Source organism: Haemaphysalis longicornis, unplaced genomic scaffold (assembly GCF_048455015.1).
Source record: "Haemaphysalis longicornis isolate Haplotype H1 unplaced genomic scaffold, Haemaphysalis longicornis Haplotype H1 scaffold_6, whole genome shotgun sequence".
NCBI classification, from domain to species: domain Eukaryota; kingdom Metazoa; phylum Arthropoda; class Arachnida; order Ixodida; family Ixodidae; genus Haemaphysalis; species Haemaphysalis longicornis.
Window position 1 is genome coordinate 111,593,700 of NW_027526407.1, and position 115,228 is coordinate 111,708,927.

A 115,228-nucleotide genomic window follows, 5' to 3' on the forward strand; every position below is an offset into this window, starting at 1 on the left:
GACCCACTAGCTCACTTCCCGCAACAGAACCTATGATAGCATATGCCCAGCAGTGCGATTGGCTGAGGCCTGCAAAAGAAAACACAAATTAGGTACGGCTTATGAGTGCGCAGTGCGCAGTCGACCTGTTCGGACGTGCTTTTCTGGTGCTCCGACAACAGCGTGTTTCTGCAGTGAAGGACAGCGAAACGGCAGAGACAGCGGAGGACAGCCGAAGCTGAGTATTTACCTGAACGGTTTCTTTCTCGTTGTGTCGGGGTTTCAGCCGAGATGGCGCGTAGAAAGCTGGTACAGTGTAGTAGCTGTCCGCGGCACGTAGACGCAGAGGAGTTTCAGCGGGATGGCGGCGAGTCAGACGAAGGGGCAGGTACGTGTCGGTTATGCGTAGTGGTGTCGCGGCTAGAACGCGTAGAAGCGGATAACTCGGGGTTAGCTAAGCGGGTTGCAGAACTGGAGGCAGCGCTAAGTAACGAACGCGATGAACGGAGGGCCGTTGAGGGAAAGTTAGAAGCAGCTGAGAGGAAGCTAGAAAGGAGCGTCATTTCGCCAACAAATGACGACCACCTCGGCCCACGCAGCGAAGCGGAGGCATGCGCCGAGGTGACACCGGGGGTGGAAGCAACAATAGGCAACAGCTACTCCCACGTGCTGCGAAATAGGACAGCAAAACCAGCCGATAACCCGGGTACCAGTAAAGAGCGGCACGTGGCAGATGATAGCGTGGTAATCATTGCGGGTGACTCTAACATGAAGAGGAGCGGCGCTGCCATAGTGGAAAGGGTAAAGGGGGATAAGCGTGTGAAGGTGGGGTGTTTCCCAGGTCAAACGATGCAGACGGTGATGACTGAAGCGAAGGGGCAGCTGGCCTTGTCTAGTAAAGCTAGAAACCTTGTGGTGATTGCCGCGGGGCTTAACGATGTTCTAAAGGGAGAGGAGGGTAAACTTGGCCAGGAGATAGCGAAGGGGGTAAAGGACCTGCGGGCGACGGCCCCAAATGTGAGCATTGCTGTCTGCACCGTGCCGGAGGTGATGAAGCAGGGCGTGCACACCGAACGGGTAGTACTCGCTGCTAACAGCGAGATCGTGAGGTGCGGCAGGGAACTTGGGCTTGAAGTGATAGACGTGAACAGGGTAGTGGGCAGCATCGGACATAGGCAAGCTTTTCAGTGGGACGGGATTCACTTCAGCCCCAGGCTAGGAAACGAGGTGGGGTGGCGCTTAGGTGGGAGAGCGGTAGCTTTTTTAGGGGGCCCCGCGCAGCTAAGGAAGGCAAACTAGGAGACAAAGGGGAAGCAAGAGACACATGCACACTCAACGCGGGGAGGCAGCCAGGCCTACAGCTAAACGGAGAACCTACGGACGTAACTGAGAGCGTTGACAGAAGCCATTTAAGTGGAAACAATGGAGCAAACAACTCTGTAAACGACAAAAACAGACCCCGTAAGCGGAGAGGGAAAAACAAATGCAATAAATATTTAATCAGCTACATAAATATGCAGGGAGGCAGAAAGCCAGATAAGTGGGTGGAAATTCAAAAGCAACTTGAACGAGAAGGAATAGACGTGTACGCTTTAGCCGAGACGCACCTCCGGGACCTAGAAGCCCCACCTATCATAGACAATTATGTCTGGGAAGGTTGCAACAGGACCACAGGAATGAAGAAAGGGGGAGGTGTTGGCATGCTCATTAAACAAGGGACCGACTGGCAGAGAGTGCATGAAAGTTGTAAAGAGCATCTATGGGTTAGAGGCACCATAGAGGGGAAAAATACATGGTTAGGAGTGGTGTATCTGTGGACCGGAAGTAGTGCTAAGGAAGAAAATGAGGAAATGGTAAACTGTTTGAGAAGAGATATAAACGAGTTCAAAGATTCGGGCGAAATAATCATAGTTGGAGATATGAATGCCCATATAGAAGGTTTGGATGGATACACAGACCACAACGGTTCTCTAGTCATAGATCTATGCCAGGAAAACCGGCTTGTAATAGTAAACACGGAAAGCAAGTGTGACGGACAAATAACGTGGGAAAGCGGTAACAGGCAGTCCAGCATAGACTACGGTTTAGTATCCGAGACAGTATACGGAAGGCTGCGGGAAATGAGGATAGATGAAAATGGAACAGACAGCTTAGGAAGCGACCACAAGCGGTTTAGCTTGCACTTTGGAGGCGCAACCCGGACAAATGCAGAAATAGGTACAATAGGAGGAAATAATTTGAATAATGAGCAGTTAAAGATCACCGCTGATAGATTGGAAGATGAAATCAATAAATACCCAGGCAAAAATTGGGATTACGATGAAATAATTGCGTTCATAAAGGGTAAGATTAATGAAGAAAAGGAACGAAACCGATGGAAAGGGAAGAGAAAGCCGAGAAGCTGGTGGAATAAGGAAATAAAAGAGGCTATCGACCAGCGAAGAAAGGCGTCCAGAGAACATAGAGAAGCAAAAAGAACTAGTATGGAACCGGAGGTAGTGAAGGAAAAGTGGGATGTCTATCGTGGGAAAAAACTAGAAGTGCAGAAAATGGTGCAAGCGAAGATCAAGCAGAAAAGCGAACAATGGATGGCAGAAATACGGAAGAAGGACAAAAGCGCATCCAAGAAGTTTTGGAACCATGTAAAATCACTAAGCTCAAAAAACGATAACCATCAAAAATTCCTGATTGATGAGGAGGGGGAACATTTAGAAGGAGAGCACGCGTTGGCGCATATTCATCGAGTGATTAGTGAGAAGTTTAGGATAATAGTGGTAGGGAAACCTGCACCGATAACATCAGCGCCACAAAAGGCTGCGGAAAGGGAAATAAGTTTGAGCAACCTTGATTGGAAAAAAGCAGAGCAAAAGGTTTCCCCTCAGACAGCAGTGGGCCCGGACGGAATACCAATGCAACTGATAAACCTACTTGGACCTAAAAGTAAGGAATCGTTTATGAGGGCAATAGATAAGGTAATAGAAACCAAACAAGTACCAGAGGACTGGTTAGAAAGTAGGATGAATTTAATATATAAAGGCAGAGGAGACAAAGCCAGTATTGAGTCATACAGACCACTCACAGTAACGTCAGTGGTGTATAGATTCGTAATGCAGGCGATAAAATCAGAAATTCAAGCATGGATGGAAGAAAATGAAATACTTGGGGAACTGCAGAATGGATTTAGACAAGACAGGCGACTGGATGACAATCTGTTCGTGATAACGCAATGCATTGAAATTGCGAAAGCACAGAATAGACCACTATGGATTACGTTCTTAGACATTAAAGGGGCATATGACAACGTAAACAGAGAACGGCTGTGGAGAATGTTGAAACTCCAGGGATTAGATGACGAGTTAGTACAGTTCCTTATGGCAATCTATAAAGACAATAGAGTGCACCTTACTTGGGAAGGACAGAAATGCGCCCGGCAGGTCAACATCCATCGGGGACTGAAACAGGGATGCCCTTTGAGCCCAATACTGTTCATGCTTTACATGGCAGGGTTAGAAAAGAAACTGGAAGAAAGTCAAGTAGGGTTTAGCCTAACCCATATGCTGCAAGGCGAAGTGGTACAACAGCATATTCCGGGAATGTTATACGCAGACGACATTGTTCTTTTAGCTGATAACCAAACCGATATGCAGCGGCTAATAAATATTTGCGGCCAGGAAGCCACTGACCTCGGGTTAAATTTCGGTGCAGAAAAATCAGGAATAATGGTTTTCAATGACGCTACCACCGACGTAGTGTCTATCCAGCAAGGCGAATTACCTAGAGTCAAGGAATATAAATATTTGGGAGTGTGGATAAACGAAGGGGATAGCTACTTAAGTACTCACGAGGAGCAACTTCAGGTTAAGGGAAAGCGAAACGCAGCTATAATGAAGCATAGAGCTCTGTGGGGGTATAACAAATATGAAGTAGTAAGAGGAATGTGGAAAGGAGTAATGGTTCCGGGTCTCACGTTTGCGAATGCTGTACTCTGCTTAAAATCAGACGTTCTATCACGCCTTGAAGTAAACCAGAGAACGGTAGGACGTCTGGCCTTAGGCGCGCATGGAAAAACAACTAACGAAGCAGTTCAGGGAGATATGGGCTGGGCGTCGTTTGAAGTTAGAGAAGCTCAGAGTAAAATATGCTTTGAGATGAGGTTGAGGGCAATGGATCAACGAAGGTGGGCAGCTAAGGTTTTTAGGTACCTATACTTGAAAAGCGTGGACACGCAGTGGTTAAGAAAGACTAGAAGGCTAACGATGAAATACGGAAAGAACAGTGGGGAATCCAAAACAGCCAAGGTAACCAAAAAAGAGGCAAGGCAGATTGAAACGAATAAATGGAGGGAAAAAATGGAAGCCAAAACGTCGTTAGAGATGTACAGGGCTGAGAAGATGAACATCAGAAAGGAAAATTTCTACGATAATTCCCAGGGCAGTGCTTTGCTTTTTGAGGCTAGAGCAGGTTGCCTGCGAACTAAGAGTTTTGTGGGGAAGTATTCACAAAATGATGGAGTATGCGTGGTCTGCGGAAAAGAAACAGAAACTATGCGGCACATCGTGCTAGAATGTGAGGGTATCCATCCAAATCTACATGAAGGGAATATTGGGCTGTCAGAAGCCCTAGGATTTAAAGGTATCACAGAGGAAGTTAACTTCAAGGCTGTCGAGGGGACGAAAAGAAGATTAGAATGCTGGTGGACGAAAAGCAGAGAGGGGAATATTGCCTAGGACAGTTACCACTTGTAACAGAAAAAAAAAGTAGTTTGTGCCTAATAAGCTTTTTGTGCCTGCCCTAAGCAGCGCTAGTATTGAACCAAAAGTGCAAAACATAGGTATATTAGTCTTTTTTGGTAAGATGACATGTCATCACCCCGATACAAAGGGGAAACCAATAGAAATCATCATCAGCTTGGCGAACGAGCTATTTGCGCTTAAATGTAATGCATATTCCTTTTACAGCAATAAGAATGGAGGAGTAAACAATGAGAGTTACGAAAATACACGTAAACAAAGAAGTGCCGATGCGCACGGGTGTTGGTACTGGGCGCACTATGCTTGTTTTAGCTGCACAGCAGTCCGCCGCTTTGGAGTTGTCTTACACGACACTGGCCGATTGGCGTGTCGTGTAAGACCACGGCTAAGTGCTCGAGTAGCACGCTTTTCGTGGCTTAGATAGGGAATCGATTACAGCTATCTTTAAAAGCGAAACTTCAGTGTCCTCACTGATGTCGTTGTACGCCAATACACCCTTCAGGAAAGCCAACTTTCTCCGAGGAAGGTGATCAATGATCGTGGGTGTAGTGAAAGAAAAAAACGCTTCCCGAGGGCGGAATAGAACCTGGGTGCGGCGCGTTATGAAGCCGGCGTCTCTCCGATTGCTCCATTTAGATATGTTCGAAACGGTTTGGAAAACTCGGACGACAACCAAAGAATACGTCACGAGAAGAATGGCGTTGCTCTGCGTGCCGTAAGGCTGTTAGCCACAAGAAGTGGGGCCTAACTTCCCAGTCTGAGGTTAAGGACGTTAGGTCTAACGTCACATATCGGGGGTTTAACAGCTCACACCGACACCCACTCAAAACAATTGCTCACGGAACGCCAAGCAGCAGAACCGATTCGCTCCACGCACCCCGAAGCCAAGCCAAGCAGCAGTACCGATTTGCTCCGCGCACCCCAAAGCCAGACGTTAGACCCACGGAGTGCACACCGGACAGTTGCTGTGGGTATTCTAGGAAAGTGATGCGTACATCAGGGTAGCACATACTCGCAGTGCGGAATTGACCGACCAAATAATTCATCACGAGAAAGCTTCGCGTTCAACCAACGTCGTCGTTAGACGGAGGTGCATGATTTTTGTAGCGTAAGCTACATTGGCCGAGGGTGAGCAGTTTCGCGTGGACCCTGAAGGGCCGAGCTGCGCAAGCGCGAGGAGCATAGGATTGGATTGGATTGGATTAAATTGGATTGTATTGGATTGGATTGGAAATCCAGTCCAATCGGAGTACGGCCCCGAGCGCGAACACAGTCGGCCCCTGGCGGCGGCGGGACGAACCGCTCCTAGTGTGGATGGCGCTCCCGCGTCGTCTGCTTTTTGACGTTGCGTGCAGCGCAAGACGCGTGCTGCACACGACAAAACAACCAATATGTGTGCTCGTTTGGCAGTAAGCAATGACATAGTTACCTCTGCTTGCGCATTTCCTCTAGAAACGCAATAATCAGCGGCCATTGCGGGTTAATGCTCTGGTTTAATTCCACGAAACATCTTCGCCCTGGTCACCGCTTGGGTGTGAAACTTGTTATAAACATTGCTTCCACACATTGCACTTTTCTTATTGTTGAGTGCAGTCGTCTGCCGTTTCGGGAACGTCGAAGGGTGCTTTTTGAAGGTGGCGTGGTGATTATTCAAAGGATAAAAGTTTAGTACGCGAAACGGGTAAGAAGCGACAAGACCTGTGCATACGCGTGCAAATTCCACACCCTTGTAAAATTGCGCTGTGTCCTTATAGAAAGAAGAAAAAACAAAAACATTTACACTGCACACGACCCGTGCGCTATCGCCCATACATTACCGGACACGTATTTTACACCCGCAAGCGCCTGCGTGATCGTGTCCTTCCCGTACCTTTTCTAAAATAAATACCATTTTTGGACAGTCGTTGAGTCTTTGTTTATATTGAGGAGGAGGAATAAACATTTATTCAACTGTATCTAATTGCTAATTTTACGTATTATTTAAAATACGTTTCTATGGATGCCCAAGAGTATTTAGGGGGGATTTTTCGGTAAAATTAGGCAGTTGTGAATTTTCGTCTGTCATGTGGCATTTCGTGCGTCATTTTCATATATATCATTTTCAATTCCGACATGAATCACCTTGTCCAGAAACGTGTCTCACTCAGCACAACCAAATGCCTAATATGGTCACGTCTTAACCTCTTAAGGTGGACCTAAGTTTAAAGAAAGAGGAGAAAACGCGTAATATAATGCACGTTGTTGCCCACATGTGTGAGGGGTGTGTGCCATGGCTCGCTGTTTTTTTTTTTAATTTTTTCCCACAATGCTTGCTTTCAACACAATTTTGAAAAAGGCTAGCCACAACTCCTGGACAATCCTGGACCAAAGGGGGGTTAATCAGTTTTGAAAATACGTACTGCTTTTTCACCGGAAAGAACACGACGCCTAGTCTAGTTTCGATTGTAAGTAATACTGATAACCATAGTTTGGCTTTTCGTGTTACATGCGTTCTCTTCTCGCTGCTCTTGCAACGTTGGCAGGACCCCCCCCCCCCCCTTCCCGAAAGAAAAAACTAAATGCACAGAATTTCATTTTTTAACCAATCCTCAAGAATTAAATGCCAAGACAAAGGCGATATCCAGTTTACAAAACATGGTAGTTACCGGGAACCTGTTGCGCTGATTCGCAACGAGAAATAAAAATGAAATGCTTTACTACATCTGCAACAGCGCAACTTCATTTATTGCCATCTTTAGGGTTCGTAAGCGACCTTATACGCAAGAATGCAAACACATCTCGCTGTTGCAGGCACCTGTTAGATTTTAAAAGTAACGCAAATGGTCAACAGAGCAGCCGTAACAGAAAATTTGTGCTTACTGTGAGGTCCCAGAAGCTTGGTTTGCACACTGTAAACCTGCTTGTCACTTTGCGAAAACCAAGCTAAACATGAGATGTTGATTGTACTGCGTGCGTTGACAATTCAATTCGCAAGTTCACTTGCGACGAAAGCCGTAAATAAGTGATCCGAAACCAATATTCATCAAACCTTCCTTCAGAGTCATTAAATTTTTTTAAAAGACCCATTAGAGCGGTTACATTTATATCTCTGCGCTGATCAAAATTCAGTAATTTTATGTTGCCTTTTGAACACACAAAAAAACATCGTAAACTCTTAGAAAGAATTTGGGGGCAGTTAAGTAGTGTTACCATCTAAGAGCATCCCAGAAATGCAAGAATGCGTCATGCTACCAGTGAAAGCGATTGAGATTACCGCTGTAAACTGAATTTCAGAGATCGAGGCTCCCTGATTTGTTTCTATTTATGCTTTTATTGAAGGCTCAAAGCCATAGTCTGGAAAGATCGAGCTTGCTACGAGCCACAACCCGCCGCGGTGGCTCAGTGGCTAAGGCGTTGCGCTGCTGAGCACGAGGTCGCGGGTTCGATTCCCGGCCGCGGCGGCCGCTTTTCTGATGGAGGCGAAAAGCAAAAACGCCCGTGTGTACGAGATTTCGGCGCACGATAAAGATCCCCAGGTGGTCAAAATTAATCCGGAGCCCTCCACTACGGCGCGCCTCATCGCCTGCGTTGCGTCGGCGCGTTAAACCCTACAAAATCAATCAATGCTACGAGCCACAGCGTACAAGTTCATGGTCACAATCACGGCCATTCTGAGATTCCCGATGAGTCGTCGCTTTTTTTGGCGTAGTAATGAAAACTGACTGCCGTTTCCATGCATTGAACGTTGAGGAACCGAACTACAGCATACCACTCTTGTTTGCACCTTTCGTTAGCACATACGGCGGGAAAAAAAATTCACAGCATATCCACGGGGTGAATGATGATGAGTGGGCGAAGCTCCTGAGGGGAAATCATCGGTAAAACCGTGACTCTTCAGTGAAAGTTCGCCCACTACATCTGTGTCCGAACGTAACGTCTAGAAAGTCTCGCTTAAACCGCGCGTCGGCACCTTGGGGCTGAGCTCGCCTGATGCGTTTTGCAGACGCCTCACGAGCTCTCACTGCATCGGGGTCTGCCTGCCGATACGCGCGCTTTCTCGCCGCTTCCCGTTCTCTGACGTTTTGGAGATCCTCTTCGCGCCGCAGCCGTGCCGCTTCGCGTACGGCAGGGTCCTCGCGCCGTTGCCGTGACGCTTGGGCCTCTCGTTCTCGAACGCTGGGATCTTGGCGGCGTCGTCGCGCAGCCAGACGATACGCTTCGGCCTCCCGCTCTCGTACGGCAGGATCTTGGCGGCTGCGTCGCGCAGCTTCACGGAGCGCTTCTGCCTCGCGGGCTCGCACATCTGCAGCCTTATCCATCGGGCGACTCCGAGCGCGCGCCAACAGCGAACGGATTTTATTACAACGCTCCCCGCCATCTAGTAAACAATCCAAGAACTAAACTAGAGGTAGCCACGCCATCTAGTAAACAATCCAAGCGCATGTTTTCGATGATGATGATGATGATGATGATTCCTATTGGTTTCCCCTTTGAATCGGGGTGATGACATGTCATCTGACCAAAAAGGACTAATATAACCATGTTTTACAAGTACCGCCATCTAGTAAACAATCCAAGAACTAAACTAGAGGTAGCCACGCCATCTAGTAAACAATCCAAGAACTAAACTAGACGTGGCTACATACATACGTCGAGGATGGATAGACCCACGCCTTAAGGAGCTTCGCCCCTAAAAGGCACGAAGCGCGCCCACAGTGTGCATTCTTACGGGCCGCTCAGCGGAGCATCCACACTAGCAGCGCGACGCTGTCGCCACCTACATGTCGAGCTCGCGGCGAATATGATTGGGTCACGGCCTCCGCGATCGGCTTCCGGCGGCGCGCCGTTGCTCGGCGCGCCGCCAACAGCCGATCGCGGAGGCCGTGATTGGGTCTGCACATTCGCCGGTCTGCGCATTCCAGAGGAGTGACGTCATAGCCGCGGCAGACGCACTGGCGCTGGCGCGTGCCCAGCTGTGCGCCTCCGTTGCGCAGTGGCGAAATCTGACGCTGCGCCGGAGCCGCTTGATAGCCGTTTTGCGTGGCTCCTGGAGAGTCGTGCTGCGCATGCGCGAGGAGCAGTGATTGGACTGGACTGGAGTGGACTGGACCAGACTGTATTGGATTGGACTGGACTGGACTAGGCAGCACTGGATAGGATTGAACTGGATTGCTGAACCTTAGCTCACGCTACGTATATCCTGGCATAGCCGAGCTAAGCCACTGCTAATTCTTTTTTTATTTTCCGTCACATCTTTCAGTAGGTTGGCCAAACATGCAGACACATTGAGGAGAAACAGCGCCGCATCACAAGTTTGTTTCGGGCGCACGGCAATCTTGCCAGACAAGTGAGCGGTCGCAGCCGGCGGAGATATGAACTTACGGTTAAACGAAATAAACTGCTCCATGCTAGTGCCGTCGATCATGCAGCGGCTAGAGTTTAGTACGAACTCTGTCCAACCCGCGCTCCACTCGATCAGCGCGCACATCGCGACGGCGACGAAGCGGGAGCAGCGCGAGCTGGCAGCGCGTGCACGGCGTTCGGGCCAGGGTCGTCGGCGGGGACACCAGCGGTCGCAGCCCGGGGACGTCTGCCTGGTCGTGGGCCCTCGCCGCTTACCACCGCAGCCGCCATGGACCACCCGACCGACTCGTCCAGTGGCAGTTCCGAGGTCGCACCGGCCTCGTCGGAGGCCACGCCGTGAGTTGTTCCGTCGCCCTCGCAATCGCGCCACGCTGTTACGTGTTCCGAGTGGCCGACGCTGGGGCTGTGGAGATTGCACTCGAGGCGAGGTTTTGGGTTCATTATCAGTCGCGACGACCGCACTTTGTAGGGGCAGCTTGTACTGGGCACTTGTCGGTTGGGCCTTGACCGGGTTGCGAAATATGGATCGACGGCCCTCTCCCCAATTACCCGCACCATCCTGACCTACATCATTCCACGGTTAGATTGTAGCAGTGTTCATTCTACTCCCTGTGACGTCATGTGGGGTGGCCAGAAACGATTGTATATGTTATTGATTGGCGACCGCCACTGGTTAAAAGAAGTGTATTTCGCTTCGCTGATACTTTGGGTACGGACATTAAAGCTCGTGGCAAGGAATGCGCTCTGCTTGACGCTACAGTCCAGTCTAAATACGGTGTCGTAGTGTGTTACGTAATTACGTGTGGAAGGGGGGGGGGGGAGCGTTGCGTGCGGTTATGTCTCTCCAAACAGCTTCGCAGGGAAGTGCAAGGCGTTTATGGAAACGTGCGTCGTTACTTGTACTTACACAAAGCACCTATGAAGACTTAGCAGCCGCTAGCCGTTCTTATCTTAGCCTATTTATGTACAGTCATGGACAAATGAAACAAGATCACGAACATATAAACAAGAACACACAAATGGAGCATATCTATACATGCAAATCCAATTCGTGCAAGTTCGGAAATAAAGCTTTCCCAATATACCAATAGCGTACCATTATTAAACATTAACGAACGGTATTTTTCGATTTTTATTGTTCTGGTTCACATTTCTGCATTCGCATTTCATTTGTTCATGATTGTACGCTGTGGTACGAAGGATCACATCTCCAATTGTTGGCATATTTCGTCTGATTCCTACACCCCAGGGTACCCAATCTTATTCTGGAGGCGGGATGCTGTTTGGGCTTAAGGGAGACATCCTAATACGGTTGCACCTGTCAAGTAAGGCTTTTGGTAACTGATGGTGTTATGCCTACCATGCCAAGAAGGGCTTAAAACTTAAGGCTTCATAATAGCTTATAGCGGAGACGAAGCATGAAATATTGTTTATTTCATTCGGCAAGAACCAACTCAGCTGCGTGAACTTGGTGTTATAAAATTGTAACACAATCATCCACGTTCGGAGAGTGAACTCTCTGCCTCTTATGTGCGTTTCGTTGAGGTTGCCTCTATTTTAAAGAAATCGTTGTTTCGAGCAGGGCTTGACTGATGTTTCCGCTCAAATTTAATTTCACGAGACCGGATTGACTTGAATAGATTAAACACCTCGATTCACCGACTAAAAGAAATGCCATATTGCCCAGAACCCCCAGTAAAGCGCTGTTTTGTATTGTTTCCAGAAATAAATGTACATGCCTTGTGCTAACAATAAAAAAGCGTGGGATACGTTCAGCGTACAATGAAACTCCAGAAAGTCCGAAGTGGAATTGTTGAATAAATGTTTAAGTGGCTGTGCTTTAGAACAGCCCCTTAAAGTCGGCTTCATTACTGGACACACGTGCATTTCTGGGAACGCATTTCCCCTGGCGCAATATAGGAAATCGGGTACTAAAGTACGAAGTTTCTAAGGCCTTTTAAGAAATAGCTGAATAAGACTCCGTGTACCCCCATCAGGCGCTGTATAACGATCCCTTTTAAAGTCTGCTTCACTGCCGCATACAAACGGTATTGTGAGAAAATATTTTTGCTGGGGCAATACAGTACGTTAGAGAGTTGGGGGAGTTGGTAAGGGTACATGGTGAAACGAAGCGCGAAAAGAAAATGACAACTGGGAGGAACACACAACTGGACGGAGTAGGTCTTCTTTGAAAATGTGAAGGTTCTAAGGCCTTCAGAAATACCTTCAGCAAACACTACTTGCCCCTGTGAGGCGCTATACAGCAGGCCAGTGTAGTGTCGGCGATAGTTTTATACTAATATATACCAGAGGAAAATCTGGCGCCCCTGTAAGGCGAGCCGCGCTCAGCGAGCGTTCCTTCATGCACCGAGAGGCACGTCCCACTTGTCCTTGGCATGGCTTATGAGCATGCTGGAAAGTTGGCTCTGGATGCGAAAAGGCAACAATATTACTGCAGGAGAATAAACAAATTTGTTTTTGCAATAAAATTGCAGCTCCAAACAAAATTTTTTTCAGTGATTAATTAGAAGCCTCCTGCAAGATGAACAAGAAAAAAGTGTTACCATTTTCTTGCTGATTTCGGCTTCGACACAAAAAAGAATCCATTTGGCTAACCAAACCAAGTAGGCGAGGAACGCCGCTAGGTGCAATGGCGGTGCCCACGACAGCCCGCGACTGCAGCGTCAGATTTCCCTCTAGTGTACTATTATGAGCAATATGAAAGGGAACACAGGAACGCGTGGCAAACAGCCTCGAAACAGACTCGGAGCGATACGCGGATGGCGCTGTGAAAATGAAAGGGAGAAGGAGGGCGCTCTTCCACTAACTGTTGGCACTCCCACCACGATGAGATTTCTACAAAGCAGCAGCTTACGTCATTTCGCCGATAATATGGTATCGTCCGACAGCCGATAAGACGCACAGCGGGAATGGGAACAGTTGTTAGAACAGCGTCCCCCTTTCCACTTTGTTTCCGACGGCGGCCGCTGCGTATCACGCATATCTGGGTCTGAGGGTGTTTTCTATGCGTTCCCGTGTTCCCTTTCATATTGCTCATAATAGTACATTAGCAAGAAACTATGGGGTCGGCTTTGCGGCTGTGCAAAAGTGTATACCTAGGAAAAGTGGCCGCGTATCGGCTCCTCTCGTCGCAAATGTCGACGAAAGACGATGAACGACTGGCTCCCCTGCTGAGTACCTCCCTTCCCTTTCCAGTTCACCTCTCATGGTGTTCCCCACCGGTGTCGTTTCTCACAACATAACACGCTTGAGGTTTGCTCAAGTCAAGTTAAATTTACCGCGTTCCACGGATTCAAGTCGGTTGCCTCGATGCCAGTGCTGCCGTACGGCGGACACGCGCCTGAATCGAGCACCCTACTAGAACGTTTATAGAACCACGTTCCTCTCCTCCACGACCATTCCAAGCGGAACGTGGAACCTATCTAGTGGAACCTTTCGTTGCGTTTGCCATTTAATTTTTTAATTCTTGCCTGGAGCTATGGTAGCGCTGGTAACAGCAGGCGAATATTTTCTGCCGTTGATGTAGTATTTCATTTGATATCGCAAAAAACAAGCATCCATAATTTTTTAATAAAGGAACACTGCAAATAACACTTAAGTACTGATTTTTTGCCTCACATTTGCGTAATGTTTTGTTCGTGTTCAACAATGTGGACAAGTATGAAGATTGCCACTGGACTTAGACGTTTAGATTTGGCTGTGGGTGTATAAGACTATTGCGCAGATTCAGTTTCATTTTGGCAGGGTGGCTGAATCGAGTTGCGTACAGACAGGCCGACATACAGACAAAAATTTCTGCTTTTAAGTAGTCCAAGAGAGACTACCATCTTTAAGTTGCTGGCAAATTCAGCAAGTCTGATGTCAAAGTGTGACGGCCTAAAGGCATGTTATCAAATACCTTCATTACGCCCCACATACCCCCCTGAAGAACTATAGCCGACTTCACTACTGTACGCATGTGCATTGCAGAGAAGTAAGTTTTAGGTCGGATTTAAGGAGTCTGATATAAATGCACAAACGACCCGGGGCCTTTTATTTGTCGTTATTGTTATTCGCCGTTCTATATGCGGCGAAAGCAAAACAAACCAAGCTTTGCATTTGAAGAAACACACTTCCTTCTTGAGCTAACATAAAACTTGTGCGCGGAACACACATTCCTAAAAGCCGAGTGAAAAAAAATGGCAGTGGCTTAGCTCGGCTATGCCAGGATATACGTAGCGTGAGCTAAGGTTCAGCTGGTTATCCTTAGGTTTCCTGTTTGTCTGGGATCAGCTTATTATCAAGCTCACTGCTGCTAAAACGATTTCCAATCCAAGCCAATCCAATCCAGTCCAGTCCAGTCCAGTCGCGGCGGCGGCTGCTCCGGTGCGCCAGCTGTGCGCCGTGAGACGCCACTGCTCCTCGCGCATGCGCAGCATGGCTCTCCAGGAGGCACGCGAAAGTGCTCAACCTCGGCCAGTGTAGCTTGCGCTACAAAAAAGTAAACAGTTAGACCTAAAGGGGCCAAACTAGCCAGTTGTCTTTGCATACATTAGCCGCTGAATCTGCAGATGCAATAAGCAACTTCTCTGTGCAGCTCTAGTACAGTGGACGGCCGACTAATGATTTCAGCCCCTTCACCTGGGATATTAAGACTTAAAACTATTGCGTACTGCGTTTACATAACCATCACTATTACCCTGGTGAGAGTAACGCAGCGCGTAACTGGCGATGTTCGCTTGCTTGATTTTCGTTATTGTTTATAAGCGCGAGAATCGCAGATTCCTGTGGGGGGTGCTCGAACGTTTCATTCAAACCGGTGTTATCCACACCAGCTGGTCGTTGCAAATGATCACAAAGTAAAGGCTAGGAGAAACGAAACAAAAAAGAAAAAGAAAAAGAAAAACCAACGCATTGGACAAGACTATCGGAATTTCTTCCCGTAGAATAAACTCTAAACGCGAAGTGGTTGGCGAGTGTCGTCTGCTCCGCCGTTGTGTGTGATGGCTCTCTGTAGATGACATGGCGCTAATTTAGGCCTCGTCACGTGGTTTCTTGCAGCGAGCCGACGCCCTTGATGTCGCGGGTGAAAAACCTGTGGGGTCCGCCTGGCTCAGCCGCTGTGGTGGAGGCACCCACGACGTCGCCCAGCTACCTCGCCCGGAATGCACCCGGCGGCACCGACGAAGAGTCCATGTAAGTTGACGCTTGATGTGGTAGGATAGATAAGCAGAAAGGGAGGAGGTGACGGGGTTTACGCGGGAAGCTCAGTCTTTTAGCTGCGCTCCCACACTTCTCAGCTATTTCGACCCGACTATTAACTCTCTTAGTATAGGCCACGTTCCTGCGGCTGTTATGAATAATCGTATAGAGAGGAAAATAAAGAGCTGCATAGAGATTAATAGACGTACGGAAGGACGGACGGATGGACGGACGCACATACATACATACATACATACATACATACATACACACACATACATACATACATACATACACACACACATACATACATACATACATACATACATACATACATACATACATACATACATACATACATACATACATACATACACATACATACATACATACATACACACACACACACATACACACACACATACATACATACATACATACATACATACACACATACACACATACATACATACATACATACATACATACATACATACATACATAAATACATGTATGCATACATACATGCAGACAGACAGACAGACAGACAGACTGATAGGTAGTTAGCACGGTCGATTTTGGAATCGAAACAGTATGGAGCGTAACACTACACGAAGGCGAAGGACGAACATGAAGCAAGCAGAAGTACTTTTTACAGCGGTAATGTATATGGTTAGGTTCCCGTAAAACCTTCGCGTTCGTGGGCGAAAATTCTACGCACTATGCTTGAAAAAGCAGGCATTGTTCTCGGGTTGTGTACATCTTGACAGTTTTTGACACTCGTCAGCGTTCCGTGCGCTCCACGATTATAGAAAAAAAGAAGGCTGTTCGGTTCCCGGCCGCAGCGGCAGCTTTTCTGATGGAGGCGAAAAGCAAAAATGCCCGTGTGTACGAGATTTCGGCGCACGTTAAAGATCCCCAGGAGGTCAAAATTAATCTGGAGCCGTCCACCACGGCGCGCCTCATCGCCTGCGTTGCGTCGGTGCGTTAAAGCCTACAATCAACCAATCAAGGAAAAAATGTCTTGTATTCAGCGAGCCTTTGCAGCAGTGCTGCGAAAGCATAGTTGACTAGTGTGGCGTACGCGTTGTGATGGGAAGGGCACGCGCTGTTTGAAATTTTAATGTGCAGCGTGCGTAAGCAATGCTGGGAACAGAGGTGGGAATAAAAGAAGTGCCGGAGTGCAATGACAAAGAAAAACGCCGGAGAGCGTGATAGAGAGGATGGGCGTAAGTAGGAAGCCAGGCTGGATGAAGTATATCGCGAAGCAGACATGGCGGAGACAGGGAAGTAGCGTGTTGCCAAAACTGAAAAAAATTAAGGAGCGTACGCGAAAGTTAAGAGATTCTTTCAAGGTGGACAATAGGGATTTTATTTTGGAGTGTGTTATTGATTCTCCCATTCGTATTGCGCACACGGGTACGGGCAGACACGTCTGAATGTACGCGACGTCACGGCTCCCAGCCGACATGTCCTGTTTCAGTAGAAACCCGTGTCGCCAACTTGAAAAGATTGAATAACCGTATACAACTCCGGAACAATGCATAACTTCTCCTGATTTTTTTAGGAGTAGCTGGAGATTGCGTCGGTGATGAACAGCTGGAATACAGAGAATACCGCAAAAAGAGGTACACCCGCTTAAAATTTCCTTAAAAAATGATCTGGCGTTTCAGGAAGGCTCCTCGTGCACAGGTTTTTCACTTGAAAGAATCTACAAATGGGTGCAGAGAACAGCAGAAGAGCTAAGGAGAATCGCATTGGCTGAAAAATCGGGAACTCGGGAAATGCCGGGAAGAGCTTGAACGCCGAGAAAATACTGAACTTTTAGAGATGGGAGCTTCTTCAGGGAAATTATTTTGAGAGGAATAATTATCCAACACTTTTTCACTTGCTTCTATTTCGCACTGTGGTTTTATTGTTCCAAATATTTACGATTTAGAATATTTATTATACTGAATGATACTGAGAGATTGGTTTGCCTCAAGACAAACCAACTTTGGTGGCTTCACTGCAGGGTTGATATTTGTTGGCTTTTTGCATGGCACAGAGGCTACGGAAGAAAGCTTCGAGGGCTTAGTGAATGAATGAATGAATGAATGAATGAATGAATGAATGAATTCTGGAAGGAGAGGGCTCTTTGAAAAGTTTTGTTTCAGAGAGAGAGAGAGAAACAAACTTCAATAACTTAAGGACTTGACTACGGGTCCTAGTGGTCGTTTTCAATCGTTTGCTCTCGAACAGATTGCGCTAGACTCCGACGTAATAACAGGAGGGAGGGGACACCTCTTCCACGCAGCCCTTCCAAATTGGGAGGGTGTTATACCTACGAGATTTAACGGTACGGAGCTTATATTTTGCATGCACGCGAATTTCGCTTGTGAGCCTCGTCACATTGATGTGGGCAGGAGTGGAAGACGATAGCGAAAACGTAGAAATAATCAGAACACGAACAAATAAAAAATATAGCGAGCGCCTATGCGGTGAGACAAAGAGCAAGCAATGAGACCACTACTCGGAGAGCAGAGGTTGGACAGGGCTAGTTTGCGCAGAAATCGAGAGAACAGAATGGACCTAAATTTTAAAGGAGAAACAAGACAATGGAGCTGGAGTATTATGAATTGTCTTTTGCTGCATGATGATTGTGAACGCCTGAATTCAGTTTTTTCCTCAAGGTTTTTCGAACGGACAAGGAGGGGCAGCGTCGAGGTTCTGAGGAGGAGTTGCTTGTTGCTGCTTGCAACCTTAGGAGCTCTCGTCACTCTTTCATCTTTTTTGTTGTGTTCTTTCACACCTTTCCGAGACTGCGCTTCGCAATTATCCTCAATGCCCTACTTTTCCTAGGATTGTTGTGCGTAGTGGGTTAAGATGAGGACGATGATGATGCATTGCTACGAGCGTATGTTCAAAATTTTGCTTTGAACAATTCATCCACATTTCTATAACAAAAAAAAAGAATTAAAACAAGTTCGGTGAGGGCGAGAGGAAGCAAGGGCTGAGAGATTCGCCGGTTGCTCGTCGCCATAATCGAGTTGGTAGGCCTTTATTTGAGGACTCTCGGGTAACGAACAGAGAGGGTCTGCGTTCTTTGTACTTTGCTTTCGATACAAACTGGAAAGACTTGACTCTCAAGTATTGTTGGCCAAGGATGTCATGGCTCATTTGCTTGATTTGGTGTACACCCCTTGAAAAGCTAAAGTATGTGAAGTGCGCCCTTCGTTGTACGTATAGTCATGGACAAATCAAATGCAGACACGAAAATATGAACCGGAACACACAAACAGCGAAACTTCTCTCCACGCAAGTCAAATTTTCGCATAGCTCTGTAACAGCAACAAAATTTTGGAAAATGACTTTTAAATATCACCACGCCCTTAAAGATGCTCTCATATTTTGTGAGTTATGGTTAATATTTTCATGTTCACATTTTATTTGTCCATGATTGTACAGGTACCGTCAATAATAATTCGAACGTGGTCTTGAAACGTGGTCTCGTAAATTTACAGGGATTTCTTCTTACGGAAACTGCCTAGCTGCATTTTTATGCATTTAAAGAAGTCCTCCGTAATAGAAGAAGCTTCGTGTAAACTGGTAATGGCTGTAATTAGGCCAACAAGAGAAATATTTTGTTATATTCACAAGCCCTTGTTTCAATTACTCATGACGGCACCTGTACGTGCTCTCCCCATAGCTTGCTGCTCGTTACAGCAATTGGCAACCTGAAATAAGACAACCTCATGAAATCGCTTCACGTTACCGTGTTACTTTAAGGCTCATACCAACTCTCTACCTTTGTTTGAAGTAAGCTAGTTACACCTAATACCTATCAGCCTGTCAACGGCAGCATCACACAGTTGTGCGACAGCCCAGGTGCTCACACGTGGCTCAGTTATCACCATGAATTTCTTCTTCACCTACGCCTTCTTGAAACTTTGCCCGCCTCCACCACACCATCATTATCCTCATCATCTTTGCCTTTGCCCACTGCAGTGAAAAGACCTCTTCCATAGATCTCGATTTATGCTGGGCCTGTGTTAACTGAGACCAATTTATCCCCGCAAACTTCTTGATCTCCTCTGCCCACGTAAATTTCTGCCACCCCCTGCCAGGCTTGCCTTCTCTGGAGATTCCCTCTGTTACCCTTAATGACCAATGGTCATCTTGCCTTTGCATTACATGCCATGTACACACCCATTTCGTCTGCTTAATTTCTACTAATATATGCTTAACGACGTTTGTTCGCTGACCCACACGGTTTTCTTCCATTGGTCGCCGAGTCGTCTTCAATTTAAGTTGGACCCGCCGCGGTGGCTCAGTGGCTAAGGCGTAGCGCTGCTGAGCACGAGGTCGCGGGTTCGATTCCCAGCCGCGGCGGCCCCTTTTCTGACGGAGGCGAAAAGCAAAAACGCCCGTGTGTTCGAGATTTCGGCGCACATTAAAGATCTCCAGGTGGTCAAAATTACCTGGAGCTTTCCACTACGGCGCACCTCATCGCCCGCGTTGCGTCGGCGCGTTAATCCCTACAATAAATTTAAGTTGAACGCTTTTAGTGAGCCTCCAAGTTTCTGCCCCGTAGGTGAGTACCGCCTCCATTATCCAGGCGCAATTATGGGGTGTTTGACCTCCCCCTACACTTCTAACTTCAAAGTGAAAAAATCACGCTTAAAGGAGCCATGAAGACAAAATACAAGTTGGGTTTATTAGAAAGACTGCTTAGTCCCGATAACAATGATACCAATATCATCGCAATCTTCGAACAAATAACGGAGATATTAAAGAAAACGTCTGAAGCAGGCGCGACCCCCTAGACAATTTCACGCAACTTTTCTATGACGTCACGGAACCTTGTTTGTCTGATTGGCGGCCGCCTAACTGGCCTGTGGCGACGAAACATGACTGGACGCCTGTAATGGGGCCTGTAGTTCCATTTGACCGCATCAAGTGAATGCTAACGTGCAGTTAACGCACTGAAAATTACGTTTTATTGTTGGCCCGTATGACGTCATTCTTGCTCATAACACATCACTGTGGCGCAAAATTTGAAAGTTTTCAAATACCTCTTGCTTTTTTTTTCGTTAAAAAACATCTTTTGGGGCTGTAATGGAGCTGAGTGAGACACTGAATTCTAGTTCTTTCAAATTACACGAAGTTGTATTTTCTCTTCATGGCTGCTTTAAGTGTTGCCTTGTTCTCGCAGGCCAGAGGCGGCCTTCGAAGAGGCGGCGCGCCGCCGCTTCGGGAAGCGCTTCACCCAGGCCGTGTGCGCGGTCTTCGTGGCGCTCGCCGTGGCCGCTGTGGTGCTGGGCCTCTACCTGGGCAACAACTTCCGGCAGGGCAAGGGCGCTCGGAGGCTGCAGGATGCGCGCAGGGCCGAGAACGAAGCGGGTGGCGGCCCCGAGCGTCATCGCACGCGCTGGCCCTGGCTGAACCTGCCACCGCGTGAGTCGGAGTATGCGCATTGCCGACTGCGACGCTTTCCAGTGGGCGCGAGCTAGGACAAGATCTGCTCCCGAAGAGTTGAGCGATTTGGTCAAGGCGAAGTGCTTATATGCACCAAGCTACGCTGGAGTAGGCTTAGCAACAGGTGTAGCGCAACCTTAGGCTACACTCGAGGGGAGGGGAACCATAGCCTACACTAAATTTGGATTAGGAACAAGAAGAGCGACACCCGTTGTTACACCGGAGTAGGCTCAGGAACAGCAATAGCGCAATAGTAGGTTGCACAGGAGCAGGGGCGGATCCAGGCTTTTACTGAGAGGGCGGTGAGCTCCTATTAGGGATGATGATGATGAGAAGGAGGAGGAGGAGCTTTTTTTATTCATCGAAATTTCAGAAAAGCAAAGATTACAAGAAATAGAACAAATCATCAGACTTTTTCTACGACCAGAGGGGTCATCATCTTGGGGGCACAAATTCAAAAGCTACACCGGTGTGGGCTTATAGGAGTGCGCTTAGAAATACGAGTAGCGCAACCGTAAGCTACACCGAGCAAACTTAGCAACAGTAGTGACGCAACCATAGGTTACACATAAATTTCTTGCCGGAAAAAACAAATTCGAATACCCCTTGACCTGCACGAGACCATGCGAATTTCGGAAGTTTGGCAGATTAACTTTTTTGCAGTAATTCGGCAAACCGGGAAAGATCTAGGAACCATTAAAATAAAGTGAACACGGCTGGGGGGGGGGGGGGGGCATTTAGCTGGTTATAAAGTTTGCAGACCGTTGAACACGAAATGGCGTTAATGCAAAATAAACATGATGGAAACTCCCCTTTCATCCGTGGCATCCAAATTATAGAACATATAAGTACACAAATATAACTGCCGTGAACACGCTGTCAGTGGTGAGCCCAACCACGAGAAAGTTCATAACAGGTTCCAGTTCATAACAGGTATGGGCTGGGGTGCGTTCGGCAAGCACTCCCAAATAATAGAACGTGAGCTACCTCTGTCTTTGAAAAGAATATAGAACCAATGTCTATTGCTGATGTCATGGGAGGCAGCCTACCGTACTCCCTGAAGAAGAAAGTGTATGACAGCTGCATCCTACCGGTACTCACTTACGGGACAGAAACTTGGAGGCTCACTAAAAGGGTTCAACTTAAATTGAGGAGGACTCGGCGAGAAATGGAATGGAAAATGATAGACGTAACGTTAAGGGACAAGAAGAGAGCGGAATGGGTCAGGGAAGAAACGAGTGTTAAGGACGTGTTAGTAGAAATTTAGAAGAAGAAATGGACGTCGGCAGGGCATGTAATGCGAAGGCAAGATAACCGTTGGTCATTAAGGGTAACAGAGGGGATGCCTAAGGAAGGCAAGCGTGGCAGGTGGCGGGAAAGGGTTAGATGGGCAGATGAGATCAAAAAGTTGGCGGGGATAAATTGGTCGCGGTTTGCACAGGACCGGGATATTTGGAGATCAATGGGAGAGGCCTTTGCCCTGCAGGGGGCGTAGATAAGGTGGGGGTGATGATGATGATTGATGGTGGTAGTGGTGGAGTATGGCTAGTCAAGATGCAAGGTGCGAAAACGTGGCGCCTTACTAAACAACTGGACAGAAAACCTAACCCAAATCGGCGCCACAGGGCATGGAACGAAGGATGATAGAGCTAACGCTCAGACAGAAAACGAGCGTGCTGGATCAGAGAACAAACTAGGGTGTAATGGAGACAAAATTACAACTCGAGGACCACCAGTTTAGCAGTGTGGCTGCCTAGGACGGGACTAAATGTAGAAGAGGACCGTTGAATTCGTTGAATTAATGGAGAGATGAATCACGGAAATTCAGGGGCAAAGATTTGGATTCGGGGAGCGCATAACAGGAGCTGTTGGAGCTAGTTCGGAGGGGCCTTCTGCCTGCGATGAACCTAAATAGGATAAGGGGAGGGTAACGAAGCTTGCCTTCGCACAAGAGATGCTTTCATAACATGAGAAAATACCGCTGCACAAGCTGATGATGATAGCACAAAACTGAGAAGCTGAGCATTGCCTTTGCTTTCCGCTGTCACTTTGGTACGCAGATGTTGTTTCATTGCAATTACCGTTGCGAAATCGGGCGATAGCACCCGGTAGCGTATATGCGTTTCCTAGCCAGTACAGCCAGGCGTCACCTGAGCTTGCTTATGGGGGTTATATCGCAGCATAAACGCACCTAAAGCGTACAAAACCACCCGAACTGAAATAACAGCCAAAATGGACCTGCAATGGTTTAAAACCACGGTGTAGAAAAACATTTGACATACATAGCCGAAAGCGACCTAAAAGGGGAAAACCCGCAGTGGCTGAAACTGACCAAAAGGCAACGAAAATACCCGAAATCCCATTTATAATGCTTAAATATGTCATAAATAGATTGTATGCGTGATAAAAATGTTGATATTCAAATATGACAAACCCTAGAAAAGAAAAAAAAAAAACAACAGGTAATTGGATTTCAACCCGGGTTGGGATGATCGCTTCGCAGTAGCGGAACTACTACACTACGAGACCAAGCAGATCCGAGCGAATAAATTGAGGGCCACAAGCACGTGGGCATAGCTTCAAATATGCCCCTAGATGGCGCCATGCGTCGCTTGGCTGTTAGGACTAGGAAACGCCTATACGCCACGCGATAATACTAGTTTTCAGTGCATAAAATACAGCTCTAACATAGGTTCTATCGGGGATTTGTAGGCGTCATTTCTCTCTATTTCGGTAGCATTGTTCACACTGAAAGCATTGTTGATTCAATGACAAAAATTCAGCTCAAGCACAGATACAATAAAGAGGGTCTAACTGTGTGCATGGATTTGTTTTTTTCAGCCGTGAATTTCAACACCACGGGTGACGTACAATGCAATTTCTTTCTCTTAATAGTCCATGTAGGCCCCGCTGCATCCTTCGGATAAGTATGGCGTGGAACCGTAGGTGCACTTTATTTTCGTGTATCCTTGGGAGGTACTAGGAAGGACTCGGCATCATACACGTGTGGTCTCTTGTGGAGCTGCGTTCTGTTATTATGACACTTCTATGAAGGCGACTTGAAAAAAATGTTGTGTCAGTTTTTGCTATGGTGTTGCACACTCAGCAATACTGAGTAAACCTAACTCCAAAAGTCGGCGTTAAGAATTACGCCATGGTACACTGGTATTACACAATATTTGTACCATGGTATTATACAATATACCATGGTACACTGTGCTGGTTTATAGGCGCTGGTACAATGGCGGATGGTTTAGATATACGCTAAGTAGGTACATTATAAAATCATTGAAATGCTGGCGATATTTCGCAGTGACGATGCGAAACATTTTACTCGTAATGCATGTTGGTGTGCACGGGTTGCTGGTGGTTGCAGTGTTCTTGTGCTGGTTACAGTGCTGGTGCGTTACTACGGTGCTGGTGTAATTTAATAGTAAAGTATATTTTAAATGCTGGTATGCAGTACGGTTTATATTTTTGGAACGGTTTAGAAATACTAGTTGCGTATCAATGCGAAATTAGTCGCTTTGAGTGCTGGTACGCTAAAATCAATGCACTACGATTCTTCCAAGCGCATGTGAGCTGCGCAATCTCGACATGTAAAAATTTGTATATGGTGGCTTGGTACACCGAAGTGTACTTTCGTCCCTGATTTCGCACTAGGCGCTTTATTTCAAGAGACTCCTTCGGTAGAACTTATCGTTATCGTGCCTTCACAATGCATTATACTTATAGAGGCTTGCTGGTGAAATTATTCTTTTATCTTTGTTTCCCGAAGTTACTGTGGCAGTTACTTCAATGAACGGTGGTTTTTGAGAAAAATGTGGTGCTTCGGTTCTTTGTGAAAGGTCTTGCTTGCTCGCTCAATACTGAGAAGTGCAGTAAAAGCTTTCTTTTTTCAGACAAAGCAGTAAGTATTGGAGTAATTCGAGCGTTTTCTTTACAGGAGGGTAAGTACATGAGAAAGTAAGACCCCATCGTTTACATTAAGCAGAAACCCCTCGTTTAGCTATAATTTATCTTCTCATTGCTTCCACAACGCTGACACCGTATTTCTTTTTTTTTCGGCAGACAACGAGCTCTGCGTTCTCTGGCAGTTAAACACCAGCAGCTACAGCCAGGTAACCTTTTTGCGAAACGTCGCAATTTTCGAGAAAAAAAACACGCACTTTTTGGGCAATAACGTGCGGGCTCCACACCAAAAGATCCTTGAGATGAAGACTTGCCTCTGCAGAGCATTTGCCTCTTTGCATAACTCTGCAGCTTACAGATTATCAGAACAGTTCAATTGTGAGCAGTACTAGCACCTAGAGAACTTAAAGTACGCCGTCTATTTTATCAATATTATCTTTACGGATTGCAAGGCCCAAATTTGAAATAATTAGGTTTGCTGGCCATGCTACTGAAAAATGACACTCAAAAGTTTCCTATTTAACTATGGAAGAAATGTCTGAGTTGCTGGACTGACGTGTTTGATTACTTCTGCACTCCAGAAATATACAGCGAAATAAGTAGAATATTTTTAGTTTTGGTTCAGTGAGACAAAACATAGTTTTTGAAACACATGCACTAATTTTCGCCACGGTGTTTTGTTTTACTGTTATAATCAAGTGATTAGTGATTAAATTTTCACTGTGAAAAATCCACAAATTCTATCCGCATGGTGTGTTTAATAGCTGGACGATAATGTACTCGGTTCTCCAAGCGCGAACTGAATAAGCAAAAATATAAAATAACTCAACCAATCAGTGAATAAGGCAGTAAGAAAATCTATTGACAATCAATCAATTACGAGGTTTAACGCTTTCGGGCCTGGTGTCCTTTATTTAGGCAATTACTCGAAATTCTTGTAACGATTTGAGGAGAAAACCAAAACGGCTAGTTTTCTGGGAAATAATTCGAGGACACCTCTTCTGATAGGCATCAGAATTTCTCGTTTCTTGCCACAGCTAAACGCCAGAAGAGGAAGACGTTAGTGACGACCAGGCTGTCGTCAGGGGTGACACCAAGGACCGTTCCTTATTTGGATGAAATGGCTCTAAGTAAAAAAATACTTGCACTACCAGCTTTATTTCTCGTATGGGACGTCAGTGCTTTCCGTAATTCAGGAAAACTTTTTCTGCACAAATTTAAAATTGTACTTCCCGTGTGACCGGATGAATTGTCAAACTTGTAAACCGCTAACTACTCGCATCACAACATGAATTCTTGGTTTATAAGATAATAGGGTCCAATTAATGAAAAAAACAACAAAAAATCGTTTTGATTGAAAGAAAAAAATTCGGCTGAATGGCTTAACTCGCCGACGCTACACAGGCAATGAGGCGCGCCGTAGTGGAAGGATCCGGATTAATCTTGGCCATCTTGGGATCTAACATACGCTGAAATCTGAAGCGGGCGTTCTAGGTTTTTTCCTCCATCAGAAAAACGGCAGCCGTAGCCGGGAATCGAACCCGCGTCCATGGGCTCAGCAGCTCAACGCCTTAGCCACTGAGCATCCGGGGCGAGTTATAGACAATGCTGTTAACCCAAAATTAAATCATAGTTTTTAGTTGCCCCCACACCTGTATGTTAAATACGACGGAGGCCCAATTAGCCTGCATTTTTTTATTTGCGGTACACTGCCCGCAATCAATAACCTCGGGACAGCACAGCGGTTTGAGATAGGTGGATGGCAGTAGAAGTGGTAGGCGAATATATCTACTTGCGCCAAGTTGTGACCTCAGATCCCAACCATGAGGCAGAAATAATTAGGATAAGAAAGGGATGGAGTGCATTCGGCAGGTATTCTCAGGTAATGAATGGAAGCCTACCATTGTCCCTGAAGAAGAAAGTGTATGACAGCTGCATCCTACCGGTACTTACCTACGGGGCAGAAACTTGGAGGCTCACTAAGAGGATTCAACTGAAACTGAGGACGACTCAGTGAGCAATGGAACGGAAGATGATAGGTGTAACATTGAGGGACAAGAAGAGTGCGGAGTGGGTCCGGGAACATACGTGTGGTAAGGACATATTAGTTGAAATTAAGAAGACATGGAGGTGGGCAGAGCGTGTAATGTGAAGAGAAAATAACCGTTGGTCATTAAGGGTAACAGAGTTGATCCCTAGAGAAGGCAAGCGTGGCAAGGGGTGGAAGAAAGTTAGATAGGCAGATGAGATCAAGAAGTTTGCGGGGATAAATTTGTCGCACTTAGCACAGGACTGGGATAATTGGAGATTAATGTTGCCCTGCACTGGGCGTACATAGCCTGGTGATGATGATGATTATGATGCCCGCGCGCATTAAAGGGGCACTGACACAAAAATTTTGCATCTTGTTTTTTTTGTTGCGATAAGTAGCTAGTGACCTACTTATAACCTGTAGAAACCTCATTTGCTTCAGCGTGCGACGGTTGTTTAATTAGAGGCATTTTCAATGCGGCCAGTTGCAGTTTCGGTTTCAGCGAGTGCCGCGAAACGATGGATTTTGTGGATTTTGTGTGAACAAAGCTGATCACGTGACCGTCGGAGGGATATCACAGTTACAGAGCACAGCCGCCGTAGCACGCACTGTCGAATCCGCATCGACGGCAGTTTCTGCAAATGCCCCCCCGTACTGATCTCGTGAGGCGCCTAATTAAAAAGCGACCGTGGATGTGACGCAGGCGCTGCGAGTGCAAATGCTACCGCGGCTAACGAACGGCGCGCGACGCTCGAGACTGTGGGTGGCAAGACGCGCGCTGGGAGCAGCCGGCCGGTCTGCCTACAGGTCCGCCTACAGATGTGTTCGGCTTAGCACTGCGGCGGATATTCGAGTGCCGCTCTCGTAAGCGGTGCAGATGACAATTTTAAATGCAGAGCATTTAAGTAACTCACGATGTCACCCGCGTTGGCGTCCGTAGTCCGCATAGCTCCCCGTCGGTCTAGCATTGGATTGGATTCGATTGGATTGGATTGGCTTGGATTGGCTTGGCTTGGCTTGGCTTGGATTGGATTGGATTGGTTTGGATTTGGATTGGATTGGATTAAAGTGGATTGTGTTGGATTGTGTTGCGTCATAGCCGCGCAACGTTGCGTCATAGCCGCTCCACGTTGCGTCATAGCCGCGGCAGGGGGTTCACGGCACGTTTCACGTTTCACCATCGACTTCATCGACAATGTCTACGTGGGAAGAGAAGGCGGCGCGGCGGCGTGCTGCGGATGCTGAGCGCAAGCGCCGCAAGCGAGCCGCCGACGCCGAACTTCGCCAGCGAGAAGCCGCAGCCATTCGTGAACGTCGGGCGGCGATGCGGGAGGGAAAACAAGCACAAAAAGAACAGAACTCCTGCTGGCGCAGTTTCCGGCAGGGGACGCGCGAGCACTGCGAAGGCGGGAAATTTGAAATGCGTCGGGTGGTAGCAGTGAGCGGATAACGGCACTACAGCCCATTATGGCGAATCAGTGCTCTGCATTTCCAACAGTTTTCACGTAGAGTGGAACGGCTGTAACTTTTTAATGCAACCCGCCATGGCATCATTAACTTCTTTCTCATGTAAGCCACCATGGTCGGGACTTGGGGACAATTTCGTGCAGCGGTAACAAGCTATCACTCGAGCTACCTGCGCCGGCGTGGGCCACTTCGCGGCCGTGGCCGCCGCCTGCACAGCGACCGTGCGGCTTGCTCAGTGGGCTTTTCGTGCCTCCGGCGCGTTTCCGCGTCCAATGGTAATAAACAGTAATAGAAACAGAGTGCCTGGAATCGCTGTAGAACTTTGGTCGCGGCCAGCAGCCCGATGAGCTGACGAAATCACGGCGCCTCCGCCGCCAACGATCGGGTCGTTCGTTCTCGAGAGCAGAAGCTCCGCCCTCCGGCCCTCCGGCCCTCCGATTGGAGCGGCGAGCCGGCAGTGCGGAAGCGGCAAACACAAAATCGTGACGTGTTTGGATGTTGTTTATTTACACTTGCGCGGGTGGATCTGCTGGCCGCTCGGTTGCGTTTCGCACACTTCAAAATTGATTTTAAATATGTTCTAGGCTGTATTCACCGCTGATATTTTGCAGATGATGTATATGTGTTCCCACCAATCTATCTCCGAAGTTATCTCGCCTTCAAAATTTTGTGTCAGTGCCCCTTTAAAATAACCAGAGATGGACACCCGTATCTCGGAGGAAGGCCAGAAGGCAGCGGTTTCGGGTCCCCAGAGGCAGCGCTGGAGTTCGGGAGGTCTTCCAGAAGAGAGGCGTGTGCCTCTCAGCGAATCTTAATCAGTGCTTTGTCTTTTTCAGGAAGTGTCCTGGTACCCAGGGGGATCTGGACTATGACTGGCCTTGGAAACGCGCTGTTCGCCACAACTCTTATCTTGAAATATATCTGTTCGATGCAAATCCTGTATGGTTACACCATATGGCAGTAGATAGGCTGTTAACAATGATTTGCGCTGCTATTCCTTTATCAACTTATTTTAACTCTTATCATTGTCATTTGAAATCAACATATACGTATAAATATATGAAGTCAATACATATAAATTTGCCCCCCACACCAATCTGTGTTATGCCTGTAATCTTGCAATAAAACATATGCACCACATCTTGACTCTGCCAAAGTGAATGTCCTACGACGTTATTGCAAAACCAATGCATGTTCTGATGAGGGTATGCAATGCTTTATTGGTTTAAGAATAAGGCTACGGAAAATCGCCGAGTGGCCAAGATTAATACGAACAAGATGTGTACCGTGTGGTTGTGTGATTGGGGCCGTAGTAAAATGTGAGACCAAAGTTTTCTTAAGACGAAAGTCGAATATTAGCCACTGACGGCATCCGCATTAGCGGATGCCTGCAGATGTAAATATATAGCAGAGTTGAGACTTGCACATTAAAAACGTGGGGGCAGCGCTGACTAATACACATCTAGGGGTATGTGCTAAATGTGGACATGTAACACTATGAACGTACTGCGAATCGCACGAAATGCAGATATACTTCCGGGGAAATGAAGGCTGAAGTGCCACAGACAAAAAGACTGCGGCGTTATCAGGCTTCAACCAGTATAACCGTACTGTTGGTGACCTTGTGGGAGTTAAAAATTGCACGAAACAAAAAGTATTGGAAAAAGCGCTGGCCAATAGGTGCGGGCACGTGCTTCCCAGTGGTAAAGTAATGCCGAGGATTTAAACGGCATGCAATGTACCCATCTCCGCAGCCTTCCAGAACTAGCACAGTGCACACTCTTAGAACAAATAAACAAAGCCGTGGGAAACTGGGCAGGTGCCTCTACATGTCAAGCTATCCCTCATCTGATAGCGTAACCTAATAACAAACAGACCTCTCCGAAAGATTTTAAATGCAGAGCATTTCAGTAACTCACGATGTCACCCGCGTTGACGTCCGTAGTCCGCACCGTCGTTGTCCCTACTATATAAAAAAAATACTATCCGGCGCCAGGCTTCGATCCCTCGACCCTGCGGGCGGAACGCAATGTACGTGGTGCTCTACCCACTGCGCCACAAAGCCGTCACAGAATGGCACTCTACTAACGCGCCTTATATCCTTGAGTCATTCAAATTACTGCTGACGAGCGCTCTCTCGTCAGCAGTTGCCACAAGTGCAACAACATTAACGTAACGCAAACTACTTAACGTCGCGCGCCCCCGGAAATGCTCTGCATTTGATCGTGCCCCTCGCGAGGGGGATGTTTCACTGCGTCTTCCTACTGGCCCGTACACTCGTCGCCATCTGTCGGATGTTGTGCGAAACCTTTGCGGCTGATGGCGTGCGATTTGAAACGACATTTTTACAAGTCTTCACCAGCGTTCCCACAGTTAGTGACAGCTTCTGCCCTTTTCTCAACGCTGGGCAATCTCCCTCTCACCCGTCCTATGTAAACCCGTCGAGCGACTTCACCCAGCGCAAACTGGGTTCCGCCAGAATCTCGGCACTACCGACAAACAGTCTATGGCTGCTGCGACGCGTCATTAATCGCTCAAGCTGTTCAAGACTCCCGAACTATGTAGTCGCACTTGACCTCCGAAAGGATTTTCCTAGCCAACGAGCAGAAACATGGGTTCGAAACTTTCTAGAAGTCCACCGCCTCAAGATTCAAGGAACATTTCCAGGTTGGACCCCTCGTACCTTCCACCTCTACGAGTGGTTCCTTAAGGCTTGAACCTCAGTCCCACACTCTTTAATCTAGCTATGACAAGGATCGCCTGAAACCTTCAACGAGAGACTAGTGCGAGGTTTACTATTTATGCGGACGACATCACAAGATGGACCGAGTCAATGGACTACCCGTATGAACAATATATGGTTACGGTCCTGCAAAATGCAGTTGCAAGCATTGAATCTACCCTACCGAATTTCGGGCTTTCCTTAGCCCCTGACAAAACGATTTGTCAGTTTTCGGCCGCAATCCAGCTCCTGAATTTAATCCTCCTTGCATCATGGTTGACACCACAAAGATAACCGCCACAGTCGACCACATTCGCCTACTGGGCATCTCCGTCGGTTACAAAAGTAGCCCGACTATATGGCTCAAACATCTAGAACAGAAATTGAACTAAACTCAACAGGCCATTTGAAGACTATCTAATATAAGCACGGTTGAGCAAGGTAAAAAATAGTCGGTATTCTTGCATATGGAGCCCAATCTCACACATAGCATTGTACCCAACGACGCGCACTCAATGTTCTTGATAATGGGACTCTTCGTACAATCACTGGCTTATCGCGCCATACAATAATCCCTAACTCCCGATCTGCTGCTGCCCTTATACCAACTGAAAGAAATCAAGAGCAAACGGACAAATACAACTTCAAGCGAAAACTTACTCAATAAGGTGCCACACTCAGGGCCTGGGACCTGATTGATTTTCTGATACCCGGTCCTCCGTGGCAACGACCTCTCGGGACAGAACAAGCGACAACCCACCCCATAGCCCGCACAACGGCCACCTCAAGACAGAAACGTTGTCACAGGCTACTCACAAAAAAAAAAACCGAACACGACGAAATCGATATTTATACTGATGCCAGCCTGACATCATAAAACGTTGGAAGTGCCTTGGTTTCCCCAAATAACCGAACAATTATGTGCACCCAGCACACCAAAATTACTGTCACACCCACGGATGCAGAACTACTCGCAATTACGTATGCTCTTAACTACCTGATGTACGACCACCATAACCCATACCAAAAGAATCAGAATACTAACCGATTCCCATGAATTATTTCAGGAACTTCGACGACCATGTTCAACGCACCCTTCAGTAAACCAAATTATCAGCCAAACAATGACCACACAACTCTACGGCATTCAAGTCCGCATACACTGCACTCCCAGCAATGATTCGGCGGCACCCAGGAATCAGGCAGCCCACGAAGCTGCGCAGAAGGCTTGCTCTTTTCTCTGCTCCGCTGACCCCGAAATCCCCCAGGCTTCAGACATTCTTGACTGTTTCGATTCGACCGAAAGTACCAGTGCACCCTTGCCATCCGCATACACAGGTATGAACACGAAATAAAAACTCCGACCTACAAGAACCCAAGGAATATTTATTAATAAATTCTATACAGATTCATAATTTTCAATGGAAAATTTGAAAACGGTACTTCTCCCCATCAACCCGAAATGTCCATACTGTGTGGGGATCCTGGCGGTAGAGAGACCACAACTGTAAGCAAGCCGTCAAGGCTTATTTGCACCACATATTGATCCCCCCACATTACTTGAACACAGTCTTAAAAACCTTATCATACAGTTCGCCATTAAGAACGGTGTAGGTTGAGTTAAATAGCGAGGCCTACACCACCTAGTAGACCATTAAATGCTAAACGATCCTCCTGTGAAAAAACATTACACCATCTTCCCGTGGGGAACCCTGATTAGGATGCGAAGCATCATGGCGGTTCCGTGTGGTTCCATTGTGTTGCCGTTATGTTGAGGGATCTGGTTTTTACTAGCACCAGAGGGAATTCCGCGTCCGGGTCCACACCGGTTGCAAAGGCACGCAAGTGCTGTTGTGTTACGGTGAGTAGGCGGTGGTTGTCGAGGCGCCGAAACTCGTCCATCATGTTCTTGTCGATGTTGTCTCTGTGGTAGAATCGGTAGTCTCCGTCAGCTTTGGTGAGGTAAAGGTTGTTGACATTGGTGCACCGGCTGAGAGCAATGTACACGCCATCCTCTACGCAGATTCGTCTTCTCGTTCTTCTTCTTCTTGGGCGGTTCCCCTACGGGAAGATGACGACGGTGGTTGAACGCGAATCTATCTCGTGATGGATTCTTTGGTTGGCCAATCCCTAGGGGCATCCTGCCACAATCAGCATCAGAGGCGCTGCGGACGGGGCTGGTTGAGCTGCAAGGCGCGTGGCGCTTCCCGCCACAGCTTTCCCACGGGAAATTCAGCATCCCCCTCTAAAGTTTTCAGTTCGTCGTTTCCGTTGACGTTCAGCTTCGCGTGCCTTCGCTGTATCAGTAGCTTCTTGACGTAGTTTGAATGAGTCAAGGACATAAGGCGCGTTCGTAGCACTTGCTCCTGTCCCGGATTTGTAGCGTAGTGGGAAGAGCACGTACCTCCCGTTGCGACCAGAGAGTCGTGGGATCGAAACCGGGCGCCACTAAGTATTTCTTTTTTTATAGTGTAGTATCGCGGAGCTGTGGGCGTAAGGAGGAGAGTTGCGCATGCGCAGTGAGCATGTGGATGGCGCCGCCATCAACGACGGAGGACCAGGTGAGCCTAAGAAATGATCCGCATTTAAAAACTCATGCCGTCTCCCGACGACCGCAAAGTGACGAAGAAACTTTCATCCATGAATCCTCCCCTCCCAATTCTCTTACGAGGCCTCGGGCCTTCCATTTTAGAATAAAAGATTTAACAATTTAAACTCGCACGAAACAAGATATACCTGGGAGAGGATTGGCCAATACAATTCTGCAACTGAGTTATGTGGTCCTTGTTAGGCATGAGCCAAGGTAAGGCCATTGGACGTCAAAGCACATGGTTAGGACTAGCGTCAGTGGGTTGGCCAATAACTATACTGCGTGTATGTGATTATTGACCTCGTTACACTCCCGTACTGCTCACTCTCACACGGATTACATGACAAAAATTTTAATCTGCGTGAGAGCGGATTACAACCCAATGAGTAACCCAATGAGCGGAGTAACCCAATGAGAATTGGTTTACTTGCGTCTTAGGAAAGCGCTTCAGCGGTTCGGCCACCTGTCGCTACTCCTCAATACTGGCTTGCAGAAATATTTGCGTCATAGTGAGGGAAAGTTAGGCGACTTCTGGGAAATCGGCACTCGCACGTTAGGCCATGGGTGCTTCGAAGAGTCTCGAGGAGAACTGGATATATCCGCTTCGCACCGCTCCTCCACAAGTTGTAAGAATCGTTTACATTGGACTTTACGAGATATAGAGTAAATGAGAAGTGGGGTACTTGCGGAAGGACAAGTCCGTTTCGTGAATGCCCTAGGAATAGGCAACCCCACTGACGTGTGCGTACGGCCCAGAACCCCGATAAAGCTGTGCGTCTTAGGGTCCCCGAATCGCGCCTATGGTTCGACACGGTTATACGTCACGATGCTTTTCCCCTCCAAATTTGTGCATTGCTTCACGTTAGTCAGCAGCACGGTGCCTGATTCTGCGCGTCTGGTACGCCGCACGCCTTGTCAGGTCCGTTAGGCCGCACGCCTGAGAGGACCGGTACGCCACACGCCTCGAGAGGACTGGTACGCCGCACGCCTGGAGCGGTACGCTGCACGCCTCGTCAGGTCCGGTACGCCGCACACCTGAGAGGACTGGTAAGCCGCACGCCTCGTCAGGTCCGGTACGTCGCATGCCTGACAGGACTGGTACGCCGCACGCCTCGTCAGGTCTTAAGTTTTCCCCACTTTTTTTTCTTGTTTTATTTTGGAAAGGGGAACACGGAAATAAATTGGAAATTGGTAAGCTGGAGGCTAAGAGCTTAGCTGTAGAAGTACTCATTGTACGTAGAGCGTCTGGTGCCGGATTTACTTCGTAGGGCCGCAGAGCTAAACCGAAGGGTTTAACGAAGGGTTGTGTTTATTCCAGCAACGTGCTACATACTAACCAAGTACCAAATGTGGCTGCGGTGCATTGGACAACACTTTTAAGAATGAACGTGTGCTATTTTCAGCGCGCGTCGCCCAGATGCTGCAACCAACGGTGTCAGAGCAAGAACTACGAGGCCGCCCACAAGAGGTCTCTCGTATACGCTGAATCCTGTGGGCGTACTTCGAAGCCTAACGAAGAGTTTCATAACTTGAGTGGGGTGTCGGACAATGCATTATAAGCAGGGATGTATGCTTCTTTTGCACGATATTATGCGGTTAGTGGGGACAATCCATCGGTCTTTTAGGGCGAAGTGCGTATTGGCTGGCTAGCGGAAAAGCCAGTTTCCCGTTTTTACGACGGCTGTGATGATGGTACCAAACATTTGCATTCTAGTAAAGCTCAGCGAAATGAAAAAGGTTTCGGTTTTGGCGGTAGATGGTTTTGCGTTTTGATTTCGGTCATTGCATTCTGATTTTGGCAGAAGTGTTTTCGCTTTTGGTTTGAGGTCATCGCGTTTCGATTCTGTTTGTTTTTGTTTGCACCGAGGTCAAGCGTCACATGCACACATGTTTCCGGAAGGATCGGGTTCGTAACTTTTATTATATGAATGGGAGCGGTGCAAATAAATGAACAGATTTCTTTATGTTTGGAGTGGCTCGCGTAGGAGAAAAGGGCGCTAAAAGATAAATGTAAATGATTTGCTATTTGTTTGCAACGTTCCTGGGTGTTCACATGCTGTGGACAAGTATACTTGATCAGAGTTGTAAGATATGGCTTGATCAACCGGCATCATTCTCATCACATCACCAATCTTTATCACCTCGTTGACGCGTGCTCAGCCCAATCTGATTTTCATGGCGCCTAGATTTTCACTGCAGGTGCGAACCTCGTAAATATTTTGGTTCCAGTTAACTACCACCTTTGTGGGAGGTGCTGCGTAACGCTTTACACACGACGCGGCTTCGCAGTGGGCGCTTCGTCAGTTCAAATCGTGGTACCCGTTGGAGAACAAGGACTGTGCTCATCGTTGTCGCCTCTTTGACATTGACCCTTTATGCGGCACCAATGACGTCGAAGATCAGGAAGTACTTTTATTGAGAATTCTAAACGGCCCAGCAGGGGGCCAAGGCAGTGGTTCCTGCATCACTGAAGTCCATGTGCAGCCCGTACCGTCTGTGCTCTTGCCACCAGCTGAAGCTGGGTAAGCAGAGAGGGGCTGGACAGCAAGAAAGAAATGAATGACTAGATGCGCATTAGCGCTGAAAACCGGTGGATAACACTTTTACAGCAGCCAGCGTCATCTTGTACGTTCCGGATGCAGCCAAGGTATGGTTTGAGACCAACGAAGACAAAGTTCCTAACTGGGATATCTGAAAAAAGAAAACTGAAGGACTATTTATAGAAAAATTGGTCGTCATCTGCCCTGTGAAAGTGGATGTCCAGCAAAACACTAGAAATGGTGATGGCGGACGGTATGAAATGTTTCGCGCCGTCTCGGCGGGTTTGTCACTTGCGCTCAGCACTAGATAAGGGTACAGAGTGTAGGCACTTTTGTCTCTTCGTGTTGCGCGCCGCCGCCATGATCATTGGTCAGTTCGCATTACGTGACATTTATTTACGCTGCGACGGTTTATAGGCGCCGCCAGTTTATTGTTTATGCGGTTTAGTCGGTCAAATCTGGTAGGCGTAGCTTGTTCTTTCTGCTATGCGCTGCGCGCGAATAACGTCGTTCCGTGACGCGCATCAAAGATAACGCGAGTAACAGCATTCCAGCAGCAGAAGTTGGTCCAAAGATGCCGTTTTGCTGCATCTTCGCTAGCGTTGTTAACAAACGACCCGGCCGAAGTTAGCGGCGAGGTCAGTCAGTCAGTCAGTAAACTTTATTGATGGGAAAGGGGGGAGGGAAGGAGAAGGTAGGAGTAGAGAAGTGAGTGGAGCCCTGTTTCCAGGGCCCCAGATTTAGCTGCCCCGATCTTCGCACTCCGGATAAGCTCTCGCTGAGTCTCGAGGGTGGAGTTGGCAAGTGCTGCCTCTCATGCCTCTGGTGTGTTGGGTTCATGGGCGTTCTAAGGGGGACATTTAATGGGGCATCCCCAGGATGCGGGGAAGAGGTTTGCCACCTGTCCACATTTTTTGCAGCGTTCGTTTGTGGTGTTCAGGAACATCAGAGCAAGCCTAGACTTGTTTATGAAGGCGTTTGTTTGAATTTTTTAAATGCGAATGCATTTCTTAGTCGGGGGTTGTCGTGCTCCGTCGGTGTGCGCCTGCATTCCTCCAGCGCGAGCGCACGTGAGCGCGCGCCTCGTAGTTCTGCCTTCGTCGTCGTCGTCGTCGTCTCGGCGCGGCGGACCCGCGCCGCTACAGTCGGGGGTTGTCGTGCTCCGTCGGCGTGCGCCCGCAGGTGTTATCTCTCCGCGCTCCTCCTCGCCCCTAGCAACAGCTGTGGCGCGCCTAGCATCCGGAGCAGGTGGTAGCTCGGGCGGGAGTAGCGGAGGGCAAGGGGAGAGGAGGAGCGCGCTCGGTCGTGTGAGGGCGCTCGCATCGCGGAGCTCGGGCGGAGTAGCGGAGAGTGAGTGGAGAGGAGGAGCGCGCTCGGGCGTGTGAGGACGCTCGCATCGCGGAGCTCGGCGGGAGAGAGAGCTCGCGCGCGGGGCGGGCGTGTTGCGCGGGTCTCTCTCTCCTCTCCGCGTACGCTCTCTCCGCTCGCTGCGCTCGGAAAATGTATATAAATGCAGCGGAGCGCACGCCTCTCTCCGTTACTGCTGGCCGCAGCGCAGTCATCGGTGCACCCAATGCATTCGCATTTCCGCACGATCCCCTTCGGGGAGGTGGGGGGAGTCTTTTTTCAGTGTTTGGCTTTCGTGGGTGGTAAGGCCTTTGTGTGGTGGGGGAAACTTCTGTCCGCTGAGGCGAAGCCTGTCGCGGCCGTAGGTGCGGCAATCTGGCAACACTGATGAACGACAAAAATGGCCGCCGTTGCTGACTTGCGTGCCTCAGCGGCGGCACTCTACTGTCTTATCTATGGTCATAAGGCTCGGCTTCTCTGGCGGCAAATGTTGTGTCCTGCCTAGCCAGGCGCATGCTCTCGGCGTCTTGGGCAAGAACTGCATTATTTAGTGGCACTAGTCCTGCCTAGATAATCTGCACACATAATCTTTACCAGGGACACATGGTAGGGGGGTTCAGTAAGGCTTGTTGTTGGGCTTGTTGGTATCGGTACATGGTTAGAAAAGCGCTTATTTTGTAACACAAGGGACAAAGCGCCTCATTCGTTCTGTGTGGTTTTTTTCGCTCTACGTTTGTCCCTTGTGTTACAAAATAAGCGCTTTTCCAACCATGTAGGGGGGTACCATTGTTCACAGGCGCCTTATAGGCACGTTGTACCACGCAGAGGCCGCTGTGAGCGCTGCACTTTTCTTACTAAACTTATCTGCAGCGCACGCTAGGGCATTGATAAAGCAGCGGCGATTTCTCGAGTAGCTATCACCCACTGCCTGCAGCATGGCGCGCCAACAATCTATGGCGTTGACACTGAGGCACGGCGTAAAAAAAGACGGCTGTGATGAATGCATAGGTTGCTTCCTGCCATTTGTATTATCTGCAATCTTACTGGTCGGCTACAATATCAACAGCTAACGTATTTTCGTCTGCACCACTTAGGCTGTTAGTTCTTCTCGGCCAATTGTTATCATCACGTTACCTTAGATGCCTTCTTTGTGTGGGCGGCCGTGCGTGACTCGTGATAATCCCGGCTGTTGGTGTCTGGGACCGACCGCCGACAGTTACGTAATATGAGGGCTACGAACCGAGCCCGTGATATGCGGGGCATCTTTCACAACAGAAATGACACCCTGAACCACCAGAATATAGAAAACGGCGCTGCTGCTTGCGAGACAAGCATCAGACCAACGTTCCGTAATCCATAATGCGTTTCGATGCTTGTTTTGTGGTTTCCTTAAACGAATTCTGAGCTCTAGTTGTATGTCTGATTAACCTGATCTATGTTCTCGGCGTCTTAGGCCTCGGCACCGTGGCGTTTTCGCCCACGGAGATCGCTTCTGTCGACGGCGATGAAACCGTTGGGGGCAAAGTTATATAGCTTTGCTGTGAAAACGCAGTTCCAAGAGTGGCATTCAAATTACTAAGGGTGGGCCTGCAGGGTTTACGAACGTCTGTCATAGCGGTGTAGGGGTGCCGGCATTAGGGGGTCACATTTAAATAACGCACAAGGCGCGACAACAGCAGAGCAACGCAGGAGGAGTGCTGAGAAATAACCGACTGTTAATTACGACAGAAAAGAACACGCACACACAAAAGAAAAAGCGTGCGCGTTACAAAAAGTGGGCGCACAGGCATTATCACGTATTAATCCGATAACCAACATCACAGTGCTGCAGCGATTAGCTTTCTCGCTTTTGTGAGAATAGTTGGGTGCGAACACGAAGGTGCAGTCGCATGTTGAGAGGTGGGCCGACAAATACAAATAAGGCGTTCCCTTTAATGCTCACGTGAACAAGTATCGCAGAAGCACTCCCTCTGCCCCATAGTCTACCGGACGGCAACGAACGAAAATACACCGTTTTTTGAACAGAACGAGTTGGTTATGGTTCTCCACTGCAAAAATCGTATCCATCTCGTATTCTGCACTGCTTAAGTATATTAAACCAACTGGCCCAATTTTCCTTTTTAATGCAATAAAGGTTTTCGAAAACACCAGCGAAAAGGGAATATCATGTGAATTCACTGAGCAAAAGTTTACGCAATTGCAGGCAGACTCGCGCCCTTTCTTTTAAATATTAAGAAAGTGCGGATTTCAATTCTGACATAAAATACAGTCTGCTTGTAGTGTTTACCACGTGTAACATGGCGTACGGCTCGGTCATTTTTGGGCGAATTCGCCAACTTCTTTTACACCACGTCATTTCCGCTCCCGACATGGTTTGGTCAAAAATTAAGATAACAGCCTGCAGCACATTCACTTATCCGGGAGCCCTGTGCAACTTCAGAACGATTTAGCTTCAGTTTTTACAGAAACTGCACATTTGCACGTTTTAACAAATTGTGGCAGGGATATCGGTGATGTCCAATCGAAGCAAGGTTATCAATCCCCATCGATATTAGTGCGGTCGATGAAACGCTTGTCTATAAACGAGATTTCTACTTCAACTGGATGCATCTGCAGAATGTGCTGACGGATAGTCTTGAAACAAGTGTTCGGGACAAAAGTGGTCGGCGTAGACATCAGAATGGTGCACTAATTTTTTTTATTTCAAGCTAGCACGGCAGAAGGATGGAAGTACAAAAAGTCGTGTTATAGACGAGCGTTTCAGCGACTGTACAAGATAACTCCTAAGGCAAACAGCGGTCGACAGGACCAAAACCTGCGATTGGGGTCTTGTAAAATACTAGAAAAAATATTCCAAAAACTGCACAGCATCGCATTCAGAGCTGAAGAACAAGTAATATGGGTTCAAACAGTGACAAAATGTAAACAATCAAACGCCGGAGCCCAAACTCGCATAAACGAAATTTTATTAAACAAGATAAAAAAACCGAGCGACACTCGATGAAAACTGGTTGGTAGACAACTGCAGCAGGAGGTTAGGCTAATATGAATCTGCACTCCGCTGCCAAGCTGGACGTAGACGATGAAAAGCTGGCACTGTGAGAAGGCCATGCCACAGTGCTCGAGTGCAAAGGCTTGTCCGCCTCCGTTGGGTGCGAGTCCTGTTGGAAATAACAAGGTACGAATGACGGTCAACAAAAAATGTGCTCAATTTCACTCTGAACGTGGATGACCAGCAAAGCTTTTAAGCCAACAACGTACTGGTGACCCGGAAGTAAGGTACAAATTGGCCGTACTGAAGCAAGCTTGTCGAGTGATAGTCCAGTGTTTGGGCCGAAAGGGAGCAGCGAAAGTGGAGAAAAATGCCCCGCAAGAGGGAACACAAACGCTGCTCACCGCAGTCGGCGGTGTACACTCTAACGAGTATTGTACACCCTCCCAAATTTGTTATCATTTGAGCTATGAGTCTTCGTATGTCCAGTGGTGAAATCGTCTAGGGCACGGAGCAAGATAAACAGGAGCGCCGACTTCGCTCTCTCCTGCGGGCTCTTAATGTCCACCACTCGCGGAGCACAATGTAGATGGCGCAGCGAATGGTCAAGCGGCCGGCGTTCCCCGTGCGCCGGCGGGCGCGTTGGCGGAACGCATTCCGTCGGCTTTTGTCGTCTGCTTCGGCGACGGTAGTTTTGTGCACGGAGTGCTTTGGGACTGCGTTGGCGCCGCTTCGCGTTCATTGCGCTCCTCCTTCGCACGGCTTGATTGTTCGACAGCACCTTCTGGGTAACACGAACCCGAAGGAATTGAGTGGTCGTACGGCAAGGCAAAGATACGTTAAGAACTGGTTTGCATGGCGGGAAAACAAAATGTAGAGCGCACATATAGACATATGGCTGCTATACAAACACTACCTTTTGAGCAGTGCTTGCCGAAAATGTGACTCCGTTTTGTAAATTTGTGTACACCAATTCGGGTGTGTTTTAACAGGTTTTACAAAAGGCGAAAGGAGCAACTGGTTCTGATCACTAGCGATTATAAAAGTTGCCTCAGCTTTCTCGCCATTCTTCAACTTACGTCCAAAACAGAGTGTGCCTAGAACACGGACCGGCACTCACACGCTCATCAGAAAATAACAGAAACGCGATAACATCACCCGCGACTGCCCGCGACGTAGCAATCTGCTCAAGATCGAGGCCCTTACAGTGCAGTCTTTTCACAAGCCTTCATTTCACGATATTTGAATTCGTCCGGACCCTATATCTCTGTGGTGATGACTCGCTAAAAGAAAAGGTTTGACGAACCGGATGTTTTGCTGGTCAGCCGCTTAAAGAAAAAAAAAAAAAAACGCCGGGAACCCTCGTAGGCCGAAAATTGCAGCCATACAAAACGCAACATTTTATTTGGAATCCACGGCGTTATCGATGAGATAACACGACCGTAGAGTGACAGTGAACATCGGGCGGTAAGTTGCGGTATGAGTTACAATGAAGGTTGCGTTTGATATTCTTGGGTGCCTTGTCGAGATGACAGTGTTTTTGTACACTTATTACAACAGGGCAGCCGTCCAATTCAGTCATTGGCACAGAAATGTGTGTCTCATTGCCATTTGCCGATGGGGACTCCGGGCGACCCTTGTAAGCATTGTTCGTGCGCAGAAGCGGCATAAATAATTAAGCAGGCGGCCGGAGAGCGGGCCAAGAACAGAGGGTAATTTTTGCGCTGCATCGGTTTGTCGTAAGCAGAATCACGCTAGACTGCATGTTGTGGCGTTTCATATTACTCTTGCTCATTCTTTGGTGATTCTAAAGTCGTCGTCGTTCAGTTGCGTCTTACATCTGCTGGGTTAGTACAATATTTTTAGCGGGTCTTCATAATGTCAGAATAAACGCCCCCCGATAGGGAATAAGCGATCGCCATGTATGCGGTGGCGTGCGATTATCTGCGCCGTCTATTCCGGCTGCGCACGGGTGTTTAAATTCCGCGCGTGCAGGCATGCCTCCTGCATAGTAGGACTGGCATACGACAGGCGTCGTTGCGAAAGAAACGACGCCTCTGGGGAGAGCGAAGAAAGGAAGAGCCATGTACAGAGGCACAGCGACGAGATGGCAAACGAATGAGGAAGAGAGCAAAGGGAAAGCTGGGCGGCCGGCGGCGCGTGGACATTATCGGCCCGAGCAAAAGAATTTTTCTGGGCCACAGTCGGCGCTCCTCTTTATATCTTGCTCCGTGGTCTAGGGTACGCGCACTCGCAAAAGAGCCCTCCTGCATCAGCAATTATCGGCAAGGCTGTTTACTTTAAAGCCCCTCATTGATGCGCTCGCCCGCCAGGGGCTTTAGTTTTCTTGAGAGCAATACTCCCGCTGCCATAGTATCTGCACGATCTTGGTAACGAGAAACCGGTGTTATTTGAAGCACAAGGGCATCTCCAATGCGCGTTTGATTTTTCTTTTGTAGAACTTGGCCGGTACGTGCGGGAGGAATGTTTGCACTGATTAGCTTGCTTTCGCGGCTAGCGAAAAAACCTTAGCAAAGAAAAGCAGGGGGTTTAATTCTCCAAGGATAAGAACGTACCGGACGACCCATACAGCAGATATGTCCATGCGCTTGCGCGTACTGTGGCCTATTTCGCAGTTCGACACCGTGATAAGGCGCTGACAGTCCGATCGGTCTTGGTATTAAATTTCGGGATGGTGTATTAAGCATTCCCCGTGGTATTAAACATTCGGGAGGGTGTACTCGGATGCAGTCGGAGCATCCTTGTATCATTTTTTGATCTTTCCCCTCTTCGCATACCCCTTGGAACGAAAGAGCGATTAGACGCTTTCACTCCGCAACCACAGGAGGCCGTGGCTAAGCTTGATACATGGCAACGATTGCGCAAAACAAACAAGGACCAAGAGGATACGGCAAGGACGAGCGCACTCGTTGTCCTTGTTTTGCGCAACCGTTGTCATGGATCGCTTCCAACTAGGCCGGTTCGCGGTGTGAGCTTGATGGTCATATTGGGGGAACAAGGTTCTTTAGCAGTGGAGCTTGTTTAGGGCTCGGCTTGACGACAGGGCATTCTAATCTCGCGTCACGCTCCCTCAAGACCAGGTTTCTCAGCCCAACAAAAACAGGTTCCCAGTGTACAAAACACCTTAAAAAGAAGGTATTACGGTCTCTATATTCTAAAATAACACGGGTATTGCTCCTGAAAGATTGCCTTCCTGGCATTGATTTTCGTTTATAGGTGAAGCCGACTTTAGGGAGATCGGTGTGAGCTTGGTTTTTGAAAGCTGGCTTTTCCAAATTAGGCGTTGCGGTGAAGCAAGGCCATCTCCGGCTCCAATTCTGGTGTTAGCAAAAATATCCCGAAAAAAAATTACACGACAATTACCCTTTAAGACGACTGTACTGTTACGCCGAGTTCATTTAGGTGTCATGAGTTCACAGCGAAGCTGTAAACATTACAGAACTACCGTATTTACTCGCACAACGGTTGCACTCGCGTAATGATCGCACCCTTGAAGTTTGTCGTCAACATTCCATTTTTTTTTAAATTCCCGCACAATGAACGCACCCTGAACTTGCCGCAGCAGTATGTCATGTGTGCCAAGTCTAGCTGATGATGATGGGGCTTACCTCTGCTTCTTTCCCTTCGAAAGCAGACATGGCTACGTTATTGCCGCAGGCTTGCTGATAATAGGGATAACGGCAAGCATGCGTTCAATATTGACGAGCAAGAAACTCACTAAATGTATATACACTTACAAGGCAGATAAAAATGCCCTAAGCTTGCTGCGTCGGCCCCCATATCTGTTTTGATGTCCCGCACTGTGTAAACGACGGCAGCCACTTATTGGTTGCCGTGTTGCGACCTCGCAGCAAACTCGTTCCGCATTTTGCGTCACCTTGCAAAGCGGCCGGCGGCGGTGCGCGGAGTTTATTATTTTTATTACGTTCAAGAGACCTATCGTAAAAATTTTGACCCGCAACTTCCTTGCGTTTTCTGTGCTCAAAAGTTTTAAGAGAAAAATTTACCCCGCGTATAAACGCACCCCTAAATTTGCATCAAATTTTTGGAAGAAAAGTGCGATCATTAGGCGAGTAAATATGGTACTGCCCGCTATGAATACATGACCATCTGCGGAGGGAGTATACCTAGGGAAAACGGCTGTAAGTGTTTTACCGCAACTATCGGGAAACAAATTATATGACCATTAGCTGCTAAGACGACTACCATTACCCACCACAGCTTCACTGCCCCCTGTCACAGAGCAAGGGCGCATTTTTTTTTTCAGTTTGTACAGGGGGGATTAAAAGAAATGAGAACGAAGCGCACAGCCTCCGACGCATGCTGCGCCGTCTGGCTGCGAAGTCGGTAAACTGCGCGCATGCGCACTTTTTCGAAAGCGTTTGAGAGTGTGGCCTACAATTAATGGAAAATGCTTGACCAAGAAGCGACGCCGGTCGTTTGTATTGTGGCGCCTTTGACGCTGCGTCGCCCCTGAGCAGGATGATTGTTGAAGGGCATCATGACAGCTTTAACCAGCCTGCAGCACGCTTGGCTGCCGAATGTATGTAGTAGGTAACCGTATGCTCAGTGGCGACAGAGCATAAAAAGACGCCTCAAAATAAATGACCCGCGTCGCTTCTTTATCGAGCAGTTCCCCTTACAGGAGGCCGCCCTCTAAAACGCTCGGAAAGAACTACGCATGCGCGGAGTTTACTGACAGTGCAGCCAGACGGTGCGGCTTGCGTCGGAGGCTGTGTTCGTATTTCTTTTATACATCCTGTACATGGAGCAATAGAGCTTTCGCTCAGAAATTCGCTTTGCAATGCTTACTGCAGTACCAGCGCTGGAGGGCACGAACCAAGATAATCCACCCCTCATTTCTGCCTCTACCCGATGACGCCCTCGGTTTTGCAGCGCTGTTGGTAATCGGCGAGCACCAGCTCACGTAACCTTGCACCCTGCCTTTGGCGCTACATTCCGAACCCGTGCAGTTACCGCTCCCGTAAATTTTGTATCAGCAGAAGAAATCGCAATGCTAACATAAAGATCCCAAAGTGCACCCGTTTACATTTTATGCTGGTTTGCTTTTCGTAAATTTATCGGCTCCTGTCACATAAGACCTCGAGCAAGGAATTGGCCTACGGAGAGGCACTATTTCAAAGTTAGGAAACGATGCGACAAAGGAAAGACATGCCACACTTTGAAGATACAGTCGAAAGCTTTATGACAGTAAACACGAAATCGCGTGCCGCTGAATACATGCAGAGTACTCTGGTGAGAGGCTGGCGCGCTCTCGCAATTAGGGCGTTTATGCACTCCCTGAAACCGCTTTATCGCGCGGCTGCCTGCTGCATTCGTTACGTAAGGGAAGCTAATGCATTTTTTTATCACCCAATCGGGAAGCGAAAACCAAACGTTCTAATGCGTTCGCTCGGTTTCGCGCTTGACAAAAAGCCCCTCATCGGCTCAAGTATTCTCTGGAATTGTTTCCAGATATCTAACGTAGCTACCGCAGCAGGCAACAGCGAAATCAGCCGTTTTCGGGGAGTGGATTCGCCGAGTGTACGAAATACGAAAGTACGTCACCTCACCGCTAAACCACTCTGCATGCACTGGGCGGCACGCGCTCCCGTATTTACCGCTATAGAGCTTTCGACTGTACATAAATTCGGACACGTATCTGAATTTGCAACTTGCACACAGAAAAAAATTAATCTACTACGCCAAATGAACTTTTTGCAGGGGAGGTGTGGGCGGGAAACGTGCCACAAAAATATCTGTCATGTAGGCAGCCCCAAGATCCGCATGAAGCCCCTTTCATTTCCAAACTGCTTCTTCGACTTACCGCGACTTTGTCGGAATGCGTTTTCAGGCCTACGGGGCGGATGCCGGACGCGGCTCCTTGTACGCAGGTCCGTAGCCGCTGTGGTCGGACGTCGAGTCCATGGTCAACGTGTCCGCTGTCAGAGTGCTGCTGCTGGCCTCGCTTTCGTCGTCGCCGTCGACGCTTGCTTTTCCGGAGTCCGACGCACTTCGGGGCCTCGTTTCGTCGCAGGGGTCTTCGACGCTGGCTGGCGGAGCCTCTTCGCAGAAGGTGACGGACCTCACCCGGGTAGTGGGATGTCGTGACTCCTGGGTGGGTGGGGCGACAGCGGCGGCGGCGGCGGCGACCTCAGTGGATGCGGTGGACTGGTACGTCGTTGCCGACCTCCCCCTCCGAGCCAGCGGCTGCAACACGTCCGACTCATCTTCGGGCTGTGAGCAGCAGCAAAGCAGGGCACCCATTGCTTCTACTCGGAGTCTCTCGTCGATTGCGGCGGCGTGCTACTTAACACGTGCAGTGCTGCGACCACAGGAGCTTGAAAAGGGCGAACGTTTTTTGCAGTGGCTTGCTGTGTGACAGCCGGTTTTTGTGAATGCTCTCTTCTTAATTTTCGCCCTGTCCGTGATATGTCAACAGTGTCGACTGCGCGCGAAAACAGTGCTGCTCTTTTATAGTGACGCGCGCAGGCGTCGTACCCTTATCAAGACTGGTACAAATCAAGTTTCTAAGGCCCGCTGGTCTTTGGGGCACTATCAAAATAATGGGAGCACGTTGACAAGAGCGGAAAGAGTATGCCCAAATACTACGCACGTGCCAATAGAAGTATTGAGAACATTGTGTGTATATCTACGGCAAAACGGGAAGCTGTTAATGAAGAATGCGCGTGAAAGGGCTACAAAGTTTTCATCCACGCATCGCTTTTAATCTACCGTCCCAATAAAGCATCTGCCACAACCACGCGAGTTTGTTGCCATGCGCCCAGCTTAAGCGTATGTCTTGTGTTTTGTGGGTGAAAACAAGCGACGAAATACCGGCGCACTCGCGAAACCTTCGCCTCTTCGGGAGAGAGAGAAAGAAAGGGAGGCAACTAGTACGACTTTCTTGACATAAAACTTGTGAAAATATTGATGACGCCTAAATCCGTAGTAGCACGTCTGCTAAGTGTTCGAGATTTCGGTGCACGTTAAAGATCCCCAGGTTGTCAAAATCAAACCGGAGCCCTCCACTACGGCGCACCTCTTCGCCTGCGTTGCGTTCGCGCGTTAAACCCCGCAATCAATCAAGTACGTCCGCTAAGTTCTTCTGGTGCGCTGCCCAGACGATGGGATGTAAAAATTTTGGGTGGCTCTGGTGGAGCGCTGCAAAAGTCATGTTTTGCTGGTGGCGTGCACTAAACGTAAGATTGTAAGGTCAGCCGCGTGAGCGCCGATAACCAATCATCGTAAACTCAGCAGTGGCTGCAGGAGATGCCACTCCGTGCATTGTATGGCACTTGCTTCATTTTTCTTAACACCCTTGACAACCACTTTTCCGATGGAGGCGAAAAACAAGACCGCTCGTGTGTACGACATTTCGGCGCACGTTAGAGATCCCAGGTGGTCAAAATTAATCCGGAGCCCCCCACTACGGCATGCCTCATCGCCTGCGTTGCGTCGGCGCGTTAAATCCTACAATCAATCAATCAATCAATACCCTTGACAACTGTATGTACATAGGCACCCTGAGCGCATGTCAAAGCCACACACGCGTTCACCTTCAGCAACAACCACAAAATGATCTGCAGCGTTAATCAAGGCTCTTTTCCACCATTACGACTGGACGACATTGGCGAGACTAACGCGCTGCCTCCTTACCGAGGCAGATAAAGTGACCCACGTGTCGCGCCATACTGCTCTCCTCAAGCGTACTGGACATGCGCATGCACTTCGCGACCCAAGTGGCAAGAATTATCTACTCCTCAAACACAGTAACGGCAGGCCGTTTAAGACTTTTGGCAAATTTCAGTTGGTGAGGACACGGCTTTCGGCCTGGCCACTTTCGTGGCGTGCATGCGTTGTACCGCCCTGGGACGACCCCCAACGTTAGCTACACAGCAAAGCATATTTAGGCCCCTTAGTCGGTTTATTTATTTATTTTTTTTATTTATTTTCTATATTTATATCCTCAAGGCCGAAAGGCATTTCATAGGGCAGTGGGTTACAAGGTTATAAACAAAACTAGAAAGCGGAAACAAAAGTAGTAAGCAGATTAGTACAAACATAGATGGGCCCTAATCATAAAATGTTAGCTAGTGCTGTACCAAACTGATGGTTGACTTCGATTGCGGCGGTCAGTCCGGGAAGGCATTCCAATCTTGTGACGTCCGAGGAATAAATGACCGAAAGAAGGCGTTGGTGTTACATGATATTGTTCCTACTTTGCGTCGGTGGCCAATAAGAGAAGGTATATATTAAGGAGGAGTAATTAACTCAATGTATGGTGAGAATTGTGGTAGTAAATTTTGTGAAAGAGACAGAGGCGAAAGTGTTTGCGGTGTGAAGTTATAGAGGGTAATTGAAGCAAGTTTTTTTATGGACGTGACAATTTCCCCTCGGGTGTAACGGCCGAGAGTGAAACGTGCTGCGTTGTTCTGCACAAGTTCAAGTGATGTCACCAGATAGTCGTGGCTCGGGTCCCAAATGGATGATGCGTATTCCAGTTTAGAACGAACCAATGATTTGTACAAAAGTGTTTTTAAAGAGGTAGGTGCAGAAAAGAAGTTGCGGCGAAGGTATGCAAGCATGAAATTGGCATTATTGATAACAGTATTGATGCGAAGCGACCAGGTAAGATCAGTTGTTATGTGAATTCCCAGGTATCGTTACGACGTCACAGGTTCAAGAAGAGTGTTGGTAAGGTAATAGGAAGCAGAAGAAGGGGCTGTTCTTGAAATGCACTCTGAACTTTGTAGTAAAGGAGTATGGACACTAAATTTTTTGCTTTCGGTTTTTATGGTGTAAGGGATACCTAGTGGTCCAGTAATTACAAAAATCGACCCAAAAGCGGTCATCCGCCAGCGTAGAATTAATTATAACGCATTTATTCCAATCAGTTTCAAATTGGGTCGTCGCGCGCCAAACGGCCGTTCAACGGCAGGACGGCGAATCTTACGTCACGGTTTCCGTGACGTCAGGGACGTTTGCGGGGGCGCTGCGAGCGCGCGCACATCGGCTCCGTCAATTTTTTACAGGAGCCAAGGACCATTCGACCGGACCCTTTCAATACTGCGTCCTCCAGACCCAGCAAGTTACCCGGACCACGAAGACACCTCCTTTTTGTCAAGGTGGGCCAATTTGACATCAAATTCCAGCGACGGTTCCGCCCCGCCCTATGGCGCCAACCCATAGCCTCACGGCTAGGCCGACGCCTGGCCACGGGGAAACCACCGCTCCTGTAAACACGGCTGCCTCTCCCTCTCAACGCGGCTACGACCCCTAGGAAATGGCGTGGTCGACCATTTCGCTCTCCGGGGAAGAAGTTTCGGCGGCAGCGGGGCCCCTCCGCAACGAAAATTTGTTCCGGCTCGAGGAGAGACGCTCTCAACGACGGAAAGACAAAATGGCGGCGGCCACTGCCCAAGATGCTCCCAGGAAGCAGCTATCAAAGCAGCAAGCTCCTTCCTCGCGCAGGGAAAAGGAGCCAGCCGAACCAGCATGGAAACCCAAGCCTCTTCCGAAATTTCACCCGGACGACTTTGTGGTTGTCTTAAAGCCACGAACCGCCCTGGAACTCGGAGCCATTTTCCAACCTGGTGAGCGTGGTCTCTCTCTGCGCACTTACCTCGGCGCGCAGTTAGCTGCAGACTTTAGCTTTGTGCTCTCCCGAGAGCAGAACCTTATTCTTGCAAGCACCCAGAACGCCTACGTGGCCGACCGCATTCTTGGGGACTTCGTGATCAACTCTGCGAAAGGAGATGTGCCCCTCCGTGGCCACCTCAAACAAGGCGACAAAGGGGTTAGCTACGGCGTCGTCTCCATAGCTAATCATGAGACTTCAGAAACACTGAAGGGTAGTATCCAATGGAGGCAGGGTACTATCCTTGATATTCGAAAATTCGGAACGTCCAACTGGACCCGACTCACCTTCGCCGGGAAGGTGAAGCCTTGGATTGTCTTATACAATTCAGAGATCATCACTGTCCGACCCTACCTCCGGACCATCCCGGCCTGCGGCTTGGGTGGCACTGTGGGACACAGGGCGGACCCATGCCCCAACCCCAACCAAGATCGTTGTGGTCTGTGTGGCCAGCACGCGCCTTTTGTGGAGGGGATGTGGGCCCCTCATGAGTGCAACGCAAAGTGTGCGGTGTGTGGTGGCGGCCACGCCACAAACTCAAGAGACTGTGCGGCGAAATACCGCGCGCTCACCAAACTGGACGCCCGAAAAGGCAAAAACAAAAACCCAGCGTGGAAGCCGGCGAAACGTCAGCCGGCACACATCACGAGCCGCGGCGGTGACTCACCACGGCGCAGTGATGTGGTGAGGAGCAGCGGCAACACCACCGCCCCCAAGCAGCAAGGAGCAGCGGCAACACCACCGCCCCCACACGGCGGCCAAGGGAACCCAAGCCGCTCCCAGCAGCAGCAAACCAAAAGGCAAAGCCCTGGTCTCTCCTGGGCAGACATATTTAAGAATGGCAAGGAGGGCAGCACGAGCACGGGTGCCTCCACCTCCACCTCTCCTCCCTCCTCCCCCTCCCGCTCAGCGGCTGACTCTGAGCTCCTCAACCTAGTGGCATCTCTCAAGGCACAAAATGAGATGCTTTTAGTCAAAATTGAAGCTTTTGAAAATCAATCTACTCCGCCTCCAGTCTTCCCCGCATGCAGAAGTCATGGAGAGCGAGGCGGCGGCGCCGGCGACTCTGGAATCTTCCATTAACGCCCTTGAGACCCGCCTTGAAACCAAACTTGCAGACATGATGAGCGAGTTGGGAAGTCAACTCTTGTCTAAGATCACTAAACAATTTCATGCCCAGGTTAACGCTCAGGTAGCGGACACCCGCCGCGGTGGCTCAGTGGCTAAGGCGTTGCGCTGCTGAGCACGAGGTCGCGGGTTCGATTCCCGGCCGCGGCGGCCGCTTTTCTGATGGAGGCGAAAAGCAAAAACGCCCGTGTGTACGAGATTTCGGCGCACGATAAAGATCCCCAGGTGGTCAAAATTAATCCGGAGCTCTCCACTACGGCGCGCCTCATCGCCTGCGTTGCGTCGGCGCGTTAAACCCCCACAATCAAATCAATCAAGTAGCGGACACCCTTCCCAACATGCTTGCCCGGGCTGCGCGCAAAGGTAACCTGAAGGATATATCTGGCCGCCCAAGCAAATTTTCTCGTCGTTTGATCATCCTAGATGACGAGGAGGACAGTAGCTCCCTTTCTGGGACGGAGGTACAAGCCAGTGAGCTGGCTCCGGAGCTACAGCCCACTCAGCCGTAATTCTCAAAATCGAAAATGGCGGGACAACCTCCATATAGGCAATCCCTCAAATCTAAATTGACCTCCCCCACCCTAATAACCCAATGGAACTGTCGGGGACTCCGGTCCCGTACTAAGCGGGCCGAACTCTAAATGTACATTTTAACCTTTGAGCAATTGCCCTCCGTGGTAGCCCTTCAGGAGCCAGGAAAGAATGCCAGGTTAACAAATTATACGACGTTCCAACAGGACCCCTCATCTTGTCTGTGAGTTCATAAGAACTATACTGCCACCATGGTCAACCTCGACCTACAACTTGAGTACTCATACGTAATGGTGACTCTCCTCCCCATCCGCCAATCAGATCCACCGTTACATATCCTTAACGTGTACGGTACTCCAAAACTGCGTAATATTTCATTCTCGGACCTCTTTAGCCGTGCGCTTAGAGCTGCTGGTAGGGACCCTCTCCTGATTGTGGGTGACTTCAACGTCCCCAGTCGGTTTTGGGGATACCACCGTGAAGAGAAGCTTGAGCGCAAACTGTCGGAACTTGCGTCGACGCTGGGCCTCACTCTTCATACCGATCCAGTACACCCAACTCGGATAGGAAATTCTGTGACACGAGATACGTGTCCAGATTTGACCTTTACCCGCAACATTCAGTATGCAGAGTGGATCAACACCGAGGAAAACCTCGGTAGCGATCACTGCATTTTGAACATAACAATCGGGACCAAACCATTGGCAAAACCAATATCGCAGGCACGGCTACCAGATCGGCCGAAATTTAGGCTTAATTACAACAACGCAACACCAATACTCGAGCGAGGCTACGACAAGTGGTCCCAAGACCTGGTTAGTAACCTTCACTCCACTGAAACCAAAATTCAGCTCCCAGAAGCGGTCCCCGACGTGTACAACTACTTCCTCCACATCTGGGAAGCGCGAAATCGCCTTGTTCGCCGATTGCGCCGACAAAAGCGTAACCGCAAACTTAAAGCTCGAATCGCCGAGCTCACCCAGACGGCGGCCGCATATGCGGCCCAACTCGCGGACGCCAACTGGGTGAATAGATGCAACACGGCAGCGCGCCAGATGTCCGTCAAAAATACTTGGCGGCTATTTCGCGCGCTCATAGACCCAACGCAGACCCGCACCGAAACTCAAGAACATCTACAAAGGGCAATTCATTGCTTCCAGGGCAATACAACTCAGCTGGCGGACAAGTTAAGAGACCAATACTTGTGCTCCATACAGGACACCCGCGGATCGGCGTACTCCTATGCAGGTTCGTAGGACGTTGAGCTTGATCGACAGTTCGAGCTTCTCGCGCTGCGGAAGGCCCTGGCTAAAATGAAACGTGGCACCGCTCCGGGTCGGGACAAAATTACTGTCAAAATGCTAGCTAACCTTCCTGACCCGGCATATGGATCACTATTAGCTTACATCAACTCAGTTTGGTCAGGGGAAGCGCCACTCCCCATAGAATGGAAGACCGCCCTGGTCACATTTATCCCAAAAACTAGCGAAGCCGTGAGCACGGGCAGCCTTCGCCCCATTTCTCTCACATCATGTGTGGGCAAACTGATGGAGACCATGGTACGGGATCGGTTGTCGGAGTTCATGGAGAACCAATGTATTTTTGCAGAATCAATGCACGGGTTCCGCCCACACGGATCCGCGCAGGACATTCTGCTCCAACTTAATCGGGATATCCTAGACCCCGTCGAATGCTCCCACAACGACAAGGTCGTACTCGCCTTGGACTTAAAGGGGGCATTTGATAATGTAACTCATGAGGCAATTCTAACACACTTATCACAAACCGGATGTGGCTTGAGAGTGTTCGAATACATTCGGCAGTTCTTAACCGATAGTCAATCTTACATCCGCATACAGGATAAAGAACACGGCCCTTTTCCGTTAGGAAGTAGAGGTACACCACAAGGTGCAGTGCTGTATCCTCTATTATTCAAACTGGCCATGATGCACCTGCCGGCTCGGATGGCTGATGTTCCCGGTATGCGTTGTATGCTGATGACATCACCATCTGGGCCAAGCAGGGCTCACTAGGAGACATTGAGGCGAGCCTGCAGCAAGCCGTGCGCATAGTCCAACGCTATGCCCGCCACTGCTGCCTCCAATGCTCTCCCTCCAAATCAGAATTCGTGCACATACGCCCCTCGCCAAAGTGCACGGCCAAAATCGAACTCTCGCTGAAGACAGGACCAATCCCTGAACAGATAGAAGTCCGGGTACTGGGACTTTTTATTAATCAAAACAGACGGTCAGATACTACACTGACCAAACTCCGTAAGGTGGGAGACCAGGTAGGCCGCATGATCCGCCGGGTCTCAAACAAACGTGGAGGGCTGCGGTGCAAGGATGCCTTGCGGCTGGCACCTGCATTTGTAACCAGTAGAATATTTTATTCTACTCCATACCTCCACCTACGGATGCAAGACGAGGATGCACTTGAAGTCATCCTTCGCAAAATTGTAAAGCGGGCCCTCGACCTCCCCGTGAACACCTCGAACCAGCGCCTTCTGGGCCTGGGCATGGTGAACACGTTTCGTGAGCTCCGGGAGGCCCACCTCGCAAATCACTACACTCGTCTCTCAAATACGGTAGCGGGTCGCCGCCTATTAGCCCGCTTACACATCAAACACACCACCATCAGGGAAGATCGCGTTCAACTCCCATTCGAGTGGAGACGCGCCCTCCATGTGCGCCCTCTTCCAAGCAACATGACTAAAGAAGACCATAATGGCCGGCGCCCGGCGCGGGTGGAAGCCCTGGCCCGCCAATATGGATTGAAAACCGGCGTGTTTTACGTGGACGCCTCCGGCCCCCACCATGGGGGATGGTACACAGCTGCTGTCGTCCACGAGAACAGAATAGTTAACGGGCTCACTTTCCGAGCCCGGAACATAACACACGCGGAGGAAGTCGCCATTGCACTGGCAGCTTGCCACCCCACATCGCAAACTATCATCTCCGACTCACGAGGGGCCTGTCGGAACATCGAAAACGGCTGTGTGGCGTACCCAGCGTATCGACTGTTGAAACATACCGAATATCAAGGGAACCCCGCCACCCGCCGTATAGTCTGGGTTCCTGCTCACATGGGACTAGAAGGGAATGAGGCAGCCGACGCCGCTGCCCGCGCGCTCTCTTACCGGTCATTCCCACTCGACTCCACCTAACAGGGAGACCTCGAATTCAATCCGGTATATTCCTTCCGAGAAATCATTCAGCATTATCAATCCGGCCACAGCCTTTATCCACGCCCGTGTAAAGGCTTAAGTAAAGCGTAGGAGCGGCTTCTACTCCGACTTTACACAAACACCATGCTGTGCCCGGCAGCTCTTAAACACTTCGATCCCGCCTTTTCCGGCAGTTGCACGCACTGTGGGGAGAAGTCTTCGGACACCTACCACATGGTGTGGGCCTGCCCCTCCAATCCTGCCATACCCCCTATCCCTAACCCAACACGGGAGGACTGGGAGGCGACCCTGCTTGCATGCTGCGACCTTGAGGCCCAAAAGGTCCTGGTCGGACGGGCCCAGGCAGCGGCCGACGCCAATGGGGTTCCACACTAAAGACCTCCACCTAGTATTTTTAAGGGTCGCCCCCTTAAGGAGTGGTCCCTGCATACCTCTCATGTATTTTCATTAACATACATAATAAATGTTTTTACCACCACCACCAGGGATGTTTGCCGCATCGTCTGCTACGATTGCACATGGTCCGCACTCGCCCGCGCAGTCGGCATGTCGTCTGGACCGTCAGACTCGGATAAGTCGCTGCCACCCGACAGACAGACAGAACAACTTTATTTGGCCAGGCGATTAGGCCGGCGACATCTTCGCCGTCGTCCGTTTTTTAATATCACTGCGGCTCGAACCGGTGCAGACCGTGGTAGCAACAGCTTGTCAGCACTCTTCTTATCAATCTGATCGCGAAAAAGAAGTTCCACATGCGACAAAGTAGATGTTAGTGTGGTGAAAAATTGTGCTGTTATCAGCACTGAATTTAAAAGCGGCGTTCAGATATTTGCCGCGATGGTAAGCCTACGCTTACCGGCAGCGGAGGTTCGGCGCTCCGACCCAGCACTGCCAGCACCGCGGTGTGGCGAGCGGCCGAAAGATGGCGCCACTTGCGCGCTAGAATCAAAACAGGCCACGGCAGATGTCTTGGTCACGGATCGCTGAAACGGCAATTATCGCCAAAAAAGCTCCGAATGCAAAAAAGGGGATGATAGTGTGGTGAAAAGTTGTGTAAGGGTTGGTCATTCGCAGTTGCACAGATAGCGGCGATCAAATATTCGCCACTATACTAAGCCTAAAGTTCCCAACACCCAAGCTGACCCGAGCAACGTCGAGCCTGCTGGCTTGGGCGACAGTTCTTGCGGCCGCCGCCGCGACCGAACTGAGTCCACGTTTAGCGCTGCATGTCGTCGCGTGGAAAATAATGCATCTTGGCGTCGTCGTCGATTTGCTCGGACAGGCTTCCACGAGCAGTACTTCGCATTCCGCGAGCTTGCCATAGCACAACTTGGGCGAGCTCGGCGACGCGCACCGCCGCGTCGACACCGCGCACCGCGACACCGGCACCGCGACACCGCGCACCATTGCATTTCAGTTCGCGGCCGGCCATGCGCCGGCCGCGAACTGAAGAGCAAAGACGTCGAACACGCAAAGTACGCAAAGTTTACAAGCATTGCTCACGCAGGTAGACCCACGTCTCCTGCCCAAACGAATACCACCGACAACAGCAGCGCAGGATATCGTTTCCGGTTCCGAAAACGACTATAAGACGTCACCCTGAACCGGCCAGACACGCCGGCCAATGTTTTGTCACGCCGAAAGCGATTTCGCTAGTGCTGCCGATTTGTGGAAGCTCGCGGCCGGGACAATCAAAATTGATTTTAGATGTGATTCCGGCCTCCGATCGCTACAAAAATTTCTGTGAGGCATCTGTACAAACTACTGAAGCCAATTATATCATTTTTAGGCGTCAACATTTGGTGTCAGTACTCCTTTAAGGTCCATTACCCATTGCTCACACGAGTTAGAAATTGCATTAATGTCCGATTGCAGCTGTCCTATGCAAAAAAGTAGCAACCTTCTGCACCTTAACGAGACAGAGTTCCTTTGATGTCGAAATGGGATAGAAAAGTTGCCAGAAACTGTGCGCATAATTACTTCTTCCTTTCATGCCGTGTTTGGAAAAAAAAGTTACAGAGGTTCCCTGAGCCCATTCTTACAAGGTGAGAGCGTGAAAGCGTTTCTATTGGCTAGGTTTGTCGAACCGCCTTCTGCCTGACGTCACCTATAGTCTACAACGTCGACATCGCACCTACTGCACCTACCTGTTGCAAAATAACTGTCCATGCTGCTGCGAAAGCGCCTTAGCACAATCTGCAGTCCTACCGACAATGCGGGCGATATTTCTGACACGCGCTATAGAACCCGTAGCAGAAAATTCGAACTGCGCGTGCAAGCACCGGGTGTTTCTCTGTTTTATTTTTTAAAGCAAAGCTTTTTACCTCTACACCCTAAGGGTTCTTTCGCGACCATTGGTGTCAACAGAAAGCTCCCGCGAATAAGAAAAAGAATTAACCGGCACCGCCAAGAATCGAACCTGGAAATAATGGAATTACAAAGCGAGAGCCCGCCCTCTTACCGATTTAGCTACGAGCCCACGCGGGGACCGGGAAGAGAGGTGATGCACTCACCAAGCAAATCAATGGGCTTACCCTCTGCATTCTCGTTCAATGCCAGATGATAGCGTCACGGGACCTCTCGCGTCACTGTGGGCTCCGCCCCTGGCCCGTGTAGCAGCCCTGTGCGTGCCTTGCGCATGTGCTAGGAGTTACAAAAATTAAAGGAAGCGCACACCAACGCATGACATGTCACTTCTAGTGCGCCAATGTTCTAAAGCCAGTGGCCTCCAGTGTTCACGTAAAAATTCCCAGCTACTTGTCGACCGCCCTCACGCCAAATGACACATCCAGGAACACATTCAAATACTCCTTGATGGCCAGGCCATCACTCCAAGCCCCAGAATCAAGATCCTGGGCCTACATCTCCAGGGAAACACCAAGAGTGACGCATCCTTGCAGCGCTTCGAACACAGCATCAATGAAAGCATACACATGATCAGGCGAGTTGCAACCAAGAAGCGAGGCCTCAAGGAATCCGTTACCTTTCGATTAATTCAAGCTTTTGTCCTCTCGAGAATCCCTTACGTCAACCCCTTGTCTTCTTCTCGCAAGGAGGACATAAAGATGCTTTTATAAGGATTAGAAAGGCGGTTGATCAGGCCATTGGCCTTTCCATGAGCGCGTCCACAGAGAGACTGCTTAGCACGTGGCTCCACAACACGGTGGAAGAGCTGATAGAGGGCTACATTTCTAACCAGAAGCCCAACTCAGCAGAACTGCGGCAGGTAGCCGCATCCTTCACCAGATTTGTTGGGCAGCACACAATATCACTCCGCTTGATGTACCTCCGGACTCGTTGGGAGAAGAACTAATGTTGCTCCCTTTGCTTAGAAATATGAACCCCTCACATGACGAGGGTCACCGACAAGCACGGGCTCAAGCACTCAACACCACCCTCGGTGGGGATCATGCGGTTAGTTGTCTACACAGACGCCTCCCAACATCGACGGCAGCAGTATGCCATCATCGTGGCTAACTCCAGAACCAACCTCCTTGCGTGTGCCTCACTCAAGACCCAAGACATGACGGCAGCGGAAGAGGCAGCCATCGCCTTGGCTCTCACTCAACCAGGGGTACAGAAGGTAGTCACCAATTCTTCTTGTTTGTTTCCCTTGAGCACAGTCATCTCTGAATCATACGCAATATTTCTACGAGTTTTGCTCTCTTTGGGTCAGTTCCAGTTCTGTGGACTGAATGTTTCACTCATTTGGTCTTTTTTATGTCGATTTCAGCTACTAGTTTTAAAACTTTTGAAATTTAGTGTGCTTTTATCCATGGTTAATGGTGTTTAGGTTCAGATTTTTTAAAAGTTAGGTGGTTTCGTTTCTTTAGGTCGCTTTCAACTGTCCTCTGGGTACCTGTGCGAGGACCAGCAGCGGAAGCGTATGCGCACGATTGTTTTTTAAAACTAGGGCCGTTTTACTCGTTTTAACTTGTGCCGCTTATTTGTTCACTTGGGATGGTTTTTACCTGGTTCAGGTGGATTTGTGCTCTCAAACCTCGCCCAAGCAGGTGCGGCCCCTATGGAACGTGAATAGTAAATACGCCGCCCGGGCGGTGTGAACGCGGTCGACGTTAGGCTTAACGTTACGCTCTGAGCCCGATAATCTTGAATTGGTACCTACGGATGGTATAAAATGAGTTTGACGTTGCTTGAGCCGCCGTGCGGCTGCGTATCGTAAAGCATAGATGCAGGTATAAGAAGGGGGATTGGCCAAAGATCTCATTCATAACACGGGTGACAGAAAGAAGAAAATGTACAGCCAAAAGAACGATAATGATAATTTAATGATACGTTCGGGAATCTGGCACTAATGCTTTCGCATGAAATTATTCATCAGTAGGGCTTAAGCCCAAATGATCTTTTGCAGTGCTTTCGTGTAAAATCTTAACAATAGAAGCTAAGCTACAAAATCTGTTGGAAATTCCACTACTGAGGCTTGCACTCTCCAGTAATTATAATAAAGCTCTCCCGTATATGTCAGTGTCCAATTGTGACCAACGAAATTAAAGCCGTTTTCCTTAAAGGGGCCGTGACGGCAATGCACCAGTTGAGGTCGCGGGTTCGTTTCCCGGCCGCGGCGGCCGCTTTTCTGATGGAGGCGAAAAGCAAAAACCCCCGTGTGTACGAGATTTCGGTGCACGTTAAAGATCCCCAGGTGGGCGAAATTAATCCGGAGCGCTCCACTACGGCGCGCCTCATCGCCTGCGCTGCGTCGGCGCGTTAAACCCTACAATCAATCAATCAATCAATCAATCAATCAATCAATCAATCAATCAATCAATCAATCAATCAATCAATCAATCAATCAATCAATCAATCAATCAATCAATCTCAACACACCGCTATGGGGAACAAGAAACAGAAGAAAAAAGGCTGCTTGTCCTAGTGACAATGACACCAATTTTATCGCAACTTCCAAACAAATAACTAGGATTTTAGGGAAAACAAATGCAGCAGTGGCGACGCCCCAGCCACTTTTGGGCAATTTCTCTATGACGTCACAGAATAGGTTTCTGTGATTGGCGGGTGCCGGCCTGAGCAACCGCCAAGAAACTTCACTGGGCGCTTGTTGTGGGGCATCTAGTTTCATTTAATTCTATTGTTTCAACGGTGACTAGTGGTTATCCCCACGCGGCTCTTCGATTTGCAGTCGTGGACTTGCGGCAAATAGTCCGATGGTAGTCCGAGGATTCCGCACGCCGTATACAGCAGCCGAGCGTTCTTTCGTACTTAATTAAAACGGGCTCAAGAACTGAAACCCTTCCCGTTCACCGAGGTATAACGGCTAAATTAAAAATTGAAAATGGATGTATGGATTTAAAATAAAAAAAACGTAAGAAGGTAATTAAATAAGAAAATTACACAGAAAATAACTTACTGAAGAACAATGGTAAATAGAAACGATCTAAAGGCTATTATCGCGTTATTTGCCGCTGACTTTGTTTCTGGGTGTGAGTGAAATTGTGACTGTAAACAAAGTTCGGACTTGCTGGTTATTTCGGTCTTTACCGAGAAACCGCCAGTTGTCCCACAGGAGTAATGGCTCGCGGATTTTTCGCACTGCTTTCTTATTCGGACTAATTTTCGTTCCCCTCCGGGTCCTAAAAATCAGTCGGCTACTGTATACACCTTAGGAATATTAGTGAAAAACAAATGCCGGTCTACTTCTCGGGGAGTCCGCGGCGAGTCCAAGATTGATAATAGAAGATCCCCGCTGATAACTATGGTTTTAGTGCTAGCCATATTACGTCACTCCGGGTAACTGAACGTAAGGGTAGCGTGTAATTGGAAAGTGCTTCAATATTTGTTGCGTTTTATTGATTAAAAAAAAAACACGTCTTTTGTTGTTGAGATGGAACTGAGTGAGATACCAGCATCTACTTATTTTAAACTGAAGAAAGTTCTATTTGGTCTTCATGACCCTTTTAAGACGAGTGGTAGCGCTACGTAGGAAGGTGGCCTCATATTCCACCAAATGTAAGGCAATGTTCACCCGCAAAAATTTCCTTGCATATTTATCACAGCAAATATTCCACTGCTGAACTTTAGAGCACGACAAAAAGTACATACACAACGCTTGTTTGCACGCATAAAATGAGCAACCGGAGTAAACTGAGATTGTAATTTTGTTTTAATCAACGTTTCCTGGCACTTTCAACGTACATCTACACAGCAGCGAAGCGAGCGATGTTTCGCGCTCTATTTGCCAGGTTTCTTGATCGAAACAGTGGACTTGCTCCTGCTCATCCTGGAGAGCTTGTTGCCTGCTGACGTCCCGGACTCCTGCGAACAACGACCGGGGAAAAAATGAGTGCCTATTTGCTCACTGTCGTCGAAACACGACAGTCTTCTCTCGCATCTACAACGTAAATACCTTTCTTCTATCCCCCGCCTACCACTCATGGCAGAGGTCTGCTTAAGTCAATTCAATTTTCCCGCGTTTGACTGCTCGCGCCATCTATTGGAACCTTTTGTTTCTCTTGAACTTGGACCTCTGCAGTCAAAATATTTTTCAAAGCGTTTTTTTATTTCTTCTCACAAATATCAAATTGACCATTATTTCTAATAAACATTCAATTCATTTTCCCGCGTTTGACTGCTCGCACCATCTATTGGAATCTTTTGTTCCTCTAGAACTTGGAACTTTGCAGTCAAAATATTTTTCAAAGCATTTTTTTTATTTCTTCTCACAAATATCAAATTGACCGTTATTTTTAATAAACATTCAATTCAATTTTCCCGCGTTTGACTGCTGGCATCATCTATTGGAATCTTTTGTTCCTCTAGAACTTGGAACTCTGCAGACAAAATATTTTTTAAATCATTTTTTATTTCTCATCACAAATATCAAATTTGACCATTATTTTTAATAAAAATTGCGAGTACCAGATGTGCATTGTTTAGAGAGATAGAGAGAGGGCGCACATCTTCCACTGCGTCCTGTGGGATACACGGAGTTTCTGCTAATATATACTGGAAGGAAAACAACCTCTTGTGTCTAGAGGTGCAAGCGAGCCTGCCATGACATGCTCCTTTAGAACGCTCCGCTTGTCTTTTGCATCACGGCTCATAAATCGGCTGAGAGGGTGTCTGGCGGGAAAAACGAAATTTATTTGTGAAATTATAAATAAAATGTTTTAATAATACAAAGGGAAGCTGCTAAAGATTTATGTTTCACGGATTTTTGAAAACCTTCATGCAAGACAAACAGAAAAAATGCTACCCTGATTCGTTAATTTTGGCTTCAGAAGCGCGGGGCGAGCCAACCCAAGGGGGATAGGTCCGCTTGAAGCTTCAACGACAGAACGCGATTTCGACGGCAGATTTCCGTCTATTGTATGTTAGTATGAAACTCTCTCGTTCGGAATTATCAGTTTTGTCCATTTCATGTCCGCCACAGGGTGTCCGCTTCGAGAGACCCCTGATTGGTTGAAAGTAGACGACCGGATGTGACGCAGCACAAGCAAGGCGACATCATTCATCAGAGGTCTCTCGCAAGTGAAATTACGTCGTGACAGAAACGGGCACAAAATAGACAACTTCGGAACGGGCAAAACTGAGAATCCCTGCCCTGGTTGTGATCTCGAATGTTGCCAGTGGAATTTCGAAGGCAGGCGTAGCTCACTTCTTGCTTCTTGTCGTCCTTGGCCTTTGGCGGCGCTGCGCCGGTGCCTCCGGGTTTGCCCTTGTCAGCGCTTCCGCGAGCCTTGCCGCCAATGGAAGCGGATGACTTTCGGCGGTTGGCAGCGACGTCGGCTACGGACATGGTGGCCAGCTTGTAGGAGTCGCTGCGGGCTTTGCTCGCTTTGTCCTCGAACGCCGCTTTCACGCTCTCTGCGATAATCTGAAGGGCCCATGGAAATAAAGTACAGCTTGTTTAGAACTAACTGACTCTGGTTTGTCGCCGCAAGCACTATTTTAATCGACCAGATTTAGGGGAAATCCCCTTGGGGATTTCCCCTAAATCTGGTCGATTAACACCTGTCCTTCACTTCGAGTTCTTGATCAATTCGCTGTCGCGCTACTAACGACTATCCTCCTGGTTAGCTCAGTTGGTAGAGCAACTGCTCCGGTTAAGCAGTGGTCCCGGGTTCGAATCCTGGACCAGGACGAATTTTTCTTCAACTGCGGAGTTTCCAAGGAAGCTGTATAGCTTTCCTTTGTAGCCGTATGGCTGCATTTAGGTGGACGTCAAATTTTCCTATAGAAGCACTATTTTGCTTGCTTGATTGATTCGGGGTTTTAACCCTTTCGGCCCTGGCGTCGTCATTCGATGACGCAACACATAATATTCTCTAGCGCCTAAAGAACAACTTCAAAACCGCTAGTTTTCTGTGCGAGGGTTGTTAAATGGTGTCTCTTGCGATATACATCACCATTGTTGAGTTGTCGCGGAGCTGGACGATATGAAACACAAGAAGCTTCAGTGGACACAGGGTATGACGACAGCGCTGCTAAGGAAACAAAAATTTTGGTTTGTCAAAATGTCTGTTGATCCTTAAATGCTTGAATTACCAGCTTTATATTTTTCACAAAACGTTCACGTCCCCCTACAACGAAAAATTGCGGCGGAACCCTGTGTGCTTGTGTGTCAATCCCAAGTTCGTTGCTTTTTGAACACTACATGAAAATTTTAAATATTTCAGGTTCCCCTCCATCCCTCGATGAAGGTTCTCGTTTGTGCAACACTCCTTGTGGCAATTCAATAATGTAACATCACACTCTTTTGCCGTCACCATTCTTTCGCTGTAGCTTCATTGAAGGTGTGTTTCGCGAGCAGAACGGACTGCATATTTAATGAGGGCACTCAACCGGAGTGCACTACAGAACATGCAGGCGTGCGCAGATATAAACACTCATAATTGCTGCGATCATCGGGCACAGCTACGCACGCCAGCAGTGACGTTGGTAGTACCTTGCATTCGTCATAAGCCGGTGTTATGGTGGGCGCACCAAGACGACCTATTGGGAAGTCTCTGGGTACTAACCTCAGATCGCCTGCTAGACAGCATGCGCCCAGAAACGGCCGCTGAGAATTCTTGCCTGCACTGAAATGCGGACAGTATCAGCCTTTTAATTCGTTTCACCGAGGGGAGATTCACCGTTGCTGCAGCCTTTAAAGACAAAATAAAAGTTTCGTTAATTGTAAAGGCTGCTTTGTCCTGATGACAATAATACCAGTTTCATCGAAGCTTCATACTTAAACTCTTGATATTAACCCTTTCGGTCCTGGTGGCGTCAATTGACGCCATCACATTGTAGTTTATCTAGCGCATAGAGAACGAAACTAAAACTGCTATTTTTTTGGGGAAATTGTCCTTCAATGATGCCTATTGCGATAGATATAACTGCTGCTTCATTTTAGCGGAGCTACTCGCTACTAAAAACAAAAAGCTCCGGAGAAGTCGAAATTACGACACTGAGGCTGAAAAAAATGGCGGTCTCAGTTTTATTTCCAAGCCTGTAAATCTATAAATGCGTGAGCTACCAAGCTGAATTTTTGTTTTAGGTTAATGCAGTCATAACGTTTAGGAAAATGTGCAAAAGCGATGTCATTGCTCTACACAAAAGTTTTAATTGCCAGATGTCTTAATCGATTTTCTCATTAATAAATCTGTTATTACTTTTAATTCTAGCTCTATGTTTCGTTTGTGAGCCTATGGGACCCTAAAATTTAGGAAAATACACAGAAAGCACTGTTTTGCTTGAAATAAAAGAATCAGGGACGAAACGGTTAAGGAAAACATAACATGCAGCGGGTACTGTTGTCACTTTGCGGTGATTTCTCTATGACGTCACAGAATTTTCTTTGTGGGATTGGGATTGTGGGATTGTATGTTTGTGGGATTGTGGGATTGCAAGGACAAATGCAGGGGTTATTATAGTGGCTTCCTTAGATCCGCCTGATCTTATATAGCAAAGGCGACCGTGTGAATAACAACACTGACCACTATGCTTTTAGCGCTGGCCGATATAAAGTCACTCCTGCTCATATCAGATCACGGAAGCGTAAAATTCGAATGTTTCGCAATATTGCTTATGTTTTAGCGAAACTAACGCCTTTTGTGGCTGCAGCGAAGCTAAGTGAGTTGCTAAAGAATACCTCTTTTAGTTTAGTGAAATTTTATTTTGTCTTCATGGTCCCATTGAGGTAACCGCGATGTTTGTAGCGAGAGCTACAATGGCCGTATTCTCGCTGTTTCGCTGTGACCGGTGGCCGCACCTCGGTTCCCTAGCTGTCAGTGTTTTCTAGGGAACCTGCGGTGGCTAGGGAACCTTGCGATTCCCTAGCCGCCGCAGCTGGCAGCGTCGCTCGGCGCGCCAAAAAAAGTACAAAATAAAAATAAAGAATTAAAAAAATAAAAAGAATAAAAAAGGAAAAATATAGAGAAAATTGTATACATAATGGGGCGGCTCGATGGGAATCGTCGTCAGGCTTCGGCGTCGGAACGAAACCAAGAGGAGGGAGCGAGCTGAGCAGACGGAGGAAGAACGAGCCACTTGCCTCAAGAAGCGTCGTAACCGTACAGAGAACCAAGGCAAACCATAACATTAACCGTACCGCTCGCTACGCACACCCAGGCATAAGTGAGTTAGACTACTGGCATTTTTTTTAGTTTCAAAGAAAGACAGGTTTTTTTTTCTTCTGCTAGAAAGGCAACTGCAAATTTGGGGCGTTCAACGTGGGGCCAGCGTGCAGCGCGTGCACTCACCGCGAACAGCTTCTCCCAGGCCTTGATGGCCACGGGCGTCATGAGCCTTTCGTGGTTGGCCGAGAGGACGCTGATGAGGACGCTGCCCATGGCTGCGAAGTGCTCCGGCTTGACGCCCTTCTTCCCCGCGTGGAAGGCCGAGTTGCTGTGCAGCAGCTCCGCGAACAACGTCTCGTTGTCCAGGGCCTCGATCAGGTTGCTGATCTGCGTCCCCACCGCGCCTGCGTGCTTCCTGCGCAAAGGCCACGCGCAGGAGGCTCTTCGAATATTCCTTCACGATTTCGCATGGGGCGCTACTTGGGTGCGTAGCTTTAGTGTCAAAAGAAGTGTTTGTTTCAGTAAAGAAGCCATGAAGACAAAATACAAGTTTGGTTTATCAGAAAGACTGCTTAGTCCCGATTACAATGATACCAATATCATCGCAATCTTCGAGCAAATAACGGAGATATTAAAGAAAACGTGTGAAGCAGTCGCGACCCCCTAGCCAACTTCCCGCTACTTTTCTATGACGTCACGGAAACTTGTTCGTGCGATTGGCGGCCGCCTAACTGACCTGTGGCGACGACACATGGCTGGACGTCTGTAATGGGGCCTCTAGTTCCATTCGACCGCATCACTTCAATGCTAACGTGCAGTCAACGCACTGAAAATTATGTTTTATTGTTGGCCCGTATGACGTCATTATTGCTCATAACACGTCACTGTGGCGCAAAATTTGAATGTTTTTAAATACTTCTTGCTTTTTTTTTCGTTAAAAAACATATTTTGTGGCTGTAATGGAGCTGAGTGAGAAACTGAATCCTAGTTCTTTCAAATTAAACAAAGTTGTATTTTCTCTTCATGGCTCCTTTAAGCAAGTAAATGATGTACTTTAGAAAGTATTCCAGTGGAGAATTACAACACGAAAAAGTTCTGTAGTTTTGTCGTATTTTCGCGTGTCGTACTGTCGTCTTGTCGTATTCTCGTCGTGTCGGTATTCTGATGTTTTGTCGCATGTCGTATTCCTGTCTTCATTTCGCTGTTACGTTGTGCCGAATTCCTGCGTTGTCGTGATCCTAATATTTCATTAGAAGTTGCGCATGGTTTGAATGCTATTGCCCATTGTGAGGGGCAGCGTAAATGGCAGTTGTATTGTGACTACAGGAATGTTTGTCGTTGAGAAAATTGACTTTGTCGTTGCGACAGAAATGGGTGTCGCAACAACAGATCGCTTTGTCATAACAACAGGACTTCTGTTGTCACAACAAAGTTTGTCGTATACGACAAGAATTCTTTTTAGGTTTTGGCGGTATGTTGTGTTTCGGGACTAGGATATGCATATTTTTTTTTGTTTTCCACGCGGAACAAGCGATTCCCGTTTGCACCTCGAACATATACAAACAAATAGCTTTATGCTGCAGAGCTGATTGAAAATATTATTCCGTGCAGACATAATTGACACGGATGGAAGCCAAAAAAAAAAAAAAAAAAAACGTTGCGTGGTTGAACGCGGCAAATAAAGTCTGTTTAACGATAGCTTGGTTTTCGCACCAAGGCTAAGCAGCGAACGCACTCAATTGCGCCAAAGCACAAAATATGAATTCTGCTGCAGGCGCAGCCGGCACTGCAGGTGCAAATGCGCAGCAAACTTGCATGCAGCCACTTTTACCTTGAGCCTGTGTCTGATGGCACACGCCAAGCTTACTCCTTCACCCTGACTCCTATTCACACCTCTTCCCTTTTGAAGAAACAAGGTATTAGATGCTTTCACTGCGCAGCCCCGCGACGCTCTGCTCTGGCTTGACCTAGGATGAACTTGAAGGTCAGATTGACGCAACTAGATATTTTCTGGCTGTGTACCTGGAGTAATAGAGCATTCGTTTTGAAAACAAAAACACCAAGGGACGCATTGCTATTCCTCCGCTGACATCCCTTAATTCGCATGTTCACTGAAATATGTGGTAGTTTCTCAATTTTCAGTCTTGCCAACGTAAGGACACCTCAATCAGACAAATGACACCATGTTATGGCTGCCTATACGGTGCTCCAACACTCCTGTTTGTACATCCAAGTACATTTTCATGCCTCACCGGTTTACCAGCGTCCGTCGATGCTCAAAACAACTTGTTCTTCCGGCATGATATGCGTATTCGCTAAGAATTGTCTCAGCAAATAACTGTACTTACAACTTGCTAATAGGTGATGGGATGACGAAGCAGTCCTGTTACGCAATATATTTTGTAAATATATACAACCAAACGGCACGCTTAGATCTACCATGCATACGCGATAGACTTCATGGCGTTTACTTCTTGTTGCCTGTGCTTTGCAGCCTGTTGAAGCGTCTATTTTACAGAACTGGCTTTTCCGGAAGACCGAGATATGCCTAAAAACTGTTTTTGAAATTACATGATGCCAAGGGGCAACACAGACTTTTAATTGACCACTGCATAACGCGCCAAACAAGTCTGCCAATACGGGTATTCAAAACACAGCGGCACATTTATAACAGAACAACTCAAAATGTGTCTTCACCCGAAGGGCTGTTTTTGATTCTCAAAGCCACCCCCTTGCACACAGCTTAAACTAACAAGTCAATTTATTTGGGGTGTTTCGTCCGACATGACACCCTCCCTCGCTTAAAATTTCGCACGGGTGTTTTTAACAAACTTGTGACTAATTACACGGAGTATCGACTCGCCCTCTATCGGTGGTTGCACTAACGCCTAAGATGTAACAGAACGGCTCCTCGGCACCATTTAATGGCGTTAGTAACACACTAAGGCGAAAGATGATCTCAGCGTAACGCAACGGAATGGAACAAATCTAGAGAGTCTGTGATAGTGAGCTGCTGCATGAATGGTGTCGTTTCTACCCCTCGGGTAAAATCGTTTCTTGTTCTCAATAGGAATGTAAAGTACTATGTGGGGCTAATACGTTTTAAAGATGGCGCCATTACAGAAACTTCAAAGCCTCTTGATCGGGAGAGAGGTGGTGGAAGCGCGACGCCTCCTCCCATGCAACCTCATTCAAAGTCGAAGTCCAAAATCTTAACTGCTTCAACTGTGTCGGAATAACGCGAGGGGCCAAGTACAATTCCATCTTCCTTTCTGGAGGCGCTTGATGCGCCTTCGCTTATCATTATCAACATCATCGTCGTCGTGGTCGTATGGTGAAACTCATTGTTTAAAGTTGGCTTTTCAACATTACTTCCTGGCGCGAGATCGAATGCGCCAGAACAACATAATTAATGCAGATTAAAATCTTCATTTTAAAACGCTCGCAAAATATATCACGGGTTGGTTGAGACTGAGGCATGTGACATTGTGACAGAGAGCGATTTAGCCGCCCAGCAGCGTGCTGACCCAGAGTTATTCGAATTGACCCGATGCTCCGATAGACGCTATCTTGCACTCTCTGCCCGTGACGTCACACAGCAGCACCCATTCAGTGGACTAGGGAATCAACGTAGGGTGCAGAAGGCGTGGTTATAGTGATGCGTGCGGCACTTTCCCGTGCATAAGCTACCGGTTTTTTAAAGGAGCCATGAAGAGAAAACACAAGTTTGGTTCATTAGAAAGATTGCCTCGTTAGAACCATACTGACACCACTTTTAACGCAAACTTCGCTCAAGTAAGCTACATAATTAGGAAAAGAGGGAATGACCATGGGACCCACTAGCTCATTTCCCGCAACAGAACCTATGATGTCATACTAGAATGCTCTGCGATTGGCGGAGGCCGGCGAAAGCAAACGCAAGTTAGGCAGGGCTTACCAGTTTGCATAGTGAGCTATATGCCCGTTAAACACACTGCACATTCCTTTTATGACACCAAGGACGCTGGAGTAAACGGTTGAAGTTCCGAACGAACACGCAAACATGTACGCCAATGCACACGAAACTACCGCCGGCCGAGCTGGAAATCTCGCCGTCGCGCAGGCGAATTTTTGGGTTCGAGGCTCTTCGGGGACAACGAACCGTTCCAGCACGCACAACCGCAACATTGCTTGGTATTTTAATCCCTTGACAGGAAGTTGGCGTCATATCGCAACAAACCGGCAAAGGTACAAATAGAAACCAGGGCAGTAATGAACAGCAAGCAGCGACGAGATAGTGCAACTCGTCCCAGAAGTTTCGGAATGGTGTTCGTGTTGGCTTGCTGCTGTCGTTACGAACTCGTTTTCAATATACAACCACTGAAAACTTCAGTTTGTTCGAGTACTTCGCAATAAAATTTCGGTGCTGCGTCCTGAAATGCCCATGTAGTACGGGAAAATTGTCGATGGAGTGCGACATCCCCGCCGGTGAGGAGATCTCCTTTCATGTGCTGCCCAATGACTAACCTCGGCGAAGCAAGTGGCTACGTTTTGTGAACTTTGCAAACGGAGGAGAAAGAGAGCTAAAGGCAGTACGAGTGTGCTCGCTTCATTTCCGAGGAAGTGATTACGGCAGGGACCCTTACGTTAGCTCACTCCTGGGACATGCCGCCGCTCGTCGCGGACTTCGTCAAATCGCCGTGAAAGCTCTCTGAGCTTGGAAAAAAAAAAAAAAAAAAACCCTACACACCGCGCATTGACGCTCGCATCTTTCTGGTCGGAGCAGAGAGCTCGCGCGAACGGCTTTCCATACACGACACCGGCCAACTGGCATAAGCGATACTGCTACTGAAATTGAACTATTATTAACCGTAATAAAAATACGGCACATACGTACCAGTCTGTATTCGTCCGTCGCGACGGGGCTGCCGAGGCAGCGGTGCGGACGGCTGGGCGTTCGTCTGTTGTGGGTATCGCGGAATGGTCGCTTTCCGGTTCATCCGTGTATCCCACAACTCCTGCCGCTCGTACACTTAGAAGCATTGAGCGTTCAAGTGGTGTGTGGTTGTTAAATGCAAGCCCGAGCTCCTCGGCGAGAGCTTTGTTGTCCGGATCAGGCGATTGCGTGACTAGGGCTGCGGGTGTACTAGGTTTTACTAGTATTTTCAAAATGGCCGCCGTCTCCGTTTCGGCACACGTTCCGGTTTCTGTTTGATTCCCGCGTGTGGGTGCTATATGGAGTCCACATACTAAGTGTCTGTTTCATGTACCGGGTCATATGACGCCATTGTTCACGTCACGAAATGTGGAATGTAGGGGGAGTTTTAAAAATTTGGCTTAAAGGGGCCCTGAAAGGCATTTTGAGCACACTAAATGAACTAGCGCAATCGCTAGATTGGGTCGCCAACGTCACCTGTGCCAAGTATTACTCTTTTACGCGCAGCGGAAAGCTCACACTTTTGTTTCAAAGTTTGTCGCTTTTTTCTCACCCTTTCCTTCGTGTTTTTGGACGCCGCCATCTTCACATGTCTACATCATCGATTCCCAGATGTTCATCATGAGCTAGACATCCTGCTATTGGGCGGCTTTTTCACGCACTTCCGGCAAAGAGATGAGTCGTCTGCTCAGCGTCGGCTCGCCGGCTGATCTTCCAGCGGAGTGCCGGAGTGCCTTGACATTTTACGACAAACGAAACAAGTGTAAACAAACGCTTAACCGTTTGTATTGAATGCAACACGGCCATAGCACGACGAGAATTTTATCTTACGTGAGTACGTACCATAAAGAAAGTCCCGTGGCACTTCTTTGGTGCAATCACAGAGAACGCCCTGAGCCGAATGCCCGGGTTTGACGCGTACATTTTATTCAACTTCAAAACAATCCAGAGATGCGTTTCGAACGAACGCAACGTCACAACATGCGTTGCAAGTCGCGATTGACAGACGATGAGTTGCCTCCACCTGCCCGTCGTAAATACGGCACTCACCTCACACCCGGTTTGCGGGGACGAGCAGCAAGTCACAACTCTGGCGCGCAAGCGAGAAGGCTTTTAGCCAGGCACACTGCACATACCCCATGCGAGGTTGAGTGGTACGTCGTTCGAGAAAGATAATCCAGACCATGGGAAGCACTATCCACCCGCAGAAGTACAATGTCGCATTTCATCGCGAAACGAACGCGTCCACAACACACAGGAGGCGATGCACACACACACACACACAGCTTCAGTCGCTGCATTGGCTTAGCTGCAAGCTTCGTTCGGACAATCAGCGATGCTACGACGATACAGAGCTGCGTGAGGACGACGTGCTAACCACTTCACGTATTTAAAAACACAGGGGCAAAGAACTAGGTTCATCGGAAGCAAAAAATCTTTCCTCCATTATAGTGCCTGAAATATACTGGCTAGTGTGCTGAGGGCGGGCTCCAGGCGGGCGCCGGGAGCGATGTACGCGGCCGTCTGCCGCTTGGGGCGCTGCCGTGCGGGAGTGTGCGCGTTCATCCGGCCCGAGCAGATCGCGCGGTTACCTCCGAGCTGCGGCGCAGACGGCAGCGGCAGAACTTTCCATTCCCGCTTGCGACGAAAGCGAGCGAAAGCGACGGGAATTCTGTCGCGCAACCAAAATTTGTCCCGACCATTCGACAAAAACGATCGTCGCGCGACAAAGCGACGGAATTCCTGCCGCTCTCACTCGCTTTCGTCGCAAGTGCGAACGGGCCTTTATGCGCAATCTCCGCCCCACATAAAACAAGCTCTTGCTTGTCGCCTGAGCATACGGTTGATATCTGACTACGTTACACTGTGCTTGCCAGTGTATTTAAACGATGTCACTAGGTTTGAAACGTACGCGCTCGGCGTGCAGCTTTGTAAACGCAAGCGGTTTCACATACGCACGCTATTTTGCTGCTAATAGAGGTCGCGGGTTCGATTCCCGGCCGCGGCGGCCGCTTTTCTGATTGAGGCGAAAAGCAAAAACGCCCGTGTGTACGAGATTTCGGCGCACGATAAAGACCCCCAGGTGGTCAAAATTAATCCGTAGCCCTCCACTACGGCGCGCCTCATCGCCTGCGTTGCGTCGGCGCGTTAAACCCTACAATCAATCAATCAATTGCTGCTAATAGAGTTTTAGTACAGCGTTTGTGGCCTTTGCATACGCTAAACGCTAAATTTTTGCGTCCCGCTACGTGACACCGCGATGGGAGTTTTAGTAGAGCGTCTCATCAGTTTTGCGTAGCGACACACTAATGCATACGGCGCCATCTGTCAAATGTTTTCCGAAATGTCTCGCCGGCTGATCTGCTAGCGGAGTGCCGGAGTGTTTGGACATTTTACGACTATCCAAACAAGTGCAAACAAACGCTTTCCCGTCAGTGTTGAATGGAACACATGGGTGCAGCTTGTCAGAACAGGGGTTCTCGCTGATCGAGTGCAGCGTTGGTTTGCTCTTCGCCTTCACGTTCATCGCCGCTGATAAAGCGATCCGATCCGGCGCGTTTTGTGCACGGGTTCTGTGTCGGTTGAAAATGTCTTTTTTCACATGCCGCCGGTAGTAGGAATTACAACTACCGCAAAATAACACCCGGCACCAGCGGGGCCACATCTGAGACCGCGCTTTTTGGATAAACAGTGCGCGGTGCACCAAAGGGAACGAGCGCACGATTCTCCCCACGCGGCTGCGAGTTCGCCGCCGATACCAACTGCAGCCCTGCAGCTACGTACACCGCGAAAGGGCAAGGCCAGGCCGCACACATGCGGCCAGGTCATTCGTTCGCTTTTCCAGCCTGTGCCCATGGTGTCTACAGAGATGAAAAAGCCGAAAGAGCTGGCCCGTAGCAGACGGCAGTCTGTGGGAGCGCAATAGCGGAAGTACGTCACCGCTGACGAGCGGAGCATCATGGGAGGGGAGGCCAACAGCGAAGAAACAGTTGAAAGGAGGAGGAAATACGGCGCGACGATAATTCGCAGTTTTTGATTTACGATTTCTCAGCTAATACTCATCGCTTTAACAAAATTCTTGCAGGAGGAGATTGCTAATACATTGCTTTATTTGGTTACATGTACATCCATGCATCGGCGGAAGGCATTTCAGGAAAGACACGCTCGTAGCCCGGCAAACTGTCCGCGGCGTCGGCAAGAAATACCTTCTCGCCCATAGACTTTTGACGGCTATTAATGCAAAAGAAGCGTCAGCTACGTGTAGTCCCATACGTATACCAGCCCTATTCTTTAAATTAAATTTAAATTGCCTTATTTAAATTGCCTTTAAATTGCCTTATTTATCAGTGAATAAAGCATCGTTGGCTTAGAGGAAAGCGCTTGGGGTACTATGAAACACCTAATCTTTCGAATAAAACAAACTTTCGTTTTGTCTTCATGGCTCCTTTGAAACACGTACCAGGTAAGGGCGCGCACGCAGATGGCAAGTGCGAGTGCATGCTCACGACGCCTGTTAGCTACTCAGAATCAAAGGTAAACCTAGTACTTACAGGCTCCGCCTCGAAATTCTGTGAGGTTGCCTGACAAATCATGCCTTTTAGATGTATTCCGCCTGCACGCACAGTGCAAAGAAACCATGTCCTTACGCTTTGTGACAAAGAAGCAACAAATGGCGATATCTAAACCAAAGGCCGGTGGCACACCAAAGAATCTGCTAGCTATTTAATACGACCACTGGCCGCGGTCATCGCACTCATGCAGTTTCATAATAATACATCCTAGAAGGAAATCTGCCGCTGCAATCGTGCGCCGTCGCTGGACGCCGCCATAGCAGGAAGGGGAATTCCTGGCCTACTTCGCTTGCCTAGCCACATGGCTTCTTTACGTTCTTACAGACAAATAAACAATAAAGGGAACACTTTGTTCTTGTTTGGCTTGCACGAAGCCTTTGTAGCGTAACCCACACTGGCCGAGGTTGAGCAATTTTGCGTGAACCTTGAAGGGCCGTGCTGCGTAAGCGCGAGGAGCATTGGATTGGATTGAATTTTATTGGAAATCCAATCCGATTGGACTATGGGTGTGTACTACGGGTCTGCACGGGACTACGGGTCTGCACATTCGCCGGTCTGCGCATTCCAGAGGAGTGACATCATAGCCGCGGCAGACGCACTGGCGCCGGCGCGTGCCCAGCTGTGCGCTTCCGTAGCGCAGTAGCCAAGACTGACGCTGCGCCGGAGCCGCTTGATAGCCGTTTAGCATGGCTCCTGGAGAGCCCTGCTGCGCTTGCGCAAGGAGCAGTGACTGGACTGGACTGGAGCGGACTGGATTGTATTGCATTGGGAATCGTTTAGCAGCAGCAAGCATGATCCGCTAATCCTAGACAACCAGGAAACCTAAGAATAACTAGCTGAACCTTAGCTCACGCTACGTATATCCTGGCATAGCCGAGCTAATCCCCTGCTAACTTTTTAATTATTCCATCACAAAAAATCTTTTTAGTAATCCATTATTATAATAACTGAACAACTTTAAATAATCCTTTGCAATATTACTGCTGCTTTTTCACAGCCACACAACCTTTCATCAAGGATATGTGAGATGTGTCTACCTGCGAGAAGACGGCGCCCTCGGTGAAGCACAGCTCGCCTACACACTGACCGGCGATGTCACCCTTGTATACCTCTATTGCCATGAAGCTCTATGGTCGCACGTACCTGAACTGGGCGTCGCCGTTCAGGCTCCCAACTGGCTTGTCGCGAAAGGCCGGGAAGAACTGCTGCAGCTCCGGGTGGGAGACGAAGAGGGCGCTGAAAAGGATGACGCCGAAGTCCTGGTGCTCGTTCCGGAAGGCGTCCCAGATGTTTCTAATGAGCTTCTTGTCGCGTTCGGTGAGGCCGGGGTCTTGACTGGTTGCGGACTTTTTCAGACTATTGCCCATGACGGAGCGCTGCTAGAGATGCGACCTTGGGCAGACTGGATGCCTTCTTCTTTCTCCTCTCACGCTTCTTTTTCTCTTGTCCTGATGATCTTGTTCTGATTTGAACAGGGGATTGGAAAGCGGTTGATATTAGCATTTAAGCAGAGGTGCCCATCAGTAGAGAGATGAAAACGACATTCACGTTGGGATAAACAAAAACATTTTAAGGGGCTCTTGAGAAGTCTCCTAACGTCATTCGAAGGTGGAGTGCTGGTGATACTCATTAACAACTCCCTTACTGCTACATAGTATTTGTGGCTCTTTGTTTTTCTTTTGAATTTCTTTATCTCGAATTATCTTGACCAACTTCTTTTCCACCAAACCATGTCTGCGCCTTTCTCTTCGCTGTTTATTTGTCGCACGGTGCGACTTACGCCAGAAGCAGACTGGCACACCACAGGTTCCCCACGATTAGGGTTCTGAGTGCCCCTTGTTCACTTGAACAGTTGAAGTGCCACCGCGTTAGGTTATCACGCGGCATGCACTTCTGTGGAACCTTTACATTTGCAGTTAATTGTTCTGTGAATTTTGGGAAGTGGGGACATGAGTACCTCAAAGCGCCCGATTCGTGGCCAATCCCTTTCGTGGGTAGGTGGTGCAACAAAGAAAAGAGGAACGACAACGAAATCTTTTGTTCCACCGCTGCAAGGTGTGGGGAGATAGAGAGAGAGGGGAACTTTTATTATGAGCATTAATCATAAGATCATGTGGAAGTGGTTCGCTAGTCACGGGAATCCATGCACCGTCTTGACCACGGCTATCCTCTAGATGAGGATGAGCTGGTCCGGGAAGGAAATGTTCGACAGCAGCACAGAACAGGGAGGATTTTAGAGAAGCAAAGGTCTAGCTTTGCCTGTAGTGCCAGAAAAAGCGTAGTGGCGGCGTCGTGAACTACCCAGTACGCCCGCTTGATGGCGCTGTAAACACGGCTTTGTAAACATGGCGGATGCTTTTTGCACAGGCCGCTTGAGCTCCTTAATAACATGGCTGCCCTCGCACGGCGGCCGCCGGCTCGCTGCTTCACGGCCGGACTCGACTCTCCTCCTCCCGCGCGCGAAAGGGGCGTCGAGTCCGGCCGTGGCTGCTCCTGCTGGCTCCTGGCTGGCACGCTGGTCGCGTGTTTACTTGCGCCGCGCTAGTGAAGTGATGTTACGCCAGGTGACCAGATGGCCTCGACTGGCACAGACCACAGTGAGCAGCAAGTGAGAACAAATCGTTTATTGACATCCGCAAGTTTACAGAGGCCAGAACATCATTTCATTTCGATCGCTGCAATTGTACGTCGCTTTCGTGACAACATTTTTTTTTTTTGCCATAACAACTCGTTCACTTGCGCTAAGATTTCGAACGAAGGGCACAAATGAAGTATTGACGGCGACAACGGTTTCCTTTGCACCGTCTTTCTAGCGGAGTGCATAACACTCACCTTCTGTTGGAAGAATCGAATATTCTGGCCTCGACAGCTGCCTTCCGATGCGGAATTTCCCACATTTGTCATTCCACAAGCACTCAATTCCCGTGTTTTGCCAGTCCTCTCAACAACTGATGGACGCAAAAGCACATAACAGCAATAACAGTCACGAAACCGGTGCTCCGCGCACATTGAAACGGTCGGCCGTTGCAGCGGTTTCAATTTGAATTGGCGGCTCTGTGGTTGCGAATTCAGAAACGAGGTGGTGCACCAGTCGGCTGTTCGTAAAAAGTTGCGTACATTTTTGCTCAACGGATGTTTGATGCGGAACTTGTTAATAGTATTTTTAAATAACACATTGTAAGCGAACTGTGTGGGCTCTTTGAGTCACGGAATGAATGTTTTGTATTCTATACCAAAAGTAACATTTTGCCTGCGCCGTCTGGTGGGCTTGATGGTCGAAAACAGCGCTTTAGGTTGGTCACGTGGGGCGTCGATTTTTACGCCGCCTATAGGGAAGACAGGGAACGTCCAAGCTTGAGAGGCCTGACAGCAGTGTCTCTCATTTGGGGACACTGCTCTCGAGGGTGGGGGGGAGGAGGGGAGGGAATAGTAGTGGTGGCAATCCCGGAGTGATTGAACACTGAAATAATGTGCCTGAGTGTCCCTGGATGCATGAAAAAGCGCCTCAAGCCTTCAAGAAAAAATGCGTTGCTAGTAAACAAACGTTTGAAACGAAGCGCAAGTACGGTAGACCGGTGACGTTTCTACGTTTCTAGCCTTATTTACCGTTTTCACGATGTGAATTAGAAACCGAAACAACGAAAAGGCCTCGAAAAACGTCTAAACATGATTAGCTGCCTATACACTTGTCGAAGCGGTCAAAACCAGGCGGGCCACTGTCGCACAAACAAAAAATACCTGTCTTCTTGGCGCTCTTTGCCCTAGCTGGCCTTGCGCCATTAATTTTCAAACATCATCATCAAACATCCGACAGATGGCGACGAGTGTACTGGCCAGTAATAAGACGCAGTGAAACATCCCCCTCGCGAGGGGCACGATCAAATGCAGAGCATTTCCGGGGGCGCACGACGTTAAGTAGTTTGCGTCGCGTTAATTTTGTTGCACTTGTGACAACTGCTGACGAGAGAGCGCTCGTCAGCAGTAATTTGAATGAGTCAACGATATAAAGCGCGTTCATAGCGTCCCATTCTGTGTCGGCTTTGTGGCGCAGTGGTTAGAGCACCATGTACATTGCGTTCCGCCCGCAGGGTCGAGGGATCGAAACCTTGCGTCGGATAGTATTTCTTTTTTTTTATATAGTAGGGAGGGGTGCGGTGCGGACTACGGACGTCAACGCGGGTGACATCGTGAGTTACTGGAATGCTCTGCATTTAAAAATTTACATCCAGCTGAGCATTCGCTTGGGGACATAGGTTAAGTCGGGTGAGATGGGGATATTTATTTGCTTGAATAAGTCATACAGTTATTTCCTGATACTTTGTGGGGCTTCGATGTGGGAGTAGAAACGTTCTCCTACTAAGCCTATAGGGCTGAGTAATCTCTTGCAATGTAGTGAGTGAGGTAAGCCATACCGTACTCTCCAGGGACTGGCTGGTCAGTACGCGGGCCTGTTGGTGCGCAAACTCGTTGCCCTCCATGGAGGCTTGGGCGGGCGTCCACACGATTCGCCCCTTGCAGTTGGGGGATCGAATTGATAATATTCGATGTGCTTGAGGGGCCACTCATCCCGATTGGTAACTTCGGTGTACGCTCCTTTGAAATCCGTGATGATGGTAGAGTTGTGGTCTGCGTTAGCGCCCGTGCGATTATTAATTCTTCCGCTTCCTTAGTTGAACGTATTACAGTAGCGCTTGTGAAGAGATCTTGCTCGGTCGTCACTACTGCTGTGCTGGCCTTTCGTCCAGGGGGAGCTGCTACGTCAGTGTATACACTGTTTTGGTCTGCCCCACACATCTCGTTCAAGGCTTTAGCTCTCGCTTCCCGCCGGCTTGTGTGGTGGACGGGATGCATGATCCTGGGTACACAACTTGCGCTGTCCATTGCTCGGAAATTTCTAATTCTTGGTTTCCAGTGGCGGAAGTCCACTTGATCTTCTCGAGGACTTTTCTTCCCGCCTGAGTCTTGGCTATACTTGACTTTTGGCTGGAGAGATGGCCTTCCACTAACGCAGCTAGCGTATTTTGGAGGTTCATTCTCAGCAGCCTGTCGTTGGACGCGCCTGTAATAATGCTTAGGGAGCGCTTTGTTGCTTTCCGTATGAAGGTGTTAATTTTTTTCGGCGTCTTTCTCGCTTAAGATGTAGTATAATATAATGTAGATGATTCTGCAGAGCACACATTCCTGAACCAGACAAAGCCTGTCTGTCTCCTTGATTCCAGCGTTGCATTGGCACTGCCACTGAACAGGTCATTCACATGATGCGCAGAGTGGCAAGGTATGGATGTAGCGCATTGGTGTGCTTCGGTGGGTATCTGTATTCAAACCCCATCAAATCACACATGCCTTTCTTTAGCAGCTCCCTACAGCGGTGGCCATTTTGTTGACCGAACAGCAATGACGACGGTTTTCTATCAGAAGGGACACTTCAGGATTCTGCCTAAAAATTTGGGCACGGCGAGAAAGACTCCCCATTCTGACAACCAGCTGTCACAACCCGTCACCATAATCACCACCATCACCATTATATTAACAATCATCAGCCTATTTCGGTGCACTAGAAGGCGAAGTCTCCTCCTAGGAATCCCCAGAAGCCTGTCTTGCCCTGCCCGAGTCGACTCACTGCATCCGAATACCCTCACCTATGGGGACGAAAATTTGGCTGCGTTTTCTGTCGAACTCGGTACTAGAAAAAATTTGTAATTCTTGAAATGTGCGCGCGAGTTCATCTGGTCACGTTTGCATCGTCATGTACGTATTTTTAGAGCGTTTATTTTGCCACAGAGCATAGATAAGGGCCCAAGGGGTATGAATTGATGATGAGGAAAGTTGATCGGATGAACATGAAAATGTTCGCTTCGCGAATAAAGTTTAGGAGGGAACGATGACGGGGCCCATATATCCAAGCGTTGTATGCGGATGCGTCGCCTACTCGGAGTCCCGTTACCGCAAGATGTCGCAGTCTTGTAAGACGCAAAGCGAGGCAAGACCACAGCAAGTGCTTCATGTTGGCGATTGCATCGCTGCGGTGGCGAACTGTGAAAGCGGGGCTTGTAAAACAGGCCCTTGGCGGGTCATGGTGGGAGGTAAGGCCACCCCCACCCGGATCCTCCTAAGCGCAACTTCCTCGGCACTGGTAAGGCCCGTGGGGGAGGGTGGCAGCACACGGTGGAATTAGAGCACGTGTGCGGCGCCGGAGGTGTTCCTTTCTAGTCAGCAGGTAGTGACATCACCCAGCTCTAACGGGGAAGTCGGAGATGAAACGGACGATGCTAGCCGGGCTGCTACGTCTGCCTTACTGTGGGCCGTTAGTAGGTCACGCGGAAGTCATTCAATCAGAATCTTGTTAGCGGTTTGTGCCGCAAGGTGAGGAATACTCTGAGCCAGCATAGGTCTACGGCTCACTAACCGTAGTAAGCGGAGTGCTTGAAGGGCATCGGTGCGAATTACGATGCACGCCCCAGGCTGAAAAGAGATCATGATTAGAGCCAGCAGAGCCTCTATAATGGCTATATGTTCTGCACAGAACGATGCTGAAGGTTCCGGGACCTTAAATATGGATGTCTTATGGAGGGCTGGGTGGCTAGTGAAATGAATGGCAGTGGCAATGACAGTGTCTTCAATACTGGCATGTGTATATAATATGGTGTAGCCGAGTGGAAGGTGGCTATCCATGTCGGTTATGCGTTGTTGAAGGGCAGTCGCCGAATTGTTCGACTGTGGGCAATGAGGTCAGTTGGCTTGTTGCACGAACGGGGAAGTTGGCACGAATTGCCACGGGGGAAGTACTCGCTGTGGTAGGGCTGGCAGCGTATGCGAGACCGTGCAAGCTAATTATGTTCACGCAGAATCACACAATAAAGCCTTCAGTTCTCAAGCTTTGAGACGTTGATGAACAAGTTCATCCAATGTGTTCAATTGAGCATGTTCCTGGAGAGCAACTATAGAGGTGATGCGTGAGAGCACATTAATTACTCTCATACCATCTATGTTAATCGCTTCCAGTCGATCCCACTGCGCTGCCGCCAAATGCTGGAACTGAGCAGAGTAGACCAAGCGTGGTTGTAGTACTGCTCTCACTATTTGTCGCGCCACGTGTGAGCCTGCTCCACCAGCTTTGGGAGCAATACGGCGTACTAGTGACAGCGTCTTCGCAGCTTGGTGTTTAGCCTTAGCAAGCCAAATTGTCACCGTTCCTGACTAGTGTATCAACAATCCCAGGACTTAGATTGTTGGGCTCTCCTGAAGTGGTTGCCCAGCCAGTTGAAGGCGGATGGGACAAGCAACCAGCCTTCGGTGGCCCCAGCGGTTTGCAACAGATGTGTATGTGTTTTACTTGCTGAAAGCTGAAGGCCCACCGAAGAGGCAAAGGCAGCGGTGACATCTAGGGCTGATTGCAGGCTCAGAGCCAAGAAGGTCGGAGCCAATACCGGTTCTTGGGCACACCACGTACAGGAGAAAAGGACCCAACAGCTTCTCAGGGAAGGCGTATAGTAAATCTCCTGTCTTGAAGAAACGACTGGAAGAACTTCCGCACCCGCATGGAAAGGAGGATCTTGTCAATTGCGTCCAGGATAGCAGCGTGACTGATGCTGCATACGCTTTTTGTATGTCCATTGCCAGTATGGTTCGTACATAATGACTGCGGATTGACGCCAGTATTTACGCTGCCAAACCTAAGCCTGTCCTGTGTGCCAAGTGATGTGCGAAAGCCGATTTGTTCGGCGTGGTAATACCCATGCCCGTGAAGCCACCACAAGCGAGTGGCTAGCATTTTCTCCAACAAAGTTTTTATCACAATAAAGTTTTTATCAACCAAAAAGCATTTTCTCTACAAGCTCGCGAATCGTCGCTGGAAGTGATATTGGCCGAACGTTTTCTTGTGCCATCGTGGCTTGCCAGGTTTTGGTATAGGAACGACATGCACTGCTTTCCAGCTGCCAGGAACGACGCCACTAAGCCATGCCTCGTTGATTGAATCGAGCAGCTGAGCAAGCACATCACTGTTCAGATATATGAGGCTTCGTAGGGTATAGCGTCTGGACCAGGCGCATTTTCCCGCTTAGCACAGTCCCGCAAAGACAGGCGGCCCATCACAGAACGGAAAAACGCTCTGGCCTCTTTGGCGAAATCTTCGGGACCTAGCCTAGCGGCAAAGCAAGCGTGAGCAACCGAATCTGTAGGTGTTGCCGTCCACGTTCCAACGTCCGGAACGTTCACCAGAGTGAGGCATTGGAGTTCATCGGGAAAAACACCTCATACCAAGTGTGCCACTGACGACGCGACAGGTCCTTTTCGTATCGGCGTGCCTTCGCTGTTAGGAACTACAAGCGCGCGCAAGCGTGTGGGGAAGCAGGATACCGAGAGGCTGCAAGATCTGCTTGCCTGCGAGCAGCCCAGAGATTAAGGAGGCCGATATCCGGCGCAGGCCTGTCCAGCCATGTGGTAGTGGTGGAACAATTGAGCGCACTTCGTATCCTGTCCAGAAGGTCTGTTGCCGCCTCCACAGACTGGGCAGCCAGCCTAGATCTAAAGCTGTCCCAACTCTAGACACAGCACTTGCGACGCAGTCGGTGGGCCCGCGGCGGGTGTAGTCCTATGATGATGGGATGGGGATCACTCCCACAGCGACCTAGCTCTAGGTGCCATAAAGGAGTGCCTGGCCCTAACCACCAGGTAAGGTCCGGTGCATTGGACGCCCCGCGAGAATGCTGCACCGCACGTGTGGCTGCGCCGGGCTGGTTGAGCAGCCCGAAGGACGCGTCCGCAAGCGCGTACCGTGCACGCCTGCCCCGGGGACATGATACGGGGTAACCCCACTTGGAATGAGGCGAATTAAACTCCCCACCCACCAAAATCGGGCATCCTGGGTATTGCTGACGGATAGCCAGTAGCCAGCCTAAATTAAAGCGTAAGGGAGAGCCGCCTGCTGGCAGCGCGTAGCAAGAAACGGCAATTTCTGTTTCCCTGTAAACTGAACTGCGACTGCCACTACCTCCTGATACGAGTTGCTCCACTCTTCCAAGGAGAGTAGAATTTGCGGGTAACACGCCGCCAAATGCACGGCCGCTTTGTCCGGAGGCGCCGCAGCTTGCACACGGTGATCAGATGGGGACACATGGCAACTGAAACCCCAAATCGCAGATGGAGCATTTGTTTCTTGAAGAAGCAGAGCCCAGACGTGCAGCTTGTTGATGATACGAGTGTTTAGCTCACGAGTCTTTGATGACAGGCCCCTGCAGTTCCACTGTAAGAGGCCGGATACAGGTGGAGTCGCCACGGTGATTAGGAGTGCAAGCTCTGTAGGAGAACTGATGTCAGGTGGGATAACTGGTTGATCATAAAACGCAAGAGCGACGAGGTCCAGTTGTCGGGAATACAGATGACGTTTGAGGTCCGAAATACGGCGACGGCTGGGGCATCGTAGATGAAGTAGTTGCAGACAGGTGTGTGCGTTGGTCTGTTCGTTTGCGGCGTAAATGAATCTAGGTGCTGCCGGAGTTTAGTGACCTCTTCAAAGAGGTGAGCGATTTGCTCATCAACCGCAGCCGTGGTGACATCATCGGGTTCTGGCATAGGGGTATGCTGCACAGAATTATTTTGGCGGCAACGACCTCTTCGGCGCGCAGCGTCACTGTACAGTACTGGTTCTTCAGGTACAGAACGCAAATCTAGGAGGTCTGGCCAGTTTTCTTCATCCCACTGGAGGGCCGAAAAACGGTTTGTTGTCGGTACGGCAAATGTGTTTGCTTTCACTTCTTTGAGCCTGTGGTTTTGACGGCGACGTAATGTCTCGGTAGCCTTTCGCTTGGTCGGGCACGTAGGGGATGTAATGTGGTGATCGTTACTTTTGTGGAGGACACACTCGTAAGACACTTGGTTCTCGGCCATTTCCTCATCCTGGCATAAGGAAGGATAGGACTTGCGCATATGGTCAGGTCGAAAGCAATTGTAGCAGTAAACAACACTAGGCTTGTAGGGTTGAGGTCATAAAATGCCACCGTAGTAGTACAAGCAGGCGGTGGGTGTAGGAGGTCCTTGCAGCGTTAAGAGGCAGGAGCCTTTTCCCCCCTGTAGCGCGCTGCTATGAGGCGGTGTGTAGGGCAGTAAAGCTCGCACTGGAGCCCAGCCTGATCTTTTCTGCAGTAGACACCGTACACAACTTATCAATGTAAGTCAGACTCTTCAACTAGGTACACCTGCACGGGGACCACGTCTTAAGGTGCGATCGTTATGCACTTGAACATTTGCAGGCGATCCACTGCAGCCAATGTCGGGAGCCACACAGAGATGGTGTTTGACTTCTGGCGAGCAGCGAAGCCGCGAAAGCCTTTGATGCCGAGGCAGGAATCTATGTTTGCTAGTAGGATTTAGTTCGGAATGGTTACACGGCTTTTTGGTGCCAAAGCCTTCATTGTGGCCTCGTACAGGGCTTATTCAGGTGGGAAATTTACTGGGTGGTCTATGGTCATGCACGAACGCTTCTCGTGGGAACCAGAAGGGGGTGATTTCTTTTCAGAATCTCCTGTGGGCTGCTTATGGCCGACGTGACTGGTTGTTGACTTTAATGGGGAAGCAGATATTTCAGAAGACAGGTCTTGCGGCATGTTAAGTGGAGTAGTCTGGTTATTGACGTGAAGGTGCGATACGGCTTGGGTTTTATGGCGTAGGGCTGGTTGAGTGTCCATTGGCATGGCAGGCTCGGAAACTGAGTCACTCACCGATTGGTGGGCTTCGGATGTTGGTGTCGGGATCGCGGCTTTGCCCGGGTGCAGCCGGAGCATCCGTAGCTGGTAAGGTCGCCGTCGTGACAGTTCGCAGCGGAGGTGGGGACGGCCCCGACGAATCCGCGCAGGGTGAGCTAGCCTCTGCCCGATGACCGTGGGCTTCCGCGACGCCGAAGAAATCGACAGATGACAGGAAGACCCGTATCGGGCATGTGTCCGTTACCTGTTCTGATGATGTAACACGATTTTTTTGGCGTAGGGGGGATGCGGGATGCGAGAGTTTTTTGCAGAGCGATGTGAATTCACTTCGGATGCCTTGTTCTTCTCAACCAACCATCATTCGTGGAATATGCAGTGATTAAACCTTAGCAAAGAATGTCTTTTTGAAGGGATAAAGCGTGTGGTTAAGTGCATTTCACTTGTCTCTGGTTTCACTCTTTGTAGAGCCACGTGTAGGAGCTCCCGTGACGTCGCATCGGTTATCGCTACTTCGCTTTCCAACCACCTTCACAGGGTGGTTTGGCGCGCGTTTTTTCGCCTAACAAATGCCGGTGTCATTGAATAAAATTGAATAACTTCAGCTGACGTTCCTGCAAAGTGAGCGAAGCTACCGAAGGCCGTTGAACTGTGCGAATATGGAGCAAAGAATGTTCAACAACGCCCGTGTAGACAAGATCACAAGCAATTTTTGTTGCAGTTAGTTGTGTAATTAGCTCTTCGACAATTTGGAGCACGCTAGGATGCGTCCTCTCTCTGTTGGTCTTGTCAGCGCCCGAGATCACGGTTTGGCGGCTGGAAACAAGATGGAGCGCCGCTCGGGATGACGTCAGGCTTGTCGCGGTGCAGGGACATAGCATCGAATTGGACAGCGAATTAATCAACACGGATGATGTCAGTGGTGCAAACGGCTTCTCGGATAGCCGTGTGCCCTTATATTCGAAGCTAAAGTCTCCCGCTTTTGGCCGTAGTATGGCTTGGTTCCGTTCCCCATACCTCTCTCAGTCGATGGCTAAACCCAGCAGTGAGACTATTTCTGTTGTGTTTGATATTTTCATGTTTGATATCTTCGTGTTTGACATCTTCGTTTACACGCCATATTTATTAAGTCACCTAACAATGAACAGCGTGAGAAGCTGGCGGCGCGTCGTTGTCGCACCAAACACTCTAAAGTGACCGCGTCCCCGTCGCTCTGGGCAACGCTGCCCCACCCAGTGAGTGTCCCCATGCGGATGGTGGCGCCACCACGTGGCAACCAAAATCGGGACATTAAGCTCGCTCATGGAGTTACGGCGGAGTTTCATGACCACTAAAGCCTTCGAGAACTCTGATGCACCCATGGCCGCATTACACAACACACAGGTCCTCACTTGGGATTTACTGGAAATGCAAGGCCAACATCTGTATAGGATTTTCGGGTGATCACAGGTCTCAGAATTTGGATCTTTTTTCCCTACCTCACACTTTTCCTGCCTTTTAGTTCTGATTTGGGTCCTTCTTATGTAATACCCGTTTGCAGGACCATTAAGTGTACTTTCAATAATAGGGCAATACCCAGACCCGAAGAGACATTGAAGGAGCAGCAACAGCAAGTTTCGCGGGATGCGTGTGGCAGATCATGCACAAACTCGGTCGCATTTGTTCTTTTTTACTTTTGTTTATTTCACTTTGGCTAGCTCAGAGGCAGCCTGCTTGAAGGCATTGCTTTGCGATGCGCACAGGACGGCCGTCACGTGGTACTTTTCGTAATTCGCCGGTGTTCTTTATCAGTAAGAATAAATGAGTGCGCAATTAGTTCGTTGCTGAAAATACCGCAGTTACATGCCTCTCGTGGGTACCTACAAGTGCTTAATTGACACTTTATTGATTAGGACAGTAATTCTCGAGTTAGGTTAACAAAAATGTACTGTCTGCTTCTCCACAGTACAGCCAACATTACGCTTTAAGTTTCCCTCGAACAACGCCATTACTGTTTTTTTAAAATCTGGGTGCACGATAGCTTGGACACCTTGTATAAGAAAGTATTTGTATTGTCATGAAGTGGCATGTTTCGGACATGCACGGATGAATATCGAGTATGGAGCTTTATCATAATCGATGGAGTAATCTTACGTGGGCAGCTGTCGCTTGTTGGATTTTAGGCACGTATCTTCGTGCAGTAGCAAAACTGGCGACGAGAAATATTATCAACCTTTTTCTTCTCGTTTCTCCCAGCTTCATAGCAAGCTGTCTTCCACCCTGAGGCTGTGCGCTGCAGTGCGCCATCCGGGGCGGGCCGTGGCTCATCACAACGAATGAAGCGACAAGTGTATTCGCTCATTGGTATTAGTTGCTAGACAATAAACATATAAACCACATTCAAGCTAGGCGGTTGATTGAGACAATTGATTTCGACTACCGGGAAATTTAAGGCAGTCGGGTGTTCGAATCACAGCGACACAGTCAGATCCGAGACAATTTCTTTTCCTGGTAGAAATGTACTGTTAGAAATGTTGCGTCCCCACACGATTGACGGTTAATACTATTAGCATCATAGAATGTAATTTTTTGGGGTTCTGACAATATCCACAGACAGCGGAATTCACGCAAAATTTTAACCGTCGGGGTGAACGGCCCTGATGATTATGACGGTCGTGATTCGTCTTTACGAACGGACGCACGCTTGTTGAAGGTTTCCTTCGAGTAAACGAGGCATCATATTCCCCAATAAAACTCGAAAACATGGTTCTGAGTTGAACCAAAGTAGGAAAACGTGCATGGGGCACTGCAGGTATGCTCCACATCTAAAACATTTGCAAATATTTAGGAATGGAAATTATTACTCTCATTGTTGTCGATAGATACCGCGGAAATTCACCACAACCGAGTTCATTTGGTCACACCTCTCATTTTCAGTCAAACATGCGGTTCCGGCATGATAGCAGAAATAATCGTTGATAATGATGTAAGCGGGTCATGTGTAGAATGGCGTTCCAACTTTACTGGATGCGGTTCAAAAGGAAATCCTGCACCTGCACTATTAGGTCGCCAACGGCAGCTATGCAAAAGTGGGCCGAGCCGCTTCGGCAACACCTCATACATTCTGTCAATGTGTTACTACGGCGCGATAACGTCGTAAGCTACGGGAAGAACGGAAAGGGGCTATGGGTCGGTTGACATGGCGAGAAAAAAATGAACACGCGTGTGTCGCGAGCCACGGCTCTGCGAAAGTGGGCCAATCCACAGCGGGGAATTTGACATTGGAGCTACTCACGCACGCAGCATACACGACCTACGTTGAGTCAACTTTTAAGCTGCTTCTGCTCTTTTTTGCGGACAGATACACACCTGGTGTTGCACTGTTCCTACCGTCAACGCTGCCCTCAAAAGCTCTGCCCACATCTGTCAACCGGCTGTGGACGCAGCTATGTGGGACATTTCAGTGTGGAGGTATTCATCCTCAGCCCACGGGCTGTTACATCGTGCGTTCCAACACTCGCACTGCGCGTGATGGTGGACGTTCGCGTCTGGCACGAAAGGGGTCACGAAGAGAGCCTTACTAAAACCAAAAAAACTTGGCTGTAGGATTGAACTGCAAGCTGGAACGTCGCACTACAACACGCAGAAGCTGAGCTCCATTGATCCGACAGGTAAATAACGAATAGAGTATCTGTTGTATAGACTAAGTGGCACTTTTGACAATGCATGATTGACTGGCAAAGTTGTGTGTGATTTGTGTTTCTATAATTTTGTGACAATATTGATTTTGTATGTTTAGCGAAGAGGGGCAATATCACAATAGAACAGCGATAAAATAAAAATTTACACATTTTAAACAGACACTGAGAAAATTCGATGGCGGACAGACCATAATTTTGTGATATAGTGAGTGCTAAAGTAGTAGTGTTTAATTGTAGTATGTGCATGTCATTATTATGTGCGCTGCCGTGTTTTCCCGCTGCTATTGGTGTAGCAGGTTCAGAGTCCATCGTCCAGAGTCCATCGCATGGAACGAAGCGTGTTCGTTCTATGCACTGTGATAACGAAGTGTCTACAGTCGCACCTGTCTAGTGGTACGGATGTGTGCTTTCATTGTAGTAGTCCACTTTTTTCCTTGTTCGGTTACTATATCTACGAACCTTGTCAAGTAACTTGTTAGCAGTATATATACGCTCTCAACGGCAACATTTTTTGCTGCTCACCTAATTGTTGTTTGTGGAATTGACGTACTAAATTGTAATTCACACATTAAAGTAACGTACAAATTTCTTCTGTAGAACTGAGTACATATCTTTTATGCGTCTCCACGTCGCAGGCGACTACCGATTTGATACGTGTTCTTCTTTGGTCTGTCAGGATCACCGAGCGATGGTGGACCAGGGGTTCTGTGCCAGTTTCGCATTCTGGATGACCCTTTTTCCAATTCCATCCTGCGCAAAACATATCCAATTTTGTTTTCAAATCAATTACTTTGTTTAGATGAAAGGTAGCGTCATTACGAAGATTAATTTCCCTGTGTTTCATCGTCTGAGCAGTGGCAATTTCGTTTGCCGTCCGACGATCATTTTGTGTGCCACGGGCGCCGGAGTTTTGACGTCATCACCATGCCCACTGCAGGGCACCTTGCACCTTGCGCTGTAGGGACACGCACGTGGCCTCTTCGAGCGTTCGATTGTTCCTTCGTTCCTCGTTCATGACGACTATTCGAGGAAGCAAATTAGGTTGCGGAGGCATCGTAATATAGCTGCTCTGTAAGAAGAAATGGTGCCTTGTTTTCTCGGCACAGTTTATTGCGAACTGATGCGCGGCAGGCGAGCGCAGATCGCGAGACCGATATAAAGATAGATTAAAAGAGAGTGAGTGGTGGAAGCTGAGGCGAACGTAGCTGCTCATTTAGCTGAGAAATATTTCTGCGTGGGTCTCAGTTAGCAGTATTGTAAATCAGCAGCGTCACCACTTTGCGCGGAATGTGATGTATCGTTAAAAACTTACTCCATCCAGAGACGCGGAAGAACGCCTTTCAGCATTTATTGCCTGAATGGAGGTGTTTTAGCCTCCTCTGGAGCGTGAACCATAGAGTTGCACTTTTCACAACTTCTGTGGACCAAAGAATGACTGTGGGAAAACTGCTAGATGGCCAAAAGTTGCAAGATAATTGCAGACCGTGAAACGTGAATGTGCCGGACTGCTTTTCGCGTGCCGACGTCTTGCCCAGTTGACCTCGATCGCACCTTTCAAGCAGGTTTTGTCTCAAAACATGTTGTGTAAATAGTCGACAGGGCTCCTACTCTTTGTTCCGACTTTTTGGCCGCTCACAGCCATGTAGCTCGTTCCTCATGGCTGACGTTTTAAAGCTAAGTTTTCAGCTTCTCACCGATGTTGTCCGGAGTCTACCCGAAACGTGCAGAAGGAAGGCCAACTTTCTTTGACGGTGGTGAGGATCGTGGTTGAGGAGAACCCAGTCTAAAATCACAAGAGAAATACCACAAAAACCTAACAGGAATTCCTGTCGTGCGACAAAAACTTGGTCGTGACAACAGAAGTCCTGTAGTTACGACAAATCCATCTGTTGTTAGCACACACATTTCTGTCGCACCGACAAAGTCGATTTACTCAACGACAAACATTCCTGTAGTCACAAGAGGACGGCCATTTACGCTACCCTCACACTTTTCAATAACATTCAAACCATGCGCAACTAGTGATGGAAGATCAGGATCACGATAAGACAAGAATTCGGCACGACAGAGCATCAAAATCAGGACAGGAATACTACACGCACAGAACACCAGAATCACGACGCGACAAGAATACGACAAGACGACCGTACGATACGCGAAAATACTACAAATTTACAGTAATGTTTCCAGTCGCCATTTTCTACTAGGAAGAAAAATTGAAACGCTGCCCGTGGCCGGAATCGAACATGTGTCCGTCACATTGGATGCCGACGTATACCAGATTGCGCTATTCCAGCTTGGTCGAAGCAGGTTGGATTTGGAGAGGGGTGTGGACGCGAAAAATTTAACAAAAAATGCTCCCCTCCATGTACCGACGATGATGGTAGAAGGCTAGGGAAAGCCACGGAGTGCCTGCATCAGTAAAGTATTAGAGAGCACAGTCACAGAGCAACAAACCGTCCTGACAAGAAACACCTTATGCGCATGGTAAGGTGGTGTGACGTGGGTCCACCCGTTTCTGGGTTGGCTCGTTTTGTGTTGAACGTCATTTTGGAGAGGTTCGCGCTAGTCATTTTCGTTTAGACAGATCGGTTGTAAATGTTTTGATGGGCTCACCTTTCAGGCTTATTATAAACGAGAGAATTTTTGATGAAATGTTTCTCGAAGCTTTGTCTAATTTTGAATCGCACTCCGGGTATATGTGCGTGCTAACCCCTGAAATTATCTGGTTTCATTCACATAATCTGTTTCGCAACTATTAAGTGGAAGTGCAACACAAAAATTTGAAATGCAGATTTTAAATAAATAGAAAATTGGGTGAGACAAAAAATTACAAAGTGCATAATATCACTTCCAGCCTTGCGCACGGAGGCGCTCCATGGTTACGCACATCACTGCAAACATCTTCCAAGCAAAAAGCACTACTATTTTTCGCGTGCATGTTTAAAACGCTTCTCATTTAGCGTATGTGGGTTGTCTTGCTATAACCTTATAATTTCTTATTACACTGACACTGTATTAGTCTTACTGGGAAATATACAGTCATTTTTAGACAATTTTTACTTGTGAAGTAGCGCAACAGAAATGATGCTACCGGTTTTGTATTTCATTTGCTATAAGTTTCTGTTTAAGAAAAGGAAGCCACGGCTGCTAGGTTTTTTGATTGCTTTGCTTGCGTGGTGAATATGTCAATAAAATGGGATACAATCCTGTGAAATATCTTATTTAGCACCGGGGCTGTGCCTTTCAGAGATTTTACGAATAAAATAATGTTATTCGGTTTATACGTGTTATACGTATAAACCGAATAATGTTATACGTGTTTATTTGAATGTTTAGAGAAAGTCTGTTAATAAGCCGCACACGGTTTACTCATTCGCATACTTGTTTGGTTGATATTTGTTTTTGTTTGAAATGATCAATTTACGCTGATGAAAATTATGCTGAGCGAAACGGCGTCACTCTACATGGATTTCTGCTTGTGTTCCAGTAACACAACACAATCTTAGTAGTATACAATAGCAATGATATTTCAGAAGAATGTTGATTTCGTTTTAACTGCGGATTCGATGGAAAACCCTTACTGCTGGGCAGATAAACAGCCACTTTTTTCATGAGGCAGCAACGTGATAATGCTCAAGCAAGTGAATTTTGCTTTGAATGTGCCTTGCGAAGCAGCGAGGAACTCGAAACCCGAAAAGTACAAACAAGCACATGCAGGAACCCCACCAAATTTAAACTTTTAATATTCGCGCTGGAATGAAGCACCGCAGGCGGAGTGCCGTGAAACATACGAGTGTGCGGAGTACTTCAAGCATTTTGGTCGGTATTCAGTCTTTATGTATTTATTGTGGTTTTGCTCGCAATAAAGAAATTCAGTATTTTTTACTTCGCAGGCATTGTTAACGCTCAGGTACCATCAAAGACGACATAAAACATAAAGGCCTTCAAAGAGCCTTTGTGTGTAGCTTGTATTGTAGCCTAAGCTACACTGGCTGAGGTTGAGCAGTTTCGCGTGGACTTTGAATGGCCGTGCTGCGCAAGCGCGAGGAGCAATAGATTGGATTGGATTAAATTGAATTTTGTCTAATCGAATCCAATTGAAGTAGGGGTGTGCAGAAAATTGGGTCTGCACATTCGCCGCTCTACACATTCCAGTAGAGTGACGTCATAGCCTCGGCAGATACACTGGCGCCGGCGCGTGCCTAGCTGTGCGCCTTCGTTGTGCAGTAGCCAAGTATGAAGGTGCGCCGGAGACGCTTGACAGCCATTTCGTGTGGCTCCTGGAGAGCCGTGCTGCGCATGCGCGGGTAGCAGTGACTGGACTGGACTGAACTGAACTGGACTGGACTGGACTGGATTGAATTAGATTGGATTGGATTGAACTGGACTGGACTAGATTAGACTGTATTTGATTGGATTGGATTGAATTGGAAATCGTTTTAGCAGCAGTAAGCATGCTGAACAGCTAATCGTAGACAACCAGGAAATCTAAGAATAACCAGCTGAACCTTAGCTCACGCTACGTATATGCTGGCATAGCCGAGCTAAGCCACTGCTAATTTTTATTTCTTGCGTTTCTCACAGGTTGCGGCACGCTGTTCGACTTCACTCAGGCTGAAGTCCTACATATACAGCGAAGCAAGGGTCTTGATAACCTGTTCACGTGCGGAGAAAGGTGCTCCAACCCAAAAATGCCATGTGCGCTCCGGGCCGTGTGTGTGGTCGTCTTCACTGTGACAACGATTGTTCTCGGAGTGTCCGCCTCCACATTACCCGCTTTTCTCAGCCGAATTGAAGAAACCGTCAGATCGAGTGGACTTGCAGTAACTGCCCGGTGCCGCAACGACACCCTGCGCTACGTAAAGGAGTTCCACCGGGGGACGCCATGGGCATTGAAAAGTGAGTGGAATGGGATTAATTCCATGTGCATATACTTTAAAAGACCGTATGCGGTACAGGGCATAGCAACCTGGCAGCCTTTTGGTTGAACTGATTGCGCATGCGTGCCTGCGGTATAAGGGAGTCGGGAAAACAATGGGCTGACAGATGTGCAACCCGGTACTGCTCGCCAAAAGCCGGACACATGATGCGGCACTTTTTGTAACCAGTATTTGAAAGAAGCTTTTGCTTTAGCGAGGCACTGCTCGAAAGTTGTTAAGATTAACTACATTAAACACAGCTGTTGGGCAAGTTGGCGCATTATGATTGAAAAATAGAGCGCGACTCGAACAACGGAACAAATGAAGAATGACGGGACAAGCGACGGTTGAGCGATTGTCCCGTCGTCCTTGTGTGTCGTTCATTTGTGTGGTTGTCCAAGTCGCGCTCTATTTTTCAATCATAAGATTAACTAATTTGAGAAGACACTTGGCACAGGCTCGAAAATTCTGACAACGTCCTAGGTGTCATTAGAATAAAGGAAACACAAAACACACTGCTCAATCTGTAATATCATCATTTTCACTTTGCCTTTTAGGCCGCAGCCTTTTGGCGGCCGTCTCTGGGCTGAGCCGGTTGGCCTTCCCGAGGGAACGATGGCTCCGACCGACGAGTGAAAGAAAAAGCGAATGATGAAAGAAAGCAGAGGAGGAGAGTGTCGCGAAATTGGGAGGGGAGGGTTTCGCCATGGCGGCGTGAACCAGCGCTCTTCAAAAGCATGCGGTGGGGGAGGGGAGGGGGTAGTATGCTGTGTCCGCACGAGGCGCTCGACGGTGCGACGCTGGGGCGAAAACGTGGGTGGAGGAGGGGGGGGGGGGGGGGCGGGGGGGGGGGGGGGGCGTGCGCTTGACTATGATGTGCCGTTCGTTCGCTTAAGATTAAGTTTGCGCGGCCTTTCTGAGACGCACTTCGCGCCGCCGCCGGAGAGGCTCACCATAGCTGCTGTCGAGAGAACCCCCGAGTGAGTGCTGCCTCGGCGCACTGCTGCTGCGCCCAGATATCGCATTAGGGAGTATCGTAATCGGCCATTCCTTTTTTTCTTGTCTTTTTTACTGCGCTACAAAAGCACAGAGTAACCTCCGTGCCCCCCCGCTCCTCCCCCCCATCAGTCGGCCGGGATCCCTTGGAACACGGCGGCTTCTAAGGCGAGACCGATGACTTTGCGCTGGGTGCTTGAGGTCAGGCTGAGTATCAGGACCTCCCAGGATGCAGTATTTCTATGAGGTTTGTTGTGAGAGGGACACGTCCACGCCACGTGGACGAGGTCCGCGACGCCGTTACAGTTCTTGCATCTAGAGTCGTATATTTTGGGGTGCCATTTGCTGTATAATAATGGGTTTGCGAAGAACCCGGTTTGTAATTTCCTCCAGTAGACCTCTTCTTTCCTGCTAAGCTGTGGATTAGCCGGGGGAAGTACCTTACGCGCTAGTCTGTAATGCTTACTGCGCTAAAAATGATGCACTTCAGAGACGTATTTTGAAGGCATGTTTTCACCGCTGCTTGACCGCCGTTTCATGGCAAAGGTGGGCCGCGCATGTTTTTCGGCTTTTAAAGACTCGGGAACAAAATATGACGTCATTTTGAAAGAGACGGCTATAGTTTCACATGTTTTACAGAATTTGGCTGATGATGAAGTAATTAGCAATGTTTGCAACTGTCTGTAGTAGTGTCGTTATAATTATGGAGGAACATTGGAATTGCAGTGTTTGACAGTACTGGCAAACCCGAGAGCGGCGTCCTCACCGGTGGGCTCACATTCCTGGGCTCTTATTCCGAATGCCTGGCAGCTGTAGCGGAATCGACGCTCACGGAAGAGCAGTGGAATTCTGAAGTCAGGGGATCACCTTTTTCATCCCAATACTGCCTAGTAACCACGGTCCTACCTCACAATCATCCGGTAGAATCAGAAACACAGGTGAGCATGCCGGAGACCGAAGCGTTGAGGCCACTACCGAGTGACGGCTTTCCATTACGATGTATATACTCCTACTATGCCCAGTCGTGGAACAAACCTGAGAAAAGGAAATGAATGTACATACGAAGCACCTCAACACCTTGTGAATGTATATGCGAATTCATTTTTTCCTAGAAGGATTCGCCTGTGGAACGCGTTGCCGTTATCACTTCTGTATTGGAATTCTCTTGAAAAGTTTGACGAAGGCATCAAGGGATTCTTTTTTTAACCTTGGTATACTGTTGTTTTCGGTTGTCTTCGCTGTTAGTATGTATTCTTTGACTAAGATATTTTTGCGTTTTGCTTGCAATGGCGAAGCTTGTTATGTATGATGTGTAAAGTATCAACCCTGGTGTGTTGTTGGGTATATTGCTGTATGAATTATATGTATTGATCCGTAACTATCCTGCTGTTTCCCACCCCTTTAAAGGCCTAAAGGCCAACTGTATTTTGAAATAAATGAATATACAGGGATGGTTTTTCTAAGTAAAGGTCCCGTTGACGCTTTAAGAGAGAGGATTTCCTGCAAGTGTACAGCCTTGGGAAAATGGAAGGCGAACACGAAAATACAAACTAGAACACAAAAATAGCGCGATTTATTTTCATGCAAGTGAAATGGTCGCGTGGCTCTATTGCAGCGACAATGATTGAAAATTTATCTTTCCAAATACACTTCTTATCTTCACTATCCATTTTTTGTGATTTGGGCGTTCTGGGTTACGCTTTCGTGCTCTAGTTTCATTTGTCCATGGCTGAACATAGCGCTTTCTATATGCGATGATTGAAGGTGTCATGTATCCACAACTAGTACTAAGATTTCTGCCAAGGTTATTAAGTATTTTGCTAACTATTTGAATTTGAAGTCTAATGATTTTAGTAAGAGTAGCAGGGGGACTATGTGATGCAAACCTAGGGAACATTGTGATCTTGCCGGTCAACATAGCTGTCTTCACGACTGAATGCGTTAGTTTTCGTTTGCTACTGTCATAACTATTTTTGGTTATAAGCTGTAATTCATGTCCTTCCGTAACGAACGCTCTCACAGACTGGGTATAAAGCTTATATAATATGGTTACACCAAATTGAACACCACTGACGTTAAAATGGCCTTCCGTTGATTCGCAATAAAATAGCGTAACTTTTTATGAGAACATGTGTGGGCTTAATCTTGTAGTGGCAAGCCACAGTGCCAGCGGCAGCAGCGTGACGCAAGCCCACGAGCGCGCTCACCCGCCGGAGGGCTCGTGGGCCTGCGTCACGCTGCTTGCGTGCTTGCGTGCAATTGAATGGTTTGCGTGCTTGTTTGCCGTGGCGCATGATTCCTTGCAGTAGAAGTAGGTTTGAAAGCAGTATTACGTTTTTCTATACGTAAGGTTCAAGCTTAAAAACAGGTTTTTCTTTTAACGATTCGAATACTGCTTAAGCATAAGTAAAAACAAGAACCTATTGTACTTGCCCTGCCTCGGCCTTTAACAACGTTTGCATTGTGTATGTTTTCTGCGTTGCTGTCCTCATTACTGCCATTACAAGTTTATTGTCCGTCTCCTTGACGCTATAACAGGCGACAGGATTTATGTAGAAAATTCCCAATGACACTTTGAGGCAGCGAGTACCGGTGGTCAAGCGGAGATAATTTCTGCATCGGAAGCACTGAGACCTGCGTACGATGTATAAACCTCACATACGCTCTAAAGCCTTGTAGTTTTGGGGTGAATGCGGAAGTGCCCATGATGTACGCAGGAAACACTGAAGGTGGGTTTGGTTCTGCAAGCAAGGATACAAGGGGAAAAGCCACCATTTTGGCTGAAGGTTCTCCGCAGACATAGCTTTTATTTTAGGATCACTGCGCAAAACAATATGTATCTTGGGCAGAGGTGTGGTTTTTAGTGTATATTTGTTCGTACCTATATGTATACTGGCCGAATTTCTTTCTACAGAATATCTCGGAGTTTTTTTGGAACCAGGTGCGCGACAACATAGTTCGCATTGGAATATGCGTTCCCTCTACATGCAGTGAAAGGGATGCCACCGTGTTTGGAAGCCAGCGTATGTTTACTTTATGCATCGCTTTTTGCGGAATAACCGAAAAGGGTCTTTATAGGGAAATTAGCCACCTGGTTGGAGAATATTGCATTGCTTGTATCGCTTCACAAAGGTGTTCTCTAAAAGAGTAGGAAGGCGGTAATGTGTTATTCAATGCTTGTTTGTGTACAAGGACAACCATTTTTTACGGAACAAGCAATGCCAGTGAATAGCCTTTATTCTGTTGAGAAAGGTTACCTTACATTCTATGTTATACTCTGCGGAGAAGAACACTCGTCCGGTGGCCTTTCTTTAGACCGTCTTCTTTTCTTACCCCTGGAACCATGCCACCGTGTTCCGACAAATGATTCTTCCGTCAAACTATTTTGCCTTCACGCAATGTCGTCAGTTACAGATCCGGAGGGTTTACGCGTAGTTTTTTTTAAAGTAAACTAGAATGTTTCTCTGTTACGTAATTTGAACACACAGGGATTGAATGCGCACCTTACAAAAAGCGATCACATTTTTTGAATAGTAATGACAACTGTACGCGTTTGCAGCATAATGCGGATGGCGATAGAACACAAAGAACAAGAAAAAAAACTTAACTTTGGGTGAAGTTTCTCAGCAACCCATTTTGTACTTAATAATGCCCAAGATTTAAAACGGTTATGTAATAATTGCGAAGTTATATATTCAAATACATATAGTGCTAGAAGACGGTTATGGGATTTGCTGAAAGAGAACCGCAAAATTAAAGGGGCTCAGAAAAAAGGCCCGCCCGGATTCCTCAATAAAAAAGACGCCTGAGTTAAATGAGCGTACTTGCAAAATACAAAGCCCGCTGGAAAATTATGATTTCTCAAAGCAACAATTAGCGGACAGAAGCGAACACTAAGGAAATATTTAATGAGCTGCCGCCGTGGTATACAGTCAGTAAGTGATGTGGTAGGTGAAGTGTACAGTTGGCGTCAGTGTGCACTGATGTTAAATACGAAAGAAGTAAAACGCCAACTGTTGCGGGCGCCTAAAGTTCAAACTTTGGTCTTCGAGTCCCCGCAAGATGGAATGAGTGGCTGCAGCGGTAACAAGAACTTACTCCTTCAGGCACAGTACATCATATGTAATGGTGACATGTAGCGAGAAGAGAGCTGAATGTAAGTTTAATATAATGCAATGAATGAATGCGTGAATGAATGAATGGATGAATTAAAACTTTATTTTATGATGTGTTGCTGGCATAGGTCCCCTTTATTCAGGCGACCCCTAAGTAGCCTGCCGTGGCTTCCTCGTTGACGTAAAGAAAGATAATCTACATTGGGCATACATATATTGCGTTCTAAAAATTCCCTAAGACACATTTTTTTGTGAAAATTTCGCGAAAAGTCACTTATTACTCATACAGAACAGGCGCCCGACTTTCAACCGCACTATTCACCATATTCTGTAGCAGAACATTTTTATCGGGCTGGGTATGAAATCAACTCTACAGAGCCCATCACAATGGTTTTCCACTCTAAGAGCTAAATTTACTAAGTAAACACTTACCATAAATAGTAACAATCAGAATTCCTATCTTATAAACTGGCGCGTTTTTCAAAACGGTAAGCTTCATCGCCTTATGCGAATGTCGCATCGCTTGCAATGAGCGTATGGTTGGTAAGAAGGGCTCCGCTATTACGACAAATAAGAGCGATTCTTAAAATACTTTTTACCAAGCACGTCACTTTCACGACCATTGATGTGCCAGGAAAATAGCCAGCCTACCCGTAATAGTTAAAGTGCAAGCCAAACAAAAAAAGAATGACAGAGGGAGTTTTATTTTTTGCGTGTTATTCCCGTTGAGCAGAGCTAGTGGAAAAGCAGGGTATTATCTTAGGATTTCAGCCTAAACTTGGGCAGGAACTAGCAGTAAATATAAATGCGGAGGAAACCTTGTGCCTAGAAAAATGGATCCGTTCTACGAACAAATGAATTAAGGTTTAAGAGTATCCTGGAATAAGGTTATCAATTTCTAAATATTTACTTTGATTCATTCACACCCATCAGAGTTGTTTTATAGATTGCAAATGTGTGTACCATAAGCATAGACAACATTTCCAGTGGTGTAGCTTGAATAGAAACTTTCTAAGTCGTTATAATGGCGCCCATGGTGTGCTTCTTTTTTCCCCTTGCGATACAGAAATACTGGAAGTAATTTTATCTTTCCTGCCGCTTGTGTGAAATTCTACAACGTCTTTCAATTTAAATAAAATCCTTTGATGCAGAAGAATTAGGTTGTCTATGTATCATTACCAACGTTCTATTTCGTATGCTTCACAGGGAAATGCGAAGCTCTACAAAGGCACTAATACAGGACGAGTGGTTACTGCCAACAAAAATGTTTATTCGAAAAACAAACAATAAGTTGCGAAAAACCTGCAGCAGTATAGAATATAGCACCGGTTGCCTCTCCCGCCGTTAGATACGGAATAACTAGTCTATTGTATGAAGTTTCAGAGAAGCTACAGCAAACCCAAACCCAAACAAACAACCCTAGATCGCATGTGGGGTTTGAAGAAGAAATAGTCGCAATTAGGAAGAATCTTTTCATAACTGCTTGTCCAAAATATATTGCGTGGTTGCGGTACAGAAGTGTATACATGAAGGTTATCAATTGCACGAAGTGGCGGGAAGCTCTGTGCGAAGTGTTTTAATCAGGAATCATAATTATTAGCGGAGGCTATGCTACTTCCGGGGTGGCTTCTTTTGATAATGTCCTTGCTAGGTTAGTGTACTCGTATACGTGCGAGCTGCGTCACCGCGTTAACGCATGGTGTATTAGGCGGCCTTCCACGGATGCTCACCTGAATCCCGCTCTGCCAACCCCTCCCGCAGCCACTTTACAGAAATTTTATTCGCCCGGAACCTTAGCGACTAAAAGTTCGATGAGTGGATCTTTTGGTGCGCAGCACTTAAGCGCCCGCTCCTGCGGTTTCGCGGCACCGTCGTCCCTTGCTGTAACTGAGCGAACGAAGGGGACGCCGAAGACAGAAGAGATAGAGAGAGCAGGAAAGGGGAGGAGCAAAGTACGGCGAAAGTGTGAGGGGGAGATCGGTAGCCCGAGACGGCGCGAGACGCTACGAGATCACGCCAAAGTTTATCGCTCTCTTTCGTGCGTCTGCTGATGCGGCGATCGCTTCATGAGACGCTGCAAGTATGCGCAGTCACCCAGAAGACTGCAGTTCGCCCCGCGCAAAAATTTCTCATTAAGGAGTGTCGTAATCATGAGGCATTTTTAAAATTTGATTCCAAGTATCCTCTTTGTTGTTTTGCCTATCTGCCACACGGGTGTACCGCGTCACCAGTCCTGAAGAAGATTGGGGGCCCTGAAAATACGACTTCAGCTACGTGCTCGGCCTATATGGAGCCATACATCTCGACATGGGCTGTGGTCATTGTTACGTAAGTTGTACTTCATGCTGTTCTCCCATCTCAACCTCACTATATAAGTGTGAGGCTTAGTTGTCTGTTTTTGCCTGGATTTCGCTTTACAAGCGTTGAATAACTGTTTAAGGAGACCCTGCAGCACTTACCACCGAATATTCGGACTGCATTTTGGGTTAGAGTCTTTTGTTCGAGCAATTTGTTCCCGCAAGAATGATAAAAATTTGTTAAGTATCACAGGAGCAACGCGAGATATAAAATCGCGCATAATCGTTTCCTCTCAACTCGGGCGTGGACTATGCGACAAAATCTGCGCACTCTCTGACCGATGCTCGTGATGGTCTGTTTGGCGGCCTTCGAGATATCACAGGCTGGCGGGTTTTCCCTTTCTCTCCTCAACGTGGGATAGTCCATTTCTGGTGTGACGCGCTAAAAATAAGGCCCTGGTGTCTGCCAGCAAGCACGCGCTCAGGCTGGTAGACGTTTGTGAACAAATAAACGCTTCTTCCCGAGTGGTATGGTTTAAAGTGATGTATTTAGTTGATTACCCCAACTACGCGAGCACTCAACACACAAAAAACGCCGAAAACTGTATGTACAGGTTCGGACATTGAAGGGGTTGGTGCACAGCGCCGATGACGGCGGATCATCATCGGAAATGCGAGAAATAAACCGGGAAATCGGCCAGTAACAGCCAATAGGAGAGCCACCGCTGTAATGACGTAATAACAGCTACGCATAAAGCGGGAAACTCAAGAGAGGGCGGTTGGTTTCCCGGACCTTTCACAGCGATTTGCGAGATTATCGCTTCACGCGCACATGTAAGATTTGGCTCAGGTATTCGTGGCAGTGTAACCTAAACGTCGCGCAGGTTTATTCGCACTGCTAAAAAAGAGCTGCAAAGTTCCTTTAAGTATTGCGCGCTGTGACTTTTTCTCGCTCTATGTTATTTTGCCCGTGGTCCTTCCACTGAAGAGGGTCACTGGTGCTACGTTACCAGCCCCTGTGACCCAAAAGCAACCCCAGGGAGGGTACATCGGCGGGTTGCTAGCAGACACTGGCGAACGTCCTGTCGAAGTAGTGAAACATGAACACCATCGAAATTTCAGGCTCTGAAAGAGGCTGGCCCATCGAAAAAGTAATGAGCGTCTATCAAACGGTAGTGCAGAATAACATACTTACCTTAGGAGTGCAGTTGAAACGGAGGGTCCCGCGTATGAGGATGAGAACAGGGTGTTGCTTTCTCTAGTATGTAGACAAGGGCTCGTAGTGTGTGCCAAGCGAAGATCGGGGCAAGAGAAATGCAGCCTTCTGAAGAGGCAGGGAAAAAGAACATTTATTGAGCATAAGGGGAAGGTAAGAAGAGTTACTAGCAACATAAAGCTCGCTTCTGGTGCTATAAAACAAGCCAGCCAGGGGTTATTTCTGAAACCGTCAACTTTTAGAGTTTTCACTACAATGCTCATAAAACAGGGGGACTTAGCTTTGGATTGTGCACGCCTCCAGTAACTCTGCAGTCACTACAGAGGCATATCACCGTACATAAGAGAAACAAAATTGCAAAAAATTGTTATTGCCGCACTTTTTTTTTACTTAATTCCTAACAGAAAGAAAACCTATAAAAGCTTCTTCTTAAGTGCCGCAATACAATTGTATAGCGGCACTTTAAGAATCAGAAAAATTAGGAGATTTAAAATCAAATTAAAGCACTCAGTAAAGGTTCATGGTCCATGCAAGTGCTTACAATATTTGAACGCGTTTTTTTTTTTCAGCTGCGTACTTTCAGTGCATGTCGCAGTGGTAGCCGCAGCGACCGCCTGCGACATAAGAGCACGGTGCCGTGCTGCAAACAAACTCCGCCAGGCGCAGATGTGTTCGCCAAGCAAGAGCACGTCCAGCGCATGGCTTGAGAAGAAACAGTTGGCGGAGCCTGACGAGGGTAAGCGTAAGCGTTAGTCATGTGAACAAATCGCTTGGTAGCAAACCTCTTTGAAACCCGTTTGCTCCGGTTGCGGTCCCCAGACTTGGCATAGCTGTAGCATACGTCGTATATGTGTTAAAATTGTCATCAATATATACCAACCTGCTTGCGTTTACCAAGCTTCCTCTCTCTCTCTCTCTCTCTCTCTCTCTCTCTCTCTCTCTCTCTCTCTCACGCACACTGACACACGCCTAGGCAGACACACCCGCACGGACGCAAAATTGAAAAGGGTTGGGTGGAGCGTAATGCATATTATGCCTAAAAGCTTTTTTACAAAGTCTGACTTGCGCTTATTTGGTGTGTAACGACAATTGCCTGTGGGCGGCCACAGGGAGAACTTTAAAGCTTCCTTATCAACCCGAGGAAAAAGTGAGCGCCGATTGCGGTGTCACATGAAAATAATGTTTATCTACTACTCTTACCCTCCATATAACGGCGATGTGCTAATGTGCCCCACTGTGTGAAAAAGTGGGGTTGTTTGCGAGTAGAGAGAGTGTGGTTGCTTTAAAGTGTAAAAAACACTTAACATATTCAAGAATTTTTGTCAGAGTACAAATTTGAATCAATTTCAAAGGAGTTAATCAATTCGGTTGAGAGGAGAGTTGGATGCGTCGGAGTTCTTAGGAGTTCGAAACCCCGGTCTCACGCCCAGGAGCAAGTGCGTTACCACCTCGTTTTACCGACATTTTACCGGTGGTGGAGCAAGTGTTAGGCCTAGTTCGTGCGGCCATGGCTGCATGAGGTAGAACAGGTGCATTACACCTACAGGGCATTCTGATTCTCAGAAACTGTAGCGTGAAATGTCCCCAGTCCGCCCGACCAAGCTATTGGGGTCACAAGGTGTAGAAACGAAAGCAGAGAAAAAGACACAACCGCAAAAAAGCAGTAAACAAGTACTTGGTAAGCATCGCCATGGGAAGCCGTGATGCTTTCGCTTTCAAAACCCGGAAACTTTTCTGCTACAATCAAAGGGTTTCGCCCATTCTTCCTTGGTAAAATTGCCCTGTTTTGAACATGCTCCCGAGTGACGAATTGTCGCTTTGAAAGCAACACACCTAATCACGAGCCACGACGTATACTACCTTGCACAGAACGTGTATCTACCCATAAAATTACTCCACGTAAAACAGTATGTTTGAGCCTCGAAACGCCACAGCACAGGGGCATACTACGGTATTAGATTTGTATCGACCGCGAAGATTAACTGCGCCGGGGAACAACACAGCGCCCAAAAGAACGGGACTACAGAAAGGGGCACAAAACAAGCTGTTTCTTGTGTGCTGTGCTGTGTTGCTTCCCCAGATGATTTACGAACTCAGCACGAGGTCGCGGGTTCGATTCCCGGCCGCGGCGGCCCCTTTTCTGATGGAGGCGAAAAGCAAAAACGCCCGTGTGTACGAGATTTCGGCGCACGTTAAAGATCCCCAGGCGGTCAAAATTAATCCGGAGCCCTCCACTACGGCGCGCCTCATCGCCTGCGTTGCGTCGGCACGTTAAACCCTACAATCAATCAATCAATTTACGAACTCGGCCAAACTTTCAGTTTTACTCAAGCTTAACAGGCCACACACTTACAAAGCTACATATTTCCTTGCCCGTGACATTGCGCAATGTAAGAACAATATTATACAACGTGTGTGGTGCATAAACCAGTGCGCGTCATAACTGTGTTTGGTGTTAACGAGCCCAGATAGAGTGTAGTGCCTCGTATGTGGCTTATTTTACCCTCACATATATTGGGAAGGCAGCACAAGCTCACTGTAATGAAGTAAAATGTCTCTTTAACTGCAGCACAACAAATTCGACCGATCAGATGGCATCGCCCGGAATTGCTTAGAATCGTCCTCCACTGAGTGGTAGTGCGCATTATTGCGATTAATAAGTTTTACATTGCGGGATTGAACAACGCAGTGCAAAATACATTGTTGTGCAAAGTACGCTTGTATTGACACTCACTGATGTACCTCAATTGGTTTTAGTTGTTCGTTATACTGGAATAGCGTGTGCGCATATGAATGAAGAGTGTCGCAGGGAAGTTGGATTAACTGCGGGCTTTGTTGTGACTTTGCAGCGTCACTTGGCAGCCACGACACTATGACTCTTTCGCTTTGGTTTCTGTCTGTCTTTGCAGATCAGCAAGTCAATCGTTTTCTACTGTGCCTATCTTTATTGACAAACTTGGAAAAATTGTTCAATACAAAGTCTGCAACCGGAGATTCCATAGCCATCATTCACGGCATCCGCCTGTTTTCGATGAACCTCATCATTCTCGGTCACACTGCATCGATAGCACTTAAAGTGCTGATTTTTCGTACGTAAAACTTCAATCGTTTGTTGTAGCATTGTAGTCGATTGTGTCAGGGTATCGAATAGTGTTTGAAGTTCAACTGAAATATTACGAGCCTGTGGTCCCGTTGCTGGCTCTTCCTACAATCCTTGAGGGGGCCCTAAGACAAAATACATCTTTGTCTTATTTGAAAAGTCTACCCTTTGATAACTCGCTCAGCCGTATTTCTGCCACGAAAAGCATTTTTAAACAAAAAGCTAAAAAAAAACAATGAGAAGTTGTAAATTTTGCGCTACAGTGACATAATATGGGTAGAAGGCGCGGGTTGGACCAAATGAAAATTATAATTATAACTGTGTTAACTGTACGTTAGCATTTAAGGGATACGATCAAGCGGGCCTAGAGCCATCAATATATTCGCCCAGTCATGTCTGTTGGCGCGTGCGTCGGTCGCCGACCGTCAGTTTCACACACAATGATGTTTGATGTCATAAAAAAATCCAGAAAATGGCCGGGGAGGTGCGACTGCTTCTCTTGTTTTTTTAATTATGTGGATTTTTGTTTTTAAATTTGCCATAGAAATTGTCTCATTGGTTGCCGGCACATTGCAGCCGTTTTTTAGGAACCCCACTTGCAAGTTGTCTTCGTGTCCGTTTTAGTTTGCATTTTGGCTTCAAAACGGGCAAGACACAGCAGTTGTTTTGTCCATTTTCGACATTATGGAACCGTAATGAGTACTCCTAACACTATTTGCACGATTCGAATGCGAATTGCTCTCGGCCGTTCTTGTAAACCTAGTTGTTTACTCCTACCCGCGTGTTCCAGGCCTCCGACACTCGCCCCTAAAGCACCTTAAAATTAAATTCGATTTCCTTATACCCGTACAATCAGCCTCTTAGGAATCTTGGTGCATTTCTTCTGAGGCCGGCCGTCAGTTTAAATAAATCATTAAGCCCACTAAAAACGTTCTTCTTCTTTTGTGTTAGTATTGTTTCCACCGAAAATGCCCTAATTTTCGAGAAACATAAAGGAGGAGTTAAAAGTGATCATTAAAAATACGTGCCTTGCTTAAGATTTTTGGTTTAGACTTTGGATAGGCTTGTTCAACGTGGTGGCTATTCCATCAGATGCTGAGAGCCAGCATGCATGGTGATAATTTCATTACCAATCCTTGTAATATTTTGACGCCTTTTTTATAGGAAATGCGGGTGAGTTTCCAACGCTTCGGGATACCGTGCCAGTTCAGATTGTGGCCAACTTGACGCCAGTTGTGGACACCTTCTTTATGCTCTCGTAAGGAATTCTAAGTCAACCTTAGAGCTGCTTTAGAAGCAACAGATTTACCGTACACCTCGGGCCCCTAGGGTAAATCAGTGGTTAAGTCATTACCGGTTTCAGGGAGTTAGGGTCTAGCGTTCGATTCCCGGGACATCCTTAACCACATTCTTTTCTTGAGGCTTCGGAGTTTTTCGTACCATGGACGGATTTGTATCGGCTAAACAGCTCTGCTGTTAGCAAAGGTTTTGGCGGGAAGGGTGACTGGTGCGCTTTAGTGTGACGACTGTAGCTTTCACATGAAAATACACAGCCCTGCAATATATTACAACCGAAGAAGAAACAGCTTGTTATCCGACCTTTTTCTTTTGTTTCTCATCTGTTGGCGGGCTGTTAGGGACTGTCAACTCCTCCATTTTTCTTTTCTGGTGTACAGCACGGCCTGTCACTGGGCTACTATAGAAGGCAAATACATTCTCTCGGCGCAAAGCGCGAATTACGTGTGTGCTGCCGCGTGCTTCTCTCCGTTATTCTGGAGAGGTCTCACCATCGGCACCTTGGGATGTTTGGTGTGTGGCGGGGGAATTACCGCAAATGTGGTTTATTTTATTCATTTATTTATTTGAACATACTGCAGCCCCTGTGGGACTATAGCGGGAGTGGGAGAGAATGTACAACGTTTTTTGTGTATGCACGGACGTACAGCAGTCGTACAAAAAAACAAAGTAAACAAAAAGTACTAAAAAGTACACAGACATACGCTCGCATAACAATACACAAGGTATGCGCATTTATACAACATCTTCACGCTTGCTTTACATCATTGACAAAGTACACTGCACACGGGCACATCAAAGAGCACACTCATATTAGATATAGACCAAGCAGACATCACAGAAAATACCATATGCGTATTAAAAAAAAATGCATTTAAACACGCGAATGGATGAATGAAATCATAGACGACTTCGTGTTCCTGGGAGCCCTGGCTAAATTTAGGGTATTTAGGCCGGTTGCTATGTCGGACAGGATGTCTAGGCTCATTGAAATTTCGACTGGTTGTACTGAGTGTAATATAATACCTCTGGTCTACAATAACGCTTCCGGAGACCATTATGAAAATTTGTGTTGGTGCGCAGGAGGAAGCCAAAAATTCACGTCTAGAATACCCAAATGATAAAACTACGAGTTAGTGAGCTCTCGTTTTTTATTGCGTGAGCACTGCGTCGACTTTGTGTGGTTTTGTTTGGTTCTTTTTAGCGCATTCACTTGCTACATGCGAGAGTTGTGTTACCGCTGTCGCTGCCGCTGTCGTGCCTACTACTGTATGCACCGGCGACAAGATGGACCATTTAAGCTACTATTATTCCGCGGCGGTCGCAGCTATATTAATCTTTTGATACGTTGGGATTCGTGCGTGTAAAGTATAAGCTTTATATAACATCACTTAATCAGCGCCTTATGTTTTTGTTTTCAGGGGGCTGCTTATAGTCTACTTGTCTCTGAAACGACTGGATGAAGCAGAAGGAAAAATGAACTGGTGTCTCTTCTATCTTCATCGATATTGGAGGTCCGTCATAAAAACCAACTGCCCTTTTTCATTGGGGCAACTGCGGTCTTTATCAATTTGGACGAGAGTACATGGGTGGTGTTTGTTGATCTGTGTTAAGAAAGTACGCATCTTGCCTTCAGCGAATGACGCAAAGTAGAACAAATTCTGAGTGGGAACAATCCAGGCGCACAAAATCGAACCTTGGTTTCCGTTCTTCAACACTAAGAAATCGGCGCAGGTGAGCTTCACGACAACGTCCCAGAACGACCATTCAGCGTGCTTAAATGTGCGAATTTGGTGAATGACGAGGCCCAGCATGCGATTAAAGTAAAAACTAGGATCTGCGCTGGGACAACTGCGCTAGGAGAGCGTGTGCGCCGTTGTCCCAGCGCAGATCCCAATTTTTACTTTAATAGCATGCTGGGCCTCGTCATTCGCCAAATTCGCACATTTAAAAGTGTACTGACACTTTTATGATCCATTTTTATTGCTTTTATCGATGCCTAATGGTGTGGCGAACCCCACGCAGCACTTTAAATGCTTCAGCGCCTGATAATTAATAACATTGAACGGCCTTAAAATCGTTCGTTTCAATTTTCCGCGCTTTCAGCCCGAAAGGCGCATATGACAGAATCCCGGCATGACCCCACCGCTTTGTGCGGACGTCAAAACACTGCGGATGCCGGTGGGGCGTTGTTTCCACCGTGCCGCCGCGGGAGCTGGGCGGCTGAGCTGCCTATAGGTGCTAGGCCTACTAATGCGGCAGAAATTCGATGACCGCTTTCAATAAAAGTCCTGATGGCGACTGCTATTGCGATTCTGGGCTATATTATCGCTTCCTTTTTTAGTATATGGAACTTTATTTTTGCCAACAGCGCCTTTCTGCGCAGCGGCTATGCCTGTAGCTCTGGCTACGTGCACCCGTTTGTGAATGCAGCAGCGCCTAGTCGCCGCTCGCGGGGCCGCGCGTGTGAAGTGACGTCACGAGTTTTTGACGAGCGGTGTCCGCGTCACTTGTTTTGGCTACCACGGGATGATGTCATTTGCTTGTTGCCGCTCTGCGTGCTGTTCCGTCGGCGCGATAAATGAGATCCAATTAAAGTATGTTCTTCGCGTCGCAGGCCGCTCATATTTTAGCCAGGGTATTCTGTTGAGCAAAGAAAGCGAACTGTGCAATAATATTGTGAGCGCGAAGCTCCGAAGCGTAGAAAATCATTTATTTCACTGCTCCATTATCCCCATCACCAAACACATCGAGGAACGCTTCGTCTTCTACGAGACTGATGATCATCATCGTGAGTTGCTGGTCCGGTGTTCCGAGACGGCTTGGTCGTACAATAAACGCCTTACCTCACCGAGTAACCGAGGCCCTTACAATATTAACGCCGAAAATTGGTGTCAGTACTCCTTTAAGCACGCTGAATGGTCGTTCTGCCCACCTGCGGCGATTTCTTAGAGTGAAAGCTTTGGAGTAATCAACCATCCTACAAACGCACAAGTTTAGTTTTCATGACGAACGTCTCGGCGTCTCCAAAAGATCAAAGGGCGCAATAATTTAAACCTTGTACACACGGGCGTTCTTGCTTTTCGCCACCATCCGAAAAGCGGCTGCCGCGGCCGGGAATTGAACCCGCGTCGTTGTGCTCAACAGCACCGCGCGATAGCCACGGAGCCGCTGAGTCGCCGCTGCGGAGATATATTAACAGATTCCATGACTCACCTGAAATTATCTTGAAACACGTGTGTTTAGTATAAACTGATTCCATGACTTACCTGGAATTAGATTGCAACACGCGTGTTTAAATCTTTCCATATTGGAGCTGTGGCAGTAAAAAAAATTGCCCCCACCTCCCCGAAGGGAATCGTGAGGAAGTGCGAATGCATTTCTTGCGCCGAGAGTACACGGCGTAGTAATTCTGCCATCGCCTTGAGAGGCGCAGTACCGGCGAGGGGGAGCTGTCAGGCGAGGGGAGAGGCGCGCGCCGAGGGTGAGTGCAAACCTAACGGGGGGAGAGGCGCGCCAGCTGCAGAGCATGTGACGTCACGGCGCGAGGAGAGGGGGAGCAGACGCAAAGGCGCCAGCGCGCGGTCACGTGGGAGTGTGACATCACGGCGCGAGGAGCGGTGCGGGAGCCGGCGCGGGCGCGCGCAGCCACGGCGCAGGAGGCGGAGCGCGCGCGGGTCACGTGGGGTGTGACGTCGCTGCGCCGTTGCTACAGACGCTCCTCTCCGCTCCTCGCGCCGTTGCTAGGGGAGAGGAGGAGGAGCAATGCGGACGGCGGATTCAGGGTCGCTTATAAAGTGCATCGCACTTAAAAAATTCAGACAACACATTTGTGGGCGTTTTGGTAAGGGCACAAAACTATTAACTGCCTCTGACTAAGAAGGCCGTAACTGCTACTTTAATTGGGGCCAACAGAGCTATAATCCAACGTTCTCTATTTCAAATAAAAGTTAGTAACGCCTATGCGGACAGCTTTGGTAAGAGTGAACAACGCAGGACGCGCCACTAAACAATGCCGTAAGGAGATATTTTCGTTGATGTCAAGCCTAGCACCAGTCGGTTTACACGTTTTGAAGGTGAAAGGCCGGCGATACTCATTACAAATTTTTTACTGTGAGACCGTATGTGCGTCTCTCTCTTCGATTCCGTTTTTTCGTCTTACGGCGCGAATTACTTCGAAAGGCTTCGTTTCTGCCACACCGTGTTTTCATGTCCTCGATTTTTTCTTCTTCTTACAGCGCAAGTTACGCCAGTGAGCACACTGGCACATACTACAGCCTCCGTAGAATTCAGGGTTGTATGGGGCTAGTGTGAACCTGTTCTACTAACGTGCCCTTATGTTCAGGTGTTACTGTGCCCGCAATATTCTACAGCTTTTACGTATTTAATTCATATTTTTGTAATATTTGTGAAGAGGCACATTAGCCCCTCGAACCTGCCGATTGCTTGCTAATCCGCCAAGTGAGCATGTGCCCCGAAGAAAGGAACAACGACAAATTTTGTTCCATCACTAGCAACTAATGAAGATAGCACAGTGGTGGTGCACTGGGCTGCTATTTTGGAGACCCGGGTTCAAATTCTATCAGATAACACCTGTGTTATTGTAGCAGCGGTCATTTTCTTTACAAAACAGCAAAAACAATGGCAACATTTGTTTTAAAAAATGCATTTGATGCTTTCGTTTTAGAATCCGGTATTTTTTGGTAAAAACTGTGTTACCATTTTTATGAGGCTGTATAAAGTGATCCCAACAAATACTCTATTGATGTGGCTAATATTAATCAGCCATACAAACAAATGGCAGCATTGCTTTGAGCGAAAGCGGTGATATGACTTACATGTTTTCTGTATAATTGTATCAGGCTTGAAATTCAGTGTGGTGTCACATTGCGCCTTTTAAAAGGGCTGAAAGCCTTGACATTTCTGAACACTATAAAATAGATTACTCTGGCGAGGACCTCTGGTTTCTAATGAAAACAGGTTGGTTGTAGAAGTCAAGCTTAGAATTATGAAGTGGCGTGTATATAGTTTCATGACGTTCGCAGAGCAGCGAGGTAGCGTTTACGTAATCGGATCTTCCACTCGATCGCGCATAAAAGTTTGTGTTTGAGGTTGCGCTAACAGACGAAACCCAACCGTAGTAAAAAAATACTGCTACACAAAAACAACAGGCAAGCAGTGAGAAATTGCATGAGAAATCTGCGTGAAAAGCTTTCACAACTTCATCTGTCATGTTTTGTTCGCTTTTATGTTATCTGCGTCAAAATTATGTCCTACTGTGCCAAAGTGTTCTGGCAAACTTTGTACGCTGACGTAATATTCCTCCAATTTGTAGCGTATTATACTTCTTCGGGGAAAGATGACATCACCTCAATAATCGCTGTGATAATGTTTGGATGATAGAAACAAAAAAATAGGTTGAAACATTTCATTTTTGCCTGGCACTGTTGTCGCGGCCCTGGTGCTTAAACAGGTGTAGGAAACGATAGTATCAAACGCAGCAAGGTATGTCGGAAAACTGAGCTGTAGCAGTGGTCGTAAGAATTGGCAATGGGCTCCAGGCGCTTACGAACCACACAAACTAGTCTCGAAGCAGAACCATTGGAGAAGCTTCAACATTTTAGATGCGACTGCATCTCATTCACTCGCCTTGTCCCTCCATACGGTGTTGTCCGTCCACAACCCTCCCCCCACACTATAAAAAAATAATAGTTAGCGGCGCCCGGTTTCGACCCCACGACCCTGTGGGCAAAACGCGAGGTACATGGTGCTCTTCCCACTGCGCCACAAAACCGAGACAGAATCAAATGCTACGAACGCGCCTTATATCCTTGACTCATTCAAACTACGTCAAGATGTTACTGATACAACGCATGATGGGGCAATGATTAACACTTGCAATAAAAGAAAAGAAGCTCCCACTTACAGCAACAATGATGGAGTAAAGGTCGTTGAGACAGCGAAGCCCCAAGCATACCACTTAGAGAGATTGACCAAGATTGGCCAATAAACGTAACAATAATCATGAAACATAATAATCATACGCGTTCCCGACACGTTTCACGCGCTTTCAGAATCAATCCAACGGAAACAGCAAGTGAACCCCACGATGCGTCGCATCTACACAGGGTTCCCCTCGCGGGGAGGTGGGCGCAATTTTTGTTAATGACACGCAAGCTTGTAATGCTTTAGACGCATTTAGATTGTATGCGTTCGAATTAGGAAACAGATGCGGAGGTTGTCTTTTTGTTGTTTGTCACGCACTTGTTGACTCGGACAGGTCACTTGTAGAGTGGATGTATTTTATAAAATTATTCTTTCTTTTTTGGTGCTTGCAGACTTACTCCGCTTATTATGCTTCTTGTGGCATTTTATGTGGTGTACCTTCCGTACTTCGGCAAAGGACCGTTACAAGAGAGCACTCTGTTGGCAGAGCAGCGGAAGTGCGTAGACTACTGGTGGACCAACATGCTGTACGTGCAAAATTTTCTTCCACCGGAAAGCCTAGTAAGTTAACAATGCCCTTAACACTTTCACAGTTTAAAGTTTTAAGGGCGAAATCATGTGTACCAAGCAGCAAATGACACCGATATCGGTCACAGTTGTGGTTCTGTTTTAGGCAGGCGCAATGCAATAGATTCAATTTCAGAACTTCATGGTGAAATGCTAATTCTATAAAAGATATTTTGGAACGAGAAGCTATTTTGGTGCGTTTTACAGGTTGTGGGTGCATGCATTCCAGGAGAATGGCTTTTGGGTATTCTGTTCGACGCTTTGCGAAATATTTTGCCGTCGACCAACCAACCTGTTCTTTTTGGACAGACGTGCGACTTGCTGCCGTTATACAGTTTCAATCAGTTTGCACAGTTGGCCAGCCCTAGCAGGTTAGCATAACTGGCTTTCTCAGTGAGTTAGGCCTTTCCGGTATTATAAGCTTTCGTCTCCAAAAAATAGAATTGAGGTATTGTTGCACTGAAACGGACATTGCAAGCTGCCTTTGTATCACCAAGGAAGGAAGGAAGGAATAGTACAGGAAAGGCAGGGAGGTTAACCAGAATACTGTCCGGTTGGCTACCCTACTCAGGGGGGAGGGGATACGGGAAATGAAAGGGAAAGAAAGGACAGCGGTACATATTAAAGGAGAAAATGAGAGAAAGAAAAGTAGAAAAAACTCAAGGCGTGACCAGGCAACTATAAAGGTGGTACAAACAACGCACACAACCAGAAAATGCACAAAACTAATACGGTCCACTGATAAAATGGGCGAACTAAGGGCACTGCACTATAGTAATGTCCCTACAATCGTTCAGACAGGCCCGTGTCCTTCAAAAAGAGCAGTAGGGCGTTTATAGCCTTTTCGGCCTGTGTCGGACAGCGCCTATGGCACAAAATTGTCTGCGCCGTAAAGGGGAGGTCGTCGAGTCAGCGAAGTGTGGTGGAGAGCTGTTGCCTCGGCGTTATGAAGCGGTCACAATGGCACAGAAGGTGTTCAATCGTCTCGTCGGTGGCGCACGCATCACAAGCAGGGCTGTTGGCCATTCCAATGGTGAAGCACCGGTGAAGGCAACACCTAGCCACAGGCGACAAAGTAAGGTGACGTCCGAGCGTGGCACGTTATTAGGTAGGTGGCGCTGCAAATCTGGGTCGAGCGAGTAAAATTGCTTTTGAAACATCTGTCAGTAATTTGTGAAGGTTTTACTGTTTAAAAAACTACCAGTTTTCTTGAGACTATTAAATGAAATATCCATGGAGATATAGCATCGCAGGTCAGGTGCTTTTGGGGCCAAATATCCCATGGAGCTACAACTAAAAGTACTTAAAATACACCATATTGATGCATATCCGTGTTTACTCAATTTTAGTGTGTTTAATTGACGTGGCTTCGATTCGTTACATTGCTTAAAATTTATTAATACAGTAAAGCCGACGCGGACGGCTCACCGAAACGGAAATTTTCCCGTTCTGTCTGGGTTCTTTACATACAGTTTTTTGTTGGGTTCTAAACCACCGGTAAAAGGGTGGAAGTTGTGTTAAAGCAGTAAAGAAAGTTTGAAATCATATAAAATGGGGAACAGCCATTGTTTCTCTAAAATGGCCGTTTGACTAAGATAAAGAGATTATCGCTTGCTGGTTGACGTTATTCATTGTGGAGTTGGGCTGTCGGATGTGTGAAAAATGCGTCTTATGCCTGCTTAGTGGCGTCCCCGCGATTGCTGATGACTAAGGACACTGCGCCAGCGCTTAACGAGGGGTAAAAAAGCGAATTATTGTGTTTTAAAAGTGAAGCTGCGTTTCTTCTCCAAATATATATCCAGCATGCGGTGGCATTATCAAGCAGTGTGTTGAAATTTATACAGGTAGGTAGTTTATAATTTCGCTTTGTTTCCGGCCGCTTTATATGTATTTCTGCCTTCATTTGCTAAAAAAACAGGGCTACGTTGTAAGGGTCGGGGTCATCATTGTCGTGAAAAAAGAGAGCCACACTTGTCTATGACATTACCAGAGTCCTTCAATGCTTTTCGGGTCATGAGAATCCCGCCGAAGTTTTGTCTGGGGACGAAGGCTACCGTGAGGGGCGCCACCGCTGCCCTGTAAGTGGAGCCGTGCGGCAGAAGCTGCGCCCGCCTTCGGCGGCACTTTCTCGATAGAAACGCGTTGTTGGTAATTATACCCTCAATCGTTGCTACAAAAATAGGCCGACAGAAAAGTCTTATACTTTAAGCCCTTATGGGAAATCCGTATCAGGAATAACGCACGCTCAAAATTGTTGACTGATGTCTGGGTTTTATTCCAAGAATTTTTTAAATCCACAGGAGGAGGGGCAGGGAGAGGAGTTGGGTTCCGAGATGGTGTAATATTTTCCTGACCATAGTCCGCGCTCCTCCCAGCCTTGCCCTGCTGCAGCGCTCAGCCTTGAAAACCGATTTCTCAGCCTGGCCATCGAACACCCGGAAACGGCGCTGCTCGATTTTAGGACAAAGTCAAGCGCGTCTAAAGCCTATATAGCTCAGCCGCGGTGGTCCCGGCCTGTATGACATAGGCG

General features: G+C 47.9%; 2 protein-coding genes across 2 annotated transcripts; one reads left to right on the plus strand and one right to left on the minus strand.

Annotated features, from left to right (window-relative positions):
• Positions 1-60,991: 60,991 nt before the first annotated feature.
• LOC144143195 (cytoglobin-1-like) lies at positions 60,992-75,230 on the minus strand. The gene is made up of 4 exons (XM_077674989.1): positions 75,007-75,230; positions 65,560-65,791; positions 62,472-62,690; positions 60,992-61,129 (listed from the first exon to the last, which is right to left on the minus strand). Exons 1-4 carry the CDS (start codon positions 75,228-75,230, stop codon positions 61,046-61,048), a joined length of 759 nt encoding a protein of 252 aa, XP_077531115.1. The 3' UTR covers positions 60,992-61,045.
• A 17,770-nt stretch (positions 75,231-93,000) lies between these two features.
• LOC144143196 (nose resistant to fluoxetine protein 6-like) lies at positions 93,001-108,628 on the plus strand. The gene is made up of 9 exons (XM_077674990.1): positions 93,001-93,145; positions 94,888-95,099; positions 97,076-97,184; positions 100,508-100,604; positions 102,359-102,525; positions 104,699-104,878; positions 106,054-106,147; positions 107,607-107,699; positions 108,619-108,628. Coding segments are annotated over exons 1-9 (963 nt in total). The 5' UTR covers positions 93,001-93,144.
• Positions 108,629-115,228: the final 6,600 nt, after the last annotated feature.

What these genes read in the sequence shown, in the direction of transcription:
- LOC144143195 (XM_077674989.1), bottom strand. Translation starts at nt 75,230, where the DNA reads ATGGGCAATAGTCTGAAAAAGTCCGCAACCAGTCAAGACCCCGGCCTC. An exon ending in AACGGCGACGCCCAGTTCAG is followed by an intron (nt 65,792 to 75,006) that starts GTACGTGCGACC and finishes GCCTTTGCGCAG; the next exon opens with GAAGCACGCAGGCGCGGTGG. An exon ending in CCTGGGAGAAGCTGTTCGCG is followed by an intron (nt 62,691 to 65,559) that starts GTGAGTGCACGC and finishes TGGGCCCTTCAG; the next exon opens with ATTATCGCAGAGAGCGTGAA.
- LOC144143196 (XM_077674990.1), top strand. An exon ending in CACCGTGTTTGGAAGCCAGC is followed by an intron (nt 97,185 to 100,507) that starts GTATGTTTACTT and finishes CCGCGTCACCAG; the next exon opens with TCCTGAAGAAGATTGGGGGC. An exon ending in GACACCTTCTTTATGCTCTC is followed by an intron (nt 106,148 to 107,606) that starts GTAAGGAATTCT and finishes TTTTGTTTTCAG; the next exon opens with GGGGCTGCTTATAGTCTACT.